At 43.0% G+C, this 120,838-nt stretch overlaps 5 protein-coding genes across 8 annotated transcripts; 4 read left to right on the top strand and 1 right to left on the bottom strand.

The window, feature by feature from the left end:
* The first annotated feature begins 1,262 nt into the window (after nucleotides 1-1,262).
* gata4 (GATA binding protein 4) lies at nucleotides 1,263-13,775 on the top strand. 2 transcript variants are annotated; one of them, XM_029676532.2, is made up of 5 exons: nucleotides 1,263-2,093; nucleotides 9,404-9,525; nucleotides 11,833-12,040; nucleotides 12,130-12,263; nucleotides 12,442-13,775. In XM_029676532.2, the coding sequence occupies exons 1-5, from the start codon at nucleotides 1,568-1,570 to the stop codon at nucleotides 12,565-12,567; spliced, it is 1,116 nt and encodes a 371-aa protein (XP_029532392.1). In that variant the 5' UTR covers nucleotides 1,263-1,567; the 3' UTR covers nucleotides 12,568-13,775. The 2 variants fall into 2 exon arrangements, with proteins under 2 accessions (XP_029532392.1, XP_029532391.1); XM_029676531.2 differs by having other exon boundaries at nucleotides 1,265-2,093; nucleotides 9,404-9,570.
* A 13,182-nt stretch (nucleotides 13,776-26,957) lies between these two features.
* On the top strand, nucleotides 26,958-42,284 carry fdft1 (farnesyl-diphosphate farnesyltransferase 1). 3 transcript variants are annotated; one of them, XM_029676515.2, is made up of 8 exons: nucleotides 26,958-27,178; nucleotides 29,750-29,847; nucleotides 32,857-33,040; nucleotides 36,087-36,215; nucleotides 39,943-40,134; nucleotides 40,261-40,437; nucleotides 40,605-40,757; nucleotides 40,892-42,284. In XM_029676515.2, the coding sequence occupies exons 1-8, from the start codon at nucleotides 27,080-27,082 to the stop codon at nucleotides 41,114-41,116; spliced, it is 1,257 nt and encodes a 418-aa protein (XP_029532375.1). In that variant the 5' UTR covers nucleotides 26,958-27,079; the 3' UTR covers nucleotides 41,117-42,284. The 3 variants fall into 3 exon arrangements, with proteins under 3 accessions (XP_029532375.1, XP_064882391.1, XP_029532374.1); XM_065026319.1 differs by lacking the exon at nucleotides 26,958-27,178 and adding an exon at nucleotides 29,216-29,285; XM_029676514.2 differs by lacking the exon at nucleotides 26,958-27,178 and having other exon boundaries at nucleotides 29,292-29,847.
* Nucleotides 42,285-50,610: 8,326 nt separating this feature from the next.
* LOC115139298 (uncharacterized) lies at nucleotides 50,611-99,775 on the top strand. The gene is given in 41 exon segments (XM_065026969.1): nucleotides 50,611-50,719; nucleotides 51,875-51,998; nucleotides 52,208-52,293; nucleotides 52,430-52,544; nucleotides 52,761-52,876; nucleotides 53,279-53,364; nucleotides 53,500-53,643; nucleotides 54,294-54,410; nucleotides 54,582-54,710; nucleotides 54,899-54,973; nucleotides 61,788-61,893; nucleotides 75,101-75,199; nucleotides 75,478-75,939; nucleotides 76,085-76,267; nucleotides 76,496-76,541; nucleotides 76,804-76,916; nucleotides 77,094-77,267; nucleotides 77,429-77,477; nucleotides 77,611-77,776; nucleotides 80,177-80,380; nucleotides 86,530-86,613; nucleotides 88,070-88,159; nucleotides 88,315-88,391; nucleotides 88,508-88,647; nucleotides 88,733-88,899; nucleotides 89,019-89,132; nucleotides 89,244-89,349; nucleotides 89,454-89,517; nucleotides 89,617-89,694; nucleotides 90,001-90,089; nucleotides 90,221-90,286; nucleotides 90,369-90,416; nucleotides 90,505-90,658; nucleotides 90,839-90,975; nucleotides 91,534-91,623; nucleotides 96,895-97,036; nucleotides 97,186-97,349; nucleotides 97,534-97,650; nucleotides 97,756-97,818; nucleotides 97,966-98,041; nucleotides 98,487-99,775. Coding segments are annotated over 40 exon segments (4,746 nt in total). The 5' UTR covers nucleotides 50,611-50,719; nucleotide 51,875; the 3' UTR covers nucleotides 98,574-99,775.
* LOC115139303 (interferon-induced protein 44-like) lies at nucleotides 62,004-66,584 on the bottom strand. Its single transcript, XM_029676519.2, has 7 exons — nucleotides 65,909-66,584; nucleotides 65,763-65,814; nucleotides 65,404-65,599; nucleotides 64,942-65,094; nucleotides 64,430-64,601; nucleotides 64,018-64,118; nucleotides 62,004-63,915 (listed from the first exon to the last, which is right to left on the bottom strand). The coding sequence occupies exons 1-7, from the start codon at nucleotides 66,387-66,389 to the stop codon at nucleotides 63,715-63,717; spliced, it is 1,356 nt and encodes a 451-aa protein (XP_029532379.1). The 5' UTR covers nucleotides 66,390-66,584; the 3' UTR covers nucleotides 62,004-63,714.
* On the top strand, nucleotides 66,675-72,373 carry LOC115139302 (interferon-induced protein 44-like). Its single transcript, XM_029676516.1, has 7 exons — nucleotides 66,675-67,366; nucleotides 67,465-67,495; nucleotides 68,368-68,563; nucleotides 70,848-71,000; nucleotides 71,422-71,593; nucleotides 71,724-71,824; nucleotides 71,937-72,373. The coding sequence occupies exons 1-7, from the start codon at nucleotides 66,898-66,900 to the stop codon at nucleotides 72,180-72,182; spliced, it is 1,368 nt and encodes a 455-aa protein (XP_029532376.1). The 5' UTR covers nucleotides 66,675-66,897; the 3' UTR covers nucleotides 72,183-72,373.
* Nucleotides 99,776-120,838: the final 21,063 nt, after the last annotated feature.

Genomic DNA, 120,838 nt, shown 5'->3' with positions numbered 1-120,838 from the left:
ACAAGTGCAGGCATTGACTTGGCAGCAGGCATAGTGCGTTGAACCACATCATTCAAAGTATGACTGTCAAGGGGAAGAGCGGGACAATGAAGTGGCCTCGTGTGTTTACATTCACAAGTGTTGATGACAGGTATAAATCTGTCTACGAGAGAACAACAACGCTCGACACATCCGACGAAGAGGACTAAAGACTTGTCTGGCGTCGACCATCGGCCCGGTCCGTGACTCTATAGGTTACCAACCGACCCAGCACTCAGTCTCCATCATCTCTAACAATGGTAGAAACATTCGTTAGGTCAAGAAAAATGGCATTATATTTAACGTTGTGTTTATGCTATTTTATTGATGGATTATTATTTGTGTTATTATTATGACTAATTGTTTTGTTGTATTTGTGTTGTTTATTGCGTTGCTATTATTAATAATAGTGTTATTATCTGGTAAGCCCTAGTGTTGTTGTTGTTATAATTATTATTATTGACTGGCTAACACCACAATTTACAATAATAAAGGTCTTCGTCGTAAAGGTCTTCATTATTCAGCAAGTGAAACATATTATTGAATGTCCAGGCTCATTCAATCAAATTAAAGAAAATGTTTGATTAATATCTCATATTTTTTGTTTTTACTTTCTTGGGCGGTAAATGTCATAAACCATTTTGAAATGTGAGTGTCATGCAAATACAATCACGGGCAACGAGTTGATTTGTAATAGGCACGAACAAAACGTTCACAAAAGAAAAGCTTTTTTTCATAAAATGTTTACATCATTCGACACGTTTTTTAAGGTACACTGTGTATTTGTTCCATAATTTGACAAATTGTGACAATCAATGAAAAACTGAAAGTGATTGTCTGAGAAAAACTGATCATACATGAACTGCCACATTGACTTTGCTAAAGGGGGAAATAAATAGGTGGAAAATCTATATATTATATTATATATAATAAAGATATTATATATATATATTTCTCAATTGCTTCACAAAAAAAATATAGGCCTACGTATGTTACATTGTAGGCCTACTTGTATTTTATTGTTTTGGGTGACATATTTAATCTCATCTGAGAAATATGCCGTTGATCTTCTGGTATTTACAAAGACAATCTCTTTAATCGTATGATCTTCTTCAGGAAACAATTCAAACTAAAGCTGGGGTAGAGTAGGCTTCAGTAGTCACGGTGAAGGGTGGGTCGAGAGAGAGAGAAAGGTAGAGAGAGAGAGCGAGAGAGAGAGAGAGAGAGCGCGCGAGAGAGATGATAACGTGAGAGCAGGAATCTTGTCGATTACTGTGCCTCGGCTTCCCACTCCTCTCCTCTCTGGAGAGATGGTTATTCTTTTATTGTAGCCTACACTAGGCTATAGTCTATTCGGCGAAGAAGAAAACAAAACAATTTGAAATGGTAGCCTATGTTTGACTACATGACAAGTGTCCGTTTACAGAAGAAGTTGGACAGAATTTCTGTTGGATTACCAGCAATCATTCACACGTTAGCGAGGAGCCCGTGGACACAGCTGCTATCATAACCAACTATCAACGCTGATGGTCACCCCAGAGGAGCAGATATGTACCAGGGTTTAGCCATGACAACCAACCACGGACCCTCGACGTACGAGCCCAGTTTCCTCCACAATGCCTCCCCCACAACCTCACCGGTGTACGTGCCCACGACCCGGGTCACCCCCATGATCCCCACGCTGCCTTACCTCCAGACACACGGGTCCTCGCAGCAGAGCAACCCCGTGTCAGGCCACTCGGCCTGGGCGCAGCCGGGTTCCGAGTCGGTGCCCTCCTACAACACCGGCAATTCGCACCACCCTCCGGTTTCCCCGCGGTTCTCCTTCTCCACCAGCCCACCTCTCTCATCCGGGGTCGCCGTAGCTCGGGAGACGAACACGTTTACTAGTCCGCTCAACATCTCCACCAACGGGAGGGATCATTACGGGACGCGAAGCCTCGGCGGGTCCTACCACAGTCCGTACCCGGCCTATATGAGCCCAAACATGGGTGGGACGTGGGCCACGTCTCCATTCGACAGTTCCGTCCTGCATAGCCTGCAGTCCGGGGGCCAGACACGGCACCCCAACCTAGGTAAGACAGGTGAAAACATGGGCAGAAATATCCACCATTAACATTTTCGTGTCAGGTTTTCCATTATCAACAAATGTTTTGCTAAAAAAATTGCTTTCAAATTCAGATTAAGACATTGCCAAGAGTAGGCCTATATTTCAGTTGTTTCATTACTAGAATTAAAGCTATTGGTAAACGTCATACTTGATTCAGTTGGCTATTAGGCCTATCCAAAGGTCAACACTGAACAACCGTTCGTTTAACTGCGCGGAACAATATAGGTTATATATCTCCACATTTGTATCCAACTTTGAACAAGTATATCTGTCCAAGTCTTCCGGACATAATGTTATTTATTTAACATGGTTTCCATCAAATGAAGGCCATACAAATAATTACAACCCCATATCACGGAAACACTTGTATAGGTCTCATTCATGATAACGTTAATCAATGGTTTGAAATAAACACAGTCAATGCATTGCTTGAACACGTTCGGAGGGTTATATCGTATGAGTAGCCTATCCTACGATATTTCTATCATTCGTTATCATTTTTCATTTGTGATATGAAAGAATACTAATAGGCCAACGGGGTAGATAGAGATAGGCCTAGGGCTCGACAATATTGCACATTGGGGCATGCATTGAAAAAAAATCCAACTGCATAGCCAGCCCAAAACGTTGCATTTTATGGATTTTTTGTTGAAGAAAAAATGTTTTATTCCTTAATTGTAGGTTTTAGGTCTCAGACTGAGCAAAGCATTTTAATGGTCAAGTAATGGGCATTTTTGCCTTGTCAAACCAAGGAAAATAAAGAAAAAAAACGATCATAACACAGTTTAACTGTATAATAAACAATTTAAAAAGCTGGAAATAGACTAGCCTACATAGGGCAGGTGTAAGAAATAGTTTAGGATATAGGCTATAGTATGAGTCTTTACCATTAATAAATGATAAAGTGTTTTATATATATTTCCCCACTATGAGATTGAAACAATACTGTGAAATTGTGAAAATTATGATATTTCCCTGTTATTCTAAGAGCTGTTTGAAAAGAGCCTGATATTTCAGCCTGTTTTGGTGGAAGTTTGGCCTTCCATGGTGATATCACCATGTGGTAAACTAGTTAATAGACCAATAAGAAAGAGATCTCCAAACATCTCTGCTAAGAAGTTTTTTTTAAAACAATTTTAATTGAAAACAATCACAGTAAGGTACTTCATTGTTACCCAGAAATGATTTGATATTGAGATAAAAACGGCTGCATTGGACCTTTAAAAAATCCACATTTGTAGAACTACAAATATTCAGGGAATTAAAATCTTATTTTGTCAATCCCTGCGTTTCTCAGAATAAGTGTTATTTATTTACTCCCTTCTGTCCAACAGCTTATTTATCGTTCACAGACGCATTCGTTCCATTCGGAATTTCTGCATCCTATGTCGATGGCAGATTAAAATAGGCCTACATAAATCAAATTTAACATTTTAAAAGAAGCAAAGGGAAATGTTATTACATTATAAATCTAAGCAGGCTAATTCCACCCAGTTATTATCAACATAAATTAGAGATTGCAAATTTAGAAGTCATTCACTTCGAATAATACGTGAATACATTCCAAAACTATGATCCCTATTTAGCCTACCACTTTGTTAAAATTAAATGTATATGAATTTGACATATCTTTTTTTTTTCAAATGTAGCCTAGGATATATTTATTTTATTTCAGTCATCTACAACAAACGACTCAAAATGAAAACCTAATGCACTTTTAATTCTACCTAAACTGATATCGCAATTCAACAGATAAGATTTTCAATAGCAGACCACAAGATGAATGGATGTCTCCTACATTATGCATGGTACATCGATCAGAAATATCAAATAGTTTTAGTTTGGTCTCATGTTCATCATCTAAAAACGCTTGCTATACACACGATGACACAACTGCATATAGGCCTATAAAGCTTAACGTCTCATGTTATTGATAATACAATAATGGTATAATTATATATCACTCTTGTGGTGCCGATTATTCTGTTTAAGAATGGATATAACCCTATCATCACAAATTAAAACTGAAGCAAGAGGCGAAGCTCAATGAAAAACCGTGGGACAGAACGCCTCCTGTTCATCTCAGAGAGAATAAAAAAGGTTCAAATAACAAATATGAAACACGATTCAACTTATAGATAAAATATCAGAAGAAAATAAATCCACCATTACCATTTCTAATTTAGAGTGCAGGTTGAGGCCAGTATATTTACAACCATTTACAACCATTGACTGCCCAAAACTAACATTTAGTTATAAGATATTCATAAGCCTACTTTAATCGGGATATTGGGATCCTAGAGAAAATGAAGGTTGATTCTCCCTCCTGACTAGTTCGGTATGATTGCTGCAGGTGGTTGGGGGACTTTAGTTCACACTGAATGATAAGACTGAATTCCACACATTGCAGCTGGAATGGAAATCGCTCTGGTTACAATGTGTGTCAGAAACTAGGCCATATTTACATGTCAAATAAAGTCCAGGTAAAAACTGCTTACTGGTCTGGTGGTGGGAGTCCACAGCGTAGACCTACATTCATTACTGATCTAAACTCTTCCAAAAGGGTTCTTTGTCCGTCCCAATAGAAGAAACCTTTTTGCTTCCATGTTGAATCCTTTCAGGATCCATGTAGAAACCTCTCTGAAAAGGGTTCTACATGGAACCAACATTTCTTTTAAGGGGTTCTCCTATGGGGACAGTCAAATAACCCTTTTAGACTCCAGATAGCTACTTTTTTTTCTAAGTGTACTGAATGTTAGATGTATAGAATATTACTATACACTGAACAAAAATATAAACGCAACATGTAAAGTGTTGGTCCCAGCTCGTGTTTCAGCTCGTGAAACACGAGCTGAAATAAAAGATCCCAGAAATGTTCCATTCGCACCAAAATATTATTTCTCTAAAACTGAGTGCACAAATGTGTTTCCATCCCTGTTAGTGAGAATTTTTCCATTGCCAAGATAATCCATCCACCTGACTCAAGAAGATGATTAAACAGCATGGTCATTACACAGGTGCACCTTGTGCTGGAGACAATAAAAGGCCACTTAAAATGTGCCGTTTTGTCACACAACACAATGCCACAGATGTCCTAAGTTTTGAGGGAGTGTGCAATTGGCATGCTGACTGGAGGAATGTCCACCAGAGCTGTTGCCAGCGAATTTCTCTACCATAAGCTGCCTCCAACATTGTTTTAGAACATTTGGCAGTACGTCCAACTGGCCTCACAACCGCAGACCACGTGTAGTCACGCTACCCCAGGACCTCCACATCTGGCTTCTTCACCTTCGGGATCGTCTGAGGGGGAGCTATGCCCTCCAAGGCCCACCCATGGCTGCACCCATGCACAGTCATGTGAAATCCATAGATTAGGGCCTAATGAATTTATTTAAATTGACTGATTACCTTATATGATCTGTAACTTAGTCAAATCGTTTAAATTGTTGCATTTTGCATAAATATTTTTGTTCAGTATATTTGGAAAATGTCTTCCATCTCAAAAGGGCTTTAGCCGGTAGGCTACGGCTAATGCTGATGCCGTCTACAGTTGGTGCGTATGAATTGGCTGATTCTGAATCTGCTTCTGAATAGGAACCTCTGGGACATGGATCTGCCTCCGTATGTAGTTTTGGTGAACTCCAGACACAGTGATCAACAGTTAATCACAATAGGATGGTAGTTTGACCACAAGCACTGGTTTTGATTGTGTCATCATCACCTTTGTCTGATTACATGTTACTTAGTCTGTGATGGGTTTCTTGCTTTGGACCTTATGTGATCTAGTAAGACCATCTCTTTTTCTATGGTGCTGTCCACATATGCACTGATCTATGGCTAAGATAATGTCTTTGCTCCAATCCACATTTTTACAATCACTGCCATTGGCAAATCTTTCCTACACAGACAACCACGGATAGAAGTAGACACCAAACCTGGATTTAGATTTCGACACAGGAACAATAACATTGCAAGGTACCATGATCATATCAAAACAAACTGCTATCCTATGAGATCTCCAGTGTAGATACTTCAGTTTTTCAGATAACACATCGATTTAATGCAACCCTCTCACCTCTCTGGGTGCTGTTGTACTTCAATCCAAACCCATTACTTTAGACTGAGTTTATCAGGGCTCTACTGTGGAAGAGAGAGTGAAAGTCGCTATTGTTCCAGAGGTGGACTGAGTGAGAGGAAGGGAGAGAGGAAAACTCCCAATAGCCATATTAAATCCTTATACTCCCCAAGCTATATTAAATCCTTACACTCCCCAAGCTATATTAAATCCTTACACATTACATTCTGGAATATATTATACATGAAAAACATCCCAATATCAGATTAGATCAGCTATATTAAATCCTTACACATGACATTCTGGAATATATTATACATGAAAAACATCCCATTATCAGATTAGATCAGCTATATTAAATCCTTACACATGACATTCTGGAATATATTATACATGAAAACATCCCATTATCAGATTAGATCAGCTATATTAAATCCCTATACATTACATTCTGGAATATATTATACTTGAAAACCATCTAAATATCAGATTAGATCAGCTATATTAAATCCTTACACGTTACATTCTGGAATATATTGTACATCTACGTGTAAGGATTTAATATAGTTGATCTAATCTGATATTTGGATGTTTTTCATGTACAGTAAAGATGCTTATTAGTGTAACTTGCAGTATTTGAGCGAAAGGCCTATCATTGCGGCCTGTGCTTGATTTTACTCTGTGTTTTGAATGTAAACACATCAGCAATTTACAATGATAAAATCACATTAATTCTAAACATAATAGTAAGCCCTTCAGGTATGCTCTTGAGGGATATACAGGATACATATTTCTTGTCTACAGCGGTAAAAAAACAATCTGGTGCCAATCTGGTGCCAATCTGGTGCCAATCTGGTGCCAATCTGGTGCCAATCTGGCCCATCAGGGGAAGCAGAGTAGCACATGGGGTCATACTATGTGTTGCAAATTGAGATCCGCACACAACGCTCATTGACATCAATGCATGATTTACCCAAAAGCTTGAGGTATATATGTGGAACTGAAGTTAAGATTCTGCCCCAGGGAGACTGTTTTCACGACCATTGAATTCCATTCCAATTGAAAGGTGTTTTTCTTATAGACTTAAGACTGATAAGCTCTTCAGGAAATTGAAAGAACCAACAGCAATATGTAAATGCTACATTCTGTTATTATGAAGACTTCATGGGACAGGGTTATATTGTGTTCAGATGGAACATTGAAATAGACACTTTAAAAAATGTTTTACTCTTGACCTTATAACACAGACTGCCGGTGCTGACATTTCTCAACAATAGACCCACAGAGATAACGATACTTAGTGACATTCTGTGAGATTTATACACATGGATGTGCATATATGATTTTCATTTGATCACTCTTTTTTTGAAAATCTTCCAGAATCTCAGAAGCTTTGTGATTTACATAAATTAACTGAAAACCCACACTAACACACATATTATATTAACAGTATAGGACCTTTCAGTGGTGTAAAGTACTTAAGTAAAAATACTTTAAAGTACTACTTAAGTCGTTTTTTGTCTGTACTATACTTTACTATTCATATTTTTGACAACTTTTACATATACTTCACTACATTCCAAAAGAAAATAATATACTTTTTACTCCATACATTTTCCCTGACACCCAAAAGTACTTGTTACATTTTGAATGCTTAGCAGGACAGAAAAATGGTCCAATCTACGGATTTATCAAGAGAACATCCCTGGTCATCCCTACTGCCTCTAATCTGGAGGACTCACTAAACACAAATGCTTCGTTTGTAAATTATGTCTGCGCATTGTAGTGTGCCCCTGGCTATCTATAAATAAAAAAAGCAAGACAATTGTACCATCTGGTTTGCTTAACATAAGCAATTTGAAATTATTTATACATGTACTTTTACTTTTTATACTTAGGTATATTTAAAACCAAATACTTTTAGACTTTTACTCAAGTAGTATTTTACTGGGTGACTTTCACGTTTACTTGAGTCATTTTCTAGACTTTCACTCAAGTATGACAATTGGGTACTTTTTCCACCACTGACACTTTTCATGTAGATTACTTTTGGGCAGCTAACAGCCTAACCACCAATCAAGCAGGATTATGGACTAAACTTTCAAATCCTGTCAATGCGGGATTATTTTGCTGTGACAATATAGGTCAAATTTAGATGCTACATCTGTTCCTTAGCAGTTCTTTTGTCTATTGTCTTGTGTTTCTGCCATGTGTCGGCTAGCTTCTACCCGGCCCAAGGTTGCCCTTCCCTGCACTGCCGTAGCTCTGCTTTGTTGTCAACCTTGAAAGAAGTCTGCCTCTACCTCCAGATATCAGCCTACACACATTCCTTAGAAACAACCCACTGAATCAGATAATACATCTATAGTTTTAAACACAGTTTAATTTCAATTGACCCATACATTCATGTTTTCCAAATACCAAATGTTGTGTGATTATATGAAGTATATAGACAATATAGTTAGATACTGCATCTGACGGAGTGGTTAAGTGCTGACTGGAGATACCCTGTATGTGTGAGAGAGGAGGGGAGAGAGAGAGAGAGAGAGAGAGAGAGAGAGAGAGAGAGAGAGAGAGAAGATTGTATTTATCAAACGTCATAGTATCTCTATAGAGATTGTCCATTTGTATAAGATGAAGCTCTATTCCATCTCTATTTCCAGCCTAGCCCTTTATCAAGGGAGGAGCTGTCAGATAAGGAAGAATTCCAGACCTCTATGGAGTAGTGTGTTAGTATCATAGAGAATGATAGAGGCCTCTAGTGACCAAAAGGCTGTTTTAGCATGTTGAGCACCATTAAGGGCTTCCACCATGTTTCCGCCATTTTAAAGTAGTCAAAGTAGTCAACTGGATGAGGATTCTATGGGTTGTAGCCTTAATGGCCCTGCTCATGCTGTCACAGACGCTATAAGGGCACAGATATAAAGATTAGTCTTCTATCTAGCTCTATGGTTAGTATGGCCAGGAGGGAGAGAGCACCGTCTTCTGGTCAGGAGTTGTCACTGCTTCTGCACTTCTTCTGCAGTGACACACTAGCATCCTCTGAGTTGATTTTCAAGACTGGATAAACTGTTTGATGTTATTCTGTGATTTTAGGTTGTTATGTAATGTTTAGGTAAGTAGTGTTTGCATTTACTTCCCAATAGCTCTCTCTCAACTCTCTCCTCCCCCCACCCCTCTCATCTCCTTCCCTCCAACAGAGCTGTATGATGACTTTGCTGAGGGGCGTGAGTGTGTGAACTGTGGGGCGATGTCCACCCCACTGTGGAGACGGGATGGTACGGGCCACTACCTGTGTAACGCCTGTGGACTTTACCATAAGGTGAACGGTATAAACAGACCCCTCATCAAACCCCAAAGACGGCTGGTAGGACAAGAGTTCATCTTCAACATATAGTACACACAAAAAGCATGACAGTAGCATTGTCTCGCTTTCTGTAGTTCTCTCTCTTTCCTTCTCTCCCAATCTTTCTACTCCACTTTTTCTCTCCCACCCACTCTTCCTTCTCATTCTGTATGTGTGTAAATACAGACTTTTTGTAAATTGGTGCTATTCTCTGTTTATTATCTATGCATACCTACTTTAACTCTACCTACAGTTGAAGTCGAAAGTTTACATACACCTTAGCCAAATACATTTAAACTCAGTTTTTCACAATTCATGATATTTAACCCTAGTATAAATTCCCTTTCTTGGGTCAGTTAGGATCACCACTTTATATTAAGAATGTGAAATGTCAGAATAATAGTAGAGAGAATTATTTCTTTCAGGTTTTATTTCTTTCATCACATTCCCAGTGGGTCAGAAGTTTACATACACTCAATTAGTATTTGGTAGCATTGCCTTAAATGGTTTAACTTGGGTCAAACGTTTCAGGTAGCCTTCCACAAGCTACCCACAATGTGTTGGGTGAATTTTGGCCCATTCCTCCTCACAGAGCTGGTGTAACCGAGTCAGATTTGTAGGCCTCCTTGCTCGCACACGCTTTTTCAGTTCTGCCCACAAATTTTCTATAGGATTGAGGTCAGGGCTTTGTGATGGCCACTCCAATACCTTGACTTTGATGTCCTTAAGCCATTTTGCCACAACTTTGGAAGTATGCTTGGGGTCAATGTCCATTTGGAAGACCGATTTGCGACCAAGCTGTAACTTCCTGACTGATGTCTTGAGATGTTCCTTCAATGTATCCACATACTTTCCCACCCTCATGATGCCATCTATTTTGTGAAAGGCACCAGTTCATCCTGCAGCAAAGCAACCCCACAACATGATGCTGGCACCCCTGTGCTTCATAGTTGGGAGGGTGTTCTTCAGCTTGCAAGCCTCCCCTTTTTCCTCCAAACATAACGATGGTCATTATGGCCAAACAGTTCAGAGGACATTTCTCTAAAAAGTACGATCTTTGTCCCCATGTACAGTTGCAAACCGTAGTCTGGGTTTTTATGGCGGTTTTGGAGCAGTGGCTTCCTTGCTGAGCGGCCTTTCAGATTATGTCGATATAGGACTCGTTTTACTGTGAATATAGATACTTTTGTTCCTGTTTCCTCCAGCATTTTCACAAGGTCCTTTGCTGTTGATTGATTTGCACATTTCGCATCAAAATGCGTTTATCTCTAGGACACAGAACGCGTATTCTTCCTGAGCGGTATGACGGCTGCGTGGTCCCATGGTGTTTATACTTGCGTACTATTGTTTGTACAGATGAACGTGGTACCTTCAGGCATTTGGAAATTGCTCCCAAGGATGAACCAGACTTGTGGAGGTCTACATTTTTTTTCAGAGCTCTTGGCTGATTTCTTTTGATTTTCCCATGATGTCAAGCAAAGAGGCAGTGAGTTTGAAGGTAGGCCTTGAAATACATCCACAGGTAAATGACCCAAATTATGTCAATTAGCCTATCAGAAGCTTCTAAAGCCATGCCATCATTTTCTGGAATTTTCCAAGCTGTTTAAAGGCACAGTCAACTTAGTGTATGTACATTTCTGACCCACTGGAATTGTGATACAGTGTAAACAATTGTCGAAAAATAGTAGATGTCCTAACCGACTTGCCAAAACTATAGTTTGTTAACAAGACATTTGTGGAGTGGTTGAAAAACGAGTTTTAATGACTCCAACCTAACCTACAAACTTCCGACTTTAACTGTACATGTACATATTACCTCAATTACATTGACTCTGTACTCCCCGTATACAGCCTCGCTATTGTTATTCTACTGCTGCTCTTTAATAATTTGTTACTTTTATTTCTTATTTTTTACTAATCTATTTTTTACTTAAAACATATTTTTCTTAAAACTGCATTGTTGGTTAAGGGCTTGTAAGTAAGCATTTCACTGTAAGGTCTGTTGTATTCTGCGCATGTGACAAATAACATTTGATTTGATTTGATTTTATGTGGTGGATTTCATCTGATTCACCTCTCTCTGTCTCTCTCTCTATGTCTGTCTCTTTCTCGTTCTCTCTCTCTTTCTTTCTCTATCTATCTCGCTCTCTTTCTCTCTGTTTCTCTCTGTTTCTCTCTCTGTCTCTCTCCATCTCTATATCTCGCTCTCTCGCTGTTGATCTCTCTCTCTTTCTTTCTCTCCCCCTCTATTTCTCTCTCTCTCACTCTCTCTGTGTGTTTCAGTCTGCGTCTCGAAGAGTGGGTCTGTTGTGCACTAACTGCCACACCACCACCACCACACTGTGGAGACGCAATGCAGAGGGAGAGCCTGTCTGCAACGCCTGTGGTCTCTACATGAAACTACATGGGGTTCCTCGCCCCCTAGCCATGAAGAAGGAGGGGATTCAGACCCGCAAACGCAAACCCAAGAACCTCAACAAGTCCAAACCTGGTCCGTTTGTGTGTGTGTGTGTGAATGTGTGTTTGTGTGTGTTTGTGTGTGTCTGTGTGTGTAAAGTAACCCTGGTCTCTGTGTTGTAGGGACTCCAGGCATGGATGGCCACACTCCCAGCAGCACTCCCAGTGCTCCTTGTAACTCAGAGGAGCCTCGCCAGATAAAGACAGAACCAGAGGCACTCAGCCTGTACTCACACCACCACAACACACACACACAGGTTAGTCAATGAACTCTCACACACACACACACACACACACACACACACACACACACACACACACACACACACACACACACACACACACACACACACACACACACACACACACACACACACACACACACATAAACACACACACAAAGCTCTTAGCCCACCTGTCTTCCTGTCCCTCCAGGTTTCGGGCATCCCAGCGTATATAAATGCCCAGGGTGGGGCCCTGCCCCTCAAGCTGTCCCCTGGGGGGCACGGTGGGTCCTCTGGCTCCAAGAACGAGCCCTGGAACAGCCTGATCCTGGCCTAAGACAGAGAGGACCACCGCTGACTTCTCACACCGAGCTACACACAGAACAGCTACTGTACCGGCACTAAGTTAGGTCTGGAGCACAGACACACAGAACCAGCCGGCATAGAAAGATGGGAATTAAACACATAAGGAGAACTGTTCAGGTGGAGAAATCTATATCTAGAGAACCAATGACAAAAAGAAGAGAGAAAAAGTGAAGCACACATAGCAGGCCTTGATCGCACTCCCTCAATTACCCTGTGCTCACAGGAACCTCCAATGTGCGAGGGATAATATAGGACAAGACAAAAACAATCCTCTGTTTATTCAAAGTGATTTGATTTCCTTTTACCCACTCGCCGGACGTCACTGTTGAATGAACTCCATGGACTTCATCACTCTGTATAGTGTGATTGCCTACTGCAAAAACAATGCTGTCAATTATTTTCACCTTTTCCTAATGTATTATTACTAGCTACTATGACATTTGCATCCTAGTCATCTTCACTGTGACTTTTTGCATTGATCTTGTGTATGACAAAACTATTATTTGATTTTAAAATATATACTGTCATCTCTTACTGATAAACTACCTAGCCTGGCTACTAAGCTGCTTGTGATGAATGGGACATGGATTTAGTGGCACATTACCACCCTCTGTAGATCATAGTGAAATTGTGCACCCATGAAAGGGGCAGAGTGTGTTCCTACAAGCAAGAACTCTAAAAGATTATCCTTCCCCAAAATAATTGTAGTAATCTCTGATATTTCCATGTTTATTTCAGTGTAATTGGGTAGGTTCTACACCCTGGTATTTGTTCTACTGAAAACAAAAACAATATTTCATTCAAGAAACAAGCATTTGGAAGCAAATACTGGTATCAAAACATATACTTTAACTATAAAATGTTATGCCTTAATTTGCTTGTAAATTGCAGGGGGTAAACACACATTTGGTATGGAAATAGAGGAGCATTGTCACATGTAATTGACCGTGAAAATATGAACATACATTTCTATGTAAAGACTTCACTCCAGTATAATTGTATAATACACCATTGTGATATACTGTCAGTTACCCTTGAGAAGCCCTACTACACAGTGAGAGATGGCACCTGTATCTCCATGAGCTCTATGTGCACTAACTAACACTGTACTTGATGCCCTTCCTTAGTGTGCACCTGTAGCTATACTGAGGAATGTAATAAAGACAAGCAATTTTGACACATCATTGTTATTATACATATTACATTCAAAAGGAAAATCACTCTTTCTCAACAAAATGACGAGAGGACAAATAGGCAGACAGATAGAATGTGTTGTGCATTGTGTTTCAACAAGTCAAGGGACAATATCCCTGCTGAAGCAAAGAGCAATTCAAGGGACAATGGCGAAAACTTCTCAAGCCTGATCTGGAAACTTCATCTGACCAATCTGTATGTAGTCTTTGGTAAGAGCGGTGACATCCTTGATGAAAAGCTGGACAACCCCCCTGTTGAAGTTTTTTATTAATCTCTCCCTGAGAAGATCAGCATATTGGTCCTGTACCATGACTCTCCAGCACTGCTCAAATGACAGTCTAAGTTTAGTACGATCCGTGTCACATATTTCTGGGTCGAAACTGTAATCAAGGGCAAATGCCTTCCCTTTCTCTAGATACTCCGCTAAACACTCTTTTTCATCTACAAGAGAGGGGTGCACAGCCTCAAGCATAGTGGTTATTTCCTGTGTCAAGACCTCACTCTCGTCTTGCAAACCTGATGTTGAAATTACACAGATATTTTTGAAATAGGTTTTTCTGCCCTTTTGTGAAGTAGTGTTATCTAGATGGAATTTAAAATTCCTGTTTTCCTGGCTCAGCCATCTTTTGATAGTCAAGAACAGAATTTCACATAATGGGACTAGATTATTTCCAGGATTTTTAAAAATCCTATTCAGGTAGTTTTCATAATCATGACTTCCAAATAATAGCTCGAACTGGGCATAACTGACATCTTTGAATACATTCTCTTTGGTTCCCTTGAAGCCCCAACACTTTCTGTAGCCAATAGAAGTCCTAACCCCATGGTGGGTGTACCATTCAAAAGCCTTCCGCGTTAGATTTAGCATACATGGTTCAGTGGTTCTTGCCAAACAGGGGCTGTTCAAGGTGAATAGATACACATTCCAGTCTTCAGAAACATCCTCAGATTCAAGGAGTTCTTGAGTTTGTTTGATGATAATATCTTCGCTGTGTTGTCCATTGTTATAATTGGGGTAGTAGGGTCCATACATGATGACCTCCTCTGGTTTCTCTAGAACCGCCCATGAATGCTGCTTATCCTCTGGTCCACATTCCTCTGTGATGTCATTATAAAATCCCACAAACTTCTTGTTGATGGAATCTTCGAGGAAAACGTCATTGACATCATCTCCAGACCTGATATGCTCTAAAACCCTGTTGACAGAGTTCTGTGGGTCGGCCCAGGAATGTAGCCTGTTTAAAGATGATTTGCCATTGGATTTCAAGTCCTCGGTCTCTCCATTTAAATAAACGTCAGCCCCTCCCAGCTCCTCTCCAGCACCATCCAAATGAGACCATTTACGCTTCATTCTTTAAAAAAGGGGGTTAGTCCAAAAAGCATTAAAGCAAGTTTTCTCCTGCTTGAGATGTGTAAAACATTGATGCGAGGAGCAAGTAAGGTGAATACTGTATCATTATGTTTACATACAAAAGCTACATACAAAAACAAGCTACATACAAGAAAAAGCTACACACAAAAAAAGCTACATATAGTACTGGAAAACATGGCAACTCCCAACTTTGAAGCGTTTGTATAAAGATTAGTACAATTCTTTAGTATAAACCCCATAAACACTAGTGAATAGGGCTGTGTGAGGCTGCTGTATACGGCCATAAGTATATTAAATGTACAGTCAAGTCAAAATAATATCAAAATAAACACTTATTCATCTGAATGGAATGTCAGAGGATACATCAGTGACATGTACAGTTGAAGTCGGAAGTTTACATACACCTTAGCCAAATACATTCAACTCAGTTTTTCACAATTCCTGACATTTAACCCCAGTAAAAATTCCCTGTCTTCGGTCAGTCAGGATCACCACTTTATTTTAAGAATGTGAAATGTCAGAATAATAGTAGAGAGAATGATTTATTTAAGCTTTTCTTTCTTTCATCACATTCCCAGTGGGTCAGAAGTTCACATACACTCAATTTGTATTTGGTAGCATTGCCTTAAAATTGTTTAACTTCGGTCAAACGTTTCAGGTAGCCTTCCACAAGCTTCCCACAATAAGTTGAGTGAATTTTGTGTCACGCCCTGGCCTTAGTATTTTGTGTTTTCTTTATTATTTTGGTCAGGCCAGGGTGTGACATGGGTATTTATGTGGTGTGTTTTGTCTACTTTTTTTTTGTAGGTTATGGGATTGTGGTTAGTGAAGTAGACTAGGAAAGTCTATGGTTGCCTGGAGTGGTTTTCAATCAGTAGCAGGTGTTTATCGTTGTCTATGATTGGGAACCATATTTAGGCAGCCATATTCTTTGAGTTTTTTGGGTGATTGTTCCTGTCTCTGTGTTTGTTGCACCAGATAGGGCTGTTTTGGTTTTTCACGTTTATTGTTTTTCTATATTGTTCGTATTTTTATCTTTATTAAAGATGTTTATGAATAACCACGTTGCATTTTGGTCCTCCTCTCCTTCACCGGAAGAAAACCGTAACAGAATCACCCACCACAACAGGACCAAGCGGCGTGGTGACAGGCAGCGGCAGCAGGAGCAGCGAAGTCAAGACTATACGACTTGGGAGGAAATAGACAGGTGGGCTGTCGACCCAGGGAGAGTGAAGGAGCCCGCCTGGGATTCGCTGGAGCAGTGCGAGGAGGGTTATAGGAGAATGGAGTTGGAGAGACGAACACGGCGGCGTGGATGGAAGCCCGAGAGTCAGCCCCCCAAAAAATTATTGGGGGGAGGCACACAGGGAGTATGGCGAAGCCAGGTAGGAGACCTGCGCCAACTTCCTGTGCTTACCGGGGGGCTAGAGAGACCGGGCAGGCACCGTGTTATGCTGTGGTGCGCACGGTGTCTCCAGTGGGGGTGCATAGCCCGGTGCGGTACATACCAGCTCCTCGTATCGGCCGGGCTAGAGTGGGCATCGAGCCAAGTGTCATGAAGCCGGCTCTACGCATCTGGTCTCCAGTGCGTCTCCTTGGGCTGGCTTACATGGCACCAGCCTTGCGCACGGTGTCCCCGGTTCGCCTGCATAGCCCAGTGCGGGCTATTCCACCTCGCCGCACTGGCAGGGTGACCGGGAGCATTCAACCAGGTAAGGTTGGGCAGGCTCGGTGCTCAAGAGCTCCAGTGCGCCTGCACGGTCCGGTCTATCCAGTACCACCTCCATGCACCAGCCCTCCGGTGGCAGCTACCCGCACCAGGCTTCCTGTGCGTGTCCTCGGCCCAGTACCACCAGTGCCAGCACCACGCATCAGGCCTACAGTGCGTCTCGCCTGTCCAGTGCTGCCAGAGCCTTCCTCCTCTCCAGCGCTGCCGGAGTCTCCCGCCTGTCCAGCGCTGCCAGAGTCTCCCTTCTGTCATGAGCCGCCAGAGTCTCCCGTCTGTCATGAGCCGCCAGAGTCTCCCGTCTGTCATGAGCCGCCAGAGTCTCCCGTCTGTCATGAGCCGCCAGAGTCTCCCGTCAGTCATGAGCCGCCAGAGTCTCCCGTCTGTCATGAGCCGCCAGAGTCTCCCGTCTGTCATGAGCCGCCAGAGTCTCCCGTCTGTCATGAGCCGCCAGAGTCTACCGTCTGTCATGAGCCGCCAGAGTCTCCCGTCTGTCATGAGCCGCCAGAGTCTCCTGTCAGCCAGGATCCGCCAGAGTCGCCAGTCAGCCAGGATCCGCCAGAGTCGCCAGTCAGCCAGGATCCGCCAGAGCCGCCAGTCTGCCAGGATCGGCCAGAGCCATCAACCTGCCTGAGCTTCCTCTCAGTCTTGAGCTACCCCTCAGTCTTGAGCTACCCCTCAGTCCCGAGCTACCCCTCAGTCCCGAGCTACCTCAGTCCCGAGCTGTCCCTCAGTCCGGAGCTGCCCCTCAGTCCAGTGGGGCCCTTGGTTAAGGTTAGTAGGCCAAGGTCGGCGGCGAGGGTCGCCAATCTAAGGATGCGAAGTAAGCGGATTAAGACTGTGTTGGAGTGGGGTCCACATCCCGCGCCAGAGCCGCCACCGTGGACAGACGCCCACCCAGACCCTCCCCTATGGGTTTAGGTGTGCGGCCGGGAGTCCGCACCTTTGGGGGGGGGGGGGACTTGTGTTTTCTTTATTATTTTGGTCAGGCCAGGGTGTGACATGGGTATTTATATGGTGTGTTTTGTCTAGGTTTTTTTTGTAGGTTATGGGATTGTGGTTAGTGAAGTAGTCTAGGAAAGTCTATGGTTGCCTGGAGTGGTTCTCAATCAGAGGCAGGTGTTTATCGTTGTCTCTGACTGGGAACCATATTTAGGCAGCCATATTCTTTGAGTGTTTCGTGGGTGATTGTTCCTGTCTCTGTGTTTGTTGCACCAGATAGGGCTGTTTCGGTTTTTCACGTTATTGTTTTTGTATATTGTTCGTATTTTTATCTTTATTAAAGATGTTTATGAATAACCACGTTGCATTTTGGTCCTCCTCTCCTTCACCGGAAGAAAACCGTAACATTTTGGCCCATTCCTCCTGACAGAGCTGGTGCAACTGAGTCAGGTTTGTAGGCCTACTTGCTCGCAGACACTTTTTCAGCTCTACCCATACATTTTCTATAGGATTGAGGTCAAAGCTTTGTGATGGCCACTCCAATACCTTGACTTTGTTGTCCTTAAGCCATTTTGCTTCAACTTTGGAAGTATGCTTGGGGTCATTTTCCATTTGGAAGACCCATTTGCGACCAAGCTTTAACTTCCTGACTGATGTTGAAGATGTCGTTCCCATAGCAACGATTAAAACATTCCCTAACCAGAAACCGTGGATTGATGGCAGCATTCGCGTGAAACTGAAAGCGCGAACCACTGCTTTTAATCAGGGCAAGGTGACTGGTAACATGACCGAATACAAACAGTGCAGCTATTCCCTCCGCAAGGCTATCAAACAAGCTAAGCGTCAGTATAGAGACAAAGTAGAATCTCAATTCAACGGCTCAGACACAAGAGGTATGTGGCAGGGTCTACAGTCAATCACGGACTACAAGAAGAAAACCAGCCCAGTCACGGACCAGGATATCTTGCTCCCAGGCAGACTAAATAACTTTTTTGCCCCTTTGAGGACAATACAGTGCCACTGACACGGCTTGCAACGAAAACATGCAGACTCCTTCACTGCAGCCGAGGTGAGTAAAACATTTAAACGTGTTAACCCTCGCAAGGCTGCAGGCCCAGACGGCATCCCCAGCCGCGCCCTCAGAGCATGCGCAGACCAGCTGGCCGGTGTGTTTACAGACATATTCAATCAATCCCTATACCAGTCTGCTGTTCCCACATGCTTCAAGAGGGCCACCATTGTTCCTGTTCCCAAGAAAGCTAAGGTAACTGAGCTAAACGACTACCGCCCCGTAGCACTCACTTCCGTCATCATGAAGTCATTTGAGAGACTAGTCAAGGACCATATCACCTCCACCCTACCTGACACCCTAGACCCACTCCAATTTGCTTACCGCCCAAATAGCTCCACAGACGATGCAATCTCAACCGCACTGCACACTGCCCTAACCCATCTGGACAAGAGGAATACCTATGTGAGAATGCTGTTCATCAACTACAGCTCGGCATTCAACACCATAGTACCCTCCAAGCTCGTCATCAAGCTCGAGACCCTGGGTCTCGACCCCGCCCTGTGCAACTGGGTACTGGACTTCCTGACGGGCCGCCCCCAGGTGGTGGGGGTAAGCAACAACATCTCCACCCCGCTGATCCTCAACACTGGGGCCCCACAAGGGTGCGTTCTGAGCCCTCTCCTGTACTCCCTGTTCACCCACGACTGCGTGGCCACGCACACCTCCAACTCAATCATCAAGTTTGCGGACGACACAACAGTGGTAGGCTTGATTACCAACAACGACAAGACGGCCTACAGGGAGGAGGTGAGGGCCCTCTGAGTGTGGTGTCAGGAAAATAACCTCACACTCAACGTCAACAAAACTAAGGAGATGATTGTGGACTTCAGGAAACAGCAGAGGGAACACCCCCCTATCCACATCGATGGAACAGTAGTGGAGAGGGTAGTAAGTTTTAAGTTCCTCGGCATACACATCACAGACAAACTGAATTGGTCCACTCACACAGACAGCATCGTGAAGAAGGCGCAGCAGCGCCTCTTCAACCTCAGGAGGCTGAAGAAATTTGGCTTGTCACCAAAAGCACTCACAAACTTCTACAGATGCACAATCGAGAGCATCCTGGCGGGCTGTATCACCGCCTGGTACGGCAACTGCTCCGCCCACAACCGTAAGGCTCTCCAGAGGGTAGTGAGGTCTGCACAACGCATCACCGGGGGCAAACTACCTGCCCTCCAGGACACCTACACCACCCGATGTTACAGGAAGGCCATAAAGATCATCAAGGAAAACAACCACCCGAGCCACTGCCTGTTCACCCCGCTATCATCCAGAAGGCGAGGTCAGTACAGGTGCATCAAAGCTGGGACCGAGAGACTGAAAAACAGCTTCTATCTCAAGGCCATCAGACTGTTAAACAGCCACCACTAACATTGAGTGGCTGCTGCCAACACACTGACTCAACTCCAGCCACTTTAATAATGGGAATTGATGGGAAATGATGTAAAATATATCACTAGCCACTTTAAACAATGCTACCTAATATAATGTTTACATACCCTACATTATTCATCTCATATGTATACGTATATACTGTACTCTATATCATCTACTGCATCCTTATGGAATACATGTATCACTAGCCACTTTAACTATGCCACTTTGTTTACATACTCATCTCATATGTATATACTGTACTCGATACCATCTACTGTATCTTGCCTATGCTGCTCTGTACCATCACTCATTCATATATCTTTATGTACATATTCTTTATCCCCTTACACTGTGTATAAGACAGTAGTTTTGGAATTGTTAGTTAGATTACTTGTTGGTTATTACTGCATTGTCGGAACTAGAAGCACAAGCATTTCGCTACACTCGCATTAACATCTGCTAACCATGTGTATGTGACAAATAAAATGTGATTTGATTTGATTTGATTTGATGTCTTGAGATGTTGCTTCAATGTATCCACACAATTTTCCATCCTCATCATGCCATCTATTTTGTGAAGTGCACCAGTCCCTCCTGCAGCAAAGCACCCCCACAACATGATGCTGCCACGCCCGTGCTTCATGGTTGGAATGGTGTTCTTCGGCTTGCAAGCATTCCCCTTTCTCCTCCGAACATAAGGATGGCCATTATGGCCAAACAGTTCTATTTTTGTTTCATCAGACCAGAGGACATTTCTCCAAAAAGTACGATCTTTATCCCCATGTGCAGTTGCAAACCGTAGTCTGTCTTTTTTATGGAAGTTTTGGAGCAGTGGCTTCTTCCTTGCTGAGCGGCCTTTCAGGTTATGTCGATATAGGACTCATTTTTACTGTGGATATAGATACTTTTGTACCAGTTTCCTCCAGCATCTTCACAAGGTCCTTTGCTGTTGTTCTGGGATTGATTTGCACATTTCGCACCAAAGTATGTTCATCTCTAGAAGACAGAGCGCGTCTCCTTCATGAGCGGTATGACGGCTGCGTGGTCCCATGGTGTTTATACTTTCGTTCTATTGTTTGTACAGATGAACGTGGTACATTCAGGTAGTTGCTCCCAAGGATGAACCATTGTGGAGGTCTACAATTATTTTTCTGAGGTCTTGGCTGATTTCTTTTGATTTTCCCATGATGTCAAGCAAAGAGGCAGTGAGTTTGAAGGTAGGCCTTGAAATACATCCACAGGTACACCTCCAATTGACTCAAATTATGTCAATTAGCCTATCAGAAGCTTCTAAAGCCATGACATAATTTTCTGGAATTTTCCAAGCTGTTTAAAGGCACAGTCAACTTAGTGTATGTAAACTTCTCACCAACTGGAATTGTGATACAGTGAATTATAAGTGAAATAATCTGTCTGTAAACAATTGTTGGAAAAATGACTTGTGTCATGCACAAAGTAGATGTCCTAACTGACTTGCCAAAACTATAGTTTGTTAACAAGAAATTTGTGGAGTGGTTGAAAAACGAGTTTAAACGAGTTTTAATGACTCCAACCTAAGTGTATGTAAACTTCCCGACTTCAACTGTATCTTATGATAAGAACATGATTACTTAAAATAATGATATTATTATAAACGATTGTTACAAGAATAGTAAGTATTTCTTTACCTTCTAGGGAAAATCCGTTGTATTGTTGACTTCTTGACTTCTTGCCTCAGGCAACTCAGAAAACACTGAAACCAATTTCAGTTTACTTGTGCTTCAGTTAGCTGATCAAATGTATTTGACTATAGTCCAGTATTTAAAGTATCTGTCGTCCAACACATGAGTCAGAGTAGACTTGTGTATTAGACACAGGCAGAGCCATGGATCGCTAAGAAGATCCTCCTTTGCTTGTCAAGGCTCCTTTATGAAAAGTAACCATATAATGTATAGCATGAGTCCGTATTTATGCTCCTCCTTGTGTTGGCCTTAAATGCAAAGCAGTGATGAATTCCTTTTGCCAGCCAATCATTGTGTGTAGCCAATGCATAAACAGTAGTTCCGCAACAGTAAAAGGATCTCACGGATGGCTACTAGGCCCATATCCAGTCTGGCAAGTCCATCCATGGTTGTAAATACCTTCTTGACATGTACATGTAGCTTTTCGACACACAGTATGGGTTCATGCCTATAGGCCTTTTCTATTTTCTGGGATGCATCATACTCTTTCACCCTTGACTATTACTCAAATGATATCCTATCGTTATAGCCCTGGTTATGTTCATGTCAATACCTGTAAGGGAGTGTGGGAATTAAAGGAACACATCTTTAGGAGGAGGAGTAATTACTGCTCATAATATCTCTATTACCCTTTTCTCCACTGCCGATTGGGATTGACACAAAATGTCTGTGTTGAAACCATGCTCCAGGTGTGATGCTTGCCTCAGGTTTCACTCTAATTTAAACATGAAGTAGTTCCTCTGGGGCTCAGATCCCTGCAGATGGTAGGCCTACAATAGCTGTTTATAACTGGATTTATTCAGGTTTATTTCTGTTCCTGTTCTCTAAATGGAAAGTACAGACAGAGGATTGTATTGTATCGATAGGCCTCCTCAAAAACAGCACGAGTAGTCAAAGAGCCTTGCTGAATAAAATGTTGGACAGGCTTAGTGCGGCACTGTCTTACTTAAATAATATTTCATGATCAGAACTGCCTGTGTGGACTGGGCTTAGGCGGGTACTTACCCACATTTCCACAGTGAAACAGAGAAAGAGAGAAACAGAGAGAGAGAGAGAGAGAGAAACACAGAGAGAGAGAGAGTGGGAGAGTGAAAGAGAGAGAGAAACAGAGAGAGAAAGAGAAACAGAGAGCGAGAGAGAGAGAGAATGAGAGAAAATGAGAGTTAGAGAGAAACAGGGAGAGGGAGAGAGGGGGGAAGAAATTTGGAGACAGAGAGAGAAATAGAGAATGAGAGAAACAGATTTCTATTTATTTATTTTTTATAATTACTTTTATTATCACTATTTCATATTACTATTATGTATTATTTTAATACAATGTATATCGTATACAGTGATGCTTTACTGACGAAACGTTTTGAATTTGAGAAAGAGAGAGCAAGAGAGAAGAAGAAGAAGAGAAAGAGAGGGGGAGGTGAGAGAGAGAGAGAGAGTGAGCCAAGGAGGGCCTACAGCAGCACCTAGATCTTCTGCACAGATGTCAGACCTGAGCCCTGACAGTAAATCTCAGTAAGACAAAAATAATGGTGTTACAAAAAAGGTCTAGTTGCCAGGACCACAAATCAAAATTCCATCTCAACACTGTTGCCCTAGAGCAAAAAAAACTATACATACCTCAGCCTCAACATCAGTACCACAGCTAACTTCCTCAGCAAATTGAGACAGCATGCAGAATTCTGCAAAAATATCCTCAATGTACTATTTTCTATTTTTTATTTAACCAGGTAGGCAAGTTGAGAACAAGTTCTCATTTACAATTGCGACCTGGCAATACAATGTAAAACACCAAATAATGCATGCAGAGCAAACCCCGCAAAGCCCCAGGACAGCAAAACAATTAAACCCAACCAAATCATGAGAAAACAAAAAGATAATTACTTGACACATTGGAAAGAATTAACAAAAATAACAGCAAACAAGAATGTTATTTGGCCCTAAACAGAGAGTACACAGTGGCAGAATACCTGACCACTGTGACTGACCCAAAATTAAGTAAAGTTTTGACTATGTGCAGACTCGGTGAGCTCAGCCTTGCTATTGAGAAAGGTCGCCGAAGGCAGACCTGGCTCTAAAGAGAAGACAAGCTATGTGGGGCAGCAGGGTAGCCTAGTGGTTAGAGCGTTGGAATAGTAACCGGAAGGTAGCAAGTTCAAGCCCCTGAGCTGACAAGGTACAAATCTGTCGTTCTGCCCCTGAACAGGCAGTTAACCCACTGTTCCTAGGCTGTCGTTGAAAATAAGAATTTGTTCTTAACTGACTAGTTAAATAAAGGTTAAAAAAATTTATGTGGACACTGACCACAAGATGAGGTGGAAACTGAGCTGCCAAATGTATGATGATATTAGAGACACATATTTCCCTCAGATTACACAGACCCACAAATAACTCACATATCTATTTGATGAAATACCACAGTGGGAAATCACATCAACAAGAAAAGGGCAACCAGTGAAGAACACCACCAGTGTAAATACTACCCATATTGAGGTTAATTTGTTTTTCCTTTTGTACTTGAACTATTTGCGCTGTCACAACTTCCGCCGAAGTCGGTCCCTCTCCTAGTTCAGGCTGCGTTCGGCGGTTGACGTCACCGGCCTTCTAGCCATCGCCGATCCACCTTTCATTTTCCATTGGTTTTGTCTTGTCTTCCCTCACACCTGGTTTCAATTCCTTCCAATACATGTTGTGTATTTAACCCTCTGTTTCCCCCATGTCCTTGTCCGGAATTGTATCTTGTAGTGCTTGTGTATGTTATGCTGGTGGATACCGGCTTTTGTTTGACCAATTCATTGATTGTTCTGTTTACAGTGTTTTTTATGTTTATGAAACAACACTGTTGTAAATCAGTTTTCGCTCTCCTGCCCCTGACTTCTCTGCTGCCAGTACGCACTCCGTTACATGCACATCATTACAACACTGTATATTATCAAGTTTCAGGAAAAGTTCCAGATGCAGACGGTGTCAAAGAAACAAACGTTTCTTACAATCACAGGGGGCAGGCAAAATGACAGGTCAAGTGCAGGCAGAAGTCAGTAATGAAGATCAGAGTCCGTAAGGTACAGAACGGCAGGCAGTCTCGGGGTCAGGGCAGGCAGAGGTCAATAATCAAGATCAGAGTACGTAAGGAACAGAACGGCAGGCAGTCTCGGGGTCAGGGCAGGCAGAGGTCAATAATCAAGATCAGAGTACGTAAGGAACAGAACGGCAGGCAGTCTCGGGGTCAGGGCAGGCAGAGGTCAAATAATCCAGGATGGGGTTAAAAGGTACAGAACGGCAGGCAGCCTCGGGGTCAGGGCAGGCAGAGGTCAATAATCCAGGATGGGTTGAAAATGTACAGAACGGCAGGCAGTCTCGGGGTCAGGGCAGGCAGAGGTCAATAATCAAGATCAGAGTACGTAAGGAACAGAACGGCAGGCAGTCTCGGGGTCAGGGCAGGCAGAGGTCAAATAATCCAGGATGGGGTGAAAAGGTACAGAACGGCAGGCAGTCTCGGGGTAAGGGCAGGCAGAGGTCAATAATCCAGGATGGGTTGAAAATGTACAGAACGGCAGGCAGTCTCAGGGTCAGGGCAGGCAGAAGTCAATAATCCAGGATGGGTTGAAAAGGTACAGAACGGCAGGCAGTCTCGGGGTCAGGGCAGGCAGAGGTCAATAATCCAGGATGGGTTGAAAAGGTACAGAACGGCAGGCAGTCTCGGGTTCAGGGCAGGCAGGGGTCAATAATCCAGGATGGGGTGAAAAGGTACAGAACGGCAGGCAGTCTCGGGGTCAGGGCAGGCAGAGGTCAATAATCCAGGATGGGTTGAAAAGGTACAGAACGGCAGGCAGTCTCGGGGTCAGGGCAGGCAGAGGTCAATAATCCAGGATGGGGTGAAAAGCTACAGAACGGCAGGCAGGCTCAGGTTCAAGGCAGGCAGAATGGTCAAAATGGGAAAGACAAGCGACACCTGGAGGGGGGTGGAGACAAGCACAAAGACATGTGAAACAGTTCAGGGTGTGACATATATAGACATAATATGACATGTGGTATGTCTTCATTCTTTTGATACTTGTGTAATATTTACTGTTCACTTTGTATTGTTTATTTCACTTTTGTTTATCCATTTCACTATCCTTGGCAATGTTAACATATCTTTCACATGCCAGTAAAGCCCCTTGAATTGAATCGAGAGAGGGAGAGAAGAAGAAGACGAGAGAAGAGAAAGAGGGGGAGGAGAGAGAGAGACAGGGAGGGGGATTCAAGTCTTTCAGGTGAAAGGTATATTTCAGGTTGATCCACTAAATTGTAGTGAATCTGCTGGTGTAGCTCACTAATCTGTAGGCTATTTAGAAAAGCAGAGTTTAGCCAGTCCCCTGCCCCAGTTACAGGTTCAGTAGGCTTTACTGTACAAGTGTAAATCTGAAAACTTTTTTTTGTTTTCTGTTAATGTAAAAATGTGCAACACATATACAGTAGCTTTATTATTCACACACACACACACACACACACACACACACACACACACACACACACACACACACACACACACACACACACAATGCACAACTTCACAAGCATACACACAGGTCATGCCAGTCTACTGTATGAAAACTATCCCATACAAAAAGGGAATGTTGATAAATTCATTATAATAAATAAATTAGCCTAAAATGTAGGACATGGGCAGCTGTTGACTTGGCCTGAGAATAACAGAATATTTTGGGGTTATTGAAACTGGTGATGTTCAGTGTGACATAACAACAGTATCTGTCACACTCCGTCCGGATGGTCTCTCGCGTTAAACAACGTATCATCCAATCAGATGCCTCAGTTTGGAGAAACACGGCCGGGGCGGGACGTCACACCAGCCGCTCTAGTCATCCACTGGTCGACGGGTACTGAGCCCATGATTTTCTGACCAATCACAGGCGTCATTCGATCTGACGACTTTTTTTCGGTAGAAAGGGGCCGGCTGCTCTATAGCTCAGCGGCTCAACGTTTGAATGGAGAAAATATTGCCATGTTTTAAGCGCACTTGGGTGGAATAAGCACACGATACAAGAAAGCATCATCGGCGTACGTGTGGTGAAAAGATAAAACATGGATATCGTAAAATCGTTAGGACACCCGGAGGAAATATTCAACCTGTTCAAGTTTAAAATGGGGGGCTGTCGCACTGTGATGCCCAAGTTGGACTATGTGAGTAGCTATCTGCTCTAAACCCCCCGATTATTGCCTACCTGTAACCTAGGCTACGGCACGACTCGCTATTGTCGTTTCTTATACATTTTGGAATAGCATAGACCTACACAACACAATGTGCGCGCTAACAGTGCCAGTCTGTATCCATGCATCTCTACAACATTGGCCCACTTGCATTTTCTACACAACAATGCTTCTGGCTTCATCAAATGTGTAGACACATTCTACAGGAGCAATGGCACAGTAGTAACAGTAATAGGTTACCTAGTCAACTAACTACCTGAATGAACTAGAAGGGTAGCCTATTCTAACTCTATTTCTCACAGCAATGTTTGTATTGTGTAGGCCTAGAATAAATAATAGATGCGCAGTTCAGGCTAGAGAGAAGGATAACCATTGACTTAATGGCTGGGATTTGCGTTATATAATAGCCTTTGTGGGTTCATTCCGGGAGCAGATGCTGTGCGCATGTTTGTTTGACGGCGCAGGTAATGCCTGATTTCCGACACTTTAAACACCGCTTTGACCTGGAATGATGATAGTTGAATGTCCAGTGGTGAAGATCCCTTAATAGAAAATGACTCAAGTAAAAGTCACCCAGTAAAATAGTACTTGAGTAAAAATCTAAAAGTATTTGGTTTTAAATATACTTAAGTATCAAAGTAAAAGTAAAAGTATGAATAATAAAAATTCCTTATATTAAGCAAACCAAAAAAACATACGGATATCCAGGGTCACACTGCAACACTCAAGACATCATTTACAAACAAAGCATTTGTGTTTCGTGAGTCTGCTAGATCAGAGGCAGTAGGGATGACAAGGGATGTTCTCTTGATATGTGTGCGAATTGGACCATTTTCTGTCCTGCTAAGCATTCAAAATGTAACGAGTACTTTTGGGTTTCAGGGAAAATGTACATAAAAAGTACAGCATTTTCTGTATTGAAGTAAAAGTTATACCCCCCAAAAACGTTATTTATTTAATCTAACCTTTATTTAACTAGGCAAATCAGCTAAGAACACATTCTTATTGACAATGACGGCCTACCCCGGTCAAACCTAACCCGGACTTTAAAGTATTTTTACGTAAGTACTTTACACCACTGTGAATGTCCAGTAGGATTTCCCTTTATGATGGATGAATGACACTATCATAACGTTATAGCCAAATAGAGAGTATTTTATGACGAGAGCTAGCTTTGAAATAAGACACTTCAGGTGTCAATTAAAGGGGGGCGATGTTCTTGAATCAAGAGTCTAGTTACATGCGAAAATCTGAAAGCGCGTGGTGGCTTCCCCTGGCTAGTGCACAATGGTGTGCATCTTGAGTTCAGAGCAGCCTGCCAGTCCACGATGGGCATAATGCAGGGATTATCAACTAGATTCGGCCGCTGGACGATTTTTTATTGAGTGGATGGTCAGGGTCCAGAACATAATTACAAATCATTTGCAAATTGCAAATTGACCGCAAGACGCCCAAACGGATATAATATTGAACTAAAACACAATCATTTCAAACCTTGCTTACATTTCTATATGATCCCATACTGTTTATCTCTCCATTATGCATGGGAATACGGCCAAATAAAACCAGGCCCGCGGGCCGCCAGTTGGAGACCACTGGCATAATATAACCACTTTGTTTTTGCTACTGTCTGCCACTAGATGACAGTACAGCATCATCTGTCAGTCAGCTCAACATTTCCCCATATTCATGCGTTTTGCAATGTTGAGAAAATTGTTAAGAGGAAATTGTAGGCAAGCAACTTCTTATGCGTCACTGGGTTGGCCAAATAAGCCTACCTAATTCAAATTACGATTGCAGAGAAAGACATAGACTTACACAATAAAACGTTTAGTTATGTGTGAATAATGATGTGCATGATCATTATTTTGGGGAATTGATAGGTCTGTGTCCAATGTTTAGCAAACATGGCGTATGGTGTGTTACATGTTGTTGGGGGGGGGGGGGGGAGGGGGGGTACTGCTTACTCTTGCAGAAAACACTGCTGTGTTATGACTGAAGTGGGAGGGGCTCCGATGTCAAACTGCATCACAGCCTACTGCTGCGCTCAATGGGTGCGCCCGTGGACAAATTCTTCGAGGTATGTGGATGGATTTATTACTCTGGTCTGGAGACTGTATAGGCCGTGAGACTTGTTTAAAGATCACCGATTGACCCCGCCCTGCAAAGTCTATAACTTCCTAAAGTTTTCACCCCGCTACAGAGTAACACTCCATGTCCTCTGCTGAACTGCGCGCACGAATGAATACCACGGATATTAATAACTGGATAGCCAACAATGTTGTCTAAATTGCTCATGGAAGGCTGAGCGTCCATTTTCCTCATATGGCCGGAGCTTGCTGCAAGTGTCCGGTTTCTCTCACGGTGTTCAAGCGCTCTCTCTGCGTCACCCCGCGGAGCCCTGGACCCGCTTCACGGTCCCTTCTCTCCGGGGGACGGCTGGGCGAGAGGGGCGTGCAGGAGGGATGTTGGGCCGCCCGCCCCAGTGCTTTGCGGACAGTAGGCTCTTACCGACACCCCGTGTTTCTCTGTTTCTCTTGCCAGGAATCCATGAGTGAGAGTCTGCGGACATGCTACCTCTATCTGAACCAGACCAGTCGCAGTTTCGCCGCTGTTATCCAGGCGCTAGACGGAGAGTTACGGTAAGTTTGCATAACCTTGCCAACTTTGCTCTCCAACCATGCAGGTAAGGGGTGTGTCTCCAGCATGTCGAAGTAAACAAGGAACCATGACAGCTGAATGCCAGCACTTTGGCAAATACACGACAAGAATGTGATCGGCTATTGGAACTTGGGAGGATTTTAGGGTATTATTATTGACCCTGGAACAATGGTCAGTTTTGACCTTGAGTTCGCTTATTTACCCATTTTAAATCTGGAAAAGAAACTGATTTTAATATGACAGAAAAGTAGTCTAAACTAGCCTACAAAGTAGCAAATGTATAGCCAAGTGCACACGCTGTAGGCAAGTTGTAGGGCACTACTGTAACTGAACTGATTTGCTTGCGGGGGAATTCAATGTAACTGCTTATAATTATATTACAGCCAGCCATATTCCCCTGCTGCAGCACTGTGTCTATTCCCACCATTCAGTTTACAGAAGTGCTGGTTTTAAGTGCACATTGTGTGTGTTTGTGCGTGTTCCTGATAGGTTGCTTACAGGTTTTTACAGCTGTCATTCAAATGGCATGACGTTTCCCTACACATAGGACCTACAGTAGCTAGTTCACACTTTGTTGAGACATGAGTCCCTGCAGTAAAATGAAGCTTCATACCATACTGTTCATCACATGTCAGGTGTTACATTAAAGTTCAATATTGGTGTCAGCCCTTTCCCGAATGCCAGGATTGGTGTCAGCCTTTGCCTGCTCAGTCTGTAACCGTTGGGTTTTCAGTGTATTGAAATCAATGGAACCACGACGATGAGAAACAATTCTGGGGCTCTTCCTGCAAACGTCTCTAGCCTTAATACCACACACGGATTTGAAAGTCAAATGACCACTGTTGCTATTTAGAAATTGATGTGAGAATGATTTTCCGAAGTGAACTAGTAGGAAAAGTCTTAACCTGTTAAAGTGTTGTATTTCCTTCTGTAATCCTTTCTCACATCAATTTCTAAATAGTGACAGGGTTTGGCACACATTTCTGTGATCGTGTGACACTCAAATCTGTGTGGCATTGAGGCCCTAGATGTTTTTTTGTAGGAGGAGCCCCCACATTTGTCTTCCCACCCTGGTCTGGAAAATGACAGGCTCGTTCTAATGCTGCATTCATAACCAAGTGGGAAGGTAGATCTTGTTAGTTGTGAAGTCATGAATACCAGTTGGATGCATTCACATGTTTTGATCTCGTTGAGAAACGGCGATTGGCTAATGGCCAACAAACTGCATCAACTATAAATAAAATGACAGCTATCATGCTCCTATTATAGTGTTCAAAAACCATATTAATAGATTGCCTTTTATAAATAATGTTTATTGTTGCATTGAACTGACGAAAGTGCTGTAATCGAGGTCATTTCCTTAGTAGATGACGTCAGAGGTCAGCATGTGGGAGAAGTCAAAGTTCAGGGATGATAGTCGAGTTTCCCACCAGTAATTACCAGTTGGAGTGGCATTGAAGTGGGTTTTTCCCAGTTGTATGTTGTAAATTCGACCTTCCCAATTGGTTATGAACCTGCCACCAACAGGCGCATATGACAAAAACACTGGTACTAAAGCAAAGATATTGGTCTCTTTTAAGCAATCAATTTTACGTAATTGTGATTACTATAAACATTTACACTATCATCACCAATCTGAGGTGAAAAGGATGTGTATTTCCTGTAAATATTGTGTGGTGAAAATGTTTGTCTGTGTAATGTAGTAACACGTTCTGTCCACCATAGGGAAATTAGCGTAATATAAAATAATTCAACATGTCAAACTAATTTAATATTTTAATTTAGGATGATAGTAAATTAAGCACAGTCATAGATTTTGACAATAATTACATATATTTCTTATTACTTTAACCATAGAGCGAGTTTAAAAATACTCCTAAACATAATTTTAATGGGCGCTCTAGACTAGAGCTTCGAATCAAATACATGTTTATTTGTCACATGCTCTGAATACAACAGGTAGACAGGTAGACCTTACCATGAAATTCTTACTTACAAGCCCTTAACCAACAATGCAGTTAAGAAAATATTTACTGAATAAAATGTTTTAAAAAAGTAACACTAACAATAATGGGGTACTGGTAGCGAGTCAATGTGCAGGGGTACAGCTTAGTCGAGGTAATTGAGGTAATGTGTACATGTAGGTAGGGGTAAAGTGACTATGCGTAGATGATAAACAACGAGTAGCAGTGTAAAAACTAAAGGGGTGACTGTGCAGCAACCTGAACCTTTGACGTTCCCTAGTAAGAGGTGTCTCTGCAGCCTGTCCAAGTAAGGAACCATGGCAGCTGAATGGCAGCACTTTGGCACATGCCAGACAAAATTACATATTGGAACTTGGAGGTTTTTAGGTTATTTTTTATTATTGACCCTGGAACATATGGTCAGTAATCAGTTTTGACCTTTAGTTCACTTCTTTACCTCTTTAGGGCTTAAGAACAAACATATTTTGATATGACAGTAAAATAGCCTAAACTGTCATAAGTGACAAACATACAGTATGGACTGCGAGTGCACAAGCTGTAGGCAAGTTGTAGCGTAGGCCTGCGGTAACTGAACTGATTTTTTGGCGGTGGAATTCAATGTAAACAAAAGGCTTCTATTGCAGCCATTTGTACATTGTGTCTAATCCCACGGTTCAGTGTACAGAAGTGACACAGCTGGTTTTAAGAGCAAAGTGTGTTCCGGAAGGTTGATGACATTTTTTTTGTTTACATCATTCAAATGGCATGCAGTTTCCCTAAACAGATGACCGACAGTATTTAGTTCACACACGAGTCCCTGCTGTAAAATGTATTAAGCTTCATACCAAACATCACATGTCAAGTGTTACATTAAAGTTAAATATTGGTGTCTGTCAGCTCCTTCCTGAATACCCAGGGTTGGTGTCAGCCCTTGCCGGCTCACTCTGTAACAGTTAGGTTTACAGTGAGTAGGTCCTAACCTTCTCAAATCAATGAATTCTTCCCCTGTCCCTTCTTTTTGTCCAGGCATGCGGTGTGTATCTTCTACCTGGTCCTACGTGCCCTTGACACGGTGGAAGATGATATGACCATCCCCCTGGAGAAGAAGGTGCCCATGCTGAATGACTTCCACACGTACCTTTACCAGGCCAACTGGTGCTTCACTGAGAGCCATGAGAAGGACAGGCGGGTCCTGGAGGACTTCCCTACGGTCAGTGGAACCGCTGGCACTACTGCGTACTATATATATATAACCCTACATAAAGTGTAAAAATCTGTTGGTCTCTAAATCCGTCGAGAACTAGGAACATGTCAAAACTATCGCACGCTCGTCTGTGTGGTTGGCTTCTGACTCCTCACCCGCTAGTTACTTCAAACGGATTCAGTTAGATCTGCCCACTATAGTGTTGTCGGGTTAGAATATTATGTTGAGGCCCATTACTGTACACTTTGTCACCACCACATACATGTGGACACATCTGCTTCCATTTGAGGTATTTTACATGGTTCTAAAAAGGGAGGAACAATACAATCATGAGGACATATTACAAGATACTAAGATAAATACATGTGCAATAATATAGAAATCTACTAGCAACGTAGAGAGAATGTAAACATGACATTTTATATATATATATATATAAATATATATAAATAAAATGTAACCAATACAATATATATATATATATATACATATACACTGCTCAAAAAAATTAAGGGAACACTAAAATAACACATCCTAGATCTGAATGAATGAAATATTCTTATTAAATACTTTTTTCTTTACATAGTTGAATGTGCTGACAACAAAATCACACAAAATTATCAATGGAAATCAAATTTATCAACCCATGGAGGTCTGGATTTGGATTCACATTCAAAATTAAAGTGGAAAACTACACTACAGGCTGATCCATTTTGATGTAATGTCCTTAAAACAAGTCAAAATGAGGCTCAGTAGTGTGTGTGGCCTCCACGTGCCTGTATGACCTCCCTACAACGCCTGGGCATGCTCCTGATGAGGTGGCGGATGGTCTCCTGAGGGATCTCCTCCCAGACCTGGACTAAAGCATCCGCCAACTCCTGGACAGTCTGTGGTGCAACGTGGCGTTGGTGGATGGAGCGAGACATGATGTCCCAGATGTGCTCAATTGGATTCAGGTCTGGGGAACGGGCGGGCCAGTCCATAGCATCAATGCCTTCCTCTTGCAGGAACTGCTGACACACTCCAGCCACATGAGGTCTAGCATTGTCTTGCATTAGGAGGAACCCAGGGCCAACCGCACCAGCATTTGGTCTCACAAGGGGTCTGGGAATCTCATCTCGGTACCTAATGGCAGTCAGGCTACCTCTGGCGAGCACATGGAGGGCTGTGTGGCCCCCCAAAGAAATGCCACCCCACACCATGACTGACCCACCGCCAAACCGGTCATGCTGGAGGATGTTGCAGGCAGCAGAACGTTCTCCACGGCGTCTCCAGACTGTCACATGTGGTTAGTGTGAACCTGCTTTCATCTGTGAAAAGCACAGGGCGCCAGTGGCGAATTTGCCAATCTTGGTGTTCTCTGGCAAATGAAAAACGTCCTGCACGGTGTTGGGCTGTAAGCACAACCCCCACCTGTGGACGTCGGGCCCTCATACCACCCTCATGGAGTCTGTTTCTGACCGTTTGAGCAGACACATGCACATTTGTGGCCTGCTGGAGGTCATTTTGCAGGGCTCTGGCAGTGCTCCTCCTGCTCCTCCTTGCACAAAGGCGGAGGTATCGGTCCTGCTGCTGGGTTGTTGCCCTCCTACGGCCTCCTCCATGTCTCCTGATGTACTGGCCTGTCTCCTGGTAGCACCTCCATGCTCTGGACAATACGCTGACAGACACAGCAAACCTTCTTGCCACAGCTCGCAATGATGTGTCATCAAGGATGAGCTGCACTACCTGAGCCACTTGTGTGGGTTGTAGACTCCGTCTCATGCTACCACTAGAGTGAAAGCACCGCCAGCATTCAAAAGTGACCAAAACATCAGCCAGGAAGCATAGGAACTGAGAAGTGGTCTGTGGTCCCCACCTGTAGAACCACTCCTTTATTGGGGGTGTCTTGCTAATTGCCTATAATTTCCACCTGTTGTCTATTCCATTTGCACAACAGCATGTGAAATTTATTGTCAATCAATGTTGCTTCCTAAGTGGACAGTTTGATTTCACAGAAGTGTGATTGACTTGGAGTTACATTGTGTTGTTTAAGTGTTCCCTTTTATTTTTTTGAGTAGTGTATATATATATATATGTATATATATAACTAGGCAAGTCATTTAAGAACAAATTCTTATTTACAATGAAGACCTACCCGGGCCAAACCTGGACAACGCTGGGCCAATTGTGGGCCTATGGGACTCGACAGGGCATGGACTCTACAAGGTGTCTAGAGCGTTCCACAGGGATGCTGGCCCATATTGACTCCAATCCTTCCCACAGTTATGTCAAGATGGCTGGATGTCCTTTGGGTGGTGGACCATTCTTGATACACATTATTGGAACTGTTGAGTGTGAAAACCCCAGCAGCGTCGCAAACCTTGACACACTCAAACCGGTGTGGCTGGCACCTACTACCATACTCCGTTCAAAGGCACTTAAATATTTTGTCTTGCCCATTATCCCTCTTAATGGCACACATACACAATCCATGTCTTAATTGTCTGAAGGCTCAACAATCCTTCTTTAACCTGTCTCCTCCCCTTCATCTCCACTGATTTAAAGTGAATTTAAGTAACATCACTAAGGGTTCATAGCTTTCGCCTGGATTCACCTGGTCAGTCTATGTCATGGAAAGAGCAGTTGTTCTTAATGTTTTGTATAATCAGTGTATATTACACCCAATAGCATTTCCAATACTTACTTGTCAATGGATGGACAACACTTCAGTTAGGAACAGCATGTCACAGTCTGTCAGCAACACACCTATTTCCTTCTTGTGTGTGCGCGTGTTCTTCTTTTGCAATGGAAAAACATGCACTAACTAGAGGTGAGCAGAGCTGTTTTCCTGCAGTGCATTGAAGCTCCCTGATTGGCTGGATGAACAGAGGTCTGAAGGGTGATTGACAGGGCTATACATGCCAGTCAGGTGGAATGAGCCTGTCTTTTTTTTTACCTAAGGATTGCATAACACTGTCATGACAATGAAATATGTAGCAGAAATCATACAATGGGCATCTGTCATCATGCTATGTGTGTGTGTATTTAAATTAATCTCTTTTCTGTTCAGATTTCCTTGGAGTTCAGGAACCTGGGTCAGGCATACCAGGATGTGATCTCGGACATCTGCCACCGCATGGGAGTTGGAATGGCTGAGTTTCTGGAGAAGAAAGTGGGCTCCATGAAGGAGTGGGACCAGGTAAATGTCACCTTAATGTTAGGCAAGCATTATACACGTGTTAGACTAACAGCTTCACATTTGCTGGTTAATAGTAGAGCTGGGAATTGCCAGGGACTTCACGATACAATATTATTACGGTACGTAGGTGGTGATGCGATATGTATTGCAATTCGATACTGTGATTAATTGCGATGTTCCAAACATTGCTCACCACATGTCTGCTGCAGAGACGAGGGAGGATTAGAAAACAAGTTTTGATCAGTCAGTCATGGAAATAAAAGTGCTAAAACCGATTTGCAACAAAAAAGAAAAAAGACGATGGAGAACAAACTATGAAGGAACAATACTGGAGTTTTGGTGCAGGTACAGCCAACAAGCGCAAAAATAATATTGTGATATTGTCAAAACGATAGGATACGATATATTGTAAAAAATAATGTCCTGATATGTAACTGTATTACCTAGTGGTAGCCTGACGTGTGTCACTATTACCTAGTGGTAGCCTGACGTGTGTCACTATTACCTAGTGGTAGCCTGACGTGTGTCACTATTACCTAGTGGTAGCCTGACGTGTGTCACTATTACCTAGTGGTAGCCTGACGTGTGTCACTATTACCTAGTGGTAGCCTGACGTGTGTCACTATTACCTAGTGGTAGCCTGACGTGTGTCACTATTACCTAGTGGTAGCCTGAGTGTGTAGCCTGACGCCTGTGGTAGCCTGACGTGTGTCACTATTACCTAGTGGTAGCCTGACGTGTAGTCACTATTACCTAGTGGTAGCCTGACGTGTCACTATAACCTAGTGGTAGCCTGACGTGTCACTATAACCTAGTGGTAGCCTGACGTGTGTCACTACCTATAACCACTATTACCTAGTGGTAGCCTGACGTGTCACTACTAGTGGTAGCCTGTGCACTATAACCTAGTGGTAGCCTGACGTGTGTCACTATTACCTAGTGGTAGCCTGACGTGTGGTAGCCTGACGTGTGTCACTATTACCTAGTGGTAGCCTGACGTGTGTCACTATTACCTAGTGGTAGCCTGACGTGTGTCACTATTACCTAGTGGTAGCCTGACGTGTCACTATAACCTAGTGGTAGCCTGACGTGTCACTATAACCTAGTGGTAGCCTGACGTGTCACTATAACCTAGTGGTAGCCTGACGTGTGTCACTATTACCTAGTGGTAGCCTGACGTGTCACTATAACCTAGTGGTAGCCTGACGTGTCACTATAACCTAGTGGTAGCCTGACGTGTGTCACTATTACCTAGTGGTAGCCTGACGTGTGTCACTATTACCTAGTGGTAGCCTGACACTATTACCTAGTGGTAGCCTGACGTGTGTCACTATTACCTAGTGGTAGCCTGACGTGTGTCACTATAACCTAGTGGTAGCCTGACGTGTGTCACTGTACCTAGTGGTAGCCTGACGTGTGTCACTATTACCTAGTGGTAGCCTGACGTGTGTCACTATTACCTAGTGGTAGCCTGACGTGTCACTATAACCTAGTGGTAGTACGTGTCACTATAACCACCTAGCCTGACGTGTGTCACTATAACCTAGTGGTAGCCTGACGTGTGTCACTATTACCTAGTGGTAGCCTGACGTGTGTCACTATAACCTAGTGGTAGCCTGATGTACTATACCTAGTGGTAGCCTGACGTGTGTCACTATAACCTAGTGGTAGCCTGGTGTCACTATAACCTAGTGGTAGCCTGACGTGTCACTATAACCTAGTGGTAGCCTGACGTGTGTCACTATAACCTAGTGGTAGCCTGACGTATTACCACTGGTAGCCTGACGTGTCACTATAACCTAGTGGTAGCCTGACGTGTGTCACTATTACCTAGTGGTAGCCTGACGTGTGTCAGTGGTAGCCTGACGTGTGTCACTATTACCTAGTGGTAGCCTGACGTGTGTCACTATTACCTAGTGGTAGCCTGACGTGTGTCACTATTACCTAGTGGTAGCCTGACGTGACGTGCGTCACTGTCCTACCTGACGTGCGTCACTGTAACCTAGTGGTAGCCTGACGTGCGTCACTGTAACCTAGTGGTAGCCTGGTCACTGTAACCTAGTGGTAGCCTGACGTGTGTCACTGTAACCTAGTGGTAGCCTGACGTCACTATAACCTAGTGGTAGCCTGACGTGTGTCACTATTACCTAGTGGTAGCCTGACGACTATTACCTAGTGGTAGCCTGACGTGTCACTATTACCTAGTGGTAGCCTGACGTGTGTCACTATTACCTAGTGGTAGCCTGACGTGGTAGCACTACTATTACCTAGTGGTAGCCTGACGTGTGTCACTATTACCTAGTGGTAGCCTGACGTGTCACTATAACCTAGTGGTAGCCTGACGTGTCACTATAACCTAGTGGTAGCCTGACGTGTCACTATAACCTAGTGGTAGCCTGACGTGTGTCACTATAACCTAGTGGTAGCCTGACGTGTGTCACTATAACCTAGTTGTAGCCTGACGTGTGTCACTATTACCTAGTTGTAGCCTGACGTGTGTCACTATTACCTAGTGGTAGCCTGACGTGTCACTATAACCTAGTGGTAGCCTGACGTGTGTCACTGTAACCTAGTGGTAGCCTGACGTGTGTCACTGTAACCTAGTGGTAGCCTGACGTGTGTCACTATTACCTAGTGGTAGCCTGACGTGTGTCACTATTACCTAGTGGTAGCCTGACGTGTCACTATAACCTAGTGGTAGCCTGACGTGTCACTATAACCTAGTGGTAGCCTGACGTGTCACTATAACCTAGTGGTAGCCTGACGTGTGTCACTATAACCTAGTGGTAGCCTGACGTGTGTCACTATTACCTAGTGGTAGCCTGACGTGTCACTATAACCTAGTGGTAGCCTGACGTGTCACTATAACCTAGTGGTAGCCTGACGTGTCACTATAACCTAGTGGTAGCCTGACGTGTGTCACTATAACCTAGTGGTAGCCTGACGTGTGTCACTATAACCTAGTTGTAGCCTGACGTGTGTCACTATTACCTAGTGGTAGCCTGACGTGTGTCACTATTACCTAGTGGTAGCCTGACGTGTGTCACTATTACCTAGTGGTAGCCTGACGTGTGTCACTATTACCTAGTGGTAGCCTGACGTGCGTCACTATTACCTAGTGGTAGCCTGACGTGCGTCACTGTAACCTAGTGGTAGCCTGACGTGCGTCACTGTAACCTAGTGGTAGCCTGACGTGCGTCACTGTAACCTAGTGGTAGCCTGACGTGCGTCACTGTAACCTAGTGGTAGCCTGACGTGCGTCACTGTAACCTAGTGGTAGCCTGACGTGCGTCACTGTAACCTAGTGGTAGCCTGACGTGCGTCACTGTAACCTAGTGGTAGCCTGACGTGCGTCACTGTAACCTAGTGGTAGCCTGACGTGCGTCACTGTAACCTAGTGGTAGCCTGACGTGCGCCACTGTAACCTAGTGGTAGCCTGACGTGCGCCACTGTAACCTAGTGGTAGCCAGACGTGCGCCACTGTAACCTAGTGGTAGCCTGACGTGCGTCACTGTAACCTAGTGGTAGCCTGACGTGCGTCACTATAACCTAGTGGTAGCCTGACGTGCGTCACTATAACCTAGTGGTAGCCTGACGTGTATCAAATGACAAATAGCTTGATGCTACATGAAAGTCACGTAAACCCACTGATTTCTACACTTCACACCAGTCTGTAATAGATTTTTGAGTGTTAAATACATGTGTATTAACATTACCCCCTGTGCAGTACTGTCACTATGTGGCAGGGCTGGTGGGTATAGGCCTGTCCCAGCTGTTCTCTGCCTCCCAGCTGGAGGACCCCGAGGTGGGCAAGGACACAGAGCTGGCCAACTCCATGGGCCTGTTCCTCCAGAAGACCAACATCATCAGAGACTACCTGGAGGATATACAGGTGGCGAGGGCCTTCTGGCCACAAGAGGTAACTACACTGTGTGTGTGTGTGTGTGTGTGTGTGTGTGTGTGTGTGTGTGTGTGTGTGTGTGCACTGTATGTGTCATTAATGGGGTGTGTGTAGTTAATGTGTGTGTTGCATGTCCCTCTGTAGGCATGGAGTCAGTTTGCGTGTCGTCTGGAGGACCTGGCAGAGTCTGACCAGCTGACCTCAGCCCTGTCCTGTCTCAACCTGCTGGTGACAGACGCCCTGCGCCACGTCCCTGATGTCATCACCTATCTGGCACGCCTACGCAACCAGAGCGTCTTCAACTTCTGCGCCATACCACAGGTAAATGCTACCATTGAAATGTTACATTTCAAAGTACATTCCCACTGGAGAAAGCTGCTAGTTGCATTTCCATTCAACACATTTTCACTTTTCATTCCTGGTTGTTTGAGTCAGGATCCTCAGGAAGCATTTCATTTTGCTGTACTGTATGTCTCAATAATGTCCAGGTGATGGCGATAGCGACCCTCTCAGCCTGTTACAACAACCCTCAAGTATTCCAGGGCGTGGTGAAAATCAGGAAGGGTCAGGCCGTCACCCTCATGATGCAAGCCACCAACATGGGTGCTGTGCAAAGCATCATGGCCCAATACAGCCAGGAGGTGTGTGTATCTTTGGGTGTGTCATGTATTCAATTGTGTTTGTTTGTGTTATTGTGCATCTGAGTGTGTGTTCTTACTTTATGTTTGAGTTTTCTGATCTCTCTCACTCTTTCTTTTTCTCTCTCTTTCTCCAGATGCTACAGAGGGTGTCCTTGACAGATCCATCCCGGGACAAAACCCTGTTTATCCTGGGTGTGATCCAGGAGAGGACTCTCTCCCAAGCCACCCTGGCCTCCCGGACTGCCCACCTCTCCCCCATGTACCTCTCCGCTGCCATGATCCTCGCCGCCCTCAGCTGGCAGTACCTAAGCACTACAGCTGGACAACCTCCCGGCACTGCTGACATGCAGGGCCATTGAGCCCACTCAACCCCCACTAACCCTCACCCTGCATGGGGTGCACGACTGAGATGCTCCCCTCTCTCCTGAGGCCTGGTTCTCCCTCTCCCCTGGAGGAATCTTACCCTCCCATTCACCTGTCCTGTTTAACTCAACTGTGATGGTCCGTAGAGGCCTGTACTATGGGAGTCACTGGTAGCAGGGTTGTCTTATTGTGTTTGATAGTGATTTGCAGTCTTACTTTCCGTAACATTATTTTCGAACACATTGGTCATACTCACGTCAGATACACACGGCACCTGGCACATCTCTCATTTGTTTTTTTGTTTTGTTTTTATGTTGATTTTTAGTTATTTTGTAACCACAACCCTGGTTTTGTTTGTTACATGTTTTGAAAGGGAGAATTCCAATAGAGCTATAATGGATTGGTAATTTCACTTCTTTTTTTTCACTTCTTTTTTTTCAACATTAATTTGAAATGCGAATAGGATTTAGTAAAGTCTTGAACCCATCACACAAACCTAAAGCACACAGCTCACACACATACAGGACATTGCGATTAAGAAACATCAACTAAACCATTGTGCATTTCTTATAGTCGTTTTTTTTTGGGGGGGGGGGGGTTGTAATGTTATTTTCAATAGCAACACAATGGTTCTGTTTGATGTGTTTTATAAGTGTCTGTATATCTCCATAGCAAGAACTAAGATGATTGTTTATGTACAGTATAGCTACATGTTGTCATATTCAATCATAGTAAACTGGGCACATCTCAATAGTCTAAAGTTGCCTCCTCCCCTCGTATTCTCTACCTCAACTGCACTGATCTGAAAAGACGTTATAGCAAATATGAAACAATATGACAGAAGCCTAGCTTAGCTTTCATCTATATGTCTGTGTCTTTCTCATTGTGGACAAAGGAAAGGGGACAAGGAGAGGAAGCCACATTTGTCTTTTGAGACATGCCCAGTGTAAGATGATACAGAGACTGGTGGAAGTGGGACTGCAGCAGAGCACATAGTAGCAGGCTGCTAAGTGTCCTTAAGACAGAGCTTTGGTGAGTAGGAAGGCTACAATAGTGTGATGTATCCTTGTACACAACCAAAGAAGACATTAATATTGCTATGTAATGTGATATTTTAATTTGTATATCATTGAAAAAAGAATAAAAGACAATAGTGTTTCTGAATGTTTATTTTATTTTTTTTTCTGCCTCATCAGTGTCCTTTGTAAGATAACCCAGTTTTCTTTGGAGATTGACTCTTCCTACAAGACAATGTATGATAGTTTTATAGTTTACAGACAGTAAAATTGTACATTCATTAAAGATGAGTTCAAGTCATGCTAGTTCAAACTTTGACTTAAATAAATTGTATCAATCCAAGGAAAACGTTTTACAGTTAAAATAATAAAAAACATTTCACCTTTATTTAACCAGGTGGGCCAGTTGAGAATAAGTTCTCATTTACAACTGCGACCTGGCCAGTAACTTTCAGGGCACTTGTTATCAACCTTTGGAAAGAGCCCTGTTACAGAGGGTGTCCCTGACAGACCCGTCCTGGGACAAAACCCCTGTGTGGAATATGTGGACAACTACAAATACCTAGGTGTCTGGTTAGACTATAAACTCTCCTTCCAGACTCACATTAAACATCTCCAAATCAAAATGAAATCTAGAATCAGCTTCCTATTTCACAACAAAGCATCCTTCACTCATGCTGCCAAACACCCTCTTAAAACTGACCATCCTACCGATCCTCGACTTCGGCGATGTCATTTACAAAATAGCCTCCAACACTCTACTCAACAATTTGGATGCAGTCTATCACAGTGCCATCAGTTTTGCCACCAAAGCCCCATATATTACCCACCACTGCGACCTGTATGCTCTCATTGGCTGGCCATCACTTCATACTTATTGCCAAACTCACTGGCTCCAGGTCATCTACAAGTCTCTGCTAGGTAAAGCCCCGCCTTATCTCAGGTCACTGGTCACCATAGCAGCACCCACCCGTAGCATGCGCTCCAGCAGGTATATCTCACTGGTCACCCCCAAAGCCAATTCCTCGTTTGGCCGCCTTTCCTTCCAGTTCTCTGCTGCCAATGACTGGAACGAACTGCAAAAATCGCTGAAGCTGGAGACCCATATCTCCCTCACTAGCTTTAAGCACCAGCTGTCAGAGCAGCTCACAGATCACTGCACCTGTACATAGACCATCTGTAAACAGCCCATCCAACTACCTCATACCCATACTGTATTTATTTATTTATCTTGCTCCTTTGCACCCCAGTATCTCTACTTGCACATTAATCTTCAGCACATCCTACCATTCCAGTGTCTAATTGCTATATTGGAATTACTTCGCCACCATGGCCTATTTATTGCCTTACCTCCCTTATCTTACCTCATTTGCACTCACTGCATATAGACTTTTTGTTTTCTTTTTTTCTACTGTATGTTGGTTCTGCCCCTGAACAGGCAGTTAACCCACTGTTCCTAGGCCGTCATTGAAAATAAGAATTTGTTCTTAACTGACTTGCCTAGTAACTAAGTGTTATAAGTGTCGAACTGCTGTCCTTTATCTTGGCCAGGTTGCAGTTCTAAATGAGAACTTATTCTCAACTAGCCTATCTGGTTAAATTAAGTTGAAATAAAATAAAATAAATACAGGAGAGGACTCTCCCCCATATTGTTATCCCCTACCATGATCCTCGCCGCCCTCAGCTGGCGGTACCTAAGCACTACAGCTGGACAACCTCCCGGCACCGCAGACATGCCGGGCCATTGAGCCCACTCAATCCCGACTAACCCTCACCCGGCATGGGGTGCACGACTGAGATGCTCCCCTCTCTCCTGAGGCCTGGTTGGAGGAATCTTACCCTCCCATTCACCTGTCCTGTTTAACTCACCTGTGATGGTCCGTAGAGGCCTGTACTATGGGTGTCACTGGTAGCAGGGTTGTCTTATTGTGTTTGATAGTGTATTGCAGTAGTCTTACGTTCCGTTACACTTGTCATACTCACGTCAGATACACACGGTATCTGGCAAATCTCTTTTCCTAATTTAGTGTTTTGGTTTAGTTTTATGTAGATTTTTGTTATTTTGTAACCACAGCCCTTGTTCTGTTTGTCAATTTCTTTTCAACATGTTTTGAAAGTGAGAATACCAATAGAGCTATAATGGATTGCAATTATCAAATGAAACTTTAATTTGAAATGTGAATAGGATTGAGTAAAGTCTTAAGACACAGCACACAGCTCGCACACACATACAGGACATTGAGATGAACAAACATACATATGTAGTCTGTTGTTTCTTTTGGCTTGGTTTGTAATGTTATTTTTTAATCTCATGTCAGAGTCAATAGCAATTGTAATGACAACACAATGGTTCTGTTTGATATGTTTTATAAGTGTCTGTCTATCTCCATAGCATGAACTAAGATGGCTGTACTGTGTTTATGTACAGTATAGCTACATAGTGACACTGTTGTCACATTCAATCATAGTAAACTGGGCACATCTCAATAGTCTAAAGTTGCCTCCTCCCCTCGTATTCTCTACCTCAACTGCACTGATCTGAAAAGACGTAATAGCAAATATGAAACAATATGACAGAAGCCTAGCTTAGCTTTCATCTATATGTCTGTGTCTTTCTCATTGTGGACAAAGTAAAGGGGACTAGGAGAGGAAGCCACATTTGTCTTTTGAGACATGCCCAGTGTAAGATGATACAGTGACACGAGCCAACCAGACGAGCTAAGTGACTTCTATGAGCGCTTCGAGGAAAGCAACACTGAAGCATGCATGAGAGCACCAGCTGTTTCAGACGACTGTGTGATCACACTCTCCGTAGCCGATGTGAGTAAGACCTTTAAACAGGTCAACATTCACAAGGCCGCAAGGCCAGACGGATTCACAGGATGTGTACTCCGAGCATGCGCTGACAAACAAGCAAGTGTCTTCACTGACATTTTCAACCTCTGTAATACCAACATGTTTCAAGCAGACCACCTTAGTCGTTATGTGCAAGAACACTAAGGTAACCTGCCTAAATGACTACTGACAGGTAGCACTCACTTTAGTAGCCATGAAGTGCTTTGAAAGGCTGGTCATGGCTCACATCAACACCATTATCCCAGGAACCCTAGACCCACTCCAATTTGCATACCGGCCCAACAGATTCACAGATGCACAATCTCTATTGCACTTCACACTGCCCTTTCCCACCTGAACAAAAGGAACACCTATGTGAGAATGCTATTCATTAACTACAGCTCAGCGTTCGAACACCATAGTGCCCTCAAAGCTCATCACTAAGCTAAGGACCCTGGGAGTAAACACCTCCCTCTGCAACTGGTTCCTGGACTTCCTGACGGGCCACCCCCAGGTGGTAAAGGTAGGTAACAACACATCTGCCACACTGATCCTCAACACGGGGGCCCCTCAGGGCTGCGTGCCCAGTCCCCTCCTGTACTCCACATCACCAACGAACTATCATGGTCCAAACACACCATGACAGCCGTGAAGAGGGCACGACAACGCCTTTTCCCCCTCAGGAGATTGAAAGGATTTGACATGGGTCCTCAGATCCTCAAAAAGTTCTACAGCTGCACCATCGAGAGCATCCTGACTGGTTGCATCACCGCCTGGTATGGTAACTGCTCGGCCTCCGAACGAAAGGCACTACAGAGGGTAGTACGCACGGCCCAGTACATCACTGGGCCAAGCTTCCTGCCATCCAGGACCTCTACACCAGTCGTAGTCAGAGGAAGGCCCTAAAAATTGCCAAAGAATCCAGCCACCCTAGTTATAGACTGTTCTCTCTGCTACCACATGGCAAGAGGTACCGGTGTGCCAAGTCTAGGTCCAAAAGGCTTACCCCCAAGCCATAAGACTCCTGAACAGCTAATCAAATGTCTACACCCCCCTCCCCCTCCCCACATGCAGGACCAGTCAAAGGTTTGGACACACCTACTCATTCTTACTATTTTCTACATTGTAGAATAATAGTGAAGACATCAACACTATGAAATAACACATATCATATGGAATCATGTAGTAACCAAAAAAGTGTTAAACAAATCTTACATATATTTTATATTTGAGATTCCTCAAAGTAACCACCCTTTGCCCTGATGACAGTTTTACACACTCTTGGCATTCTCTCAACCAGCTTCACCTGGAATACTTTTCAACAGTCTTGAAGGAGTTCCCACATATGCAGCAGGGATGCAAACTAGTCACCTTTCGGCGAAATTAGTCGTTTTGAATCGAAAATTGATGACCCAAGTGATTCGTGTAGATCTAATGAGAAAGATTTGGGCGTGGGGGCTTGGCATCGGATCACACTACTGGATGTAAGCGAACGAGTGATGCGCATTTGGAGCAATACTGGCTGTATCCAAGGCTCAGCCAACCATTCACATAACAACAGATTGCAGCACGCTACTGAAGAGAGAAGAGACAACCAATTTGCTAGTTACAGCATCAACGCGAAAAACAACTGCCATTTGGATAGTTTGAGGTGAGGGAGAAAGTGTGGTGGAACAAGTATTGTTAGAGTTAAGTAATGTTATCTTGCTAGCTGGATCAAATTCTCCGTTAGCTAGCCAGAGAAATGTTGATCAACATTAGCCATCTTAACTGATCAAATCATTTAGTTTATAGTGTGAAAATGAGCTACCGTTACAACATCAGATGAGCTAACATTAGTAACCTAACCTAATTTGCCGTAGTGTTAACTGGTATACGACTCCTTGCCGTTAGAACGCGTTAGTTGCTTACTGGACCCTGGCAATCTGTGTGAAATGTGGACTAGTTAACTAGCTAGCAAAGTAACTACTATCTATGAACTAATGTTTAACCTCTACAGTTTGTGGTTCATTTTCAGAAAGAGAGAATTAAGTGAAAATGAGGCGTTGCTTGTTAAACAAGTGGATTCAGTGATAAAGTGTAGCTGGAGCTGGGCCTGGCTTAAGCTGGATGCCACTATAGAGGTGAAAGGAACACAACACTTTCCCTCTTTCTCACTTTTTTCAATACAGCAGATAAAAGGGGTTATGCCAGGTGTTCTCTCTGCCTGAAGGAGATCAATTATGCCAACAAAGGGTATCTTGCTCTGCTGGCACATTGTAGAACAGATGTCCACAGGCAGAAAGTGTACACTGCAATAATGTTGTGTAGCCCAAAAACATGGCTTTTGTTGTGTTGAACTTGGCAGTAACACTGTGAGGCGGGATTATTACATTTTTTTACTCAGTGAACATTATTTTTGCACACTTGTAGCCTTGTGCACTTGATCAATGTCTACTATAGAGGCCACTATAATAGAGAAAAAATATCATGCCTTTATGTTTCATTCTATTTCTACTTTAAGATGTTTTTTTCCCAAGTGCAATATTTAGATGTGTGTGTGTGGTCACACGCGTTCTATTATAAAGGCGGTCATGGCTAACTGCAATATTAGTGTATTGTTTTTTTTTCAAGACTTGTAGTGTAATTCGCTGTAAAGTCAAGGCAACTGATAACATTGGATTGCTTTCTTTACATTTTTTAGCTGTGAGTTAGGTTCACATTAACAACTTTTTATTTTACACACAGACTGAGCATGTAGATCATATTCTTTATTGTTTATTTAGTTAAAACCTCCATTTCCCCCCTAACAGGGATTTTTTTGCATGTTTCGGTGCAAAAAAAAGTGTCACCTTTTTGGGCCCTCACCAGTTTGCATCCCTGATGCTGAGCACTTGTTGGCTGCTTTTCCTTCACTCTGCAGTCTAACTCATCCCAAACCATCTCAATTGGGTTGAGGTCGGGTGATTGTGGAGGCCAGGTCATCTGATGCAGCACTCCATCACTCTTCTTCTTGGTCAAATAGCCCATACACAGCCTGGAGGTGTGTTGGGTCATTGTCCTGTTGAAAAGCAAATGATAGTCCCACTAAGCGTAAACCAAATGTGATGTCGTATCACTGAAGACACAGACAGTGTCACCAGCAGAGCACCCGCACACAATCATACATTCTCCTCCTCCATGCTTCACGGTGTCACAACCGCCGTGTCACAAAGACACGGTGGTTGAAACCAAAACTCTCAAATTTGGTCTCATCAGACCAAAGGACAGATTTCCACCATTCTAATGTCCATTGCTCGTGTTTCTTGGCCCAAGCAAGTTTCTTATTATTATTTGTGTCCTTTAGTAGTGGTTTCTTTGCAGCAATTCAATCATGAAGGCCTGATTCCCACAGTCTCCTCTGAACAGTTGATGTTGAGATGTGTCTGTTACTTGAACTCTGTGAAGCATTTATTTGGGCTGCAATCTGGGGTGCAGTTAACTCTAATGAACTCTGCAGCAGAGGTAACTCTGGGTCTTCCATTCCTGTGGCGGTCCTCATGAGAGCCAGTTTCATCATTGCTCGTGATGGTTTTTGCGATTGCACTTGAAGAAACGTTCAAAGTTCTTGAAATGTTTTGGTTTGATTGACCTTCATATCTTAAAGTAATGATGGACTGTCATTTCTCTTTGCTTATTTGAGCTGTTCTTGCCTTAATATGGACTTGGTCTTTTACCAAATAGGGCTATCTTCTGTATACCACCCCTACATTGTCACAACACAACTGATTGGCTCAAACGCATTAAGAAGGAAAGAAATTCCAAGGCACACCTATTAATTGAAATGCATTCCAGGTGACTACCTCATAAAGCTGGTTGAGAGAATATGTCCACACTGCTCTATCCCATCTGGACAAGAGGAATACCTATGTAAGAATGCTGTTCATTGACTACAGCTCAGCATTTAACACCATAGTATCCTCCAAACTCGTCATTAAGCTCGAGACCCTAGGTCTCGACCTCGCCCTGTGCAACTGGACTGGGTCCTGGACTTTCTGACGGACCACCCCCAGGTTATGAAGGTAGGAAACAACATCTCCACCCCGCTGATCCTCAACACTGGGGCCCCACAAGGGTGCGTTCTCAGTCCTCTCCTGTACTCCCTGTTCACCCATGACTGCGTGCCCATACACGCTTCCACCTCAATCATCAAGTTTGCAGACGATACTACAGTGGTAGTATCAACAGCGACGAGACAGCCTATAGGGAGGAGGTGAGGGCACTCGGAGAGTGGTGTCAGGAAAATAACCTCTCACTCAACGTCAACCTAGCAAAGGAGATGATCGTGGACTTCAGGAAACAGCAGAGGGAGCACCCACCATCCACATCGATGGGACAGTAGTGGAGAACGTGGAAAGTTTTAAGTTCATCGCAGTACACATCGCGGACAACCTGAAATTCTCCACCCACACAGACAGCGTGGTGAAGAATGCGCAACAGCGCCTCTTCAACCTCAGGAGGGTGAAGAAAATTGGCTTGAAATTTGGCATCTCAAACACTGACAAACTTTTACAGATGCACAATCGAGAGCATCCTGTTGGGCTGTATCACCGCCTGGTAAAGCAATTGCACCGCCCTCAACCGCAATGCTCTCCAGAGGGTAGTGCGGTCTGCCCAACGCATCACCGGGGGCATACTACCTTCCCTCCAGGACACCTACAGCACCCGATGTCATAGGAAGGCCAAAAAGATCATCAAGGACAACAACCACCCAAGCCACTGCCTGTTCACCCCGCTATCATCCAGAAGGTGAGGTCAGTTCATCCCTTTACATTTGTGTATATAAGGTAGTTGTTTGATTTGATTTGAGAGAATGCCAAGAGTGTGCAAAGCTGTCATCAAGGAAAAGGGTGGCTACTTTGAAGAATCTCTTGACTTTATTTTAGGAAATACTTTCTAACACTTATTTTTCTTAGAACTGCATTGCTGGTTAAGGGCTTGTAAGAGAGCATTTCACTGTAAGGTCTACACTACACCTGTTGTATTTGGCTCATGTGACAAATAACATTTGATTCGATTTTTGATACAGAGACTGGTGGAAGCGGGACTGCAGCAGAACACATAGTAGCAGGCTGCTAAGTGTCCTTAACACAGAGCTTTGGTGAGTAGGAAGGCTGCAGTAGTGTGGTGTATCCTTTCTTTTCTGCTTCATCAGTGTCACAAAGGTCAATGTTGGTCCTTTGTAAATTAACCGTTTTTTTGGACATTGACTTTGCTGACAAGACAATGGATGATAGTTTTATAGTTTACAGACAGTAAAATTGTACACTCATTTAAGACGAGCTCAAGTCATGCTAGTTCAAAGTCCTGGGGGAAAAGACTGCAAAAACAGTGATTTTCATTTATGTAAGACTGTACATTCTATTTCAAACATCTCATAACTCAAACTGAATGGAAGAAAGGGAATGCTTTTTTCCTTACAGTTTTCTAACATTGTTGCAGACATAAGAGCACCTGATCCTCATTAACTTTGACTTTCATAAATGGTATCAATCCAAGGAAATCATTTTACAATAACTTTCAGGGCACTTGTTATCAGTGCCCTCGGAAATAGCCTTCGCCACAATCATGTGATATTTATGCGAGGGCAAAAGACTGGACTGGTCATGTGACAGTAATCCAGGTTCCTTTAAAACAGGAGAGTCTATAGAGATTCAGAATAAGAGAAGAACTGACAGACAGACTGATTGATTAACTGTCTGAGGATCTTCTACCACACAAACCATACAGGTAGATATAAGGATTTCTTCTGGTTTGTTATTTTAACTGGGTATTTCTCTCTAGAATCCAGTATTTGTGAGGCAGACTTGTAATGTTATGAAAGAACGAGCCATAGTTTATTTGCCAGAGCCTGTCACTGTAAGAAGAGGGAGGGTTTTTGAATTGATTGTGCTATTATCAACTCTAGTATTTGCAATAGCGAAACGTTAATGTGTTAAAGAGTGTTCATTTTACGTCAGAGGAATGACACAGTTTATATTGTAGTATCTGACAAGTGTATAATTACTAATAAATACTGTGTATAGTTGAACCAGCAATTTTGGGGTTTGGGTCCTGGATGCTGATTGAATGAAACAGCATTTAAGCCATGTGTATATATCAGACAATATATCACGGGTATGAAGGAAAGCAACTTGTTTACTGTTCTATTGCCGTTGGTAACCAGTGTATAATAGCAATAAGGCACCTCAGGGGTTTGTGGTATATGGCCAATATATCAAGGCTAAGTGTAATGATGTGCGCTGAGAATCGGGACGCAAGTTCAGGGAGTGTTTTAATAAAAGAAACAATCAACACAAACAACGCACTGACATGAAAACAGAGTCAATAACACCCGAGGAAAGAACCAAGGGGAGGGACAGATATAGGGAAGATAATCAAGGAGGTGATGGAGTCCAGGTGAGTTGTCATGAGGCGCAGGTGAGCAAGACGATGGTGACAGGTGTGCGGGATAATCAGCAGCCTGATGACTTAGAGGCCGGCGAGGGAGTATACGTAACACTATGGGCTGTAACTAGTCACTTTTGATAGCAAATGTATAGAATTGCAGAACATTTGCTATATAACTGCAACATTTTCTCTCACACTCATGGGGCCCCATATGCGGTTGTCCAGCCCTGCCCCCTTCGGTCCTTTTTCTTAAATAGCCTGCAGTAAGGCCACTTATTTAAAGCTCTCGTTAATAAGTAACCATAGAACTCAAGGTACATTTTCATTCTCACTTCCACCTCTGCAGCTCTAGTGGTCTACTGGGAGGAGGCTGCATTGTGACAGGTGCTGAGCTGCAACCTCAAACTCTATTCTTACACTCAGTAGACAAAGAGTAGCCTACATCACGGTTTGAAATACAAAAGTTAAGTCATGTTGTCTCCTGTCCACCTCCAGGATGTGTCGTCTGGCCCTCCTGTGTCTTCTCTCGGCCCTGTCTGTTAGCTGGGCTAAGCCCCGCCTCCCTCTACTGTCTCCTGAGATGGTTCAGTACATCAACAACGCAGACACCACATGGATGGTAAGTCCTACCAGGTCTTCCTGTTATAGCAGATTAGATCATTTTATAATTATGGATAGATAATCTAACTCATTCAAATATAATAAATAAACCCAGTCTATGCAAATGTTATCTTTGAAATCTTTCCACCGATCTTCATCTCTCCATATTCTCTCACTCCTATCTCCCTCTTGACTCTTTCCTTCTTTTTTTTTTTTACATCTCCCCAGGCTGGCCAGAACTTCCACAATGTTGACATCAGTTATGTGAAGAGTTTGTGTGGAACCCTGCTGAAGGGACCCAGGCTGCCAGAGCTGTGAGTGTGTGTGTTTGTCTGTATGGATTGACCAAAATGGACCCAATTCATACTGCTCTCATATTAATGCCACCCTACACATGCAGGCCAACATAAGTTATCAAAGCCCAAGCTTGTTCCTCTTCTCCCTCCACAGGGTGCAGTCTGATGAGGACATGAGTCTGCCAGACAGCTTTGACGCACGGCTGCAGTGGCCCAACTGTCCCACCATCAAAGAGATCAGAGACCAGGGATCCTGTGGCTCCTGCTGGGTAAGACAGTGGATGGATGGAGAGAGGAATGGAGGAAAATATTAGGGGAAAATAGGAGGAGGAGCAGGAGATAGTAGCCTTTAAAAGGAGCCTAATCACTGTGTTAATGTGATAGGAGATGGCGATAGAGCAGAATAACTCATCTGAAATCTTAGTAGCTATGACTGAGTAGCTGTGCATCCTAAACCTTCTCTCCCATGCATTTCCAACCCACAGGCCTTTGGGGCAGCTGAGGCCATCTCCGACAGGTATTGTATCCATAGCAATGGCAAGGTCTCCGTGGAGATCTCAGCTGAGGACCTGTTGTCATGCTGTGATGCCTGTGGCATGGGGTGAGTGTGTGTTTGGCTGTAAGTATAGCAGGTTTAGCTTATTCCCATTATATACTGAGTGTACAAAACATTAAGGAAACCTTCCTAATATTTAGTTGCAGCCTCTACTTTTGCCCTCAGCCTCAATTCGTTGGGGCATGTACTCTACAAGGTGTCGCAAGCATTCCACCGAGATGCTGGCCCATGTTGACGGCAATGCTTCCCAAAGTTGTGTCAAGTTGGCCAGATGGCCATCAATAAGGGATCATAACTTTCACCTGTTCAGTCTGTCATGGAAAGAGTAGGTGTTCTTAATGTTTGTACACAGTGTATATTACAGCCAATAGCAGTGTATGTGATAGCTCATGACACCATGACATTGTAAGCAAGCTCACATGGCATGACTGAGGGGTGTGTGTGTAGGTGTATGGGGGGCTTCCCATCAGCTGCCTGGGACTACTGGGCTGAGTCTGGGCTGGTTACAGGGGGGCTCTACGGATCCAATATAGGTGAGTTATGGATGGCTCTGGCACTGGCATTGTGAAACCTACAATATGGATGTAATAGAAATGTCAGCAGTGGACTATATGGTTGGCTTTCTAGAGGATAAAATGACATCCTTAGTGACTGTGTGTCTCATACAGGCTGTAGACCTTACAGCATCGCTCCGTGTGAGCATCACGTGAACGGAACACGCCCCCCCTGCACAGGTGAGGGTGACACGCCTAAGTGTGTGTCCGAGTGCAACGCTGGATACACCCCCTCCTACAAGAAGGACAAACGCTTCGGTAAGAGACCTCACTGTGTACTAATGTTGAATATAACCTCCGACTTAAACAATGTTGTACGAGTGTATCTAAATGACTTCCAAGCTAAATCTGGTGTCACATTATCGCATTTTAAAGTATTTAGTCTTAAATATACTTCAATATCAAAATAAAATATAATTGCCACAAATATATTTAAGTATCAAAAATAAAAGCATGAATGTTCCTTATATTAAGCAAATCAGATGTCAGCATTTTTTAAATAAAAAATAAATAAAAAAATGTACTGATAGCCTGGGGCACAGTTCAACACTCAGATATTATTTACAAATGAAGCATTTGTGTTTAGTGAGTCTGCCAGATCACAGGCAGTAGGGATGACCAAGGAAGTTATCTTAATAAGTGTGTGAATTGGACCGTTTTCATGTCCTGATAAGCATTCAAAATGTAACAAGTACTTTTCGGTGTCAGGGAAAATGTATAGAGTAAAAAGTACATTATTTTCTTTAGGAATGTAGTAAAGTAAAAGTTGCCAAAAATATAAATAGCAATGCACATATACCCGCAAAAAACTACTTCAGTAGTACTTTGAAGTATTTTTTTTACTTAAGTACTTTACACCACTTCTCAACTGTGTACCTCAGTGTGTTGACCACTGTCGCCCCCTGTAGGAAAGCAGACGTACAGCGTTCCCCCGAAGGAACAGCAGATCATGACTGAGCTCTATAAGAATGGCCCAGTGGAGGCAGCCTTCTCTGTCTATGAGGACTTCCTCCTTTACAAGACCGGTGAAACTTATATTTATTTTTCCTCTCTCACACACACATCCACACAGAGGCGCAAGCACAGACAAACACTCACACACACTCCATAGACTATGCATGCACTCACAGATCTGACATGTTCTGACAGGTTGTAGACTCCCAAGGGGTCACTTTATCTCTGTTCTATGTTGCCAGGTGTGTACCAGCATGTGACTGGACAGATGCTGGGGGGTCATGCCATCAAGATCCTGGGCTGGGGAAAGGAGAATAACACCCCCTACTGGCTGGTTGCCAACTCCTGGAACACAGACTGGGGTGACAATGGTGAGGGTGGCTAACAGCAGACACCATTGCATACCACTGTCACTGACTCGATACTCTTATTTTGCTTTGTATAGATGGACATTTCAATATCTTCATGTATAATACTGTTGATGTGACATGCAGTATAATGGTGTGATATGATACCTTCGGCCTAATGTATGACTCATCTGTATTGGTTCTCTTTGAAGGGTTCTTCAAGATCCTGCGGGGAAAGGATGAGTGTGGCATTGAATCCGAGATAGTGGCGGGGATACCGCGGCTTTAGATTAATATTTTAAGGCTGTGTTCAGAGGGTGCTCTCGATGGCCTATCCACCACCCTGCCTCCTAATTCAAAGCGAGGGTGTCCTGCTTAATCCTCAGTATGGATGTCTGGGTTTCATAACTGACCCGTTTTAAAATGTAGATTCATTCTATGCTCTTCGGGTTGGTTTGCCAGACTCAGTTTAAGCCTAGTCCTGGACTAAAGGCTAGTTCAATGGAGATTCTATATTTACCATGCTTTTTACTAGGCTTAATGTGTGTATATGAAACCGGCCTTTTACGATCGTAATATTTAAAAGCTCCTCATAAACTGCTTATGTTGTTGAATTCTGCTTTAGTCGTCATTTTCTCTACTTTCTCCATATTGACTGGTGCAATATTCAACTTGGGTATTTCTTCATTGATAAGCATTCACAAAAAGTGTAGAATACACAACAATTTAATATGTTGTTCATGTTATTAACACAGGAAATACAAATTAGTTCCTCAAATCCTATCCACATTCAATTGCCAGGGTCAGAGGTTCCAAGCCTGTTCTATTCATTCTATTGCTATGATCACTTGCACATAAGGCAGACGGATCAACAAAAATGAATGAAAATACACATTTCCAAGATAACGATGTCTGGAGTGTGAATATAACATGTGTATTGGGCCATATACAGTGGGGCAAAAAAGTATTTAGTCAGCCACCAATTGTGCAAGTTCTCCCACTTAAAAAGGAGAGAGGCCTGTAATTTTCATCATAGGTATACTTCAACTATGACAGACAAAATGAGAAGAAAAATAAATACAGAAAATCACATTGTAGGATTTTTAATGAATTTATTTGCAAATTATGGTGGAAAATAAGTATTTGGTCAATAACAAAAGTTTCTCAATACTTTGTTATATACCCTTTGTTGGCAATGACAGTGGTCAAACGTTTTCTGTAAGACTTCGCAAGGTTTTCACACACTGTTGCTGGTATTTTGGCCCATTCCTCCATGCAGATCTCCTCTAGAGCAGTGATGTTTTGGGGCTGTTGCTGGGTAACACGGACTTCTCAACTTTTTTATGAGGTTGAGATCTGGAGACTTGCTAGGCCACTCCAGGACCTTGAAATGCTTCTTACGAAGCCACTCCTTCATTGCCCGGGCGGTGTGTTTGGGATCATTGTCATGCTGAAAGACCCAGCCACGTTTCATCTTCAATGCTCTTGCTGATGGAAGGAGGTTTTCACTCAAAATCTCACGATACATGGCCCCATTCATTCTTTCCTTTACACGGATCAGTCGTCCTGGTCCCTTTGCAGAAAAACAGCCCCAACGCATGATGTTTCCACCCCCATGCTTCACAGTAGGTATGGTGTTCTTCGGATGCAACTCAGCATTCTTTGTCCTCCAAACATGACGAGTTGAGTTTTTACCAAAAAGTTATATTTTGGTTTCATCTGACCATATGACATTCTCCCAATCTTCTTCTGGATCATCCAAATGCTCTCTAGCAAACTTCAGATGGGCCTGGACATGTACTGGCTTAAGCAGGGGGACACGTCTGGCACTGCAGGATTTGAGTCCCTGGCGGCATAGTGTGTTACTGATGGTAGGCTTTGTTACTTTGGTCCCAGCTCTCTGCAGGTCATTCACTAGGTCCCCCCGTGTGGTTCTGGGATTTTTGCCCACCGTTCTTGTGATCATTTTGACCCCACGGGGTGAGATCTCGCGTGGAGCCCCAGATCGAGGGAGATTATCAGTGGTCTTGTATGTCTTCCACTTCCTAATAATTGCTCCCACAGTTGATTTCTTCAAACCAAGCTGCTTACCTATTGCATATTCAGTCTTCCCAGCCTGGTGCAGGTCTACAATTTTGTTTCTGGTGTCCTTTGACAGCTCTTTGGTCTTGGCCATAGTGGAGTTTGGAGTGTGACTGTTTGAGGTTGTGGACAGGTGTATTTTATACTGATAACAAGTTCAAACAGGTGCCATTAATACAGGTAACGAGTGGAGGACAGAGGAGCCTCTTAAAGAAGAAGTTACAGGTCTGTGAGAGCCAGAAATCTTGCTTGTTTGTAGGTGACCAAATACTTATTTTCCACCATAATTTGCAAATAAATTCATAAAAAATCCTACAATGTGATTTTCTGGATTTTTTTCTCTCTCATTTTGTCTGTCATAGTTGAAGTGTACCTATGATGAAAATTACAGGCCTCTCATCTTTTTAAGTGGGAGAACTTGCACAATTGGTGGCTGACTAAATACTTTTTTGCCCCACTGCATGTATGTATGTATGTATGTATACCTTGTGTCGATCGGGGACGTGCCCGTTGATGACAGCCAGTGCGTCTGGGAGGGTCAGGCCAGTCGTCTCACCGTCCCCCAGAGCCAACACATCACACAGGGTCAGAGCTGTGGGCTTCTCCCCTTTCTCTGACCGGATTTCATAGCATTTGAGCTGCATGAAGGGGAGCAGGAAGGGTCAAATCAGATGTAGAGTAGATCACCATCTAAAATATAAATGGATTGGTCTTGTATAAATGGTAGATTTTCCTTATCAATAAAAGCTTGAAATGGTTTGTAGGCTACTCAAGCTGTCATTAGGTGGAAAATAGGTCGTCATAACATGATAACAAAACTAGATGAAGAAATGGGACTTGGATGACAGATATACTAATAGGCCTACCCTCTTGGTAAAGCCCTCAGCAGAAATGCCAATATTGGGCAGCAGAACAATTTGCCCATACATCACAGATCTGATAGAGCTAATAAAGTTGGATTTTCCTGACCCAGCAACAGAACCCTGACCCGCTTCAGAGACTGGCAGGCTGGTTTGAAGGAGACCAGATTCTCCTTCAGAGCATCCCTGCCCCTAGTGATATGAGTTTGAGAGAAGTGATAAATATGAAATATTATTTAATCATCAGATGCGTTTGCCTTGTTATAGCAGGAAGGCAACAACCAATTTCTTGATTTTGGTGGGGTAAATATTTGGTCATTGAAAATGTGACCTTGCTAATAAGTTGACTGTATAAATGACCATATCAACCTTGTTCTCTAAAATATTAGAAATAATGATATGCATAGCCTACTTCTCAGTCCACACCAGGATCCTCCAAGGGCCGGTAAGCAGCACACTCCCAGCATCTTAGGACAGTGAACAGTAGGCTACATCAGCGACATCTTAGTCTATGTATGGTACAGTAGTTACTGGCTATAATTAAGCCATCGGTTACCTTAAAAATTCCCTTTATAAACTCATTAAATTAAAAACAGTAGGGTAGGGGGATTGAAGTAGTGTTGGCAGAGAACAAAATAACAGTGATCACCGACGTACCTAGCCCTTGATCATACCTTAGTTCCATTACATTACACATATGGGTAATTGGAGGATGGCATCTTCAGTAGGGGGTGGTTGTTAAGATCCCCGACGCTCAATCTGAACACGGAACTCAAACCGGCTGCGCGCGTGCGCCATCGTGCATATATTTATTTTGTCCCGCTTCTCCAAACGCGATCACCACACGCAGGTTAAAATTTCAAAACAAACTCTGAACCAATTACATTCATTTGGGCACAGGTTGAAAATCATTAAATATGTATGGCAATTTAGCTAGTTAGCTTGCACTTGCTAGCTAATTTGTCCTATTTAGCTAGCTTATTGTTGCCTGCAAATTTGTCCTGGGATTTAAACATTAGGTTGTTATTTTACCTGAAATGCACAAGAACCTCTACTCCGACAATTAATCCACACATAAAACGACCAACCGAATCGTTTCTAGTCATCTCTCCTCCTTCGAGGCTTTTTCATCGTTTAATTTGTATTCTGGATTCACAAATGTTGCCTTTATGGCTCAAAGTAGAATGGAGCGCAAGGTTGTTGGAAAATGTCTGTCCCAAAGCACTGGCTATGAAACGAAACTTCTTCTTATTTGATGAGGTTTAACGGTAGTTGGCATCCAATAAATGTTGCATTACCGCCACCTACTAGACTGGAGTATACTTATACTTTGCATAAAAAAAATATTTTACAAAAATACAACAAATACACCACACCAACACACACAAAACATTTTTTTTACCATACTCCATTATTTAAATATATTTAGTCCTACTTCAGGCCAACAGCCTGAAAGGATGGGACACAACCACTTAACACACTTTGTAACTCTTCTGATGTAGTTTCACACACACAAATACCTCTCTGCAGCTGCACCCACAACCTGTATTTTCTGCGACTTAAGATTCGTCCCTACAGTACCGTTGATAAGAATGGCTATAAATACAATCTTGCTTAAACATATATCACTTGTTGCCCTATCCCTCTGTACTGGTACAAATCTACTATTCACACCACTCCTCTCAGGATCCCTCCCTCTGTACTGGTACAAATCTACTATTCACACCACTCCTCTCAGGATCCCTCCCTCTGTACTGGTACAGATCTTCTATTCACACCACTCCTCTCAGATCCCTCCCTCTGTACTGGCACAGATCTTCTATTCACACCACTCCTCTCAGGAACCCTCCCTCTGTACTGGCACAGATCTACTACTCACACCACTCCTCTCAGGAACCCTCCCTCTGTACTGGCACAGATCTTCTACTCACACCACTCTTCTCAGGATCCCTCCCTCTGTACTGGCACAGATCTTCTATTCACACCACTCCTCTCAGGATCCCTCCCTCTGTACTGGCACAGATCTTGTATTCACACCACTCCTCTCAGGATCCCTCCCTCTGTACTGGCACAGATCTACTATTCACACCACTCCTCTCAGGATCCCTCCCCCTTGACCCATCTTACTCTATTTTCTTCACTGCCTCAGCACATGACAACTTCTGCACTACTCTAACTCTGAAACCCTCAACCTGCCTTTCTTGCACGGGACATTTCGGATCCCCAGCCCCAAGGGCACCCCTACAATGAACAAATACCACTACTTTCCCCAATGCTACACATTCCTTTGTCTCATGCCCTTCTGCACACTTCTCACACCTAGGAACTTCCCTTCTACACACTGGTGCCACGTGCCCATAAGCTTGACACATGTAACAACTTAATGTATTTGGTATAAAAGCTCGTACAGGATAACTTATATATCCTAACATCAATTTGTCGGGCAGACTCAACATCAAAACTCATAAGAACAGACAATGACTCTTCTGTTTCTCCACTCACGCCACCCTGCCTGCGTCACACCAAACAACGAGCATCAAACACCGGGAATCTTCTCCTTCAGTTTGTCAGCTTTCACATTTACCTCTACCCCAGTAATCACTCCTTTCAGTGGTGCCCTTCACATCTCTTACCCCATTTGTTTAACACGGAGCGCCTGCTCCCTCTGACCAGCAGAAACACAAACAATTATCACAAGACCCATTCTGGTTACCCTCACTGATTCCACAACACCCAACTCTGTTTTCACCCACCCTGAAACATCAAATGGTTCAGCCAAAATGCAAGGGCCCAATTTTTCCCAAAACTTCACTCCTACTGTCACAGATTCATCTTTATCCTGACCCTCGGTGCAAGCCTCAGGCTCCGAGAACTTCACCACACCTACACTTCCAATACTTTTCCCTCATTCACTTCCATTTCTCTTCCTGTCTTCAACTCACTCTGCTTACATTTTCCACCATTTTTCTTTAACAAACCATCTCCCCTTTTCCCTCCATTTTTAACAGACTCAAGCTCAACCTGTTCCTCCCTCTCTCTCTTAGACCTCCTCTGCCTCTCTTTTCCCCTCCATTCCTCCTCCATTTTCCAGGTATAACTCTCCTTATGATAATACTGTACTTCTCCTTACATACATCTTGTTCTTGCCTTGTCAAGGGACGCCATTTAACTGGCTATCACAATCTCCGTACAATCAGCACAAACCCCTCGGGATGTAGCGCTCATCAGTGCATCCCACTTGTTCACCTGGGAAACTAAATGTATTTATTTCACTGATTATAAGGGTGGACTTAAATGTGGTCAGGGCCAAAGGTTAGTATCGCCAGTGAGATTTGGTCTATTAGCCTATAACCTGCTTTAGAGAAATGTATTCATCAAATATTGTAAGAGTTTTCATTGTCTGCTTAGATGCCCCATTTATTTATCCTACGGTTCTAACTTGGTGTACAGGGAGAGCACTATAAGATTGGCCCATGTTCTGAATTCTGTCGCTGTACATTTCAAAAGTGCCAAACAAATGGTTATATTGACTAACGTTACGTCCGTCCTAGGTCACTCATTGTCTTAATCTACGGATTAATCTACGGATCTATTACGGATTGCCTCTTATCCACTTGTCGTCCCCTTATGTCGTAGTTAGTACATCTCAATTGTCATTAGAAACCACATTTGTTTAAGCAAGTCAGCCATATCAGCTATGTTTTGTTAACAAGCAGTAAATGAGACTGAATGAACTGTTTCGCTGCCAGACAAGGCTCCGCTGATAGCCAGGTGTAGCAGTGGTAATAAGTTAGGGCCCACAAAAAGCTGTCCTAACAGTTTGTGGGCACCGTTTGTCACCTTTATAGTGCAAGGAATGTATTGTTTAGTGTTGTGGCTTTGCTGGCATGTATTCCACTTGTTTATTTTTTGCCCCACCAAGATTTACATGCTAAAATCACCACTGTTAAGGGCTAATAGTACACGCCACTTTGGTCCATCATTGGAAACCTAAATGTCAAAGTGGCCACTTATTGAAGGGTCATACTGTTAAATGGTATTGCTCCATTTATAGTAGCAACAACTGTGTTACTACGCAGCCTACAAGGAAACATTGTAAGTCCTGTAAAAAAAACTTGTCAACCCATTTGCTCTTACTGATCTGTGTTCTCTTTTGAAGGTTTCTTCAAGATCCTGCAGGGAAAGGACGAGTGTGGCATCGAATCAGAGATAGTGGCTGGGATCCCACGACTTAAGAGGAGTCCAGGCTTATCCCCAGGACTGGGGTCGACTCAGAACTGTGGTCCATTTAAAATAAAATTGTCTTCAGTTTATGAAGTGGAAATAATAAAACATTCAGTATTTTTAAATCTTGTGTGTAAAACCTAGGAATATCTTTGGAACAAGTAGACATTTTATTGATTTTTTAAAAACATTTTCATATTTCCAATGATCAGAAGCACGTTGATGGCTAGCTGTTAAGTACAAAACAATAGTTTGTTCTACATTTTTATATTGCAATGACTATTATGTTGACTGTACTCCAATGGCGAGTTGTTTAAAATAACCTAAGAGGCATTAGGAGGTTTCAACAAAAACTGAGTTAATGACATTTGAAACAGAGCAGAAAAAAACAACAATGGTGAAAGACAGTATCTTGAAAAATAACCAACCTATGAACCCCATTTAAATCCATGAGAAAGCTCACAGTACCATTTAAAGACATACATAGACATTACAAACATATTCTAATGACCGATGTTGGGGAAGTAAAGCGTTACTTATTCAGAAAATATTTCCCCACCGTTTCCATGATCTGATCTGGACTTGTTTCGTCATTTGGTCCTCCGGCGAGCGGAGAAAGCTATTTGGAGAATTGTCACGACAGCTGTCAATAAAAATTGATAGAGGGCGCACCTCTGATATTTGCCATTGATCGCTTCTGTGATAGCAAATCCAGTAGAGGGTTTCACCGTCTCGTGGCAAGTGTGCGCTCTATGCAATGGTCGCACTGGCGGCATATTGCGAATGAAAAGGAAATACCGAGGTTTTGCTTATATAATAGGCTCGGTTGTGCAACAACATCCATTTCATTGGATGACATAAATAGTAAATTCCTATATTTCTACCTTTATTTTTTAATTAGTTTAACTTTCCCAATGCGAGGGAATTTATCTGACAGCAGACTCTCTTAAAATGATTTCCCTGTTCCAAATTATCCATCTTCATGAAATGATTCAGCAAATAGCATGGTCTGCTCGTAGTTCTGTATGTATGCCTACTGCCTATGCATATAGACTATAAATTACCATTGCGCATTGTTTCGACAGACTTTCAATTTTATGATCAGTGCGCTGGAATATGGCTGCAGTTTGTGGATTATCAATTTGTACAATTAGTTTTATATCAAGCCAAAGGAGGACACATGGAATGATTGATTTAGATGGTAGAATTTACAGAAAAGTAGGGCGATATTTTCTTGATTTTAAAATGGATGAAAACAACAATGCTTAGCCTACATCTCACCAGTGGAGGCTGCGGAGGGGAGGACTCTTCCTTATAATGGCTGGAACCGAACGAATGAAATGCCATCACATGCATGGAACCATGTGTTTGATGTATTTGATACCATTGCACTTACTCCGCTCCAGCCATTACCACAAGCCCGTCCTCCCCAATTAAGGTGCCAACAACCTCCTGTGCATCTCACAGTGCATAAAAAGGTTGTCTTGTGTGAGAGGCTACCTATACTTTGGTATAAATCTGCAATGCAAACATAAATACATCAGTGAATAGATCAGGCTACACCACTTAGGAAATAGTTGTGACCAAGATGTTCCTGATTGGGTTGAAGGAGAGAAAAAAAAATAATTAGATGAACCTATCTTTTGTAGAGTGTGCGTTGCTTACCTCCCTCCCTCTGAGGCTCAGAAAGTTAAACAAACTATAAGGTTTTGAGATATATTTTCATGAAAGCAACACAAAGTAATATAACAAGTAATGGGTTACTTTCATGTAATATTACTTTTTCAAGTAACTACTCCCAACACTGCTAATGACACATGCATTGCAGCACAACACCTTTCTACCCAGTTACTTATCAAACATTAAACCGTCACTGGACTGGCATCTGCAGGGGTTGAAGGGCAGTAATCCTCAAATGTGTCGTCCACAGCTTGGAGAATGTGATGAACTGCACTCAGCAGCAGGATGTCAGTGTTGCAGCTCACAGATAACTCACTGGAATAGTTCTTCACTGGAAGCACATAGGACACTGGCAAACCCACCAACTCTGCTGCCTTCTGCATCTGTGGCACGGCAAAACATAAGATCGAAGATGGGATTGCAGATATAATGGTTTTACAACACATTATGCTACACCTAATCTTCAACTTTTGAAGTAGGCCTACCTTCTCCTGTAGGATCCGGCTGGAGTAGACAAACTTCACATCCTCTTGGACGGCATGACACATCTGGTCCACATGGGTCAACAGAACCACCTGGGGGATGTCTGGAGAGGACGGTGTCATATAGATGTAGGATCTTAATTGTATCACTCTTTTGCTGCTGAGAATGTTCCTGCACAGCAGGAAATGCAAACTTGTAGTGCATTCGAGTTTTAAAAAGTCTTCGGAAGTTTGTCATTTCCACGTTGACATTTCAGACTGATTTGCCTTATGTAAATTGTATCAACCTCTGCAAAAATGTGCATTAATTATAATCCACATAATAATTCACATTTCCTGCTGTAGCAAACTGGGTCAAATTAAGATCCTACATCTGGATACAGTAGTCAATGCGTGTGTGTTTCTGAAATCTCACCTAGGTCTGAGATTTCAGCTTGAAGTGTCCTCAGTGTCTCTGTAAGGTCCTCACTGGTGGTCATGACTTGGCAGGCATTCAAAACGAACACCGCACAATGGATTTGGTCATTTACCGATGGAACAGGTCTGTAACCTGAAGTCTCAGCTTTGATGGGCGATTCACTTTGAAACTATTGTGTTGAACAATGTCATTGTGTTGCCATAAAAAGCAAACAAAACAAATTAATTAATATTGTTGCGATCCAGTAATGAGCCATGTTATAATTCCCACAAAGTGGGTTAACCCTATTGACACAATTCAACCCAGTCGCCTGGGTTCACTGCCCTGTCCCTATGTTAGCTATAATGTGTGTATGTTGGTTACAAAGTGAATAATATGCATAACATGTTAATAATATAACATCTTCAGTAAAATATTACATGGAGGTTCCTGTGATCTTTATCCCAAGCAAGGCTAGGAATCATCATGAAGACATTGCTACTCCCAGAAAGAAAACAAATGCTACCTACCTTGTGTCCCTCGGGGGCGTGCCCGTTGATGACAGCCAGTGCGTCTGGGACGGTCAGGCCAGTCGTCTCACCGTCCCCCAGAGCCAACACATCACACAGGGTCAGAGCTGTGGGCTTCCCTCCTCTCTCTGACCGGATGTCATATGACTTTAGCTGGGTAGATAAAGAGGACAGACAATGTTGTCAGTCTTTTGTAAGACACAAACTCAGACAATGACCCCCAAAAAGACAAACATACAGTATATCCATAGATGAAAGGGGAGTATCTTTGGTATATATCCCTTCCCATCCACCCACCCACAGGGCAGGTCCTCACATTCAGAGACACACTGATATGGCCCAGATGTTCTCAAGCATCAAGCATTTATCTTGTCTGTTACAAATGTTACTCCTTAGCTTTCTATCTCTGTCAAGGCATCATCAAACGTATATGCTAAAAACTCTTTGTTACAGACACTATACCTTCTTGATGAAGCCCTTTGTTGCAGTGCCAATAAAAGGCAGGAGAAGGACTCTTCCGAACATCACAGATCTGACAGAGTTGATGAAGCTGGATTTTCCTGACCCAGGAGGACCCATCAGCAGAACCCTGACTTGGTTCAGAGACTGGCAGGCCGGTTTGAAGGAGACCAGATTCTTCCTCAGTGACCCCCTCTCTCTGGTAAAATGGGACATCATAGAAAGTGTTGTAATATTACATCAGACAGCCTGCAGACGGCTTTTAGACCACCAATACTAAGCCACAGACTAGCCTCTACTGGTGTAGAACAGATTACTTTGTTATTGATAGATTCAGGAAATTAATTTCCAATGTGACCTACTTCTCAGTCCACGACAGCTCCCTCCAAGGGTTCAGCAGGACATCTCCAACACCTTGAACATAAAAATAACAAACAATTACAGTAGGCCTAGACTACATTTTCAGAGAGTACATTTAATTCATCACATTGTATTGGGGCAGAATTACTTTGAATGCGATGCAACTCCACAACCATGAAGGGCACCTCAAACTCGTCACTCCAATCGGTGGGTGTGTAGGTATCATCGAACCCCACATCAACACAGAGTGTTTTGTCCTTATTGCTGTAAATGTTTAGGCAACCCCCAAAGCCTATTTTTTCTCTATTAAAAATGATTGAATGATGGTGCTTCACGACAGGAAAGACGTTTGCTTTTTGATGGTCTATTTCGAAGACAAATGCCCCTCTGTCCTCTTGGCAATAAAAACCAGGTCGTTTACTCATATATCCCCCCTTCATCGTGCCGGATTCCAAATAAACGATTACGACGAATCTTCCCTCTTGATCGAATTTAGAAATCAAATCGCTCATCTTAAATCCATGGTGGGGCACCTTGTAGAGCAGGTGAAGTCGGACAGGTTCGGGAAAAAACTGTAACAACTGTTTCTCGCCCCCCAAATCCAGTGCAGATACGGCTGCATGGGCCATGGAGAAATCAAGCGGAGATAACTAGCCTGCTACGAAGTCGACGAGCTATATGCAAATCAAATATGTGTGCCTATTTCCAAAAGTGGTCTGTTTTGTAAACATGTCCGCACCGAAATCAATAATGGTCTCACTGTGGAATGGCCATATCCACATATGCCTAAATAACTGACTATCGAAAGTGAGATATTCCACAAAAACGAAACTTACTGTAGCCAAACCCACATTTACTGTGCATAAAACAACTGCGCCCAAAGGACCGGACGTGAAGGCATTGGGAGGGTGAGCAATTCGTAAAGAACTATTATATTTTCATGGTAGCCTAGGGTGGGTTGGCTAATATTTTTTGATTGGTGACAGGTTTAATTTCTCTGAAACACTCTAGGCCTAGTATTGATTTGGTGCGGGTTCGTAGGCTATCCATTAAACCGGCTCAGAAATAAGACTTGGAATTATTTTATTTGCATAGCTGTAGTAGATTTCGTGAAGTCTAGTGACATCACGTTTTTTAATGGCTTCAGTAGTAGCTGCATTGAGTTTGGAGCAAGAGACGCATTTGTTGAAGCTCCTTCCCGAACCTGCCCAACTTCACCTGCTCTACAAGGGAAGCCACCATGGGTTCTACATGCATACGTTGAGATCTAAAATTGACAAAGAAGGAAGATTCGTTGTAATAGTGTATTTCAAATCTGGGGATGTAAAGGGGGGTTACCTGAGTAAATCGTCTGATGAGAGTAAGGACCAAGACGCATTTGCCTTCGAAATAAACCATCAAGAAGTAACACACTTCCCTGTTCTGGATGACTCTAAGGCGACACATTTTTCAACCGCTATGTCAAATGGTTGCTTGAAGTTTGGGGATTGTCTAAAGTTGTACACCGAGAATAGATCCATTTGCGTGGAATCGTGGGATATTATGTATCACCAGGGTATATGGTTAGAGCCGGAGTACCTGGATGTTGAGCTGTATCGAGTTGGAAGTAAATATAACTACTCGCCACCCAAATTAGTTTTTAATTTCTGTCATTATTGTACTGTTATTTGTACTGATTATGCTCTTATTCATTTTATATTCAAGGTGCACGGAGGGAGCTGCCATGGACTGAGGAGTAGGTCACACTGTGAATTAATTTACGGAGTCCAACATTCATTCACTTTAAGCAGTCTGCTTCTGCTATGACAACTAGAAACACTATTTGAAGCCTGATGCAGACCTGGGTGCAAATACTATCTAAGGTTTTTCAATTACTTTGACATAGACTACATTTCAAAGTAAGTTTTAGGATATATTTTCTTAGAAAAGCTGTTGAATATTTGGAAATGTATTTGAAAATACTCATATATTGACAAATGTATTTTCAAAGACATTTGTATTTGAACCCAGGTCTGTTTGGTGCTAGGGGTATTTTAAATATATTTGGAAACAAGTAGCCTATTTGAAAATAGTTTCAAATAGTCATTATAGGAAAAATTATTTGCAAATACATAGAAAATAAGTCATTAAAATATAAATACTTAGGCATGTCTTTGAACTTGGGCTGTCAAACAGGAAAATTGTTTTATTGAGTTATTTGCGGGATTTGCTGGGATTTAATTGCGATTAATGGTCAATTCTGTATTTGCTCAAATTGAGCTGTTATTTACAATTTTCCATGCAAAAAAACATTACAAGTATATTGACGTCTGATGTTGTCTAAAGTAACTACCAAATTAGGTACATTTAGAAAGCACATTTCCTTTAACCTCAGTGTCAACTAGTTTTTACATGGCATTGTACATTTTAGCTGTATAGATCTATTTTGGATGTTTAGAGTATTTCCAACGCTTTCAGACAATGCGATTAATCACAATAAAAAAATGAGTGCACTAAATGACAAAATGTTAACTTGAGTTATCTGATTAACTTTGACGGCACTTATTTCAACCCAGGTCTGATCTGATGTAATATTATGACTTTTTCTGTGCAATTCCATTTCACCAGAGGGAGGGGGTCACTGAGGAAGAATCTGGTCTCCTTCAAACCGGCCTGCCGGTCTTTAAACCGGGTCAGAGTTCTGCTGATGGGACCTGCTGGGTCAGGAAAATCCAGCTTCATCAACTCTGTCAGATCTGTGATGTTCGGAAGAGTCCTTCTCCTGCCTTTTATTGGCACTGCAACAAAGGGCTTCATCAAGAAGGTATAAAGTAAATAATCTGTAACAAGGAGTATTTTGCATGATACAAACTGACTAGTGAAGGTCTACATACCCATTGCACAGTCTTCACATTTTGCTGCCTTAAAATGTAATCTGAAAAGGGATCCACTTATTTATTTTCCTGTCGATCTACACAACCTAATCTACATTATTTTATACACAACAAAAATATAAACGCAACATGTAAAAAGATCCCAGAAATGTTCTGTATGTGGAAAAAGCTGATTTCTCATAAATTTTGTGCACAAATTTGTTTACATCCCTGTTAGTGAGCATTTCTCCTTTGACAAGAAAATCCATCAACCAGAAATATGTGGCATATCAAGAAGCTGATTAAACAGAATGATCATTACACAGGTGCAACTTGTGCTTGGGACAATTAAAGGCCACTCTAAAATGTGCAGTTTTGTCACACAACACAATGACACAGATGTCTCATGTTTTGAGAGAGCGTGCAATTGGAATGCTGACTGCATGAATGTCCACCAGAACTGTTGGCAGAGAATTAAATGTTAATTTAAGTCGCCTCCATCGTCATTTTAGAGAATTTGGCGGTATGTCCAACTAGCCTCACAACTGCAGACCACGTGTAACCACGCCAACAGGAAATGTGAATTATGTGGATTATAATTTATAGACATTTTTTGTAGGGGTAGATACATTTAGTAAAATCGTTGAAATTGTTGCACGTTGAGTATATATTTTCCAAACTACTAAGAAATACAAAATGAGGATGCATTGATTGCTTTTGTCGTGACTTGACTTTAAAATTCATCTGAAGACTGTTATTTATCTAATTAACTAAGTATGTTTAATTGTTACCTGATAAACTTAATCATGTAACAATTAACTCATTAGGATTTGGGGCACCACAAGAGCAGTTTTTTAAAGAGTTACCATCTCTCGAATGAAACTCTAAAAGGTGTTTACCTATCACATCATATAAACAGTCAACTTATATAAAAAGTCAACTTATTAATCATAACCTCGTCTCATATCATCATTCTGAACAGTCGTAACCTCCTTGCATCTGCAATAACCCAAGCCTTATTTATGATTCAGTACTACACAAATTGATTTAATTATTTATTTACTAGCTAATTAACTCGGGAATACAGGATAAACATACACACTCTGCACCTGTTATTGACTGGAGACGTAATACGCTGAAAACAGATCCCTAGTGGAATGACAACAATGTTGATGCTTGTTAAAGAAGAGATGGAGAGAGAGGGACAGAGACACTTAACATTGGTACATTCAGAAAGTACTCTCACCTACAGTAACCATATACTTTGCACACAAACCGCCACCCGCTTTGAGTAAGAAATGATGAATGTATTTACGTGAAATGCCTGGGTTCGCCGGGGGTCTCTTGGTGAACAGGGCAGCCTTGGAAAGGGGTTTGGGCCTTTTCGCGGCACGCTTGTAAGGCTTTGATAGTCCGAAATGGTTCCAACAAGTCTTCTATTGTTGTCCTTCTTTGTCGTTGTCCAGTATCCGGTGACTTGTCGTGAAGTCCTGAACAGAACTACAGAGTTGACTTTCGTTCCATTCACTCTTGAAGAGGCTTCTTTGAAGATAGGCTAGCCAGCCGTATCGATGGTTTGAGCTGAGTAATAGGATAGTCCTACTTCAATTCACTTTGGAAGAGGACAGCTTCATGTTTTTCTGTTCTGATGTGTTTTTTCTTAACCCATCATTTATATAGTTTGCTCAAAAGGGGCGGTTCTGGCAGGCTGGCACGCTCCCTGACCTCACTCCGGGCGGTAACTACTCAGTATGTAAATATTATGGAAAACAATTATCTTTACAACTTGTCAAAATACATCCCTCTCTTAACAAAAACACTTTCATCATTTTTCATATTACATGCACAACGCATAGTATGGAAACTTTGTATATGTAGTTAGTATACTTTCCAAGTTACAGTATTTCCTTTATAACATTTTTAATATGACATTTTAAGGCAGAAAATGGGAAGACTGCAAGTGGTATAGACTCACTAGCATCTTTAAGATACTGTAGATAGTGCCTTGATTGAGATAGAAACCCAATGAGTATAATTTGTAGCAGACAGAGACATGCTTGATGTTTGGGAACATCTGGACTTCCATATCAATGTGTTCATGAGTGTGAGGACTCGCCCTGTGGTTGGGAGGGATGAGGAAATGTGTGTTAGGTATGTCTGTCTCTTTAGCAGTCGTCGGAGTTTGTCTAAAAAAACGTGCTCTCAAAACACTGTCCGCTCTCCTTATCTACCCAGCTGAAGTCGTATGACATCCGGTCAGAGAGAGGAGGGAAGCCCACAGCTCTGACCCTTTGTGATGTGTTGGCTCTGGGGGACGGCGAGAGGACTGGCCTGACTCTCACAGACGCACTGGCTGTCATCAAGGGATATGCCCCCGAGGGACATGATGTATGGTATTACCTATCTAAATGTAACAATACAATCAAGATTTTAAAAACCCTTAGTCTTACTGAGGATAAATATCAGAAAAGATGGGCCTATATTGCTTGCTACGGTTTGTCCACATGTAAACTTGGAAGGCCTACTTTTTAAATGTTTTATTGTTGATGCTGTTATAACCAACTGCCGGGGCGGCAGGGTAGCCTAGTGGTTAGAGCGTTGGACTAGTAACCGGAAGGTTGCAAGTTCAAACCCCGAGCTGACAAGGTACAAATCTGTCGTTCTGCCTCTGAACAGGCAGTTAACCCGCTGTTCCTAGGCCGTCATTGAAAATAAGAATGTGTTCTTAACTGCCTTGCCTGGTTAAATAAAGGTAAAAAAAATGGTTTTGTTTGCTTCTCATCAATAAAATGATTCTCCCACACAATAGTTTCAAGGTGAAGCGCCCATCAAAGCTGAGACTCCAGGTTACAGACCTGTTCCATCGATAAATGACCAAATCCATTGTGCGGTGTTCGTTCTGAATGCCTGCCAAGTCATGACCACCAGTGATGACCTTACAGAGACACTGAGGACAATTCAAGCTGAGATTGCAGATCTGGGTGAGCTCATCCCAAAACTTCATAGGGCAATTTTGATATCAGTTGATGTTATGTTTAACTGCATATCATAGCTATAACTGATTCCTCTCTCTCACTCTCTCCCTCACACACATGACACCGTCCTCTCCAGACATCCCCCAGGTGGTTCTGTTGACCCATGTGGACCAGGTGTGTCATGCCGTCCAAGAGGATGTGAAGTTTGTCTACTCCAGCCGGATCCTACAGGAGAAGGTAGGTTAAGTAATTCAAACGTTTTAATCAATTTAGATTCACTCAATAATATGATGGAACAGTATTTTTAAAGTTTTATTTGCAATCTATCATATGTTTTGCTGTGCCACAGATGCAGAAGGCAGCAGAGGTGGTGGGTTTGCCAGTGTCCTATGTGCTTCCAGTGAAGAACTATTCCAGTGAGTTGTCTGTGAGCTGCAACACTGACATCCTGCTGCTGAGTGCAATTCATCACATTCTCCAAGCTGTGGACGACACATATGAGGAAAACCACCCTCCCACCCCTGCAGACGCATCTGCAGAACCTCCATCTGCAGAATTTCACAACAAGCCCAGTAACCTTTTAATATTTGACTAGTAACCATTGGTGAGAAATCATGTGCAGTTGTTTATTGTGATTGGATAATGTTTTCTTTGTTTTCTTTTGGGTGTAATTTTTTTCTCTCTAGATGTTGGAACCTACCTATGTTTATTATGTTTAAAAATAACAAGTTAATTCAAGTGAGACAAAATATGTTGTTGTACAATAAACCAATGAGAAGATGACAATGTCTGTTAGATTTTATGTTGGCCTATTGTATACTTTGAAACAGTGACGTGGATGCCAGTGGATGGATGCCAGTGGTTCCCTACAAAATGTACAAATAACATACACTATTTTATTCCTTCAATTTGCAAGAGTCTGCATCTATCTCACTGGAGAAAGCATCCGAGTGAGTTAAACAGCGCCCCTCTGTCTCTGTAGCCCATCTAGCTGATGCTGTCTGGTCAAAAAGATTGATATTGTTGCCACCCGTAGCATTGAATGCAAGGGAATCCAGTGAGAATTTGGCCTCCCTTGATATTTTTTGTTGTTGACAATAACAGCCAAGTGTTGAGCTAAACTGAGTGAGCTCAACTGTGAATGGTTCTGGCACACCAAAGAAAAGTGTCAAGGGAAGCCAGTTTGGATTTGGCTTCACACCCATCACATCAAGCCAAATGTCATTGACAGAATTGAATTGTTGCAATTTGTGTTGTCCTCCGGTCAGATAAAATTGGCCCTTTCCTAAATTAGCCATGGACAGAGATAAGAATTTGGACTTGTGGTTTTACTTAATTCTAAGTACTGGCCAATGATTATAACAGCGATTCTGATCCAAACATAAATTCATACATTGTGCCTCCGGCCTGAGAGGATATAAGTTCAATATGTAGGTAGATTTAGTAGGCTAAAGTTAGGAAAAGGATTAGGGTGAGTACATTTTTTTTTTTTTGCTAAGTACATTTGACAAAAGCTGGGGGGGTGTATGTGTGGACCGTGATAATTCCTTAATGATGTGGATAGCGAGGAACTTGAAGCTCTCGGGCTGCTTTGGAGGGCAGAGGGGCCTGAGCCCCTGATCCTGCCAGGATACAGATGGATGATGTAGATAGCCCACATAGGGGCTTCACACTTGGTGTTTCAATAGAGCTTTAGTTGAGTAACACTACTCAAAATGTCAGTTGTAATTGCACCTGCATGAAAAATCTTCATATTTGTTTTCTTAGTGCTGCCTGAGTTAGAATATCCCACGATAAGCTGCAGACCATACTATTTACCAAGAGAGATTTCATCTATATTTTTCGTAGCTGTCTATTTACCGCTACAAACCGATGCTGGCACTGACTGCACTCGAACTGTGTTGGGCCATAAGCAAACAAGAAAATGCACATCCATAGTCAGCGCTCCTAGTGGTCAGTGATTATCTTTTGGCCTCAATCACTCTGCCTCCCTTCACATTTTCTTCAATATCATCTGTGGACATAGATATTGAGACCCCAGTGATGACTCTCCTCAATCTAGCATATGCACCAGGGACATGGCTTTTAATCACCTTCCCATTTTCCATTTTCAGAATCTTCTCTTGCTGAGCCTGGCTACCACACAATATTAACACTCTACCATTTCCAATGAACCAAGCTAATTTCACTTCACCCACTTTTCTCTACGACATTAGTTAGTCAGATAGGGTGGAAGTGAGGCCATGTTGTCTCATCAAACACTATCACCACTTTCCACCAACACACCATTACTCTTGCTTCCTACCTTGACCCTTATGCTTTCTTTACTAGACCGCCAATGCTTTCTGTATCATGATCTCTCTTCTTCCTGTTTTTCCACTACCGACCATTCACGTCCTTGAACCTCATCCTACCGCTCCTTACCATCAACACTGACACCCATATTGTTCTCAATCCAGCACAGCTGTTGCTTCACCAACTTTTCCTCCATTCCGTCCTCACTACTCGCTGCCATTTCCAACCTCTCGTCCCAATCGCCTCCTCTCTTCAATTATCTTGGACCTTTTTCAAAAGGAGGCGAGAGAGGACTGAGGAGAGAAAGCGCAGAAGTTGAGTAGTCTAATTGAGAAAAGGCCTGTCTCTCAATCCCCATCCCACCCCAGCCCAACAGTTGGAGATATTGCATTAGCTAGCTAACTGCTGAGCTGCAACATAATTCCAAAGAAGAAGAACGGATGAGTCGACAAGGGCAGAGAAATATAATAACGGTGCCGACCCGGAACTGAGTTGTTGCTTTTTATTCGATTGATTCCATTTAAATTAAAACGAATTCGTTGCAGAATTACCAAGTTTGACACGAATAGAGGAGAAGATAACACCCGAAAGGCGCATCTTTAGATGTTTCTTGTCAAGGCAGGTTTACGGACAGCTGTATTACTTGGAGGGTGCCCTAGTGACATTAGCTAGCTAGGCTATGTAACTGTTTCTGTGACGCCGACTGACTTATATGTTATTGTTAACGTTTAATGTTTTTTTTGTGTATTCGTCCACGATTTGCGTTTACTGGGAGTAGTGAGCGAGTTTCTCTGGATGTAGGCTATACCAACGAGATTTTCTCCCAGGATCATCTTGCCAAAGCAGGCCAGAGTTGCTACTTTGTTTCATTTTTTTTGCAGTCAGAAGGCTATCAGTTTTTGAGAATCTCCACCTAACTTCCCCACTTTTGATTGACGCTTGAAACATTGTTGACCTTCTGTCACAAGCTGCTAAAACGCGGACCCGGTTACGTTGTAACCTGAAGGGCATCTCATTGATAAGAAACCGTACGTATCTGTTCTGTAACTGCTGTGACAACGTTTCGCTTTGATATTTTTTTTTTACTAGGCTTAACTCTTTATTAATAGGCACTCTGTAGCTAGTAAGAGTCTAAACGCCCTCGGACCTCTGTACGTTGACATTCTGCCTCCGCAAATCCCCCCTGACGAGTGTGTTTGCATTCGTGTGTCATCACAGCACTGTCATGCTGCTGTCTCACTCCGACCTATGGAAAGTGTGTTTGGAGAACATCTACAGACCCTACACGGTGGTCCTCGCCACCATCACCGCTGCCCTGTACTACCTCTGGGGCTGTGAGGGCCAGGTCAGTCGCTCGGCCAGAGACTAGCTGCCTTCGGGGTACTGTCTTCTGGCTTTGAGAGCATGTGCCTCTGAGCTCCGTCTCATTTAACCTCTAGTATTTTACTCTTGAGTGCTTCATACCTCTATCTGCAGGCACTTGCATTATGTCCATCCCTCACCTTAGTTTTTAGAGCAGGTTGTAAGAACCAAATAATTTAGCACCCAATATTGTATAGATATTGGACTTGATACCGCTATCGGATATAAATTAGGCCTGCACCCTGTAAGATATGCTTTCATCCACTGTTCCCCAGCACCTTTTACTCATATGCAGTTTTGTTCCATTGCCCAACCACTACAGCTCGCAGAATATATGTCCCACAGTGTGTGATTGTCTGTTTGGTTGTCTCTGCTTATTCCACACTGTTTTCACACATTTCCATCTTCTCTTTCATTCTCCCTCTGTCTCTCTCACACCCACACTTACTCCTGTACACATCTTTGATTAGTCCCTTTTGCTTAAACACACACATGCTCACATACCCATGTCCTCTCTCTCTCTCTCACCCTCAGACACCAGTCCTGGTGTGTAGCGATGCATTCCGTGTGTTCCTACAGAGGCACTGCCCCGTGGTGGCTGAGCCCTTCAGCCCTACTCCCTGGTGCTGGGGAGGCCGGCTGCAGACACTGGTCAGAGTGCTCATCAAGTCCAGCCCCCAGGTCGACTACAGGAAGTAAAACAACCCAGAACCCACAACTTCCTTCCTTCCTCTCTACCCATAACCTCTCTAGTCATCTGCATATTGGGCCAACCTACTGTATACCATTTGAAACGGTATTCAGTTAAAAGACTAACCCTTCTGTCTCCACTATCCTCAGTGAGTTGATCAGGACGGCTGACGGAGGTCAGATCTCTCTGGACTGGGTAGATAACGGGGACAGTGCTGCCTACCCAGAATGCTACTCTCGTCCCACAGTGCTCATCCTGCCGGGCCTCACAGGGAACAGTCGTCAGACCTACGTCCTCCACGCCGTCAGCCAAGCCACCCGCCGCGGATACAGGTCAGCCTGAGAGGCCATGACCTTTCACTTTACCTGTCATGCTATATGGAATCCTTGGTTTAATCTCGAATACGTTCTTGTTGGTTCTGGATTGGAATAGATTTGTTTTACAGTGCAGTATGGTAGCTTGACTGTCATCTGGAGTTGAGTAACACTGACATGGGGCTCTTTGTCACTGTGCTGAGGGTTGGAATCTGAGATAAGATCTTTGTCTCTCTGTTTCCCCAGATGTGTGGTCTTCAACAATAGAGGGTTTGGAGGAGAAGAACTACTGGTAAATTTAGGGAATGCCTTTTTAAGTGCACTATCATGCATATTCCACCAGGGTCTGCCACAATGCAATTTTGCAAGCAGTTTGATAAGACATTATACTTCTGTTCAAAGGTTACATTGCACACAAACATCAATAATGTAACATAAGGTCTGTGCAGTGCTTCAGACTCGTAGTCTCATCCACATGTCAGCCCATGTCTTCTCTCCCAGTAGACTGATGATCCCAGTCCTGCCCCAGTAACCTACCCCCCCCTCTCCCCCAGACCCCAATGACCTTCTGTGCGGCGGACACCTCGGACCTGGAGTGGGTGGTCCTCCATGTCAGAGAACTCTTCCCACAAGCCCCTCTGCTGGGCACCGGCGTGTCTCTGGGAGGGTAAGTGCTTAGAAAGGAAGAAAATGCATAGAGGTTATAACTGCTTAAGTCTGTTCATATAGTTTTTTTCTCCCTCTCTATACACTCTTCTTTCCCCATCTTCTATCCTTCTCTTGTCTTTCTCTACCGCTTCTCCTGTCTTCTCCCTCACCCCTCCTATTCCTGACTGTATCACAGCATGCTCTTGTTGAACTACCTGGCTCGTAAGGGTAGTGAGGCAGGGCTTGTTGCCGGCCTCACAATGTCTGTCAGCTGGGACACCCTGGAGTCCTGTGCCTCGCTGGAACAACCAATCAACCGCCTGATCTTCAACCGACACCTCGCCAGCAACCTGTGCCAAGCCATTAACAGGTAAGACTGACTTGTCGTCTAGTTGTTGTGGTATCCATGTACGTGTTGCTGTGAATGTTGTTGCCATGGTTATTGGCCTTTCAAAATTGAACAAGACCTGTCATTACTAGCCTTGGTGTGATTACAACCCAAATATCTGTCTGTCTCTCGCTTTCTCTCAGACACAGGAAGATGTTGGAGACTGTGGTGGATGTGGACCATGTACTAAAGGTAAGAACCAGTTTCATATGGTTTATCTATGAGGTTCCATATCATTGTGTGTAGAATGAGTGTATTAGTTGCGCGCCGGTGCCCTTTTTAAAAATCTAACTCTCCCTACGCTCCTGTGTGTTTACCCTCTCAGGCACGTACTATCCGGGAGTTTGACGAGCGCTACACATCAGTCTTGTTTGGCTATAAGTCCTGTCTGGACTACTACCAGGAGGCCAGCCCAAACTACAAGCTTCCCAGGACGACAGTGCCCATTCTCTGCCTCAATGCGGCCGACGACCCCTTCTCCCCCAAACATGGTGGGTACTGCCTGGGTCAGAGGGAGACAGGATTGGGCCTGGGGTATAGATGGTTCATAATTAGATTTTGGAAGCAGCCCTCAAAGTTGATCATATATACAAAAGTATGTGGACACCCCTTCAAATGAGTGGATTTGGCTATTTCAGCCACACCTGTTACTGACAGGTGTATAAAATCGAGAACACAACCATGCAATCTCCATAGACAAACATTGGCAGTAGAATGGCCTTACCGAAGAGCTCAGTGACTTTCAACGTGGTACCGCCATAGGATGCCACCTTTCCAATAAGTCAGTTTGTAAAATTTCTGCCCTGCTAGAGCTGCCCCGGTCAACTGTAAGTGCTGTTATTGTGTAGTGGAAACGTATAGGAGCAACAACGGCTCAGCCGCGAAGTGGTAGGCCACACAAGTTCACAGAACAGGACCGCCAAGTGCTGAAGCGCGTAGTGTGTAAAAATCATCTGTCCTCGGTTACAACACTCACTGCCTCTGGAAGCAATGTCAGCATGAGCTGTTTGTTAGGAGCTTCATGAAATGAGTTTTCCCGTGCACAAAGCGAGTTCCATACAGAAATTATTTGTCAAGATCAGTGTGAATGAACTTGACTGGCCTGCACAGAGCCCTGACCTCAACCCCATCGAACACCTTTCGGATGAATTGGAATTCCGACTGCGAGCCAGGCCTAATCACCCAACATCAGTGCCCGACCTCACTAATGCTTAATGAGAAAGTGTCCGCATACTTTTGGTCATGTAGTGTATATGCTGAACAAATATATAATCACAACATTCAACAATTTATTCGATTTTACTGAGCTACAGTTCATATGGGGAAATCAGTCAATTGATATAAATTCATTAGGCCTTAATTGATGGATTTCACAGGACTGAGAATACAGATATGCATCTGTTAGTCACAGATACCTTAAAAGAAATCTCATCACGGTATTTCTGTGCATTCAAATTGCCATTGATAAAATGCAATTGTGTTCGTTGTCCGTACCTTTATGTCTGCCCATATCATAACCCCCCGCCACCATGGGGCACTCTGTTCATAATGTTGACATCAGCAAACCGCTCGCCCACACAACGCCATACACGTGGTCTGCGGTTGTGAGGCCGATTGGATGTACGGCGGCTTATAGTATAGAAATTATGTCAAGAACAGCTCAAAAAAGCAAAGAGAAACGACAGTCCATCATTACTTTTAAGACATGAATGCCAGTCAATCTGGAACATTTCAAGAACTTTGAAAGTGTCTTCAAGTGCAGTCGTAAAAACCATCAAGTGCTATGATGAAACTGCTCTCATGAGGACCACCACAGGAAAGGAAGACCAGATTACCTCTGCTGCTGCGGAGGATAAATTCATTAGAGTTAACTGCACCTCAGATTGCAGCCCAAATAAATGCTTCACAGTGTTCAAGTGACAGACACATCTCAACATCAACTGTTCAAAGGGGGCTGTGTGAATCAAGCTTCATGGTCGAATTGCTGCAAAGAAGCCACCACTAAAAGACACCAATCAGAACAAACTTGATTGGGCCAAGAAACATGAGCAATGGTGGAAGGTGGAATTCTGTCCTTTGGTCTGGAGTCCATATTTGAGATTTTTGGTTTCAACCGCTGTGTCTTTGTGAGATGCAGAGTAGGTAAACGGATGATCTCTGCATGTGTTGTTTCCACTGTGAAGCATGGAGGAGGAGGTGTAGGGGTGCTTTGCTGGTGACACTGTCTGTGATTTATTTAGAATTCGAGGCACACTTAACCAGCATGGCTACCACAGCATTCTGCAGCGATACGCCATCCCAACTGCTTTGCGCTTAGTGGGACTATCATTTGTTTTACAACAGGACAATGACCCAACACAACTCCAGGCTGTGTAAGAGCTATTTGACAAAGGAGGAGAGTGATGGAGCGCTGCATCAGATGACCTGGCCTCAACAATTACCCAACCTCAACCTAATTGAGATAGTTTGGGATGTGTTTGACCGCAGAGTGAAGGAAAAGCAGCCAACAAGTGCTCAGCATATGTGGCAACTCCTTCAAGGCTGTTGGAAAAGCATTCCAGTTGAAGCTGGTTGAGAGAATGCCAATATTGCAAAGCTGTCATCAATGCAAATGGTGGCTACTTTGAAGAATCTCAAATATATATATTTTTGGTTACTACATGATTCCACGTGTTTATTTAATAGTTTTGATGTCTTCACTATTATTCTACAAAGTAGAAAGTAGTACAAATGTAAGAAAAACCCTTGAATATGAGTAGGCTGTGTCCAAACGTTTGACTGGTGTGTGTGTGTGATCAATTGTGTGTGATCAATTGTTGGTCTTCATCTAAATGCTTCAAACTGAAATTCTCCTCCTTCTGTCTCACTCCCTTTCTCTTCTCTCTCTTCAGCTCTCCCGGTGGCCCTAGCCAAGCGCCTGCCTAACGTAGCGCTGTTGGTGACGTCCCACGGCGGACATATAGGCTACCTGGAGGGCCTTTACCCGCGTGGGGAGGGCTACATGGACCGCCTGTTCGGCCAGTTCATTCAGGCAGCCTTCGATCACCCAGGGGACCTCAAAGGGGCCTGCAGCATCAAGGAAGAGCTTCTGGATTGACCTCAGACACCCTGGTCATGTGATTCGGTCCTGATTGTTCTGGGACTGACCGATTAACCTCACCGGCATTACCACCCTCTCTTCTTTTTCATCTCAGGTGCTTATCCGTCGACCAATCAGACAGTTTAATGCAATAGACACTCTGACATCATGTAGGTAGGGACTTACAGACGGATGCCTTATATTACTACACACAGAATGAGAATATCTGGTCTTAAACCCAGTAACTCTTCATAAGTTTAGTGTTTCAAATGACTTACTGTTGAAATGAATCTGGCACACAAGCCGTCACCCTACTCTCCGACGGTGTCTCGGGGTGAGTGGGATATGCAAAATGACACATCCATTCACCCACACACTGTACAGGTTACACACTTGTACATGTGTGAAACAATACAAATATAAGCACCCCCCCCCCCCTCTATTTGACTTTTTGAATTTCACCCTTACAATTTCCTGTCATAATAAATCACATTGGCTTAGACGATGTAAACAAGGACATGAATAGATCACTCGCATTCAGTCTTCAAAAAGACAAGAAAGGGAAACGTTCATTTAAAATATTTCCCCTTGAACTGATGTTTAATTATGACTAAAGCAACTGATTATGTTAGAAGAATATACTTAGCTTATCACACAACACACAAAAACTGGAAAAACTTGAATGAAAAGTTTATTTTAGTCTTGTTTTTAAGCTACTTGGGTTTTATTCTCATATATATATATATATATATATATATATATATATATATATATATAGTCATGTGATTGTAATAGTGGTTAGCATACACAATAAAAATACATGGAAATGTATATTTATAACGTACTGCAGTTAATACTTCTATATCATGTTGGTCAAGTAAATTTAGGAGATAATTTAAATTTCAGTTAAGTAGAAGTGCAATTTATTTTCAATTAGGATTTTTTTCATTGAATTGGAATTTTGATTCACATCCAGATTTGACTGAACTGAAATTGAATTTTGACCTCATCTGATTCCACCACAAAGAGAACAGATAAAATATTTTGAACATGAAGGAATGTTGTTATAAAATATACACGGTATGTATTACGTATCTGTGTAAAGGCTATATCGGAGAATGTATCAAATGCAAGCTGTCTAAGACTTGCCTTACCGTTGGTCGTATCTCAGCCCGGACAGTGTGTTTGACAAAGTAGTATTTTTATCATCAAAAGTGTTGGAGATTGTTTTTGACTTTCTTGCAACATCCAAACCCAACTTGGGAGGTCTATGATGAAGTTTTTCACAATTCCATTTCAAAACAATCTGGGATTTCCCACACATTCCACAACATAGTTGTGTATACGTTCATGTGCATGATATGACACAGAAAATCTATATCTTTATTTGCCTATAAAGTACTGTACACATTAGGCTAGACATGCTAAAGTAAAGGAGAGCAAATTGCTATCAGAAATGTCTGCTGGCTGTCCTCTCTTGGTTTACAAATACAAGTGTAAAATCCCCGATTGTTTCATTTGGACCAGTACCACTATACTAGCTATGCTATTTTAAATACAGCCTATGTTTGATAATTATTCTTGTGATTTTTGGTTGTTTCATTTGATTTGCAGTATTTTTTAAAACTGAGGATGCACACATAAAGCTCTGAGATTGTCTAAATTATAATCAAATGTAAGATGCCGTGTAAGCTCTGACCTTTCCCAAGGACTAAACTATTTAATTCGATGTGGGTACAAGGGTGAGTGACAACTCAGTGGTTTAAACCTAGGGAAAGCTCACATTTGACTTTATTTCTTAGTCCTGGACGATTGTCTCACGCTTTGACTTGTTTGAAATTTGCACACAATTGTAAAAGTTTGAGTAAATCTGTTTTATGATTATGGACTATACTATACAGAATGTCTTGTGGTTATGTAACAGTTATCGTTAATATTGCACAATGTGTGTTATGACAATGGATCAACTATGTTTGTCTATCTTGCACTGAGTCACTAACTAAAGTAGTTACGGTAAAACAGGAAGATGGTGTAATGTTGTTTTTATGACGCTGCCATGACGATCACCAGCAGTACCCTCCTCTCCCATCACCACCCTATTAACTCTTATACATGTGTTATTACTCAGTAATAACAGCCGCTGGGACAAGACTGTCTGGACCTTGGGGGGAAGGCCCAACATACACCACTATACCTGCTGCATGATAATGATAATGTGATTGCAATAATAATCTATTGTAACTTTTTTGTGACCTTCCATTGTTCTTTTCTGTTACCATGCCACTAATTTAAATATTTGATCTGTATTCCTTAATAAAAACACAAACAGTTGTTATTTCTGTCGATATTCAGTTATAAGGGGCTTTCCCAGGTAAATTATTCATTTCCTAGACATATCTGACTTTATCTTAATCACTGCTGTAATTATCTCAAATGAGAGCAGCAATTCACCTTAGTTTGTTTGGTTGTCTTTATTATACCACTGTGTCGGTTTCAGTGGTAAAACTAATAACAGTTATTGTTGGTGTTCCAGGTCTAAACCTCTCATCTTGGCGCCATACTCAGGTCATTAATGTAGTTACACGTAGAAATTGATTAACAGGATGGGTATCAATAATTAACTTAAGACAATAAAAATCCCCAGTCACAATGTGAACCCTTCAGCGTCATTTAGATTACTTTAATGATGCTGGGCTGGAAACGATCCAATGGCTGCCCGGTGGCTTTGTGTGGAAACAGCACCTGATAAAGTAGGGGGAGATTTTCCCACTTGTTTTCCTCTCGGCATAAATCTAATCTGTTCATTGTACGATAAACGCACATTTCTGCTGGTTGAAACTGGTGGTTGAAAGTCACTTGTGGTGTTTTTCGTAATGTGCTGTTATGGTTTTCCGTAACTTTGACTCTTTTCTATCACTCCCATCTTTAAAACCTGCTCTGGCACATTTTAGTGCTAATACAATGTGGGTATTAATCTCTGTTTTAGCGCACATGAAAAAACAATTTACTCTAGAACAGTACAGTGCTTACTATAGAATTGTATAGTAAACTGTACAGTGGTATACTTTTGAATAATATACTACAAACCATAGGTTTCCACGGGGGATGGGGGACATTTATTAACTAAATAAAAAGTCCCTGGAGGTCAGGGATCTCCCAGATAGCATTAGAACAGGTCATAGGCATTGGTAAAATGTGTAGAATTGCAAGAAATTAGCTTTAAAGGTCGAATTTGGAAACAAACATCTCTCCATATCTTTTGATATTTGTTTCATTAGTCCATTGTTGATATAGTCTTTAAATGTTTTGCCTGTCAGCAATCAAGTTTTCAAGATGTATAACTTTCAAAATACAGAAATACAGCTGGTATGATGCATTTTGCATCACATAAGGGTGCGTTTTGCATCATACCGGCTCTATTTCTTTACTGTGAAAGTTATATATCTTGAAAACTTGATTGCTGACATGCAAAAAGATGCGGAACTACTGTATATCAGCAATGGACCAATTATACAAACACCAAGTATATTTTTAGTGTAAAGTACTTAAGGATAAATACTTTTTGGGGTATCTGTACTTTACTATTTTGTTTTTGACAACTTTTACCTTTACTTCACTACATTCCTAAAGAAAATAATATACTTTTTAATCCATACATTTTCCCCGACACCCAAAAGTACTTGTTACATTTTGAATGCTTAGCAGGTCAAGAAAAAGGTTCAATTCACACACTTATCAAGAGAACATCCCTGGTCCTCCCTACTGCACCTGATCTGGTGGACTCACTAAACACAAACGCTTCATTTGTCAGATATGGCTATCCGTAAATAAATTAAAAAACAAGAATAGTGCCATCTGGTTTTCTTAATATAAGGAATGTTTAATTATTTACACTTTTAATTTGACTTTTGATACATAAGTAAGTTTTAGCAATTACATTTACTTTTGATACTTAAGTATATTTAAAAACAAATACTTTTAAACTATAGTTACACAGGAGGACATTTATTTGGTGACTTTCAATTTTACTTGAGTCATTTTCAGTTAAGATATCTTTACTTTTACTCAAATATGACAATTGGGTACTTTTTTCACCACTGGTTGGAGGTCATTCCACTTATCCTTCCACTTACATTGTGTTTTCAAAATATCCCTCCATATACAGTAGAAGTCGGAAGTTTCCATACACCTTATCCAAATACATTTAAACTCCATTTTTCACAGTTCCTGACATTAAATCCTGGTAAAAACTCCCTGTCTTAGGTCAGTTAGGATCACCACTTTATTTTAAGAATGTGAAATGTCAGAATAATAGTAAAGAGAATGATTTATTTCAGCTTTTATTTCATTCATCAAATTCCCAGTGGGTCAGAAGTGTATATACTGGACACTCAATTAGTATTTGTTAGCATTGCCTTTAAATTGTTTAATTTGGGTCAAACATTTTGGGAAGCCTTCCACAAGCTTCCCACAATATGATGGGTGAATTTTGCCCATTCCTCCTGACAGAGCTGGTGTAACTGAGTCAGGTTTTTAGGCCTCCTTGCTCGCACACACTTTTTCAGTCCTGCCCACATATTTTCTATAGGATTGAGGTCAGGGCTTTGTGATGGCCACCCCAATACCTTGACTTTGTTGTCCTTAAGCCATTTTGCCACAACTTTGTAAGTATGCTTGGGGTCATTGTCCATTTGGAAGACCCATTTGCGACCAAGCTTTAACTTCCTGACTGATGAGATGAGATGTTGCTTCAATATATCCACATAATATTCCACCCTCATGATGCCATCTATTTTGTGAAGTGCACCAGTCCCTCTTGCAGCAAAGCACCCCCACAACATGATGCTGCCAGCCCCATGCTTCACAGTTGTGATGGTGTTCTTTGGCTTGCAAGCCTCCCCCTTTTTCCTCCAAACATAATGATGGTCACTATAGCCAAACAGTTCTAATTTTGTTTCATCAGACCAGAGGACATTTCTCCAAAAAGTACGATCTTTGTCCCCATGTGCAGTTGCACACCATAGTCTGACTTTTTATGGAGGTTTTAGAGCAGTGGCTTCTTCCTTGCTGAGTGGCCTTTCAAATTATGTCGATATAGGACTCGTTTTACTGTGTTTATAGATACTTTTGTACCAGTTTTCTCCAGCATCTTCAAAAGGTCCGGGATTGATTTTCACTTTTCGCACCAAAGAAGAGTTCATCTCTAGGAGACAGAACATGTCTCCTTCCTGAGCGATATGATGGCTGCATGGTCCCATGGTGTTTATACCTGTGTACTATTGTTTGTTCAGATGAACATGGTACCTTCAGGCATTTGGAAATTGCTCCCAAGGATGAAACAGACTTGTGGAGGTCTACAATTTTACAGTATTTATACTATAGTTACCTGTAAATACTACAGTATTCTACAGTAAAGTCCACAAAACCACTACAGTAATTACTATAGTATTTATACGATAGTATACCAGAGTATTTTCTTCATGTGGGAACCGCTCTCCCTTCCCCAGCCTGTGTATTTATGGGTGTTTTGAAGGAGTATGAGGAGTATCCCTTTCTCTTACCACTCCTTCATCCCCCTGTCCACACTCCTCTGCCCTCCCTAATTTCCCCCCTTCACCTCCATCTCTTCTTTTTCCCTGGCCCTGTTTACATCCACCTCCCTGAGTCTCTGCCCTCTCAAACACCCCCTCCCCACCCATCCCTACTCCCCCCCCGCTCCCCCACCCGTCACTCCTCCTCTTCCTCCTCCTCCTCGGTTCCCCCGTCTTCCTCTACCTGGTGTAATAGGAGGAGCATCGGGGGTCTGGTTAATGATCCAACACTCTGGAGCTGTTGAGCAGACGGATAAGGAGAGAGAGCGAGAGGAGGAAAAGGAGAGAGAGAGGGAGAGAGAAAGGGAAAGAGAGAGGGAAAGAGAGAGAGAGAGCAGTACGAGTAGAGGCATAGAGGGACCTAGGTGAGGTCAGAAAGAGGGGAGTGAGGGAGAGGAAAGATACAGGATTAGCTAAATGTAGTGTGTTTGTGTCTGTACAAATGAGTGGACTCTGCATGGGGCCTAGGAGCATTTGGATCAAGTTACCCCTTCAGATGGAGACAACCTGATACAGGACCTACTATACTTTACCGTATCAGTGGATTTACGGAGTGCTGGAGGAAGGTCCTGAGCCTCATATGAAGATCCATGTAGGAACTGTAGCAGCTACACAGACTCACGCTCCTTCCTACCCCACCTCTCTACACAACCTACAGGTGAGTCTGACCGAAGTCTTTTCCCTTGTAGAATCAATGTCTCTGAGCCAAAATGAGACCTGTTGGAGCTACACCAGAGCTCAGTTGCAGTAACATGCATTTCATTTTAATGGGTTGAGTTGGAATTGTTGTGACTGGCTTGGGGGCCAGTAGATTTTTATGTGAGGTAATCATTTCTCAATGGTTAACCCAGGTAATGGAGGTCATTATCCCAATCCGTCCCATTTGAGTGTTTTTGTAGAATGGCTGCACTCCTAGAAAGCTAAATTATTGACAATTGCCTTACCTTAATTGTCATGGGTAAGAAGAGCCTGAAGTGAAAATAAGCAAGTAGTTTGTTGCAACATGACTGACATGCACTTTACATTTAACCAATAACATTTAGAAATTAAATAGTTTTGTCTTTAATTACAGAGTGGAAAATGTCTCTTTATCTCCTATATTGTTGTTAGTTGTTTGCTGGGTGACTTTACAATCTGTAACACCACGCCTAATCTCTGCCCTGTCCAATGTTCAGGGTGAAGGAAAGGTAATTGGGGTCACGTGAAGTGAGGGCGCTAGGCTAACCCTGGCTCAGTTTGTATTGATGTGGATGTGTGTGCTAGGCTAATTGCTAGGCTAACCTTGTGCTTTGTTTGCTCTGTCAACAAATGTATGCTCTGTCAACAGAGACCAAAACAGTTTTTAAATGACCACGAAATTAAGATGGCGAAGCATCTCACAATCAGTGCTATTGTAAACTGGTCAATGGAAACATCAGTTGGGTTGTATTTGTTCTTCACAGGTGTGTGTGTTTGTCCAAGTGTGTGTGCCTGTGTGTGTGTGCGTGCCTGTATGCTCATGCACATGCAAGCAATGATCTGTGTCCCCAGGCCCAGTGAGATTATTGACATTGGAGGGGGTCGCTACATGTATATGCACAGACACACACGTTCAAGAAAACACAAACATTTTGTGCTACCATGAGAGAGTGGATGTCTTAAGATATGCACCAGTTTTAATTCATGCCTGCACACATACACTAAAGGTAGCTTCGAATCCCCAAATAATTGTCTGACCTGTGAGGCTACCAGGGGTACGCATTTAATAGAGTCACAAAATACTGGCAGGTGGTAGTGACCATCAATAAATGACCAACAAGGCTTGGGTTAGTGATACCAGGTTCTATATGAGATGTCTTCCCAGGGTGGTACAGTATTCACAGTGCCCCTAGCTGGCAGCCCATCATTAGTGTCCATTATTCATGATCACAGTGTAGACCTCTCACTGAGAACTGACTGTGTGCCAATTTAATGACAGATACTGGGCATACTGTTTGTGTGTGCATGCATGTTTCGTGCAGCTTTTATGAGTGTGAATTCATGTGCAAATGTGCTTATATTTCATGTGTATGCTTTCATGTCCATGTGTTTACCTTCCGGTGACTCCTCTCACATGCCTCCACAACTCCCTTCAGCCATGGAGGGCCACGTAGATGAGCTGAGGCAGCAGCTGGAGAAACAGACCCTGATCAACCAGGAGCTGCAGAACCACAACAAGGACCTAGGTACGATCATGACCATGACTACCATGACCGCAAGCATAACTTAGATCAAGACCATTTGAACATGATTGACCACAACAAAGACTGCAGCCATGAAATAAACCATGACTTAAAACACATTTATCCCAACCAATACAATGCTCTCCTGTCACCTCCAGAGAGAAGACTGCAGGAGAAGGAGAAGTTGCTGCAGGACCTTCACAGTCATTATCATGACCTGGGTAAGGGGATTCATGTGACTATGGCAACCCCCTGGGTGACGAATGGCAGCCATTTTGTGTCAGATCACTAACCATAGAACATCATGTATCTTAACCCTAATTTCCTGTGTGTGGTGTCTATATATCCCAGAGTTCCCTGCTCAGAGGAGCAGTAATGAAGGGGAACCGGAGGTCAGGAAGAGCAGAGCGGCTGTCATGGCCCCTGAGCCAATCCCAGAGGAGCAGCTGGAGATCTTGAAGACCAAAGTCAAGAAGACCGTCAGGTGATTGGTTAGGGCTATGCATGATTGGCAAGGGCTATGCATGAGTTATATGACACCAGTACTGTATGGTGGTGTGATGCCTCCTTCCGCAGCGAGACAAGTCTGATCGTCATGGCCATCCAGAAGAACGACTTCCTGAGTCGCCTTGACGATGAGCAGATCACCATGATGGTGGAGCTCCTGGTGGCCATCGACTTCAAACCAGGAAATGATGTCATCAAGGAGGGTAGTGAGGGAGACAGTATGTACATCGTTGCAGGTATGTGTGAATTTCTCTAAAACATTGCTCGGTGTTGCTACTGTACGTCTGATTATTATTCCCAATTAAACAATAACCCTCACCCCTCAAACCCCTCACCCCTCTTTCTCCACATTCAGAGGGTGAGCTCTATGTCAGTCAAGCAGGTCGTAACCTTCGAACCCTGACCTGTGGAGATGTCTTTGGAGAGTTGGCTATTCTGTATAACTGCAAACGCACTGCCACAGTCAAAGGTGAGATGCTTTAGAACTTGACTATTGAGTGGTACACAATAACTAACTAGGTGTAACTTCCTACTGTCTGTACTGTGCGTGTGCACTGAAATGACTCACTCCCCATCGTAGCTAAAACAGTGGTGAGTCTGTGGTGTATGGAGAGACAGACGTACAGAACCATCATGACCAATAAGTCCAAGAAGAAACGTGAACAGATAATGGGCTTCTTGAAAACGTGAGTTTACACACTTAACCTCATGACTTACATACTTGGTCATAGTCTCTTGGTCACACACACATGCACACTGCTAATTCTGCTCTTATATGCGTACCTATCAGGTCTCGGACTCTGAACACCCTGAATGACGTTCAGCTCTCTAAGATCATTGACTCCATGGAGGAGGTTTGTGCTCAGCCATTTTACACACCTCTCCCATGCTAGATCGTTTCTTTCCAGATCATTAACATATAAATCCCATATAAAATGTGTTGTTTCTTTTAGGTGAAGTACCAGAACAATGACGTCATTGTGCGTGAGGGGGCAGAGGGCAACACGTTCTACATCATCCTTAAAGGAGAGGTACAGTAACGGGGACATGTTTGGTGGCTCTGTGATCCAAAACACTCTGTTTCTGTACATCCTTTGTTTGATGATCACAGGGAACAACAACTAACTACGCTAGTGGAGGATTGGTGTCTACAATACTCTTACCTGTGCTTACCAACCCATTTGTTTATTGCCAAACTCAACCTTTTGACCCGTCTGTGTCAATTGAACTTTATTTGCACTGCTCTCTTTTCAATGTCATAATGGTGCTGAATTGCCTATCAAATAAATCTGTCCTCGAGGACAAAAACGAGTGTGCGTGCATGTGTCTGCCCTCAGGTCCAGGTGACTAAAAAGGTGAACAGGCAGCAGAAACAGATTCGCAGGATGGGCAAAGGGGAGCATTTCGGGGAATTGGCCCTCATACGGTAACCATGGATACATTAGCACCTACAGTAAAGCTATAAAGAAACTTGCTGTTGTACAATAAAGGGGCATTGGTGTGCAGTATTAGCCAGTGTGGCTGCTCATTATGTGTGGATCTGTATATAACCTACAGTGAGATCCTGAGGACTGCAACCTGCACTGCTCTGGGCCCTGTTACCTGCTTCTCCATCGATAAGGAGTGAGTCTGAACAATTCAAATTGGATTTCTTGATCGGTTAGTTTCTTGGAATGATTGATGGTCTGTTATGTTCCCCCTCCAGGGTGTTTGAGGAGACGATCCCCATTGAACACCTGGAGCTCCATGATGAGTGAGTACAAAGACACTCTTAGTCCGTTTAGTTCTATATTTACCACTCTAGTCAGGCAGTCTAACTGTAGTCTGTGGTCCACCATCAGCTCTAAGTTCCTGGAGGAGCCAGATGCTCCAGAGAAGACCAGTCCTAGTTCCTCTCTGAGGCTGAAGGACCTGATCCCTGTGCTGTACCAGGAGGGGCGCTACCAGGGAGAACCTGTCACCCTCGGAGTGGGAGGATTTGGTCGCGTTGAACTGGTACAAGTGTTTGGTGTTGTTGCAGTGTTTGGCTATTTATAGGTATAGTTAGTGGCTGAAACTAACTAATGAAAGTTTACTGCCCCCTTTAAGGTGCTTGAAAGCCAAATACAAAGTGAAACGGCTCTTTTTAGATCCAAAGTTTATAACTGTTTTTGTTGTTTTTGTTGTTTACCCCAGGTGACCACGCTGCACCATGGGAAGTACTTTGCCATGAAGCGGGTCAGTAAGAAGCACATTGTTGCTAAGCAACAGGAGGAGCACGTCCTGTTTGAGAAGAGGATCCTCAAAGCCATCCAGAGTGACTTCATCGTCAGGTAACTGTGGGGCTAGGTGGCAGGTACTGTAGCCTAGTGGTTAATATTGCTCTTTCAAATCCCTGAGCCGGCAAGGTGAACAAATCTGCGGTTCTGCCGTTGAGCAAGGCAGTTAACCCCAAACAACAACTGCACCGATAATGTTGATTAAAGCAGCCCACTGCACCTCTTTAATTCAGAGGGGTTGGGTTAAATGTGGAAGACACATTTCGGTTGAATGCATTCACTTGTGCAACTGACTAGGTATCCCCCTAACCTTCAACCATCATCATCTACAATAACACTTTAACGCTCTTTGTCCCCTTGTCAATTGATGGTATTCATTAAGACTGTGGGGGTAGGCGACCCCTGACCTCTAACCTTTAATGTCCAACCATCATCATCTAAGTTAACATGTTAACCCTCTTTGTCCCCTTATCTATCGATGGTATTCATTAATCACTAAAGTACTAAGGGAGAAGGGAAAACCATCAGACACTGCTGTGGCCCTCAAGGTCCAGGAGGACTGAGGAAACTGTACCATATTTAACCCTGTGTTATCTCTCGCTCACTGTTCAGGCTCCATTTTGCCTTCAAAGACACTCGCTACATCTACATGATTATGGAGTTCTGTGCAGGAGGGGAGATCTGGACCAAGCTCAAAGAAGTGTGAGGAAACATTGCTGACTAAGTCTACTTTTAAGTGATCATGCACGAAAAGCTGGAGTTTTGGAGGATTTGTCGGCATGGGTGTTGTTTACATTTACATTTACATTTAAGTCATTTAGCAGACGCTCTTATCCAGAGCGACTTACAAATTGGTGCATTCACCTTATGACCTCCAGTGGAACAGTAGTGCATCTAAATCTTTTCAGGGGGGGGGGTGAGAGGGATTACTTTTTCCTATCCTAGGTATTCCTTAAAGAGGTGGGGTTTCAGGTGTCTCCGGAAGGTGGTGATTGACTCCGCTGTCCTGGCGTCGTGAGGGAGTTTGTTCCACCATTGGGGGGCCAGAGCAGCGAACAGTTTTGACTGGGCTGAGCGGGAACTGTACTTCCTCAGTGGTAGGGAGGCGAGCAGGCCAGAGGTGGATGAACGCAGTGCCCTTGTTTGGGTGTAGGGCCTGATCAGAGCCTGGAGGTACTGAGGTGCCATTCCCCTCACAGCTCCGTAGGCAAGCACCATGGTCTTGTAGCGGATGCGAGCTTCAACTGGAAGCCAGTGGAGGGAGCGGAGGAGCGGGTGACGTGAGAGAACTTGGGAAGGTTGAACACCAGACGGGCTGCGGCGTTCTGGATGAGTTGTAGGGGTTTAATGGCACAGGCAGGGAGCCCAGCCAACAGCGAGTTGCAGTAATCCAGACGGGAGATGACAAGTGCCTGGATTAGGACCTGCGCCGCTTCCTGTGTGATGCAGGGTCGTACTCTGCGGATGTTGTAGAGCATGAACCTACAGGAACGGGCCACCGCCTTGATGTTAGTTGAGAACGACAGGGTGTTGTCCAGGATCACGCCAAGGTTCTTAGCGCTCTGGGAGGAGGACACAATGGAGTTGTCAACCGTGATGGCGAGATCATGGAACGGGCAGTCCTTCCCCGGGAGGAAGAGCAGCTCCGTCTTGCCGAGGTTCAGCTTGAGGTGGTGATCCGTCATCCACACGGATATGTCTGCCAGACATGCAGAGATGCGATTCGCCACCTGGTCATCAGAAGGGGGAAAGGAGAAGATTAATTGTGTGTCGTCTGCATAGCAATGATAGGAGAGACCATGTGAGGTTATGACAGAGCCAAGTGACTTGGTGTATAGCGAGAATAGGAGAGGGCCTAGAACAGAGCCCTGGGGGACACCAGTGGTGAGAGCACGTGGTGTGGAGACGGATTCTCGCCACGCCACCTGGTAGGAGCGACCTGTCAGGTAGGACGCAATCCAAGCGTGGGCCGCGCCGGAGATGCCCAACTCGGAGAGGGTGGAGAGGAGGATCTGATGGTTCACAGTATCGAAGGCAGCCGATAGGTCTAGAAGGATGAGAGCAGAGGAGAGAGAGTTAGCTTTAGCAGTGCGGAGCGCCTCCGTGATACAGAGAAGAGCAGTCTCAGTTGAATGACTAGTCTTGAAACCTGACTGATTTGGATCAAGAAGGTCATTCTGAGAGAGATAGCGGGAGAGCTGGCCAAGGACGGCACGTTCAAGATTTTTGGAGAGAAAAGAAAGAAGGGATACTGGTCTGTAGTTGTTGACATCGGAGGGATCGAGTGTAGGTTTTTCAGAAGGGGTGCAACTCTCGCTCTCTTGAAGACGGAAGGGACGTAGCCAGCGGTCAGGGATGAGTTGATGAGCGAGGTGAGGTAAGGGAGAAGGTCTCCGGAAATGGTCTGGAGAAGAGAGGAGGGGATAGGGTCAAGCGGGCAGGTTGTTGGGCGGCCGGCCGTCACAAGACGCGAGATTTCATCTGGAGAGAGAGGGGAGAAAGAGGTCAGAGCACAGGGTAGGGCAGTGTGAGCAGAACCAGCGGTGTCGTTTGACTTAGCAAACGAGGATCGGATGTCGTCGACCTTCTTTTCAAAATGGTTGACAAAGTCATCTGCAGAGAGGGAGGAGGGGGAGGGGGAGGAGGATTCAGGAGGGAGGAGAAGGTTGCAAAGAGCTTCCTAGGGTTAGAGGCAGATGCTTGGAATTTAGAGTGGTAGAAAGTGGCTTTAGCAGCAGAGAGAGAAGAGGAAAATGTAGAGAGGAGGGAGTGAAAGGATGTCAGGTCCGCAGGGAGGCGAGTTTTCCTCCATTTCCGCTCGGCTGCCCGGAGCCCTGTTCTGTGAGCTCGCAATGAGTCGTCCCGAGCCACGGAGCGGGAGGGGAGGACCGAGCCGGCCTGGAGGATAGGGGACATAGAGAGTCAAAGGATGCAGAAAGGGAGGAGAGGAGGGTTGAGGAGGCAGAATCAGGAGATAGGTTGGAGAAGGTTTGAGCAGAGGGAAGAGATGATAGGATGGAAGAGGAGAGAGTAGCGGGGAGAGAGAGCGAAGGTTGGGACGGCGCGATACCATCCGAGTAGGGGCAGTGTGGGAAGTGTTGGATGAGAGCGAGAGGGAAAAGGATACAAGGTAGTGGTCGGAGACTTGGAGGGGAGTTGCAACGAGGTTAGTGGAAGAACAGCATCTAGTAAAGATGAGGTCGAGCGTATTTCCTGCCTTGTGAGTAGGGGGAAGGTGAGAGGGTGAGGTCAAAAGAGGAGAGGAGTGGAAAGAAGGAGGCAGAGAGGAATGAGTCAAAGGTAGGCGTGGGGAGGTTAAAGTCGCCCAGAACTGTGAGAGGTGAGCCGTCCTCAGGAAAGGAGCTTATCAAGGCATCAAGCTCATTGATGAGCTCTCCGAGGAACCTGGAGGGCGATAAATGATAAGGATGTTAAGCTTGAAAGGGCTGGTAACTGTGACAGCATGGAATTCAAAGGAGGCGATAGACAGATGGGTAAGGGGAGAAAGAGAGAATGACCACTTGGGAGAGATGAGGATCCCGGTGCCACCACCCCGCTGACCAGAAGCTCTCGGGGTGTGCGAGAACACGTGGGCAGACGAAGAGAGAGCAGTAGGAGTAGCAGTGTTGTCTGTGGTGATCCATGTTTCCGTCAGTGCCAAGAAGTCGAGGGACTGGAGGGAGACATAGGCGGAGATGAACTCTGCCTTGTTGGCCGCAGATCGGCAGTTCCAGAGGCTACCGGAGACCTGGAACTCCACGTGGGTCGTGCGCGCTGGGACCACCAGATTAGGTGGCCGCGGCCACGCGGTGTGGAGCGTTTGTATGGTCTGTGCAGAGAGGAGAGAACAGGGATAGACAGACACATAGTTGACAGGCTACACAAGAGGCTACGCTAATGCAAAGGAGATTGGAATGACAAGTGGACTACACGTCACGAGTGTTCAGAAAGTTAAGCTTACGTAGCAAGAATCTTATTGACTAAAATGATTAAAATGATACAGTACTGCTGAAGTAGGCTAGTTGGCAGAGGCTGCGTTGTTGACTATGTAGGCTAGCTGGCATTGGCTGCGTTGTTGACACTACACTAATCAAGTCGTTCCGTTGAGTGTAATAGTTTCTACTGTGCTGCTATTCGGGCTAGCTGGCTAGCTAGCAGTGTTGATTACGTTACGTTGCGTTAAAAGAACGACAATAGCTGGCTAGCTAACCTAGGAAATCGCTCTAGACTACACAATTATCTTTGATACAAAAGACGGCTATGTAGCTAACTATGTAGCTAGCTACGATCAAACAAATCAAGCCGTTGTACTGTAATGAAATGAAATGAAAAATGTGATACTACCTGTGGAGCGAAGCGAAATGCGACCGGATTGTTGAGTGCAGAAGTTCTGTTCGGTAGACGTTGGCTAGCTGTTGGCTAGCTAGCAGAGTCTCCTATGTTAAGGACGACATAAAACTACACACTCTAAACTACACAATTATCTTGGGTACGAAGACAGCAAAGACAACTATGTAGCTAGCTAACACTACACTAATCAAGTCGTTCAGTTGAGTGTAATAGTTGTGCTGCTAATCGGTAGACGGTGGACTAGCTAACGGTGGACGTTAGCTAGCTGGCTAGCTGCAGGGCAGTGTAGACTGCGTTAAGACGACGAAATACGATAATTACGCAATTATCTATGATACAAAGACGGCTATGTAGCTAGCTAAGAAGAAATTGCTAAGATTAGACAAATCAAATCAAACCGTTGTACTATAATGAAATGTAATGAAATGTAATGAGATGTAATACTACCTGCGGACCGAGTGCAGATGCGACCGCTCGCTCCAACCCGGAAGTTACGTTAGGCCCGAGATGAAATCGAGCCAATATATCCTCCAAACACTGGCTTCAAGGGCATCCCTTTTATACAAAGTGTTACCAACATATTCCAATAATGATTGACATACTTTCATTAAAACTTTATTTTGCTTAATTTATTCATACTATTTCATCCTTCCACAAGATATAGTCCCGACACAAAACTATGGTTGCTACACAAACCGTCTCGTCGTTCGTTCTATCGGTTCGGTTGACAGAGACGCAACCCAGTAGTTCAGTTTTTTTTATCTATATCTATGGATGCGACCCAGTCGTTTGTTCTAAATGTTCCATTGCCATACTGGCTGGCAACGTTATTATCCCTTGCTTGCTAGCTAGCCAACAACGTCAAACAGTGCAGCCAGAATAACAACAGTAGCTGCCTTTGCATTTGTTTAAGCAGTTTTCTAGTGACATTTATTTGAATACATCCATAACAATAAGTTAATGAGGCTAAATTTCGCCTGGCATAGAAAATGTGCTCTCTCATCAGGAGACTGTTGTTTAGAGGAGCTAGCCAACAACACCGCTAACACAATCACTTCAAACTGAAGCTAGAAAGACTGCAAACTAGCTGCACTTCATTTAGTTTGACCTTTTTTCAATTGACATTTCTTTGTATATATCCATAAATATGATGCCAACTTATTCATGATTTCGACTGGCTGAGAAACGTTGCCTGCCTGTCTGTCTCGTTCCTTCTCCCGACACGTTCATTACTATGGGACAGCTGGAGATTGAATTTGAATATGGAAACAATGTTGCAAATGTCGGAGAGACAAACAGCGAGGTTTATACAAATCTCTGCTGTTGAAAACTAAATGTTAGTCGAAAAGAAATGTGAGATAATGTCTAGACACTTTTTATAGTGGAAATCAAGTTTATAAATTGCCTGGCTGGGCTGATGAGACAGTGGATTCCGCAGTCAGATGGAAGAGTAAATAGGCATTTTAAAGTCATAGATTTAGCCGGTGGTAACTTGTGGAATAGACACCGTCTGGAATGCGGTTTTAACCAATCAGCATTCAGTATTAGAACCTCCCGTTGTATAAATTCAGATATACACAACTGAGGTTGAAGATTTATCTGCTTTGTCTCTGTGTTTGGCAGTGGTCGCTTCGATGAGCCCATTGCTGTGTTCTGCACTGCCTGTGTAGTAGAGGCCTATGCCTACCTCCATAAGAAGGGCATCATGTACAGAGACCTCAAGCCTGAGAATCTGATGCTGGATGCCAAGGGCTACGTCAAACTGGTGGGTGATATGTTAATGATAACATCAGGCTCTCCCTCTTTCATTGCTTCAACTCTTCAATCGCTTGCGATGCTAAAGAGTTCATGCATTCAGATAACTCTGTGTGTGTGTATTTGTGCATGTTTGAATGTGTGTGTTTTTACATGTAGGTGGACTTTGGTTTTGCTAAGGAGTTAGTTCACGGTGATAAGACCTACTCATTCTGTGGTACTCCTGAGTACATGGCCCCAGAGATCATCCAGAACCAGGGACACGACTTCGCTGCTGACTTCTGGTCCCTGGGCATCCTGGTCTATGAGCTGCTGGTGGGGAGGTACTGTACAGATCAGCACGGAAAGAGTTAAAGCAGCTTGATATTTCAGTAAACAAGAAAGGTGACTGACAGAATGATTTACTGTATAGTGTATAGTACAACATTTACAACAGCTCCAACAACAACATACACACACCGGATGATCTAAAATACTGTTTTACCAATGGACTGTTTTGCCTTTCAGCCCCCCATTTTCCAGTTCCGAGCCCGCAAAGATCTACCCTAAAATTTTGGATGGGTTGCTCAAGTTCCCCCCATACATGGGCGAGGGGGCCAAGTCCCTCATCAGTAAACTGTGCAGGTTAGAGATTATGTGTTAGGTGCAGGATATAGTGTGATGTTATAACTCTTTTTCATACTTGTTTTGTTTGGTTATTGATGGTTTGTGTTGTGTTGTGGCCCACAGACCTCGGCCGGGTCAGAGGCTGGGAAACACCAAGAATGGGATCAAAGATGTCCGCCATCACAGGTAACCATGAGGATCCCAATCGTCTGGTGTGGGTTTGTTGGTGTTGGAACTGTTGTAAATGTTGTACTATACACTGTACAGTACATTTTTCTGTCAGTCACCTTTCTTTTATGAGGATTCCTCCCCCTCTCCTGTATTCCCCTCCAGGTGGTTCAGTAGTATGAATTGGCACAAGCTTCGTGTGGGCCAGGTGGAGGCTCCTACAATCAGACTCATACACAAGGTCAGTCTAGCCTCAGCACACATCTTTAAAAAAAAAAATCTATGTGAAGCTCAACAGGTAACTCTTTACATTTAAGGTATACTTCTAAGGATTTATAAACGGGTTGATAAGTAGTTTACAAATGGTAAATTATTAGTTTATAGTATATGTGGTCTATAACGAAGTTCCCCACCATTGCGAGAAAACCTACTGCGAGAGGTTCTGATGCATCGACATAATACCACAGCGCAACGAGTCAAACCAAATTTCTCTGCAACAGCTGTTGCTTTATTAGTGAACACAGTTTCCTTTATAAAGCTTTTCACACTTTATAAAGATCAAATACAAGTTCAAGGTACGGATTGAGTGGTAAGTAGTTGTCATTTAGTCACTGTGTCATATCCAGTGTCAACGTCATTCCCAGACAGCCACTGATCTGAGCTCTTCCCCTCCCCTTTTCCTCCAGGGTCCATGCTACATCAACTTTGACCGCTTCCCCTTCGACCAGGCTAAGGCCGACGAGGAGTTCTCCGGCTGGGACAAACACTTCTGACTCCAACCAGAACCAGAACCTGAACCAGAAACAGTCCAAGAGGGTCAGAGTTCAGAGGTCCCACCGGGGCTCACTGATAGGTGGATCCAGACCAGATTACTTCTTGGTGACCTCAATGGTCCCGTTACCTTTTAGACTCTGAAAGACAAATGCACCGTATTGGCAGGAATAGGACTATGCTCAGAGCCATAGATACACATGGATAGGTTCTGACTACTTTGTAATAAGGCTCTAATTTCACCATGCTGGCTTCACAGAAAAGATACTGTACAACACTGAGAGGTATGAAGTCAAATGTGTGAATAAGAACAGCCACTCATGCATACATACCTTCTAATCTTTGTAGATGCCATCTTAACTTGACATGTGCTCACTGAAAGCTGTATGTGTGTGTTGTGCTCAAAAGAAAGATGAGTAAATATAAATGGCTGGATGTAATGTCTCATGTTGGACAAAATGTATGAATTTACCCTTGACACTCATTGTACTGTGTAACTCTGGATGGCATTGTCATTGTATTTACTGTGTTAGTGTCTATGTCTTGTAGCATATACTGTCTGTATAGAATACTAAATGTATGTGTTTCACTTTCAAATAAATATAATGACCCCTTAATAAACATAGAGAACAGGTGTTGTAGTACAACATGTCAACACTAGGGGGCCGAATAGGAAGGAACACGATCTGCTCTCAGTACAGCATAGTGTGTTCTCAATGTCTGTTCTCTGAGTCCTGTAATGTAATTTAGTACAGACAGCAGGTTTTGTATGGAGTGATGTACTATGTATTATTCAAACATCATTACAGTGTCTGTTAGATTGACTAAAGCTCTTTTAAGTCATCAGTCCACTCACGACAAACATCTTATCAGGAAGGAAATACAAAACAACAAATCAATCTCCTGGGGCTATGCCTAATCTGTGATGGTGGGCTGAAGTACATCGGTTTCCTATTGGATTAAAAAGGCGCTGAATGATTGATCAATATGATTGGTCCAAGGGCAGTACACATTGTCATTGACAATAATACTATTATGATAAATCATATTTTTGATAAGCTGCCAACAACAGCTTTCAGTGTTTGTTACTATTGTTTTTCCTTTCTGTGTATCTGCCAGCCTGTCATTGTAAATAAGAATTTGTTCTTTACTGGCTCGCCTGGTTCAATAAAGGTTAAAGAAATAATAAGCTAGATAAAATACATCTGTATGGATCCTGACTTTTTGTGAAGAGTATTTACAACCACTGTTCCACATCCTGATTAAGGTATCCCGTGTATATGTCTTACTGACAGTCTGTTTCACCCCAGGGAAACCTGTTCTCCTCACTCACTGTGCTACGGATTTCAACGCACTTTATGAATGTGATCCGATTTAGAGGTTTTCCACCACTACTGATTTTGAATTGAAGTCGCAGAGAGGTAGAGCTCTGTCATGGCAGGCTTTTGACGAGGAGGAAGAAGAAAACAACACTGTTTCCTTCTGTAAGGCATGGTTTGAAATGGACATCATTGGGACCTGGAGGAAAATCGGGGAGGGTCATGCTTTTTGCATTTCTGTCAGGGTGAGGGTTTCGATTTTTTTTTAAATCTAGTCCAGGGGTTAATGTAATTTGTAATTGATGAAATGGCAATATTTCTCAGTGTTTTAAAATTAGTTGCTTATTAGGCTAAACACTGAGTGTAGAAAAAAACATTAAGAACACCTGTTCTTTCCATGACATAGACTGACCAGGTGAATCCAGGTGAAAGCTATGATCCCTTATTGATGTCACTTGTTACATCCACTTAAAATCAGTGTAGATAAAGGGGTTGGGGACAGGTTAAAGAATGATTCTCAAGCCTTGAAACAATTGAGACATGGATCGTGTATGTGTGCCATTCAAAGAGTGAATGGGCAAGACAAAATATTTAAGTGCCTTTGAATGGAGTATGGTAGTAGGTGCCAGGTGCACCGGTTTGTGTCAAGAACTGCAACGCTGCTGGGTTTTTCACGCTCAAATCCAAAATGTATCAAGAATGGTCCATCACTCAAAGGACATCCAACCAACTTGACACAACTGTGAGAAGCATTAGAGTCAACATGGGCCAGCATCCCTGTGGAACGCTTTCGACTCCCTATGGAGTCCATGTCCTGACGAATTGAGGCTGTGCTGAGGGCAAAAGGGTAGGGGGACGCAACACAATATTAGGAAGGTGTTCTTTTTTTTCTTTAAGGGGTGGATCAGCTTAATATTGCAGAAAGATTGTTGCTTCCATCAATGTAATTGTCTGCATCATTTCCATTCCCCCATATATTTTTGGGGAAAATATATATATCCATATGCATACAAGTATACAAGTATACATACATATATTCATATACTGTATATATACACATACCTATATAGATATACATAATAATTAAAGAAAAAAAAGTTTTTTTTAAGAGGAAGGTGTTGTTGTGTGTGTATCGATGTGTGCCTGATGCCACCCCTCATCTCTGATTAGCCACTGAGTGCACAATATCAAGTGCGCCTATAGTCTATTTAGCGTGGTCTCAATCAGATTATATTTCCAAGAAAATGTACATCCTTCCTGAGTCTTTTGCAGTGCTGGGATGGTGGAAATAAATACTTTCTGATTAGGCCTAGTCTCAAAAATGCAATATTGCACTCGCGGACGAGTCTATATGTTCTGTTCAGTTCAAAAAGGAGAGCGTGAATATGAGAAGAAGGACCGGAGGTCAACTTTGATAGCTTGCTACCACTATTATTGATTTGAATAAAACAATATGTTTCTTGCCATGATGTATTTATCAGAGGTATTGACGTCACAATAAGCCAGATTCAAGTAATTTGGTGCTGAAACTTGAAGCGGCACGATCAATCGGAGCAATCATGGTGCTGGCTCCTAACCAATTCTGCTATTTTGTCCATTTTTTCGCAATATTTGTAAATTATTTTGTACATAATGTTTCTGCTACCGTCTCTTATAACTAAAACTAGTTTCTGGATATCAGAACAGTGATTACTCACCTCGAACTGGATGAAGATTTTTTCTTTAATGAGTCTGACGCAAAGGATATACTGTTTCTCCCAGACCAGGCCCAAATGCCCGTCATTCACATGAAGAAAAGACGGAAATACAGGGGGCGCAGATCTGGGTGCCTTGTGAGAATTCATCTAGGCCTTCCTCTGACACTAGGCGGTGTCAGAAGAAGGCCCAAAGAATTGTCAAAGATTCTAGTCACCCAAGTCATAGACTGTTCTCTCTACTACCGTACGGCAAGCACTGCTGCTACTCGCTGTTTATTATCTATGTATAATCACTTTACCCCTACATACATGTACAAATTACCTCAATTACCTCGACTAACCTGTATCTCCACACATTGACTTGGTACCAGTACCCCCTGTATATAGCCTCGTTATTGTTATTTCATTACTTTAAAAAAAACTTTAGTTTATTTAGTAAATATTTTCTTAACTATATTTTCTGAAAACTACATTGTTGGTTAAGGGCTTCTAAGTAAGCATTTCACGGTAATGCTGTTGTATTTGGCGCATGTGACAAATAAAATTTGTTTTGATTTTAAATGTAGGCCTAACTTTTCAAAGTAACATGCTTAGATTCATCATGACGTCTCAGATTTAATTATTTGCAAACAGGGACAGTTTTGTTGTAAACAAGACACACTGATTTGGCATTGGAGAAATATGATAAGATGAATGCATAGGCCTTTCTCTCTGTCAATTCTTATCCTGTAATTTTTGTGGTATTAAAAAAGATTGTAAAATTAAGTAGAATTTGTCTTTTTTCCTGGATCTTCAAATATGATGATCGATTCATGCAAAGCTTTTACTATTAAGGCGATCTCTCCACACCTACTCTTGTCCACCGTGGTATGCTAACCCATAACCTTCTGGCTCGCAGGCCTGTGCACTATAAAAATGCATGCGTTGCCATGTAATGGACAAATAACAGTTTCTAAAACTACACATCTAATTCTGGTAAATGGTAGCCATGTTTTCTGCTATCCTCTTTATGTTTTCATTTTGACACATTTAAAATATATGTTTTATTTCAGAGGTCAGACTTTCTCCAGGTAACCCTTATTATAAATAACGTACACTCTGTAAGGTGAAGTGATCCGTAACCTAGAGAGCTCTGGGTTCTGTTTGTCAGGACAGAAGGTAGTTTCAAATATATCCTCCTTCATTTCAGACAGACAGTCTGCCTCAGAAAGGCAAAGGCTGACAGGGCCGAGGCCCTGACTTCCAAACTGTGGGCCCCTGGAGTAAAGCTTTCTGTGTATAATAATAATAATAACATATTCAACTTTTATAGTGCTATTCATTACATAAAGAATCTCAAAGCGCTTTTCAGCAACACAAAAAAGTCAAGCAATTTAGAAAACAACACCAATATCATTCATGAGATGGAAGGTCATGTGGAGGGTCCGTAAAGTGTATGGCTCAAGTGGTCATCGGAGGGAGGTGGTTAAAGGGGGAGAGCAAGCAAAGATGGTCAGCTGGAGCAAGTCCAGGGGCAGGCAGCACAGTGTCATCAAGGTGTATCAAAGTCCTGATGAAGTTTGAGCTCAGTACTTGCAGTTCATGGACTCCCCAGTTGGTGTAGCTAGATACAGTAGCTACTGCTTCACTTCTACCGAAATGAAGAACCCACTTGGGCACAGATCAAATTCGAATAAAATGTTATTGGTCACGTGCGCTGAATACAACAGGTGTAGATTAACAGTGAAATGCTTACGTACGAACCCATTCCCAACAATGCAGAGTTTTAAAAAAGTAAGACAAATATTTGCTAAGTAAAAAGGAAATAGTAACACAATAAAAGCAATAAGGGGTATACCAGTACCGAGTCAATGTGCAGGGGTACGAGGTAGTTGAGGTATTGAGGTCATACAGTACGTACATGTGGGTGTTGGTAAAAGTGACTAGGCAATCAGGATATATAATAAAGAGAGTAGCAGCAGCGTATGTGAAGAGTGTGAAAGTATGTCTGTGTGAGTGTGTGTGGCGTCAATATGCATGTGTGTGCGTTTTTTTGTGTGTGAGTGTATGTAGTGTCTGTGTGTGTATGTGTGTGTCACGACTTCCGCCAAAGTCGGCTCCCCTCCTTGTTCGGGCGGCGTTCGGCGGTCGACGTCACCGGCCTTCTAGCCATCGCCGCGCCATTTTTCATTGTTCCATTTGTTTTGTCTTGTCACTGTTGCGTCCGTCGGTTGTTTGCTTCTGCCGAAAAAAGAGTGCGCCTGATCACTACTCTCTGCTCTCCTGCACCTGACTTCTACACCAGTAGCGCATACGCTGACAGTGTGTGTGCATGCTGGAGTGTCAGTGTAGTATCTAGTGAGTGTGCGTAGAGCCAGTGCAAAACCACTAACATAAATACATAAATAAATAATAAAGGAGGCCAATGTAAATAGTCTGAGTAGCCATTTGATTAACAGTCCAGCAGTCTTATGGCTTGGTAGAAGCTGTTCAAGTGTCTTTTGGCCCCCTACTTGGTCCCAGAGTAGCCTTGTAACTTAGTCCTCCCTATGATCTTCATCACTGCACACCTCAGCTGCCTTGCTTTTGAGCTTCTTTCCATCCTCAACCTCCAGACACTGGCTGGCATTCGAATCAAAACAATTGCCAGCCAGCTAACATTAGCTAGCTAGCCAAACAAACGACTTGCCAGCTTCAGTCTTGAAACTCTGTGGTAGATTTTTATTATATTAATTAGCTATATTAATTGTTCATTCTTTTGTTTAAAGTTTGTAGGGAGAAATGCCATAAAAATGTATGAATTTTTACAAATATTTACAAAATGTACAGGATAGGTACAGTGGGGCAAAAAGTATTTAGTCAGCCACCAATTGTGCAAGTTCTCCCACTTATAAAAAGATGAGAGAGGCCTGTAATTTTCATCATATGTACACTTCAACTATGACAGACAAAATGAGAGAAAAAAATCCAGAAACTCCTATTGTAGGATTTTTAATGAATTTATTTGCAAATTATGGTGGAAAATAAGTATTTGGTCACCTACAAACAAGCAAGATTTCTGGCTCTCACAGACCTGTAACTTCTTCTTTAAGAGGCTCCTTTGTCCTCCACTCGTTACCTGTATTAATGGCACCTGTTTGAACTTGTTATCAGTACAAAAGACACCTGTCCACAACCTCAAACAGTCACACTCCAAACTCCACTATGGCCAAGACCAAAGAGCTGTCAAAGGACACCAGAAAAAAAATTGTAGACCTGCACCAGGCTGGGAAGACTGAATCTGCAATAGGTAAGCAGCTTGGTTTGAAGAAATCAACTGTGGGAGCAATTATTAGGAAATGGAAGACATACAAGACCACTGATAATCTCCCTCGATCTGGGGCTCCACGCGAGATCCCACCCCGTGGGGTCAAAAATCCCAGAACCACTCGGTGGGACCTAGTGAATGACCTGCAGAGAGCTGGGACCAAAGTAACAAAGCCTACCATCAGTAACACTCTACGCTGCCAGGGACTCAAATCCTGCAGTGCCAGACGTGTCCCCCTGCTTCAGCCAGTACATGTCCAGGCCCGTCTGAAGTTTGCTAGAGAGCATTTGGATGATCCAGAAGAAGATTGGGAGAATGTCATATGGTCAGATGAAACCAAAATATAACTTTTTGGTAAAAACTTGTCGTGTTTGGAGGACAAAGAATGCTGAGTTGCATCCAAAGAACACCATACCTACTGTGAAGCATGGGGGTGGAAACATCATGCTTTGGGGCTGTTTTTCTGCAAAGGGACCAGGACGACTGATCCGTGTAAAGGAAAGAATGAATGGGGCCATATATCGTGAGATTTTGAGTGAAAACCTCCTTCCATCAGCAAGGGCATTGAAGATGAAACGTGGCTGGGTCTTTCAGCATGACAATGATCCCAAACACACCGCCCGGGCAACGAAGGAGTGGCTTCGTAAGAAGCATTTCAAGGTCCTGGAGTGGCCTATCCAGTCTCCAGATCTCAACCCCATAAAAAATCTTTGGAGGGAGTTGAAAGTCCATGTTGCCCAGCAACATCCCCAAAATATCACTGCTCTAGAGGAGATCTGCATGGAGGAATGGGCCAAAATACCAGTAACAGTGTGTGAAAACCTTGTGAAGACTTACAGAAAACGTTTGGCCTCTGCCATTGCCAACAAAGGGTATATAACAAAGTATTGAGATAAACTTTTGTTATTGACCAAATACTTATTTTCCACCATAATTTGCAAATAAATTCATTAAAAATCCTACAATGTGATTTTCTGGATTTTTTTCCCTCATTTAGTCTGTCATAGTTGAAGTGTATCGATGTTGAAAATTACAGGCCTCTCTCATCTTTTTAAGTGGGAGAACTTGCACAATTTGTGGCTGACTAAATACTTTTTTTTGCCCCACTGTATGCTGCTGTTGCCCTCTTTCCATAAAGGCTAAGTCTGATTTACTCAGCTGTGAAGTGAATACTGATTCAGCTCTGTCCTCTGGCAGCTGCTATGCAAATCAGAACCAGAGGAAGGTTCAGTCAAATAAGTAAAAAAAGAAAAGGGGTCTATTTGAGTGTAAATCAGCACATAGAGTTGTCCCTAGCGAATCATTTGAGGTAGGATAATGGTGTGTGGAGACATAGATTTCTTTGGAATTCTGGCTGGAACCCTTAGGGAAGCTGTGTAAACATTTTGTGAGCACCCACACTCTGTAAGGCAGTGCCATAAAAGCACTCACATAGGTCTACAACCCCCTAGATACATTTGTTTACAGATGAGTATGAAACATATACCCAGTGGTACTCCCACACAACATCTGTACAACACCTCAGCAAATGCTTTCCGCCAATTGGGGTTCTTTCACAGTTACCAAAACACTCACTATTCACTAAAACAGTTTAACTTCTGAGACAGACACAATTCCATTTCATGGGCCCATAGCCACGGGAAATAGGGGTGCTGGGGGTGCTGCATGAAATCATTTGGCCAAAATTAGGCTACAGTATATTATATTACTCCTGTCTGAACGTTAGAGAACATAATGTATAGCATAAAATACTACACCAGAGAGCCTAATTTAGCTACAGAGGATCAATAGCTTCTAAATAAATAGCTGTGGATTATGTTTACTAATTTTAATTTTTTTAATTACTCTCTCCAGAAATAAGTCTCTCACTGTTGCCGCCTGCTACCGACCCCCCTCAGCTCCCAGCTGTGCCCTGGACACCATTTGTGAATTGTTCGCCCCCCATCTAGCCTCAGAGTTTGTTCTATTAGGTGACCTAAACTGGGATATGCTTAACACCCCGGCAGTCCTACAATCTAAGCTAGATGCCCTCAATCTCACACAAATCATCAAGGAACCCACCAGGTACAATCTGTAAACTATGGCACCCTCATAGACGTTATCCTGAACAACTGGTCCTCCAAATACACCTCCGCTGTCTTCAATCAGGATCTCAGCGATCACTGCCACATTGCCTGCATCGGCTACGGGTCCGCAGTCAAACGACCACCCCTCATCACTGTCAAACGCTCCCTAAAACACTTCTGCGAGCAGGCCTTTCTAATCGACCTGGCCCGGGTATCCTGGAAGGATATTGACCTCATCCCGTCAGTTGAGGATGCCTGGTCATTCTTTAAAAGTAACTTCCTCACCATCTTAGATAAGCATGCTCGGTTCAAAAAATGCAGAACTAAGAACAGATATAGCCCTTGGTTCACTCCAGATCTGACTGCCCTCAACCAGCATAAAAACATCCTGTGGCGGACTGCAATAGCGTCAAATAGTCCCTGCGATATGCAACTGTTCAGGGAAGTCAGGACCCAATACACACAGTCAGTCAGGAAAGCAAAGGCCAGCTTTTTCAAGCAGAAATTTGCATCCTATAGCTCTAACTCAAAAAAGTTCTGGGACACTGTAAAGTCCATGGAGAACAAGAGCACCTCCTCCCAGCTGCCCACTGCACTGAGGCTAGGCATCTCCAAGTCACAACTGATAAATCCATGATAATCGATAACTTCAACAAGCATTTCTCAACGGCTGGTCATGCCCCCCCCCCCCCCCCCACCCCCCCCCCGCAGCTACTCGCCCAAGCCTCCCCAGCTTCTCCTTTACCCAAATCCAGATAGCAGATGTTCTGAAAGAGCTGCAAAACCTGGACCCGTACAAATCAGCGGGTCTTGACAATCTGGACCCTCTATTTCTGAAACTATCCGCCGCCATTGTCGCAACCCCTATTACCAGCCTGTTAAACCTCTCTTTCATATCGTCTGAGATCCCCAAGGATTGGAAAGTTGCCGCAGTCATCCCCCTCTTCAAAGGGGGAGACACCCTGGACCCAAACTGCTACAGACCTATATCCATCCTGCCCTGCCTATCTAAGGTCTTCGAAAGCCTAGTCAACAAACAGATCACTGACCATCTCGAATCCCACCGTACCTTCTCCACTGTGCAATCTGGTTTCCGAGCCGGTCACGGGTGCACCTCAGCCACGCTCAAGGTACTAAACGATATCATAACTGCCATCGATAAAAGACAGTACTGTGCAGCCGTCTTCATCGACCTGGCCAAGGCTTTCGACTCTGTCAATCACCATATTCTTATCGGCAGACTCAGTAGCCTCGGTTTTTCTAATGACTTCCTTGCCTGGTTCACCAACTACTTTTCAGACAGAGTTCAGTGTGTCAAATCGGAGGGCATGTTGTCCGGTCCTCTGGCAGTCTCTATGGGGGTGCCACAGGGTTCAATTCTCGGGCCGACTCTTTTCTCTGTATATATCAATGATGTTGCTTTTGCTGCGGGCGATTCCCTGATCCACCTCTACACAGACGACACCATTCTGCATACTTCTGGCCCTTCCTTGGACACTGTGCTATCTAACCTCCAAACGAGCTTCAATGGCATACAACACTCCTTCCGTGGCCTCCAACTGCTCTTAAACGCTAGTAAAACCAAATGCATGCTTTTCAACCGTTCGCTGCCTGCACCCGCACGCCCGACTAGCATCACCACCCTGGATGGTTCCGACCTAGAATATGTGGACATCTATAAGTACCTAGGTGTCTGGCTAGACTGTAAACTCTCCTTCCAGACTCATATCAAACATCTCCAATCTAAAATCAAATCTAGAGTCGTCTTTCTATTCCGCAACAAAGCCTCCTTCAATCAAGCCGCCAAACATACCCTAGTAAAACTGACTATCCTACCGATCCTCGACTTCGGAGATGTCATCTACAAAATAGCTTCCAATACTCTACTCAGCAAACTGGATGCAGCTTATCACAGTGCCATCCGTTTTTTTACTAAAGCACCTTATACCACCCAACACTGCGACCTGTATGCTCTAGTCGGCTGGTCCTCGCTACATATTCGTCGCCAGACCCACTGGCTCCAGGTCATCTACAAGTCCATGCTAGGTAAAGCTCCGCCTTATCTCAGTTCACTGGTCACGATGGCAACACCCACCCGTAGCACATGCTCCAGCAGGTGTATCTCACTGACCATCCCTAAAGCCAACACCTCATTTGGCCACCTTTCCTTCCAGTTCTCTGCTGCCTGTGACTGGAACAAATTGCAAAAATCGCTGAAGTTGGAGACTTTTATCTCCCTCGCCAACTTTAAACATCTGCTATCTGAGCAGCTAACCGATCGCTGCAGCTGTACATAGTCCATCGGTAAATAGCCCACCCAATTTACCTACCTCATCCCTATACTGTTTTTATTTATTTACTTTTCTGCTCTTTTGCACACCAGTATCTCTACCTGCACATGACCATTTGATCATTTATCACTCCAGTGTTAATCTGCCAAATTAGAATTATTTGCCTACCTCCTCATGCCTTTTGCACACAATGTATACAGACTCTTTTTTTTTTTACTGTGTTATTGACTTGTTTATTGTTTACTCCATGTGTAACTTTGTGTTGTTGTCTGTTCACACTGCTATGCTTTATCTTGGCCAGGTCGCAGTTGTAAATGAGAACTTGTTCTCAACTAGCCTACCTGGTTAAATAAAGGTTCAATTAAAAAATATTTTATTTTTATCTTTATCACAAGCACTTACAGTTGGGAAGGCTACAATTTGGGCAGCACGCGCACCAAATATAGAACAGCTTGTTGCGTTGTGGCCAGAGATATAATCTATTGAATTTTGGAACCTCTAACCCTTGCACTTTGACTGTTAAACTAATGGGTTCACTAGCAATGGGTACACTAGCAATGGCTGCCAATCCTGACTTGAATGGGAAATGCCATCTATGGATTGTTTATATTTCTATGGTTGGTTGTGGCTGTTAGTCTGCCTTTCACAAATTTCAAAATGCAATCTTGAGGAAAACGTAGGCCTACTGTTTGGCAAGCAAATGCCTACTGCAGAAAAGAGGAGACTAGTCTGACTGTAGAAGCTAACAATTTTGAGTGATTCTGAGTGAACAGCACTGATTTTCAAAGTAGCTTATCTTGAGATATTGGCACGAGTGCATCGGGCATCACCTGTGAGTAGCCTATACTTCATCTTCAACATTGGGTGAGTCAGTGTCACTGGAAGGTTTATTTTGTAGCCTACTGTAGCCTAGACTAAACTCAGAAAAAAATAAACGTCCCATTTTCAGGACCCTGTCTTTCAAATATAATTTGTAAAAGTCCAAATAACTTCACAGATCTTAATTGTAAAGGGTTTAAACACTGTTTCCCATGTTTGTTCAATGAACCATAAACAAATAATGAACATGCATCTGTGGAACGGTCATTAAGACACTAACAGCTTACAGACGGTAGGCAATTAAGGTCACAGTTATGAAAACGTAGGACACTAAAGAGGCCTTTCTACTGACTCTGAAAAACACAAAAAGAAAGATAAAATCAAATCAAATCAAATGTATTTATATAGCCCTTCGTACATCAGCTGATATCTCAAAGTGCTGTACAGAAACCCAGCCTAAAACCCCAAACAGCAAGCAATGCAGGTGTAGAAGCACGGTGGCTAGGAAAAACTCCCTAGAAAGGCCAAAACCTAGGAAGAAACCTAGAGAGGAACCAGGCTATGTGGGGTGGCCAGTCCTCTTCTGGCTGTGCCGGGTGGAGATTATAACCGAACATGGCCAAGATGTTCAAATGTTCATAAATGACCAGCATGGTCAAATAATAATAATCACAGTCAGAACAGTTGTAACTGGAGCAGCAGCACAGCCAGGTGGACTGGGGACAGCAAGGAGTCATCATGCCAAGTAGTCCTGATGCATGGTCCTAAGGCTCAGGTCCTCCGAGAGAGAGAAAGAAAGAGAGAATTAGAGAGAGCATACTTAAATTCACACAGGACACCGGATAGAACAAGAGAAGTACTCCAGATATAACAAACTGACCCTAGCCCCCAGACACATAAACTACTGCAGCATAAATACTGGAGGCTGAGACAGGAGGGGTCAGGAGACACTGTGGCCCCATCTGATGATACCCCCGGACAGGGCCAAACAGGAAGGAAATAACCCCACCTACTTTGCCAAAGCACAGCCCCCACACCACTAGAGGGATATCTTCAACCACCAACTTACCATCCTGAGACAAGGCCGAGTATAGCCCACAAAGATCTACACCACGGCACAACCCAAAAGGGGGAGCCAACCCAGACAGGAAGATCACTTCAGTGACTCAACCCACTCAAGTGACGCACCCCTCCTAGGGACGGCATGAAAGAGCACCAGTAAGCCAGTGACGCAGCCCCTGTAATAGGGTTAGAGGCAGTGGAAAGAGGGGAACTGGCCAGGCAGAGACAGCAAGGGCGGTTCGTTGCTCCAGAGCCTTTCCCTTCACCTACACACTCCTGTGCCAGACTACACTCAATCATGTGACCCACTGAAGAGAGTCTTCAAGTAAAGACTTAAAGGTTGAGACCGAGTTTGCGTCTCTCACATGGGTAGGCAGACCATTCCATAAAAATGTTGCTTTATAAGAGAAAGCACTGCCTCCAGCTGTTTGTTTAGAAATTCTAGGGACAATTAGGAGGCCTGCGTCTTGTGACCGTAGCGTACGTGTAGGTATGTACGGCAGGACCAAATCAGAGAGATAGGTAGGAGCAAGCCCATGTAATGCTTTGTAGGTTAGCAGTAAAACCTTGAAATCAGCCCTTGCCTTGACAGGAAGCCAGTGTAGGTAGGCTAGCACTGGAGTAATAAGATCAATTTTTTGGGTTCTAGTCAGGATTCTAGCAGCCGTATTTAGCACTAACTGAAGTTTATTTAGTGCATTATCCGGGTAGCCGGAAAGTAGAGCATTGCAGTAGTCTAACCTAGAAGTAACAAAAGCATGGATTCATTTTTCTGCATCATATTTGGACAGAAAGTGTCTGATTTTTGCAATGTTACGTAGATGGAAAAAAGCTGTCCTTGAAACAGTCTTGATATGTTTGTCAAAAGAGAGATCAGCGTCGAGAGTAACGCCAAGGTCCTTCACCGTTTTATTTGAGACGACTGTACAACCATTAAGATTAATTGTCAGATTCAACAGAAGATCTCTTTGTTTCTTGGGACCTAGAACAAGCATCACTGTTTTGTCCGAGTTTAAAAGTAGAAAGTTTGCAGCCATCCACTTCCTTATGTCTGAAACACAGGCTTCTAGCGAGGGCAATTTTGGGGCTTCACCATGTTTCATTGAAATGTACAGCTGTGTGTCATCCGCATAGCAGTGAAAGTTAACATTATGTTTTCGAATGACATCCCCAAGAGGTAAAATATATAGTGAAAACAATAGTGGTCCTAAAACGGAACCTTGAGGAACACCGAAATTTACAGTTGATTTGTCAGGGGACAAACCATTCACAGAGTCAAACTGATATCTTTCCGACAGATAAGATCTAAACCAGGCCAGAACTTGTCCGTGCAGACCAATTTGGGTTTCCAATCTCTCCAAAAGAATGTGGTGATCGATGGTTTCAAAAGCAGCACTAAGGTCTAGGAGCACAAGGACAGATGCAGAGCCTCGGTCTGATGCTATTTACCACCTTCACAAGTGCAGTCTCAGTGCTATGATGGGGTCTAAACCAGACTGAAGCATTTCGTATACATTGTTTGTCTTCAGGAAGGCAGTGAGTTGCTGCGCAACAGCCTTTTCTAAAATTTTTGAGAGGAATGGATGCTTCGATATAGGCTGATAGTTTTTTGCCCAGGGTCCCTGCTCATCTGCGTGAACGTGCCTAGGCATGCTGCAAGGAGGCATGAGGACTGCAGATGTTGCCAGGGCACTAAATTGCAATGTACGTACTGTGAGACTCCTAAGACAGCGCTACTGGGAGACAGGACGAACCGATGATCGTCCTCACAGTGGCAGACCACGTGTAACAACACCTGCACAGGATCGGTACATCCGAACATCACACCTGTTGGACAGGTACAGAATGGCAACAACAACTGCCTGAGTTACACCAGGAACGCACAATCCCTCCATCAGTGCTCAGACTGTCCGCAAAAGGCTGAAAGAGGCTGGACTGAGGGCTTGTAGGCCTGTTGTAAGGTCCTCACCAGACATCACCGGGAACAACGTCGCCTATGGGCACAAACTCACCATCGCTGGACCAGACAGGACTGGCAAAAAGTGCTCTTCACTGGCGAGTCACGGTTTTGTCTCACCAGGGGTGATGGCCGGATTCGTGTTTATCATTGAAGGAATGAGCGTTACACCAAGGCCTGTACTCTGGAGCGGGATCGATTTGGAGGTGGATGGTCCGTCTGGGGCGGTGTGTTACAGCATCATGTTGCTGCATGTTGTCATTGCAGGCAATCTCAACGCTGTGCGTTACAGCGAAGACATCCTCCTCCCTCATTTGGTTCCCTTCCTGCAGGTTCATCCTGACATGACCCTCCAGCATGACAATGCCACCAGCCATACTGCTTGTTCTGTGCATGATTTTCTGTAAGTCAGGAATGTCATTGTTCTGCCATGGTCAGCGAAGAGCCCGGATCTCAATCCCATTGAGCACGTCTGGGACCTGTTGGATCGGAGGGTGAGGGCTAGGGCCATTCCCCCCAGAATTGTCCAGGAACTTACCGGTGTCTTAGTGGAGGAGTGTGGTAACATCTCACAGCAAGAACGGGCAAATCTGGTGCAGTCCATGAGGACTTAATGCAGCTGGTGGCCACACCATATACTGACTTTTACTTTTGATTTTGATCCTCCCTTTGTTCAGGGACACATTATTCAATTTTTGTTAGTCACATGTCTGTTGAACTTGTTGAGGTTATGTCTCAGTTGTTGGATCTTGTTATGTTCATACAAATATTTACACATGTTAAGTTTGCTGAAAATAAACGCAGTTGACAGTGAGAGGACGTTTCTTTTTTTACTGAGTTTATATATAATATACAGTGCCTTGCGAAAGTATTCGGCCCCCTTGAACTTTGCGACCTTTTGCCACATTTCAGGCTTCAAACATAAAGATATAAAACTGTATTTTTTTGTGAAGAATCAACAACAAGTGGGACACAATCATGAAGTGGAATGACATTTATTGGATATTTCAAACTTTTTTAACAAATCAAAAACTGAAAAATTGGGCGTGCAAAATTATTCAGCCCCCTTAAGTTAATACTTTGTAGCGCCACCTTTTGCTACGATTACAGCTGTAAGTCGCTTGGGGTATGTCTCTATCAGTTTTGCACATCGAGAGACTGAAATTAGAAAGGTGGAACAATCTGCCGTTCTGCCCTTGAGTGAGGCAATTAACCCCCAACAACAACTGCCCACCAGGCGATGATGATGTGGATGTCGATTAAGGCAGCCTTCCCGCACCTCTCTGAGGTGGGTTTGGATTAAATGTGAAAGACACATTTTGGTTGAAAGCATTCAGTTGTGCACTGGTTAGGTATTCCCTTTTCCGAATGTTTAGGAATCCATTTCATAAATTGTATTGTAGGACGTTACAGTTGGAACTTAAATTGGCTAAAGAAAATGTCTCAACAGAATGAAACAAAACACTTGAGAACTGTTTTAGACCTTCACAAAAGTTTTGAACAGACTATATTGCAGCAATTACCAAGAAAGGCTAGTGCCTACCATACCCAACCAATGACAGCAATACACTAATGATATTTATTTTACAACAGGCCTACTTATAACCAATGTTAATCTAAATATAGAGCACACAATTAAAAAGACAGATTGAACTGAATTTAGTCAACAAAAATGTTTCAAGAGAATGAAACAAAACAAGTTTAGCACATAATATAATAATAATAATGATAAAATAAATTATTATAAATACGAAGAAAAAGAAAAGGCCCTCTGAACAGTCTCAATTTGTCAGGGCATGGACTCAAGGCGTCTTAGGTGTTCAACAGGGATGCTGGCCCATGTTGAATCCAATGCTTCCCATAGTTGTGTCAAGTTGGCTGGATGTCCTTTGGCTGTTGGACCATTCTTGATACACACGGGAAACTGTTGAGCATGAAAAACCCAGCAGCATTGCAGTTCTTAACACAAACCCGTGCGCCTGGGACCTACTACCATACCCAGGTCAAAGGCACTTAAATATTTTGTCTTGCTCATTCACCCTCTGAATGGCTCACATACACAATCAATGTCTCAATTGTCTCAAGGCTTAAAAATCCTTCTTTAACCTGTCTCCTCTCCTTCATCTACACTGATTGAAGTGGATTTAACAAGGGACATCAATAAGGGATCTTAGCTTTCACCCTGATTCACCTGGTCAGTCACCTGCTCAATAGAAAGAGCAACTGTTCTTAATGTTTTTATACTCAGTGTAGATGCATTATTTATTATAAAGGACCCCCCCCCTCCTCCAGCACTCCCAACTCAAACATCATCCCGAGGCTATGCATAGGCCTAGTCTATTAGTCTGTCTGTCTGTCTGTCTGTCTGTCTGTCTGTCTGTCTGTCTGTCTGTCTGTCTGTCTGTCTGTCTGTCTGTCTGTCTGTCTGTCTGTCTGTCTGTCTGTCTGTCTGTCTGTCTGTCTGTCTGTCTGTCTTTCTGTATGTCTGTCAGGGGAATATAGCTTCCCCTCGCACGCCTGGTGCTGCAGATATAAAACATTACCCAAGCTCTCAGCCCTAATGAACTGTTTCTATAGCAACCACCATGCTGTCTCCTGCATCTCTCAGACACAGAGAATTGCTAAAAGGGTCGTTCCACCTCAAAAAAATCCCCCATCACCCCCCCATCCTATGTAATGCATACCCAGAGAATTGGTGATTCCCCCTGTTCAGATGAATTAGTCACTGAAGTTGTCCCATCCTATATCCTGGCTGCCAGTTCCTGATCTTTTGATAACATCATGTGAAGAGTTGCTTGAAGCGTGACAAGAATGATGGATGGAGGAATACAACAGTGCTGAGGCAGAGGGCTCGTAGAGAAGTTGACTGGTTACTATTTTTATCTTAGTGTGGTGAGCTTTCTGGCTCCCAGTTGCTGTGGCTCACCCAAGTGGGTGATTCACAGAGTGGAAGAGGAACAGTCCAGTGGCTATATGACTCAGGCTGATTCCCAGACTTGCCCTCTACAAGGTCACCAGCAGACTCCATCGCCATCATTTACCATCCTCTGACCAGCTCCATCCGCTCAAGTCATGAACTGACCCTCTCCATCTGCAGAGGATGTAGCTTTCAAAGACTTGGCCTCTATTGGTTGACCTTCTGTCATGATATTCTGCTTGTTTGTTGTTTTGTTGTTGCAAGTTGGATGTTAAATACTATATTTGTTGAATATTATATAAATGCTATAAATTAAAATGGCCAACTTGGCTGTGATCAATTAGCTTAATTTCTCAGAGATCTAATTATATTTCAATAAAATGCAGGAATGGTAATCGTAACTGTTTTTAACAACAGAAATGATTTCAGAAACAATCTGAGATGGTGTGTGTCATGGCTTGCTGAAATGACATGGAACGACCCAAAAATGAAAAGTCACTTGTGGAAATTTTGGAGGAACAAAGCAGTTAATAAAGATGACATCAAAACACAAACAAGATACTGAATGAACCACATGAATTAACCATGTGGATATGCCCGGAAGACAGAGTTAATTAAACAATGGCTCCAGTATAGTGCTGTAATGTAGGGGCCACAATGCGGTATAACATCTCATAACATGTATCTGATTCCCAAAATAACACCCTGACACCAGCCCATGTTTTATCTAGCCACCCAGTAGGTGGGCTTGGGCAGAGAGAAGGTCAGAGGACTATTCATCCTCTCAGCATGGGAGGGGACCCCACAGCCCCATGGACACCCTGTCACAGGCAACATAAAGGTCAAACAGTCAAACATACCACTTGTCCCCTGCAGCGGAAGAGTAGCCATGTTCAACGTTACAGTGCCTTCAGAAAGTATTCACACCCCTTGAATGTTTCCACATTTTGTTGTGTTACAGCTTGAATTTAAAATGTTACATTTAGATGTTTTGTCACCGGCCTGCACAAAATACCCCATAATGTCAAAGTAGAATTATGTTTAAGTCTTTTTTAAATATTTTAAATTAAAAATTGAAAGCTGAAATGTCTTGAGTGATAACTATTCAACCCGTTGGTTATGGGGAAGCCTAAATAAATTCAGAAGTTGTCACGTTCTGACCTTAATGTCCTTTGTTTTGTATTTATTTAGTATAGTCAGGGCGTGAGTTGGGTGGGTTGTCTATGTTTGTTTTTCTAGGTTTTGGGAATTTCTATGTTTCGGCCTAGTATGGTTCTCAATCAGAGGCAGGTGTCATTAGTTGTCTCTGATTGAGAATCATACTTAGGTAGCCTGGGTTTCACTGTGTGTTTGTGGGTGATTATTCCTGTCTCTGTGTTTGCACCAGATAGGACTGTTTTGAGTTTCACATTTCTTGTTTGTTGTAGTCAGTTGTTCATGTGTATCTTAACGTATTAAAAAAGAACCATGGACACTTACCACGCCGCATATTGGTCCTCTGATCCGTTTCGCCTCTCCTCTTCGGAAGAAGAGGAGGAAATTCATAACAGAAGTAAACATTTTCTTAACAAGTCACATAATAAGCTGCATGGACTCACTCTGTTTGCAATAATAGCGTTGAACATGATTTTTGAATGGCTACCTTATTTCGATACCCTACACATACAATTCACTGTAACGGTCCCTCCGTCGAGCAGTCATTTTCAAAAACAGGATCAACCACAAAGACCAGGGAGGTTTTCCAGTGCCTCATAAATATTTAGAAAAGCAGACATTGAATATCCCCTTGAGCATGGTGAAGTTATTAATTACACTTGGGATGGTGTATCAATACACCAAGTCACTACAAATATACAGGCATCATTCCTAACTCAGTTGTTGGAAACAAAGGAAACCGCTCAGGGATTTCACCATGAAGCCAATGGTGACTTTAAAACAGTTACAGAGTGTAATGGCTGTGATAGGAGAAAACTGAGGATGGATCAACAACATTGTAGTTATTCCACAATACTAACCTAATTTAGAGAGTGAAAAGATGGAAGGCTGTACAGAATAAAAATATTGCAAAACATGCATCTTGTTTGAAACAAGGCACTAAAGTAACACTGCAAAAAATGTAGCAAGGCAATAACTGTTTTGTCTTGAATATAACGTGTTATGTTTGAGGCATATCCAATAAAGCACATTACTGAGTACCACTCTTTCAAGCATAGTGGGGGCTGCATTATGTTATGGGTATGCTTGTAATCGTTAAGGACTGGGGAGTTTTTTAGGATATGAAAGAAACGGAATGGAGCTAAGCACAAGCAAAATCCTGGTTCAGTCTGCTTTCCACCAGACACTACTTTCCATAATTCACCTTTCAGCAGGACAATAACCTAAAACACAAGGCCACATCCACACTGGAATTGCTTACCAAGAAGACAGTGAATGTTCCTGAGTGGCCGAGTTACAGTTTTGACTTCAATCTACTTGAAAATCTATGTCAAGACCTGAAAATGGTTGTCCAGCAGTGATTAACAACCAATTTGACAGAACTTGAAGAATTTTGAAAAGAATAATGGACAAATGTTGCACAATCCAGGTGTGGAAAGCTCTTAGAGACTTACCCAGAAAGACTCACAGCTCTAATTGCTGCCAAAGGTGCTTCTGCAAAGAATTGACTCAGGGTTGTGAATACTTACTTAAATGACATATTTCTGTATTTCTTTTTCAATACATTTAATACATACAATACAAAAACTTCTAAAAACCTGTTTTCACTTTGTCATTATGGGGTATTATGTGTAGATGGGTGAAAAAAAAGATTGAATCCATTTTGAATTCAGGCTGTCACACAATAAAAGCAGTATGTCAAGCAGTATGAACACTTTCTGAAGGCACTGAGTGTACAAACAATTATGGACACCTTTCTAATATTGAGTTGCACCCCCCCTGTTTTGCCCTCAGAACAGCATCAATTCATTGGGATGCTGTCCCATGTTGACTCCAATGCTTCCCACAGTTGTGTCAAGTTGGCTGGATGTCCTTTGGGTGTGAAAAACCCAGCAGCGTTGCAGTTCTTGACACAAACCGGTGCACCTGGCACCTACTACCATACCCCGCTCAAAGGCACTTAAATCTTGTCTTGCCCCACCTTGCCCCGTCCTCTGAATGGTACACACACAATCCATGTCTCCGTTGTCGCAAGGCTTGAAAATCCTTCTTTAACCCGTCTCCCCCCCTTCATCTACACTGATTGAAGTGGTTTTAACAAGTGACATCAATAACGGATCATAGCTTTCACCTGGATTCACCTGGTCAGTCTACTTCATGGAAAGAGCAGGTGTCCTTAATGTTTTGTACACACATTGTACATGTCTGAGAAAAATGTTGTTAACAAGTCCAAATGTGCCTTTTTGAAGAATTATGTGTTTTGTCCTGTTTCCAGAAAGCTGGTATCACAGTGGTTGGTTGAATAGGGCTCTTTAAGGACACAGTAAATCGTTTTTTAACTACACCACAAGTCTAATAACACATTTCCAAAGCACTAGTTTTTATTGATCTTTAAAAAAGTGTGATGTACCTTTTGCTGCATCAGTTTTACTGTTCCTTTATTGTTGTGTTACTGTTGTTCTCAGCAGTTATTTATTAGATTAGCAGTTTCAAACTCTGGTCTGTGAGATAAAAATTAATCAAGCCATGTTTTTCCCCTCCATTTGAGCTGCTGTGACCATTAACTGAATCTTGAGGCTATTGTCTGTAGAGGATGAAAGCAGGGTGACAGTGACAGTCAGAGGTTTTCTCAGAATCAAAAATGTCTCTTCCTCTCATTTCTTAGAAGTGGAATTTGGTGCAGAACCCTATTGTCTGAGCATCAATGAAGTCCCCCTGAAACAGTTTGAGTGGCCTAAAGCTACCTCACAAAGACCATTGATGAGAACATAAAACCGATACTCTCCTTTTCACGAGATGCTCTGTTGCTTGTGCTATACATGCATTTTCCTAACGAGGCAGTTTGGCAATAGCAAGTGTCACAGTGCTAGCATTTCTCGTACATTGCCTCCTCTGGGTTTGGAAGCAGGGGCTGGGAAATGCTTTAAATTAATGAACAGCATCTAGCTTAGCAGGGGCTTGTCTCATGACTAAAGGAGGTAAAAGTTAAAGAACAAAATCCAAGTGTACAATAATGAACAGAATAATAATGTTTTAAAAGACTCTCAGTGATGTAGAAATCAAATCAAACCTTCCTCCTTTATGCCCCCCCCCCCACACACGCACACACACACAACCACACACACAACCACACACACAGCTCTAGCATCTCTCAATCTAACACCAGCTTGTCTTGACTCGTCCTCAGATGATCCCTGTCTGACTGAGCCTGACACATCCTTTTCAGTCAGAGTACAAACGCATTAAGAACTCAGTCAATCACTCAATCCTTCAATCAGTCATTCAATCAAGTCTAGACAGGAAATAAAGGCTTGGTTCGTGTGTGTGTGCGTGTGTGGATTGTCATGTAGTGAGGTATGTCAAGTATGTAGGTCATTGTAAAATACAGGTAACTGCCAAAAAGAATGGAAACACTTGAGTAATTGAGGGTTCTGGCGGCTCTGTTGTGGTGTGGGTGTATTTTCCTGGCATGGTTTAGGTCTACTCAACCCCTTAGAGGGCAAGGTAAACGACAGTAAATTTACAGCCATTCTGACTGATCACCTTATCTTGATAGTGGATGACAATGCCCACATCCACGGTGCACAAGTGGTCACTGAATGGTTTTTATGAGCATGAAAACGATGTAAACCATATGCCACGGCTGTCTCAGTGACCAGATCTCAACCCAGTTGATCATTTATGGGAGATTCTGGAGT

This window comes from Oncorhynchus nerka, linkage group LG13, assembly GCF_034236695.1.
Source record: "Oncorhynchus nerka isolate Pitt River linkage group LG13, Oner_Uvic_2.0, whole genome shotgun sequence".
NCBI lineage: Eukaryota > Metazoa > Chordata > Actinopteri > Salmoniformes > Salmonidae > Oncorhynchus > Oncorhynchus nerka.
This window is presented reverse-complemented; position numbering and strand designations above follow the sequence as displayed.

Coding starts and splice junctions, on each gene's coding strand:
- LOC115139303 (XM_029676519.2), bottom strand. CDS start 66,389: ATGGCCCATGCAGCCGTATCTGCACTGGATTTGGGGGGCGAGAAACAG. Junction 64,602..64,941: donor ACGCCCCCGAGGGACACAAG/GTAGGTAGCATT, acceptor TCAACACAATAG/TTTCAAAGTGAATCGCCCAT. Junction 64,119..64,429: donor AGCTGAAATCTCAGACCTAG/GTGAGATTTCAG, acceptor CGTCCTCTCCAG/ACATCCCCCAGGTGGTTCTG.
- fdft1 (XM_029676514.2), top strand. CDS start 29,531: ATGGCCGGAGCTTGCTGCAAGTGTCCGGTTTCTCTCACGGTGTTCAAG. Junction 29,848..32,856: donor GCGCTAGACGGAGAGTTACG/GTAAGTTTGCAT, acceptor CTTTTTGTCCAG/GCATGCGGTGTGTATCTTCT. Junction 40,438..40,604: donor ACTTCTGCGCCATACCACAG/GTAAATGCTACC, acceptor AATAATGTCCAG/GTGATGGCGATAGCGACCCT.
- gata4 (XM_029676531.2), top strand. CDS start 1,568: ATGTACCAGGGTTTAGCCATGACAACCAACCACGGACCCTCGACGTAC. Junction 12,041..12,129: donor CCTCAACAAGTCCAAACCTG/GTCCGTTTGTGT, acceptor TCTGTGTTGTAG/GGACTCCAGGCATGGATGGC. Junction 12,264..12,441: donor ACCACAACACACACACACAG/GTTAGTCAATGA, acceptor CTGTCCCTCCAG/GTTTCGGGCATCCCAGCGTA.
- LOC115139302 (XM_029676516.1), top strand. CDS start 66,898: ATGGCTTCAGTAGTAGCTGCATTGAGTTTGGAGCAAGAGACGCATTTG. Junction 67,496..68,367: donor GAGCTGCCATGGACTGAGGA/GTAGGTCACACT, acceptor CCATTTCACCAG/AGGGAGGGGGTCACTGAGGA. Junction 68,564..70,847: donor CAAAGGGCTTCATCAAGAAG/GTATAAAGTAAA, acceptor TTATCTACCCAG/CTGAAGTCGTATGACATCCG.